Source organism: Calliphora vicina, chromosome 2, assembly GCF_958450345.1.
Source record: "Calliphora vicina chromosome 2, idCalVici1.1, whole genome shotgun sequence".
Taxonomy (NCBI): Eukaryota; Metazoa; Arthropoda; class Insecta; order Diptera; family Calliphoridae; genus Calliphora; species Calliphora vicina.
This window is the reverse complement of record NC_088781.1, coordinates 43,024,298-43,168,476: the sequence shown is the minus strand read 5'-3', so window position 1 is coordinate 43,168,476 and position 144,179 is coordinate 43,024,298. Positions and strand designations below refer to the sequence as shown.

Sequence of the window (144,179 nt, the reverse complement as noted above, 5' to 3'; positions counted from 1 at the left end):
AGTTCCATCCTTACTTCCTTAGATCATAAAGTGGTACACTTTTTTTTTGGCAAGTATTTTGGGATATGCTAGCTGGGATAAACCAATAAATTAATGAAAAAGTAAGTTAAAGAAATTAGTTAACATTTAAACCATGACAAAATAAAAAAAAGCTAATGCTAAAACAAAAATTTTTCTTAGGCTTTTTTTAAACCTAGAAAATTTGTTTATTATATTAGGTTTCATAAGCTAATTAATTACTCTATTATAAGCTGCAAAAAATATCTTTAAACCCCATATAAAATATGATTTTTTATTTTTAACCAGGTGATAGCGTAACGCCAGCTGACTGTTTTTTTCTGCTCTACTCATGTTTTAACTTCTGAAAGAAAACTTTTAAAAAAGCCCTTAAAAATAATAACAATGACCTGCGAGTTGTTAATCAACCCAGACTTACTTTTCTCCTGGACAGCTGTTTTCAAGGTTGCATTCAAACGTAGTTCCATGTTTTGTTACCATCTTCTTATTACATTTGAATGCAACATTAATCCATTCAGGGGGAGACATTAATTGTTTTTAAACGTCGGACGGACATTTTTTCCAAAAAATTTTTCCAGAAAATATATCATTGTCTACAACAAATTATCTATTGATTTTAACACGAAAAGCTGCTTTTATATTTGGAGGAGGAGAAAATTATTATGGACGGACTTCAGGACAATACGGACTTATTTAGTTTTAGAATATTGTAGAAAATCTGCTTTTATATTTGGAGGAGTAATTTCAATTGCTTCACACATCTTTTGATATATATCATAAAGATTTTCATTTGGTTCAGAAGGCACACCGTTGATTCGAATATCATACGCAACAACTATGTTTTCTTGTTTTCTAGAAACACTGATATTTCATTTCTCAAGAATTCTGTTTCATTTTTTAGAGCTATTATTTCGTTTTTAATCTCTGTTGCAAACGGAACAACAAAATCAATATAACCCAGATTTTTGGGAACCGGGAATTTTTTAAAAACCCGTAATAGGTACATCGTGTAAAAATAATTTGAAATGTGAAATTTGAGGCATGGAAAATTTTTAAGTTTTTTTGTTTTTGACCCAAAACACGAATTTGCAGATTTTTGTTTTAAATTTATATTGAATTCATACCTTTTTTAAATTTATTGGTTAAAAAAATAAATTTTTACCAATAAAGTTTAGGAACACAAAAGTAATTACAAATATTGTTGTAATTTGTTAAGTTTTTAAGTTAAATTTATAATTGGATATAGAAAATTAATGTTAGGAAATTTTGCTAGAAATTTGAATATTATTACGGACGGACTTCAGGACAATACGGACTTATTTAGTTTTAGAATATTGTAGAAAAGCTGCTTTTATATTTGGAGAAGTAATTTCAATTGCTTCACACACCTTTTCATATATATCATGGAGATTTTCATTTGGTTCAGAAGGCACACCGTTGATTCGAATATCATACGCAACAACTGAGTTTTCTAGAAACACTTTTCAAATATGATATTTTCTGTTTCATTTTTAATCTCTGTTGCAAACGGAACAACAAAATCAATATAATCCAGATTTTTGGGAAGCGGGAATTTTTTTTAAATTTCCAGAAATATATCATTGTCTACAAAAAATATTATCTATTGATTTTAACACGAAAAGCTGCTTTTATATTTGGAGGAGTAATTTCAATTGCTTCACACATCTTTTGATACATATCATAGATATTTTCATTTGGTTCAGAAGGCACACCGTTGATTCGAATATCATACGCAACAACTTAGTTTTCTTGTTTTCTAGAAACACTTTTCAAATATGATATTTCATATATTTTTTGGTTGTACTGATTTTGTCCATTTTCAACACTAAACATTTTCCAGAAAATATATCATTGTCTACAACAAATATTAGATATTAATTTTAACACGAAATGCTGCTTTTATATTTGGAGGAGTAATTTCAATTGCTTCACACATCTTTTGATATATATCAAAAAGATTTTCATTTGGTTCAGTAGGCACACCGTTGATTCGAATATCATACGCAACAACTGAGTTTTCTTGTTTTCTAGAAATACTTTTCAAATATGATACTTCATTTCTCAATAATTCTGTTTCATTTCTTAGAGCTATTACTTCGTTTTTAATCTATATTACAAACGGAACAGCAAAATCATTATAACCCAGAATTTTGGGTATCGGTATCAATACCGGTACTCAATTTTAAACGGTATTCGGTTGCCAACCTTGCTAAAAATGCTTAATTAATTATATTTAATATCCTTCTACAATTCAAGTCCGAGTAAATCTAGAGTATCTTCCAATTCGCTGCATTTTTGCATGACCTCCATAGTATCCATTTCGTTATGCAGTTCTTGTGCGAAATATACCTGCCGTTGAATATTGATCAACTCTTCCTTGTCATATTCCTCTATACGATCCTCCGAGTACGCAAGCATTTCCTTTGTCAAATGCAACTTCCATTTGGAATGTTCCATTTTGTTGGTTTTAAGGCGACACATTTCCTTTTGATACACAAACAGCATGTAAGGAATCGGCGATGCTAATTTGGGGGTTTGTTCCATATCATCTTCAGACTGACTGTCAAAAGAGCTGTCTGAATCTTCTTCCCTTGATGAACCTGTCAAATCAAAATCATTGCAGAAAGAGTTCTCTTCATACCAATCCATTGTTAAATCTTTCACTTCATGTTGATTGTTGATTTAATTCTCTGAATATTCCTCCATTGTTAAATAGGTGATTGATGTTATCTGCAATTATTTGGGAATTTAAATGATGCTGTTTATCAAAATTTTCTTCTTTATATACTAAAAATATTTGCTTTACGATTTTTAAATTTCACAAATTTCAATAATCTTATTGGAATAAGAACACCTGCAAATTATACCTATTACACACTTAATAAGAATTATAAATGTTCGAAATCTGTTGTATTACCATATGTACATTTTCAATAGAGTGGAGTTGATTTTGCAAAAATAAGAGAGGCTACCCACAAAATTTCTTCTAAGTTTCCAAAGGCAATAATTTGTTTAAAAAACTAATGATGCAGATTTTCTTCAAATTTATTTTTGTAAAAGTAAAAATATTATACAAAAAAGTTTTTACAAGTTTTGGACCGGCTAAAAATTTCGGGCCCATTGAAGGTCATTGGTCTTCAATTGGAAGGAGCGCAATTACGTATTGGAAGTTTGATAATTCCGTTTTTAGTCTTCACTTGCGCTACCCGAATTTTGCCGTCTTGTCATGGAAAACGGCTATTATTCGTCCTTTCAGCCCCCCCTCGCACCACCGTCGAGCGTTTCCTCGCACCACCGTGTTTGCTATTGAAGGCCCAGGGCGTAGCCCAAAATCCCCAAAACGACCGCTTGAGTGCGGCAGTGCACTATCATCTCTTCAAATACGGCAGCTTGGCTGGCTCTTCTGGAAGCGATCCGCTGGGCAGCACTCGTAGGCTCTCTCCTAGTACCAAATGAGCTGGTATCAAGGCCTCCCCGTCGTTGGCATCGTTGTTGACGGGACAAATTGTTCGCGAGTTGAGAACTGCTTCTACTTCTGTCAACAACGTTGCTAGCTCTTCCGCTGTAAAGAATATTCTTGGCTGATTTCACCGCTGCCTCCCACAAACCAAACCGCCGAAATGTGGTGCCCTGGGAGGTATAAAGATGAACTCCATCCCTCTGTTGGCTGCGAACGATTCTGTCTTGTGGAACATCTCCTCTCTGGCCTCCCACAGCTCTCGCATTTGAGATTGCCAATTGATAATAGTGAATCGTAAACTGCAGAATCAGTGTCAATCATGCTCCTCAAAGCTGATGACGAAGACTTCGTTATTTCTAGCAAGTGAATCAATTGCCTATTATTGTCATAAAAAAATAAGGCAAGGATTGTCGTATACTCTTTTCAAACTTGCCAAAGCTTTGGAATAGTTCTGTACAGTAACTTGGTAAGTCTTCACAGTACCTAAAGCCTCATCAGAGGGAGACATGAAATCAAATGATTGGACTTTTCTATTTCAGTAATCGATATATTATGATCAACCAAGCCGTCTTGGTTGGAACTTCCATTTTCTTTCAGACACAAGCAGCATTGCGATTTGGATCTTTCTGAACTTTAAAAGACTACCACCCATCATTAGCTTTGGCTCTGCGCACAAAACAATCAAAGCATTTAACGTTACGAGCTGCTTTTCTGATAGAAGTGTTCGGTGTTCTTCGAAAGAGTTATTCGAATCCTGAGCAATAAGTGATCCACCATGGATCACATTAAGTTGTAGAATGTTGGTGTACAGGTCACCTCCAATTTCCATAGATACAGGTTTGTTTGAGTAAAACTCTGAGTCGGCGAGATCTATGCTTCAAACTTTATTTTTAATTGCCTCATCCATTTCATTTGGGTAAGGGGTTTTAGGCAAATCCTTCACAACCTATATGCAAACCTCATATCGAATGTTTGAAGGAAGATTTGGGGCAATTAGCACTTTGACCAAGACTTCGTTATCGGGTTTGAAAGTGTTCAGAACGGTCTCGGACAAAAACGGATTCAATTGTAGATCTTGGCAGATCTGGAATTAAGTATTGCCCTTGCAGACCGATTACCATGTTCCATAACCACCTGGACAACAATTGTTATAGTGGTTGCTGCTAAGGATCTGCGTGGAGCTGGTATGGTTGGAGTTTTTGGGTTTGGATTGGGTGATGTTCCGTTCCGTGGGTAAATTATTTAAAATACGTACGGGCCCATGCTAAAGTTAGTGATTTTTACCACCACATTTATGGCAACGGGCCGTACTAGTACATCCATCAATCAGATGATTTCTCGCCAGGCAATTAACACAGTAGTGTAGGCTCACCGCGGTTTTATATTTTTGTGCGAGATTAATTTTATTGAATTTGTGGCAGGAATAAAATGCCACGTCAAGTTTTGAAAACTATTATAGGATATAACAGATCCTTTTAATTGTTTAATGAATTCCAGTCGCTCCTCCTTCAATAGCTGACTAGCTAAGATGAAATTTGTTCCATTGTCAGAGTAAATGGCAACAGGGCATCACCGCCTCGATAAAATCGAGCGAATGCTGTCATAAAGGCTTGTGTAGACAGATCGGATACACATGCATAACCTTTTGTTATTTGATAAGCTCCGCCATTATATGCTTTAACTTCGAATGGTCCGGCAAAGTCTACTCCAACAGTTTCCTTATTTGAGGATAAACTAAACTCCATGTATTGTCGGGTAGTTCTCTCTTTCCAAACACATCGAAGTTTTATCAAAGGTTTTTTAAACGTCAATTGTTTCGTTAATGTTTGCCAAATTAAGGTAGTCTCATTAATTGATTTCAACAAATAAAAAATTGTGTTCCATCTTGTTGGCGTAGTATTCACGCCAGACTCGATATCGACAATGTGTCTAAAAATCTCAAATATCTTAAATCGTTAATAACTTCGTAAATACTGAAATTTTGAGGAAAAATAAGTTCAAACTGTGATCACTCATATTTTATACCAAATGGGACATCCAAAGCTTCAAAGCTGATGAATGAATAATGAAGCATACAACTGTGCATATTACTCACTGTACAAATTAAAAGGAGGAGTATCAAAACGTAGATCATGTTTAAAAAACAACTTAAAAAAATTAAAAAAAAAATCGTTGAAATTCCATATTATACCATACAAACTCAACCATTAAGATGAACACAATCCAAAAATTGTGTACTGCGATAGTGGTTTGCCGAAGGCTACTGCACACATGCCTTTTTTTATTATTCGGCATTAAACATCACCACCCAATAAAAGGTTTACTGGACTTGTTGTATTAAAATGAGGATCTGCCAACAAATTCAAATTCCGCTTGATCTCTGCGTAAACCTCAATTATTATTAACACCAATTCGAATAAGACGTTTCTCTTTGTCACCCACTATAATTCTTCGAGCCGAAATTCTCCGAAATAATAGAAACCTCCGAGTTGGCATCTATTATGGCACGTTCACTAACGAAACGGCCATTGACTTCTAAATTTACCATTGCCGTTGGCCTCAGCTACACTGACCCACTTATGTTAATTGGTGGTCCCATCACGGTTATTGCGACGGTTTTATTTCTGTGGTTTCGTCGGCGGCGGGTGTTACGGTCCTTGATTTTCCTTAAAACAAGGGCTTGATACGTACTATGTCTCTCGCTCTCATTACCATTGGTTAACCAAAGTTCCCTGGTAGAGCTTCTCGACGAACTTGGTTCGCTTGACTCTCGGCGATCGGACGAAGTTTCTCAACGCTGGTTCCTTCTGTAAAGCACTTCTTCCTTGCTTGTCAAGCAGTGTATAGTGCATGTCAAGTAGGCCAGGTATGGTCATGATCCAAACAGCCCGTGCAATAGCGATAAATGGAGACCAGTCGTATTCTTTCTTCATAGTCCACTTGTAAAAATTTGTAGCAAGTAGTGATATCTATCTCATGTAAGTTCAATACCGAAATGCAATTATTAATGTCCCTTTGGAGCCCTTTAATATCTCTATCGGACTCAGTTTTTACTGGCAAGAGATGGAACAAAATCATAATTTGGCTTTTTACTACAATTCATTTATTTTCATAAGCTCCATTTAAGTTAGTCCAAGCATTTTGAAAACCTTGATTTGTCAAAGGCGAATCTTTAGCCTCATCAGATGTAAATTATCTCAAGTAAAATAATTTTTCTACACCCGATAATTCCTCACAGTCGATATAAACCGCGGTGAACATGTCTCGAAAAGAAGGCCACAATCCATAATCGCCCTTAAAAACTTCCATAGTGCAAGGTGGCAACTTCATGTGATGGCTTGAATTGCGATTCACCACCACCTGAACCCAGTTGCACATTGAGTTCAACTCAAAACTGGTTTGTTTACAAAAGATTAAGACATTTCACACATTAAAGTCGCAATAATTATATATCACAATCTTCATCTGAATCCTTAACCATGCTAGTAGTAAGGAAAGTCACATAACTCTCTTTAACTTTTTACATCTTTGAATTCATCCTTTAGAAGATCAATACTAAACGAACTTCGACTTTCTTGACAAGATAAGCTCCATGCTTATCTGATTATTTTTATTTACTCTTCTCACCATCGTGAGAAGAGTATAAGTTTGTCATTCCGTTTGTAATTTCTACAATATAATTTTATATATATTCTGGATCCTTATAGCTAGCGGAGTCGATTAAGCCATGTACGTCTGTCTGTTGAAATCAATTTTCTGAAGACCCCAGATATCTTCGCGATCCAAATCTTCAATAATTCTGTCAGGCATGCTTTCGAGAACTTTCCTATTTAAAATCAGCAAAATCGGTCTACAAATGACTGAGATATGAGGAAAAAACTAGGACAACCTCGATTTTTGACCTATATCTGGATTACTAAGTCATTGATATAGACAATATGGATATCTAATGATAGATATTTCAAAGACCCTTGGAATGACGTATATAAGACCATAGTAAGTTGGACCTACAATGGGTCAAAATCGGAAATTTTAACCGAATTTTTTTTTTAATTAAAAAACAAACAAAACAATTTTAAAAATTAAAAAAACAAAACAATTTTAAATTTAAAAAAAATATATAAGGGTGTATAAGATTCGGCACAGCCGAATATAGCTCTCTTACTTGTTTTTAATCATGTTAACTTTTAAAAATATGTCAGATATTATCTTTTCTAAATCATTAATTTTCAACTGTTATTTCGGTCAAAATAGACAGCGAAAAATAAGTACGTCAAAAAATTTTTTTTTTATTTTTTTGAAAGTCCCAATATTGACTTTTATAAAAATAGCAAAAGATCTGAAGGTTCATCTTCACACTTTATGAAAAGCCATTAATCAGTGTAAGGAAGACTTAAATATTGAAAGAAAACCTGGATCAGAAAGAACAAGTAAGTGAGCTATATTCAGCTGTGCCGAATCTGCACCAAATTATTCAAAATACAAATTTTTAATATTTTTAGGTAAACAAAATTTATTTTGTTTTTCCAAAGTTGTTTTTTTAATTTTTTGGACATTTTTTTTCGAATTGTTATTTTAAATTTAAGTTTTTTTTTTTTGTTAAATTTTAAAAACAATTTTTAGGGTTTTTAATTTTTTTTGGGGGGAAAAATTTCTGGTTAAATTTTTTTTTCCTTTTTTGACCCATTATAGGTCGTTGCAATGGTCTTTGAAATATCTATCATTAGATATCCATATTGTCTATATTAATGACTTAGTAATCCAGACATAGGGCAAAAATCGAAGTTGTCCTGGTTTTTTCTCATATCTCAGCCATTTGTGGACCGATTTTGTTGATTTTAAATAGAAAACTTCTTGAAAGCATGTCTGACAGAATTATTGAAGATTTGGATACCGAAGAATTGGATGTCTTCAGAACATTGATTTCAGCAGACAGACTGACTGACATGGCTTAATCGACTCCGCTAACTATAAGGATCCAGAATATATATACAATGACAAACTTATATATACCCTTCTCACGAAGGACAAACAAAATTCCCCAAGAAGTTTTTTGTGTGGCAAGCCATTTGTAGTTGTGGCAAAAGAAGCCAATCATTTGTGACATCAGGCACGATAAGAAATATATATTATCTCTCTTAAAACAGCACAGAGTACCTTCATATTTCTGGCCATCATAACTTCGGCCTATGGAAAGATATTGGGCTCTTGTAAAAAAAGAAGTAAAGAACACAGGAAAGGTATTCCAGGACATATTTGATTTTAAGCGTAAGTGGTCCAAAAAGGCAACGAAGCTACTAACAAATCTTTAATGGGAGGATTTCCTAAAAAAGAGGATAAATTTATAAATACCGAGTGATATGCCAATATTTTAATGTTTAATGAATTTGTAAAAAATTTTAATAAATTTATGTATTTTTGAAAATTTTTATATTGAACAGTTTAAGTTTTATTTAACTTAATACAAGTATAAGTTTTTTCTGGCTCATTCTCTATTGAAATCAAATATTTTTATACTAGTTGACCGCCCGGCTTGGCCCGGTAGCTATTTAATAATGTTAGTTCTTCAAGTTTCTCCAACCCACATACACGTGCCTGTTCTTATTTATTTGCAAATAAAATATATAAATTTGTACTGCATACTTTAGGAGGCTTTTCTATTACAGTTGCATTTTTTTTCTTTACAAACCATCTCCTGAAAATTTCGAATCGAATAAAAAAATCCGCTCCAGCCGTTCTACGTGATGCCATTACATACATGGACCATTTCATTTTTATATATACATAGATTTATAATTTAAATTATTTACGATTATATCGGTAACGGTAATTGCTGTAGCTTTTTTCAAAATTTAATTGTTTTTACAAACATTTGCTAACTCTTAACGTTTTCGACTTCGCTCATTTTTCAGAATTTGCGTATCAGATGATAACAATTTTAGACCTTGACAGAATCGAAAAAGTGAAAGTAATGACATTGTAGCATTTTGGGAGACCTTTGAAGAATAGAAAATGTGCAACATTAGGGCCACCCGGTGCACTATTCCTCAAATTTTCACCTTGTAAAAATATTGAAAATCTTTAATTTCGAATTAATTAAAAATCTAAAATTTGTTTTGTTTATATTCTTAAATCGTAATTTATTTATATATTTCAATAAATTCATCTTAAAATAGTTAAAAATTATAATAAATGATGTTAAACATCCAGTTACAGTTAAAATTTGTCATATGTTTCTAAAATAATTGTTCCATCAAATTAATCAACCTCTTTTTCTATCCACCATTTGATTTTTAATTGTACGGCATTTTTGCATCTGCTTCTTCTCTTCCATGCTGCTTTTCAAATTGCGAGTGAAATCTATTTGAATGTTGATATTTATTAACTCCTCCAAGCTATATTCTGTTATGTGATCCACGGAGTAGGACACCATTTCCTGTGATAACTTTAGTTTACTATTTGAAAGTTTCAAGGAGTTCTTGTTGAAACGTCTCAAATCTTCGCGGTACATGAACAGCATATATGGAATGTTGGATGATGGTTTCTTCTCTGGAACCATGTTCGCTTTGGATTGTTCGTTGAGAGAATTATTTAAATATTCTTGCATTGTTGACATTTTAATTTTGACTTGGTATTTAGATGAAGTAAATCAAAATAGTTTGGTGTTGCTTGCTGGGATTAACACAGTAAACTGATAATGATTTTGTAAATTTTCCCCTATTTATACAGCGTCAGGTAGTTTAGGAATTCCGCTGGGGTTTTCTGGGTATTCGTAATATTGGAAAATTGTACCTGTTGTAAAAGAAGGTCGTATATTTGTTGGGCATAAATTGTGTGTCAAAACTAAGTAGTAGCTATTAAAGAGAAAACGGTAATTTGGCATAATATTTTATGGTGGCAGCTTTAAAAAAACCCATAATTTATTGGGGTAATAACATTAAATGTTCCAAGGAAGTCAGAATCATGCCTGAAAGAGAAAGATATATTAATGTTTGCTACTTATTTACTTTTATGTTGCATGCAGATCTGAAAGAAAGAGAGACATATAAAACATGTTTCTATTCTGTCTCGTGACATCTCTGATATAAATTTGAAATGCATTTTGTAATTGCACAAACATACCTTTCGAAAATTATCATATTAGATGAATTCTCATGAAAATATAGGTAAAACACTTGTTCAATTCACAAGGTAATACTGAGCATAAGCATGTACTCCTTTTTAATAGTTTGAAAATTACGACAGTTGGTCAATTCACAAGGTCTCCCATTAGTCATATTGTCATAATGTCCTAATAGTTCACTACCCGGCGGCTCGGCTTAACCGACTCTTAGGCGTTCAGCGCAGTTCTCTGCTTGATGGTTACGATAACACAATAAACATAGTGTTACGAAATTGTACTTGAATTCAAATATAACGATTTTAAGGGCTGATTTAAAAGTAGCATAATGCTTTCAAATAACAGTACTGTAATAGCAAACTGTAACATATCTGTGGGCTCCTTAAAAGGGAGAGGCTAACAATCCTGAAAATTATCGCCCAATAGCAATTTGTTCTACACTTTCCAAAGTTATGGTTAGTATGGTTAACTACCATCTTGTTAAATATTTAGAGTTCAACAATTCACTCAGCGACCGTCAGTATAGCTTTCGTAGAGGATGCTCTGCGGGAGACTTGCTAGACATCCTATCGGAAAAATGGTGTATTTCCATTCACCGTATTAGCGAAAGTAATGTGGTGGCTCTAAATATTTCTAAGGCGTTAGTAAGAGCATGGTGCGCATTTATCAAAACTTATTGCTTTTGGTGTCGGTAACAACTTCTCTCTATTTATATCGAGCTTTCTCAAAGATCGCACTATAAGAGTTGTTATAGATGGAATCTCATCAAACGAGTTCAAAATCAATGCTGGGGTATCGCAAGGCTCCGTCCTTTCTCCTACTCTATTTCTTATCTTTCTGAACGAACTTCTACGTCAAACTTCCAACCATAGATGACAACTAGATAGGTAACTGAGAGCCAAAAACCTATTTCTGTTGTCAAAAACCTAATTCATGAGAATGTATTGCATGTATTTTGTTATTGTATCACCTTTATGTGTGAAAAGAGAGTAATTTCTTCCATTTTTTTGCTCTCTCCTTCCGTTATATGCGATTATTCTATGCTTCCAACCCTATCTATTCTTTTGCAGATGACAAGCAACATTTGCCATTCATAGGCATTCAATTATAGACCAAGCCTGTCGGAGATTGGTGCAATGAGGCAAACATGTGACCATCTCAGAATGGTATTGTGCTCAAGACTCAATGTTGAATGCTAACAGACTCTCCATCTAATCTCCTTACTATTTAAACCACTTATACGAACCAAAATGTGGGCCGGTGCTTCATGGCCTATTTTGGAGTTACTCGACTACGTACAAGAGAGTGCGAAGGTATTTATCGGTGACAGTAGGATATCCAGCTCTATTGGCTCACTGGAACATTGTCGCAACACAATGCATTGCATAACTAGGTGTGCTGGTTTAAGAAAGAAAGAAACTATTTGAAAATCTGGCCATTATTTATTTCAAATAAAATAAATGACTCTCAATCAATCTGCTGTAAATTGCATTTGGACTTTTTTGGAATTAGACTGTCTAATTCTAATTATCTGAATAATTTCCTGAAAGGAAACATCAACGATTATTTTTGAAACAATAAAGTTCTTATTAACTGTTCTAAGAAATTTTTCAATTCAAATTCCATGCATTTCAAAAGTATAATAGTTTTTAGATTATTTTAAATTAAAAACCGAGAAAAATAAGACCATCAAGCTCGAATAAGAGCTTAAAAAGTGCGAACATCGATGTTTTAATCAAATGTAGAAAATTGTATACGAAAAATGTAGATTATCAAATCAAAATCAGAGAGACTTTTGCGGTTAATGTGTCACTGTACTATCAGCATATATGACAGTAGACACTAGGGCTGTTACTCGAATAAAAATTATTCGAATAATCAAAGAAAATATATATTTTTATGCCAATGAAACAAATTTTCAAATTAGAACAAAAAATGATTCGATCAATAAGTGTCGATTAATTGAATAGTCGATTAAATTTATTTTCAAGTTAAAATTTAAAACAAATAGTTTATATAAACAAAAATTTGGACAAAACTACCTCAATGAAATGTATGTAATGGCATCGCGTGAGAACGGCTGGAGCGATTTGGCTGATAAAGAAAAAAATTCCGGGTAAAACTCTGATTTTTTTTGAGTCCAGTCAACTGTAATAAAAGAGCTCCATAAAGTATGCAGTACAAATTTAGATATTTTATTTGCAAATAAATAAGAACAGGCAGGTGTATGTGGGTTGAAGAAACTTGACGAACTAACATTAGTAAATGCTACTGGGCGAAGCAGTGGCGGTCAACTAGGTAAATATAATTTTCATCTATATATTATTAATTTGGATTTTTTTAATAAACTCGAATATAAAAAATATGAACTTTTATTCGATTAAAATAAAACTCGATTAATTGACAGCCTTAGTATGTAGGTACGTACTCATATAAGTAGTTTAAAATTACGATAGTTTTTATTACTTCATGAGAAGACATCTAATGTGAACATTTTTAGGAGTTATGTGCAATTGTAAAATATTTTTCAAACTCGGAACATTAATATCTGTGTTTAGAATATGTATCTTAATCAATTTAGGGATTTTTTAAACAACTATCATAAAATATTATGCCTAAATTTGCAGATTTCTGTTTAATAACTACTAATTAGTTTTAATATACATTTTTGCTCAACAAATACCTACTTATTTTAAAACAGGTACAATTTTCCAATATTACGAATACACGGAAAACACTAACGGAATTTCCCAACTCCTTTTTACTTTATAAAATAAATACGCTAAAAGAGAAAAATCACATTTTAAAATCAAAAATTATCATTGTTGAATTTAAAATATTTCAACTTTAAGCCTTGCAACGTTAATTCAACATTGAACAACTTTGAAAGTATGTAAAACTAGACTAAATTAACGCAAAACATTGTTGAAATTCAAATACATCGTCAAAACCAAAATGTTTTTATTAATTTGAAAATATTCAACAATGAATTAGGCATAAACGTTATTAATTTCTGGATCAATTTAATATCAACAACGGCAATGGTTAATCGAAAATGCATCATTTAGTCAATTCACAAGGTCTCTTATAAGTCATATTGTCATAATGTCCTAATATTTCCCGACTCGGCGGTTCGGCTTAACCGACTCTTATGTGTTCGGAACAGGTCTCTGGTTACGACAACGCAATAAACATAGAATACAGAGTACTATTAGTTTAGGACATTTTTTGCTTGAAACAACATATTTAAACCATTGTGAAATATTAGGACAATATGACATGATAAGAGTCCTTGTGAATTGACACCAAGGTAGGTTATTTAAAGTTTGCTATTTGCAGTTTTGTTAAAAATACTAGACAATAATTGGAATTACCTCAATATCTCTAATAATTTAGCCAACAATTTGCATGCTCTGTTTTTTTAAAGCAATTTCAGAAAACATTTCACCAACATGAAAAATTAACTGAAACATAAAAGTGATTATAAGTCAGTAAGTAGTGGAAAAAAGACGATAATCTGTGATCATTTATATTTTCAAACAAAATTCTATTTTTTATATAAAAATTAAAAAAAAAAACAAGTAAGAGAGATATATTCGACTGTGCTGAATCTTATATCTATCATTAGATATCCATATTGTCTATATTAATGACTTAGTAATCCTGGTTTTTTCCTCATATCTCAGCCATTTGCGTACCGATTTTGCTGATTTTAAATAGAAAACATCTAGAAAGCATGTCTGACAGAATTATTGAAGATTTGGATCCCGAAGATATCTGGGGTCTTCAGAAAATTGATTTCAACAGACAGACGGACATGGCTTAATCGACTCCGCTATCTATATTGATCCAGAATATATATAAAATTATATTGTAGAAATTACAAACGGAATGACAAACTTATATATACCCCTCTCACGAAGGTGAAGGGTATAAAAATTATGTTTCAGAAACGGATATAAGTCGCTATTTATATTCACTAGCGGCATCTTCTGACGATTTCCAGCATATTCTACCAGAGACATTTTTAGAATGAACATGCAGTGCAATAATGTCGATAACAATGTGTTTATAAGTAGAAGTATACACTTATTAACTATATGAAACGATTTCGTATCTTATAAATGCTGTAATCGTTATTTTTATTGATTTACTTTAGAATAAATGACTAAACAATATTTGTTCTTAAAAAAAAACTTTTATAAACTCGTAATTTACCGAATATGGTAAAAATTGGAAGATGAAACCTTAAAATCTATTTCTTCTTTTCTATTTTATAAGTTGGACCCATTATAGTTAGATAGATTTGAAGGGGTGTGTACTATAAGAAGTACACTTCCACTAGCAGACCCATAGGATCCATTGTGATGCCCTTTAGAAATGTAACTTGGTGTGAACTAGATGTGAAGAGAAATTAAATTGGAGAGAAAAAGAAAGAAGTCTTGTGATATAAAGTGAAAAACCCTGTCCAAAGAAAAGGACAAAAAATAAGTATAGACTGAGATGATCCGTTAATACCTGCATACTCGTGGGAGCAAGACTGAATGTAAACGGACCCATCATAGTTATGAGCAACTAAAAAGCCCTAGATGATCGCAACAAGACGTCTGATCTATTCTATTTCTTTACTTTATAAGAGTATTTACTAGAGTATTCAAAACCGAAAACCGGTTTTTTCATCTTTGTAAACTCCACCGGTTTCGGTTTTTTTAACTTTTCGGTTTTTTGACAAACCGGATTTTGTATGACGGTTAACCGGTTTTAAGGAAATATATTTTCTAAAGCTCATTCAAACATATTTATGAAAAACTTTGATACCATTTTTAAAAATATTGATTTATTTTATAGAAAATTGTAATAATTCGTAAAATTACTGCATAAAGAATTCAAAAATGCTAAATGTCCATTAAATAAAAATTTAATATAAGAAGACAAAAACCGAAACCTCTTTTTTAAAAAGACATTAATCGAAACCGTTTTTTTCAAAAACTCACTTTTTCGGTTAAACCGGAAACCGGTTTTTTAAATTTGCCGGTTTTTTGGACACTCTAGTATTTACTTTTGTTTCCTATATTGTTGAGATTAGAAAATATTATTTTAAGACATAAAATTTCCAAATGAATGTAGTTCTTCCAAAATATTCCTCGAAATTGTTTGCTTAAAAAACTATTGAAAATCTTTAATTTCCCATAAATTAAAAGCACAAAACTTGTTACTTTTATGTCTTCTTATAATTATATTTATTTCTATAAATTCATCTTAAAATAGTTAAAAAATATTAAAATTAATAATAAATGATGTTAAACATCCAGTTACAGTTAAAATTTGTCATATGTTTCTAAAATAATTGTTCCATCAAATTAATCATCCTCTTTTTCTATCCACCATTTGATTTTTAATTGTACGGCATTTCTGCATCTGCTTCTTCTCTTCCATGCTGCTTTTCAAATTGCGCGTGAAATCGATTTGAATGTTGATATTCATTAACTCCTCCAAACTATATTCTGTTATGTGATCGACGGAGTAGGACACCATTTCCTGTGATAACTTTAGTTTACTATTTGAAAGTTTCAAAGAGCTCTTGTTGAAACGTCTCAAATCTTGCCGGTACATGAACAACATATATGGAATGTTGGATGATGGTTTCTTGTCTTCCACCATGTTCGCTTTAGATTGTTCGTTGAGAGAATTATTCAAATATTCTTGCATTGTTGACATTGTAATTTTGACTTGGTATTTAGATGAAGTAAATCAAAGGTTTGCTAATAGTTTGCTGTTGCTTGCTGAGATTAACACAGTAAACTGATAATGATTTTGTAAATTTTCCCCTATTTATACAGCATCAGGTAGTTGAGGAATTCCGCTGGAGTTTTCTGGGTATTAGTAATATTGGAAAATTGTACCTGTTGTAAAAGAAGGTCGTATTTGTTGGGCATAAATTGTGTGTCAGAACTAAGTAGTAGCTATTAAAGAGAATTCTGCAATTTAGCATAATATTTTATGGTAGTTATTTAAAAAACCCCTAAATTTATTAGGATACAGAGGTGATCATATTAACGTTGCAAAAAAGGCAGAGAGCTGCCTTAAAGAAAGGGAAAGATATAATAATTTTTGCTACCTATTTAATTTAAGAAAATTATATGTAAGTAAATTGCAGATCTGAAAGAAAGAGAGGCATATATAACATGTTTATATTCCGTCTCGTGGCAGCTCTGTAAACTTTGTGACACGCGTTTGAAAAGTATTTCAGAATTGCACACAACTCATAGAAATTATCACATTAGATGGCTTCTCATGATCTATTAATTTTTAAAATTTACTCCATTATTCGAACGAATATCAATTATGTAAACATATATTTAAACCAGAATATGTTGAATACTTTGTTAACAATATATAAGTAAATAATAAATTAGAGTACATTAATTATATAGTCTCGTTAAATATTTTATGAATTATATTTTTAAATTCGAGTAAAGCTATGTTCACAATGACTCCAATAAAAAATGTTAACTGTTCAAAACATAAAGAATAAACATAGAGCAGAAACTCTCCTGTCAAAGACCTAACTCAGTTGTCAGAAAGAGAATGGTGAGAATGTATTAGTAGAAAAAACTATTTGAAAACAATATTTTTTGTTTGAGTTTTTTTCTAGTTTCCGCTCTATGTTTTGAACCATAGAGAAACATAGAGCGGAAACTAGAAAAAAACTCAAACAAAAAAATTACTCAAAATAATCACACATACGAGTGTTGTTTTTGTTTTCACATATTTTTTTCTACTAATACATTCTCACCACTTAGGTTTCTGACCAGTGTTGCCAGACAAAGTTTACCTCATGTCCCCAATTTGAAAGTCGATGTCCCCAAAAAATCCCCATTTCAAAATTTAAATCCCCAAGTTTGTACCCGTAAGTTTATATGTATTTTTAAAAAACAAAATTAAAAAAAAAACTTATATTATATTGTTAATACAAAATTTTACTATTGTCCGTTTTACAAAAAGTTGATTCATCGATTTTGGAACAACTTGTTTAGAAGATATTATTTTTTAGGACTCCTTGAGAAATCAAGAGTTTTTAATATTCGATTTTTAAAATGTAGGGGTTTGAATTTTTTATCCCAAAAAATTATGTTTTTTTAAAAAATGTAAATTCAGTTCACCTTTTAGTACATAATTAAGATTCGAATTTAGAACTTTAACTTAATTTGCAATACAATTGATATATAAGATGGATACTGTATTCGATTATAGCCATGTCCGTCTGACTGTCTATCTGTAGAAATCAACTTTCCGAAGCCCCCAAATAACTTACATACCCGATTCATACATTAATATCTCCGGAATTCTTCCGGCTCGGTTGCTGTTTAAAATCTAGAAAATCGGTCCAGATATAAGGAAAAAACCAGGACAACCTCTATTTTTGACCTATATCTAGATTACTATGACCATAGTATGTTGGACCCATTGTAGGGTCAAAAACGGAAAAAATATTTTTTAACCCGATTTTTTTCACCAAATTTTTTTTTACTAAATATTAAAAAAAAAATTTAAATTTAAAAAACAATTTGAAAAAAAAAAATTAAAAAATGTTGCCTCTAAAAAGCCTTTAAGGCGCTGAGGCATAATTTATAATTTGAATTTTTTGTAATGAATAAAGAAAAAAACCCTTAAAAAAAATTAAAAAAAACTACTTTTAAAAATAAAAATTAATTTTGTTTACTTAAAAATATTTAAAATTTTTATTTTGAAGTATAATTTGGTGAAGGGTATATAAGATTCGGCACAGCCGAGTTTTTCAGTGCTATATAATTTTTCTTATTTAAATGATGATAGAATTATGGTAGCACTACTAAATGTCAAACAATTATCGATAATTTTGCATAAAACAGGTGTTCAACCAAAACAAAAATTTGTACGTTTTACCCAATAAAAAAATTAAAGTTTATTAAAAAATAAAATTATTGGTAAGAAAATGGACAAAGAAGACACCGCATCGGAAGTGGAGTTTTTGCTTTGGAGTTTATGAAACTTAAATAAATTTTAAATAACTAACGTTGGCCATTTAAGTACCATTTAAAAGAGCACTGAAAAACTCATTGAAATAGAACATAAAGATAATTAATATTTAAATACGAATTCAAAAAATAGCTCTTAGAGAATGATTCAGCTTTGTATTTTTAGCAAGAATTTAAAACAATTTAACATCTGTGAACATTTTTTGAAACCTTTTTTTAATTTTTAGATTATCAAAGTAAATTGTGGCCTGGGAGCAAAAAAAGTCTCGAAATGCATATCTAAAATTTTTGTCATTTTCGTCAAATTCTGAAGAAATGTAATTAACATTTTTAATTACCGATACAAGCACTATAAAATTTAAATAAAGAATGTCTAAAAATGTAAAATCCCCAAAAATGCATGTAAATCCCCAAATTTTGTTAAAATCCCCAAATCCCTCCCCACGAAATTCTGTCCCCAAAAAAATCTTGAAATCCCCAGTTTGGGGACAAATCCCCACATCTGGCTACACTGTTTCTGACAACTGAGTTTGGTCTTTGACAGGAGAATTTTCGCTCTATGTATATGGAGCGGAAATTCTCTATGGTTCAAAATACAGAGTGAAATTTTAATAAAATGATTTGTCAAATTAATAATATTGTAAATAAACAATAAACAATAAAAACTTCAAATTCTAATTTCATTATTTTCAAAATAGCACACGCTATTGCCCTACAACCAAAAAAACAGAGAAAATAATTTGACAGTCCAGCACATCTGAAATACATCTTATATTACGAGAATTCAATCCAAATATTATGGTAGAATCCAATATGTTTCCTCAAAGAACTTATGAATGAAGGAATCTATCCACAGCTAAAAGAAACTCGCTGTCCCAAACACCCCTCCTGGCGGCAATAAAAACTCTTTAACTCTGTAAAATCTATTTGCTGAACAATCATGAATAAAAAATCCGCTGGAGTTTATTCCATTTTCCTATCGAAATTCAGAGTTAAAAATGGGAAAAGTGGAAAACCCCACGCGGAATTTTTATTCATGATAAAGATTGAAAATCTTTCGAAGAACACTCCCACCAGAGTTGATTTACGTTTGTTCAGATTCGTATTGTAATAAGGGCCAATGTGTAGCCTCTCAATGTTGCCCGCCTTAGGTCTCAATTTTTAAAAAAAAAAATCCGCCAAAAATCCATTCATGATCCGAGATTTTAATATAAATAATTCTGATAAATACGCTTACATTTCTAGGTTATCTCTTTTAGTTGAAGAGATATTCTGGTTTATTAATTTATTATTTTTTTAATTTTGCTCGATCTTTTTATGTATCCATATCTAAGGAGGATCGAAATTAATTTTTAAAATATTGTTATCGTCAAAATATTTTAAAAATTAATTTCTATCCTCCATATCTAAAAAACATAAAAAGATCGAGCAAAATTGTCTCTTCCCTATAAAAAGTTATACGCATCCAAAGTTGGAACTTATAAATAGGTCTGTATTTTTTACTTTTTTTTTCCTAAAAAAGCACAAATATTTTCTTCGGAACTATATACAAGATAACTTAATGCAAAAGCATGTATAGTAAAATTTGGCTCACTTAAGCGGACATAACACCCCCAGACCTATCCAAACTTGGCAAATTTTAAAAATAAAATTAGGTTTGAGTAAAAAATTCTAAAAAGGCAAAGAACCGATCCACGAAAAACCTCCATATTTGTATAACCCTATATGAGGAGCCGCAGAACAAAAGGTAGTTTTTTCAAATTTTCTCGTGTTCGAATAAAACGAATAATTCGAATAATTTTTTTTTCAAATAATTCGATCACACGTTTAAAATTAATCGAATAATTAAAATTTTTTTTAAAAAGTAAAGAATGAAGTTTTGTTGTAGGTTTTTTAATATTTTATTGTTAAAGACAAACAAAAATATAATTAAAGTTAACAATTCAAGTATTGATAATGTTAAAAAACATTCAAAAACAAAATTCAAAAACAAATTAGTTTCCGTTTTGGAGCTAGGCTTTAAAAAATTTGAGCTAGTTGGACATGATCTTGAGTTCAAGTACAATATAAACGTATTAAGAATGACGCATTGACGCAAAAAGTTTAGTACCATTTTAGACAAAGATGTCCAACGATGTTTAACATCATGTATAAGACGAACTCCGTGTTTTTCTTGCAACAAATCGTATATTTGCTATATTTTTTGTTTATCATTAGATTTATCAAATACTAGTTGATCGCCCCGGCTTCGCCCAGTAGCATTTACTAATATTAGTATTGTTGAATGATAATTTTTATTCATATAGGTTTGGGTTATGTTTGATTTACACTTGATTTTAAAATATGTACAATGAATCTTATCCATAGAATAAAATATATATAAAAGCGTTACTGAGAGACAAAGAACCTAAGTCTGTTGTCAAAAAACTAAAAATGATCACAGATCGAGGTCCTTTTTTGATATACTAACCTTTTTCGGTATTAAAAATGTTCTAAATTGAATCGATTTCGATTAAATACATGAACAATTTCGTATACTTTATAGTATAAAGTTGTTCGATGGTATAAAGTTTATACCATCGAAAAATTTCTTCTTGAAATAATGCATATTCAATACCTTTATTATTATCCAATAATGTTGCGTTAGATGTGTTTTCATTTTCAAATGCAATAAACTCTGCACATATTTCTGATGTTTGCTGATTATGAGATTCGAATATTCAAAAACAACATCAATAATTGGCCATTATTCGCCATTTCTATAAAATATTAAAATACGATATTCTAAAAAATGTAGATTGGATAGAGCATCATAATAAATTCATATTTTCGATTTTAATTCGAAATAAGTTCGATAAAAAGAACTGACTCGAAATGTTGCATACTGGGTTATTGGCCAAGTTATTAGCGAATTTAGGTATTTTAATCGAATTTTGGTCAGAAATATGAGTGATCACAAATCGAGCTCCTTTTCTTGATTAAACGCTTATTGGCCAAGTTATTAGCGAATTTAGATATTTTGAGTTTTTATATAAAAAAATCGATTTTTGTTCAGAAATATGAGTGATCACAGATCGAGCTCTTTTTCTTGATTAAACGCTTATTGGCCAAGTTATAAGAGAATTTAGATATTTTGAGTTTTTATATAAAAAAATCGATTTTTGTTCAGAAATATGAGTGATCACAGATCGAGCTCTTTTTCTTGATTAAACGCTTATTGGCCAAGTTATAAGAGAATTTAGATATTTTGAGTTTTTATATAAAAAAATCGATTTTTGTTCAGAAATATGAGTGATCACAGATCGAGCTCCTTTTCATGATTAACCGCTTATTGGCCAAGTTATTAGCGAATTTCGATATTTTGAGTTTTTATATAAAAAAATCGATTTTTGTTCAGAAATATGAGTGATCACAGATCGAGCTCCATTTCTTAATTAAACGCTTATTGTCCAAGAGATATGAGTGATCACAGATCGAGCTTCTTTTCTTGATTAAACGCTTATTGGCCAAGTTATTAGCGAATTTAGATATTTTGAGTTTTTATATAAAAAAATCGATTTTTGGTCAGAAATATGAGTGATCACAGATCGAACTCCAATTCTTGATTAATTGTATTGGCCAAGTTATTTGCGAATTTAGATATTTTGAGGTTTTTTACAAAAAAATCGATTTTTGGTCAGAAATATGAGTGATCACAGATCGAGCTCCCTTTCATGATTAAACGCTTATTGGCCAAGTTATTAGCGAATTTCGATATTTTGAGTTTTTATATAAGTTATCGAATTTTGGTCAGAAATATGATTGATCACAGACCTATGTATTTAATAAGTGGGCGTATTAGTGGACGTGGACAATTTTTATTTATGTAAAAACTTTTTCGGACTTTCAGTAAAAACTAAAATTGGATTACTATGATCATTTAAACAAAAAATTAGCCAAATCGATGTAGCCGTTTTCCAATTTTAGATAAATCGAAAAAAGTGGGCGTGGTCAATTTTTCATTCCGTAAAAACCTAAGTTGGGCTATGACCAACATTTAAAAAAAATTTTCTAAATCGGTCAGGCCGTTCTCTACTGATGCAATTACCAACGAACGACATTTGATTTTTATTTATACAGATTAAAATTTGAAACTATGAAAAATTTTAAGCAATTTAGTAAATTTAAATATATATGTACATACATTTATTCGTTTCATTCGATTATTCTACATAAAATTGTTCGAATTATTCGTTATCCGAAAATGATAATTTTTAAATTGTTCGAGTAATTATTCGATTAATCGAACGACCATTACTCGAATAAATAGCCTATTAAATAACGTCACAGTAGGCACTTTCTAAAAAAAACTCACTTTTTATAACACATTTTCGCTGTTTTTGGAATTTCGGTATTTGAAAATAAAAAAATATAAAAAATTCGAATGCCATTAATTTAAGGACATTTGAGTCTATATAAGTTCAATATTTTGTTATGATATCTTTAATCGTTAAAATTTCCCAAGCTAGGTTTGGCTACACCGATATCTCGTTTGCTATATTTAATGACCGGTGTAATTTGATACATTCAGCCCCATTATCTCAATTTATGGTTATCGTTTTTCGTAACGATATACTTCCAATTAATATAATTTGTGTATGTTAAAGTTTAGTACCATTTCAAACCCATAACTAGATTTTTAACTTGTTTTAAAGATTATTTTATTATGCCTGGCCTGTTGAAACTTAATGTTAATAATTTCATTAATTTTAATTTAAAGTAGAACATTAGCAATATACATTAGTATTTTTTTATTAAAAAAAAATAATTTAGAAAAATGTATCCTTGAAAATTTTAGTTATTAACATAATATTCTTAAAATTCAAAATCATAATTAATATTATGTGTTACTAAAATAGCGTTGCTACCTTTAAAAAATAAAAACAGAAATGATCTTTTGAGGAATTTCCATCAAGTAAACAAATTTTCGTAGAATTTCTTAAAAATTTACAAATGTAATCATGCAATAAAAACTTGTACCAGTATGGTAATAAAATTAATTTTATGATTTGCCAACAACAATGTAAGTTGAATATTTTAAACGTTAGTTGTGGAATTAGCCATAAATATTATTAGCATAAATATACAAAAAGGATTACTGTTGCAAATATTTAAGTTTATGACACTTTAAGCGTAAATTAAGTAAAAATACAGCATCATATTTTTTAATCCCACAATTTTAGGAAAAACACACTGACCAGCTTAAAAAAAGGTCAACTAATTACTCTGTTTAAATATTAAGGGACAATTCGAGGAATCAATAAAATTTATTAGTGCGCGGAGAAATTACCTAGATTTAAGGGTGAAGTAATCGCCAGTGAATTTATGTAGCTAGAAACTAGAATAAATTGTAGAACATTCGTGAAAGTTAAATCACAAGTAAATTTGATTTTCAACTGAACACATCGCAGTAATTCTAACTTGAACATGACTGAAGTTAAATCAACAAATCTTAAGTCTGAACGCAAAAGCAGCAGCTCTTCTACTTCACCATATTCCCTACCTTATATGATTTATAGGTATAAAGAAGAATTAAGAAAACCTGATGATAAACCGTTTATGAGATTGTCCAAAGTGAAAGTATTACTCACCGACAACATGATCACCAATACCATACGCAATATCGGCCAATACGATGTCATGGAAATAATGAACCTCAATGAGCAATTGCAGTTTAAGAAGCGCCTGCAAACAAAAATGCACAAGATACGTAAACTGGAAAAAATGGGAGTCAAGGATATTGATCCAAATAATATAAGTGATGAGATGTAAAATTGATGACTGAATTTTGTATGAAAGTTAATTGTAATTTAGTTTTAAGTAATAGTAAACACTTTGTGATAATTAATAATTTGATTAAATATAATTTGATTTCGAGTTCTGTAATATGTAAAATTTTGTGGTTTTATTTTATAAATTCAGTTTTATTTCTATTTCAGTTTTTGCATAGTTTAAAATTTACAGTAAGCCTTGCATTTCGTTCATGAATTGTGTATAGGCATCGTCTTTCGAGGCGGCATTATTAGACTCTTTGGGATGATTAGGGGTTTCTTGAGCATAAGGCTTTGAACGATTGGGTTTGCGGGCATCATCACGTTTAACTCTTAAAGTTGAGGGCACAAAGCGTGTAACATCTGCGCTCAGGTTTCTGGAATAAAAAAAATATATAAAATAAATTGTATAATATATGTATTTAAAAAAAATCTATACCTTATTTGAGGTTTGGCGGTAATTGTTGTCACACCCTTACTGTCCTTGTTTTGAAGCTGTTGATTTTTGTGGTGGGCCATTCGGGGTGGCATGCCGGGCGGTGGTCCCGGTATACGTATGCCCATACGTGGCATACCAGGTCTTGGTCCAGGTGGTGGTCCTGGTGGCATTCGTATGCCAAAGGCATGCATACCTGGTGGTCGAGGTGGCGGACGAAACATCATGGGCGGTGGAGCCAAACCTCCCATAGGTGGCACTGGAGGCCCTGAAACATGCATATGCGGTTGGCCCGGCATACCTGGCAAATTTAAAGGCATGGGCATAGGAGCTGCCGCCACCGGTGCTGCATGTACGGGTACAGTTGCTGTTTTTGCAGAGGCCGCATCTTTTATTTTCCTTCTGGAAGAATCACTATCCTCTTCATCATCTGAATTATCCGTACTCTCCGATTCATCCGTTTTGTCATCATCATCTTCATCGTCCTCCTCAGCATCGGATGATTTTGTTTTCTTTTCACTGTCTTCTGTGGGGATTGCAATGTCTCCCAACCTACCAGCTGCCACCTTCTTTTTATGTACATTTTCCATTTCTTTCATGAAATCATCAATATTTTGTCCTGATATGGCCAGCATACGTTGCTGTAATGAATTGGGTTTGGGCACTACCTTGGCTTTATTTGATTTCGGCACGTATTTTTTAAGTATAACTTCGTCGTCTTCTGCATCTGAATCGAGATCTGGAAAATCTATAAGATCAGGAGGTGGTCCAACGGGTACTCCCAAGGTTTCTTTCTTTTTTAGGTCATCCGATTTATCGGAGAGTTTTGAGAGCTGGATAATAAACAAAAACAAATAACATAAATGTGCAAACCATTCAGTGCATAGCTTTAATCATAACACTTACATTTTCATTGGTCTTTTTGAGTGTACCAGGCGGTGCTCCCGGAGCAAATGGAGGCAAAGATAATGCTGTGGGTGGTGGTGGTAGACGTTTGGGTGGAAAAGTGGATGCAGAAGAGGCCGTTGTAGGTGCCGGTGTCTGGTTGCTAGAGGGTAAAGGAATTTCATCAATCTGTACACTTTGAGCATGCTTGACACTTTCATAATACTGCTGCTTTTTCAGCCGTTTCTTTTCATATTCAACCTCCTTGCGCTTTAGCTCAGACCAGTGTTCGGGATCATCATTATGCTGCAAAAAATACATACTATTAGCCCTCATATTACAAAAAATTAAAAAAGTGCAACATACATAAAGTCTCATAACACGATCAAATGTTTCCTTAAGTTTCTTACGTTTGTCCCTTAAAACTTTTTCATTTAAAGGTGACGGCTGCAAAACATTGTATTCTATAAAAAAAATAACACATTACAATCCACTCAAACACTAGAGTTGGCCAATTTTCTTACCCATTTCATCGATTTTTTCCATTTCCTCTAATATTTGACTGGGATCTTTATTTTTGAGCACAGCAGCTCTAACCATTTGGCGCTGCTTTTTATTCTTCTTCAATTCCTTTTTGCGGGCCTCCTTTCCTGCAATCAATCACATTAGTAAACATGTTTAGTAGCTACTCCCTTTACAAAAGGAAAATCTATTTTAAGGCTTTACTTACTAGCTTGATCTGTGGGATTCATGTATTTACCACTTTTAGTGGTATTTATGGATCGTCGCCCCATCTTGTATAGGTTTTATTTTTGATTTTTTTCTATTAAATATTTGATTTTAACATGAGAAATGTAGAATTTCTAAAAATTTATACCAATTCGACTAACAAAAATAATGTGTCAAGTGTCAACTCTGTATTTTTTTTATTGTGGTGTTATTATGGCGATAGAAATATCGATAACACAATTGAAGTATCAGTCAGCTGTTGTTAGTGATGTGTTAATATTATAAACAAACATGTGTTTTGTTTCCATTTGTTTCAAAATCTGTAATAAAAAACTGGGAAAAATTAATAAAATTTAAATATTAACAAAACAAATAAATTCTCATAGTATTACAGCTACAATATATAGCATAATATACTTTATGAAAAAAAAAATTCCATCCACAATTTTGAATAGGCTCTCTATGTGATTGAGATTTTGAGCAGGCTATTTCGTACCTCGCTGGATTGTAACCACTAGGAAGATGTGTGTTTGGGATAATTTTTGTGAAGGAGCATATTTTTCTAGCATACACATACATAACATCATTTAAAATGGATCTGTATAAGCTAGCAATCATAATTTCCAATTTTAGATTATTGATAATGTGCCGGGTAGTAATTTAAATTTCTAAATATGTCTTGCTATTATATTAAATCATCCTGTCTTGGAGTAGTTTTATGAGGTCTTCCTACCAAATGTTGAGTTTTTAAAGAACACACTTTATAAATTTTATGAAGAATTACCAAAAATACTAAAATTGTAATAGAATGAACTATATCGATAATATTATCGAACTCATGACATTACTAAGAATTAGTACTTAAACTACAAAAAAGTACGAAATACGACTCTGTTACAAAAAAATCCCAATTGTTTATCTTCTTCTCTTTGCCATTTTTTGCTTTCTTGCAGAAACAAAAACTTTGGGAAGTCGAAGAATGAAAGAAATACAGAAGATACATTTTATTTCGTGAATAAGGTGCTAAAATAAAGTAAAAAGCGGCTGATTGCTGCGCTGTCAACTTTTGTTTAAACTATAATTAATTTCAAAGTGAAAATAAACAGAAAATCAAAATTTATGACTTAAAATAAAAAGCTCTAAAGACAATCTTTGTATAAAGTGCTCCAAATAGTTAAAATAACTTGAATTGTACAAAGAAAAACTTTGTGGAAACCATTCAAAGAGGTAAGTCAGATGATCTTAACATTGTAAATGAAAAGGCGGTCATAGATGTCCTATTAAGCTAAAGCTTATATTGCACATAATTTTGCTTTTAAGCTAGCTAAACATTTTTATAGAAACTAATTAAAATTAAGAAAAAAAACTATCATTTCTATCCAGACTTTTCTTTATCTGAATTTCTTTAGTTTTTTTTTGTTTAATTTTTTGGCGCAATTTGCTTTGATTTTCATGTGAGTTGGATAGAGAAAGCTTTATTTGTCTGTGGTACTGTTGCTGTACAAACGAATGAAATGGCAATAGTTAAGTACCCCTTTTTCGTTTGTGTATTGTGCAAATTCTGTATGTGCAACAATTTTTCGTCGATTCTCTTTTGTTGTGTACATTTCTTCAGATGTCTGCTTTGTGTTGTAATTTACCGGTATCTGAAAGATGGATACTAAAAACAAGTTTTAAAAAGGTTTAAATTGAAAATAACTTAAAATAATTTCATAATTTAAATTTAGTTTAATTGTTGATTGTTCAATTTAATTATTTATTTATATTACTAATCTGCAATTTATTTATGGTAAATATTCCGCCAGAGTTGCCGTTTACTTAAAATGGGATAGCAAAGCTAGTTAACTATAGGGAAACTTGATAAGAAATAATTCATATTTCCAACCAAAACTTTACATTCCAAAATAACATCGGGCAAACTCTAGTTTATGGGCGCCACTGCGAATCGTTATCTAATTTTTACTACAGGTAATAATTTTTGTTTTTGTCGTCAATGTTCGAATATTGGATATATTGCATTTTTGTTGTTTTTATCTTATTTGGTCAATATGTACGAAATTGGATAGCTTTTATCTCGATAATTTTTGGAATTTAAAAACCTTTCGCACGGCCAAAGTCCGGCTATCTAGAACATATTTTATTTGAAGTCACTTGTCGACTCCCAATAACATCAAGACTTCCAATATTACCATTAAAATGATAAATTTTGAAATAAAATACTTTAAAAATATTCGGATCAAAATTCCAAAATCCGGAATTAGGTCCTAATGTGTTGATAATTTGTTATCAAACGATATAAAAAATGTTGCGATCCGATTAATATTAAAGATTGATAAAACAGACGTTTGAACTTCAGATTTAGGACTTAGCAAGGATTTCCTGAAAATAACATTGGCATCTCTGTTTACATACCAAAATATACAACACTGTAAAAATGTTAAACAAAAACAATAAAATAATAAAAAAAATTCACACAACCAATGATCACTTTGCTTTTTTCTTGTGTTTTTTCCTTTTATTGTCATTAGTCGTAGAAGGCGCACAATATTTAATGTTAAATTTCATAATTTTATCAAAGAAATTGTTAACATTTAAAACAGGTCATTGTTTGCAATAAAAAATGTAAGTGCAACCTCAGCAATTTTTTTTATTGTACTAAATCAAGAAATTTTTAATTATAGATTGTGAAATATACGAAAAGTGGCAATAAGAAAAGCAAATATTCTGAGACAAAATCAGACAAGCACAGTAAGTTTTACAGTTACTTTGTAATCATATAAAATTATTCGTGTACTTGTGCAAAGGAAACAAAACGAATCAATTTCAAGTAAAGTTTGATTTAAAAATTACTTTTTTATACATTGAAGTTCGGTTATTATAAACTCGGGCTCATTCACTTCAGTTTGTAATTTGTTATAGACTCGTAAGGCTAGATTTTTTTTACTGAAATGTTTAATTAAAAAGCTTATCAATTAAAAATATCTTGAGGTTATTAGACGCTATTTTATGGGTCTATTAGCACCTAAAATTTTCTGTCGAAAAATTGGCAACCAGAAATTTGTGTTTGCCCTCTGTCAGCGCAACTGGAGTTCGGTTACCATCCATAATCGACCCATTAATTTTTTCAAATAAGTCTCTATCCTTTATTCTCAAATAACGTTTATTTTTTTTTTAAATACCTACGTGCAAAAGTGCAAATTTAATCGGTTATATTAAGGCCTTAATTTCATTGCAATCATTTTAAAGAATACACTAAAGAATTCATGTTTGCTGGAAACCCGACATTTTATTAATCTGTCATAGAATATTCAATTAATAAATCAAACGAAACAAATTGTTGTTCACAAACTTCACATTAAGCTTAAATAACAATATTTCATAGGTAGTATTAAATAACACCTGATGATTTTAACTATATTACAATTTTTGATATTAAATATTAGTTAAATATAATAATGCCTTTACTAGGCATATATATATACGGTGGTGACAAAACAATGGAAACTTTTCCAAATATTCCATATGTAGACCAAAATTTAAAATATTTTTTTAAAATAAAATTTTTTTGTGTTTTACTTGAATAGTTTTAATTATATAAATTAACTGAAAAACAAACAACATAATTAATTATATTCTGAAAAAGGGAACAAAATTAAAAATATTCACTATTTCGCTACTGACAAAACAATGGAAACTTTTAAACTTCTGCAAGAAAGAAGTGTGAAACGAAAATAATATTTAAAAGAACGATGTAAAAAGCATCCTGTTTACAGTTATTTTATTTTTAAATACTGGTAATTTTTCACAATTTCTTTTTCTAAGTTTTTCGCATAATTGCTTTTTTTTTCAAAGTTAACTAAAATGGCTAAAGTTAATATTTGTGAAGACTTAAAAAATAAAATAATTAACGATTTTAAAGCTGGTTTAAAACAAAAAAGTATCTGTCAATAAATATCAATAAATAAATCAGCAGTTTCAAAAATTATATAGAAATTTCGTGAGACCGGTTCTGTAAAAACTCAACATTTAGGTGGAAGACCTCGTAAGACTACACGTAGACAGGATAATTTAATAGCGAGAGAGTTCAAGAAATTATTTCAAAGAAGAGCAGTTATAAAAAAATAAGGGATACCCAACAAAATATTGAGTTATTGCAAAGTTTAGATCATATTTGTTAAAATAATACCTAAGTTTTCATTGTTTTGTCAATGCCGTAATAAAGAAATCTTTTAATTTTGTTTTCTCTTTTTAGAATTTAATTAATTATGTCCTTTGTTTTTTGTTAAATTAAGTTAATAAAAGCATACAAATAAAATACTACAAAAATGTTAAATTTTTTTAAAAAATTATTTCAGATTTTAGGCCACTAATGAAATATTTGGAAAAGTTTCCATTGTTTTGTCAAACATCAAAGAATGTCTTCAAAAACGTTTGCTACCCTTTATTAGTCAACACCATTCTTCAGTAAAGTTTTGGCCTCCTGACACTATTTCAAAGCTGCCAAAACATATGAACCCACCCAATTGTCCCCAGCTTCGGCCAATTGAAAAATATTGGCTATTGTCAAAGCTAAATTAAAGAAAAATGAAAGTGCTATTAACGACAATAAAAAAATGTTATCTGCTTGGAATAAATATGCAGCACAGGTGGACCGAAAAGTTGTGCAAGAGTTAATGGCTACCATCAAGTCAAAAACTAGAATTTTTATTAGAAATAAAGATATTTAATTAGTTTTTTTTTGCATATTCATAATTGCTAATAAATAAGATTGAATTTATGGTTGAACATTATTAAATTGCATTTTTCGCTTAAGTGCGACTGGATTTTAAGTGAACAATGCTTTACTATAACTACACACAACAATGTTGTGTTGGGTACCAGAGCACTGTAACATACGTGGTAATGAGGTAAAAGAACTGGGCAGACAGGGTTCGGATCTGGAACTTATTAGTAGTAAACGGGGTTAAAACCTATGTCATTACTATATTTTAATCTTTGAAAGGCTATTTGGACAAAGTGGCTTAATTGGTTAGCGTATGGGTAACACTAAGCCGCTCGGTGAGCAACCCACTCTAGAAGACTGGGATAATGATAAGAAAATTGAACAGGAAAGGCTATTTGGACAAAGTGGCTTAATTGGTTAGCGCGTTTGATCATTAAGCATGATATGGCATTTGCGGCCTGGGTTCGTTTCCCAGAAGCTGCCAATCAACAACATCAGTTTATAATAACTAGGATCGCCTGTAGACCGAAATTCGACAAATTTTAAAACGCAATTACCACTTTTATGGAAAGAATTTTGAAATATTTTTTTATATTGTGCATATCTAGAGAAAAAAACATTTTAAACCATATGTTTCATCAATATCATACTTAAAAGTGTACCACAAAAAAAACGTATGGCCTATTTATATATAAGATTATTAGTTTACTATTAACTAATATTTATCACAGCGATTTCCTTCGATGGTATGACATTGAAAAGCCACCTAAGTAAAATAAATAATGGTTATTGGTTTGACTAATGCGCTTTCTCACAACCAGAGGCGCTGCAACCAATAACAAACATAACGCGCAATTGCAAGCTTTTCTCCTTCTTTCATCACCTTTCCTTCTACAATCTATCCCCTTTCCAAAGAAAGTAACACAATTAATATTTAGGCATTAATTGCCAGAGTGTTACTTCTCTTTGTAAAAAAAGACAAAAAAATACTAATTGGGTTGGGTAGGAGAAGTCTTATGTCTTTAGTAGGAGTGATAACCGGTCACTGCTCAATTGGAGCCCTTACAAGGAAATGGGATAGTTGCACACATGACTTGTATAGGGTTTGCGAGTATATTGATGAGCTAGAGACAGTATAATACATTTTATGGAACTGTCCTACAGGGTACAAAAATTAACAAGGGGATATAACAAGTTATGATCTAGTCAATCGTATTATTCTTTATCAGGGGAATAAGCTGCCTATTTTAAGTCACAGTATTCCGAAAACCCCGGTCTATACCTAATTTCTTTCCTTCCGACCGGGATTTTATTTTACATCAATTCTTTCATTTCTTCTCTTCACATCTACGCCTATCACAATGGATCCTGGGTATCTGAGTGGAAGTGTATTTTATAGTACACACCAGAGATGTGCATGAATACCTAATATACTAAACGAGAACTGTCTGCATGATTCACCACAGCAAGTGTTTTGTTACTTGCATACTCTGTAAATATTAACCATTTACAAAAGAGCTTTTTGAGTAAATATACAGTTACCCATTTCCTTTCAGTGGTTTAAATTCATTATACGTATAAAAATGCATACATTTTATTAATTTGTTCATATTTTTTAAACAAATTAACAATTTTATTCTCAAAATTTAAAAGGTTTTGGAAATTAATTTACATGTTAAATTCATACAGTTTATGTAGCATATCATTACAGATATGAATTTATTTCAGTAGTCAATACAAAAAGTAAAATAATTGCAATAATTTTACAAGAATTGCAGAAATTCCAAATAATTTATTACAAAAATTGATTCGTTTTGTTGCCTTTATGTATTAAAGAAGAAGAAAACACTAACGCCATTCTTTTACAGGATTTAATGTAAAAAAAACCTAACATTTTAACTCGATTTTTTACCAATATGCCTTGGAAACCAACCAACGACTTTGAAGAAGAAATTGTAAATCTGCAGCCACATCATGACTTCATATACGCCGTTCTATCGGAACCCCAATACAGTTATCCACGACCCAAAGCCCATACAGAATATGCTGCCAATAAAAAGTCCGAAAGTAAAGAACAAGCTAAAGCAAATAAATCGAATAGAATTATGAATGCAAAGCTGCATGTAATACAGCAAGTGCAGCGTATGGCTAACACTAAGCCGCTCGGTGAGCAACCCACTCTAGAAGACTGGGATAATGATAAGAAAATTGAACAGGAAACCATTGGTATGATGCGTTACTGTGGCATGGGTGTAAGTGTTGAACAGCCCCTGAATCAGAAAGTAACTATAGCATCTTATCCGGTGGAAAATAAAATTAAACTGGTACAAAATGGTCGTAGAAAAGTGGCTTTGTACTTTGATGACAATGTTTTTAAATTGAAGGAAAAAGTGTCAGATACCTCGTCCGGATTTGAAAGTTGCAATAATAGTGAATCGCATGAGTTTAAAAATAACCCGAATGATAATTCTCTGGCCTCTGAAATAGATGGCGAAGCCAGTTGCAATGCATCATTTGTTAGCACTTCTTCTTTGTCATTAAATTCGTTTAGTAATGCAGGAGATACTAGTGATTCTTTCTCCTCCGCATCGGCTTGCAAATCAACACCATCTTCTCAATTAAGAGCTCAACGTATGAGGCAATATGAAAAATTAATAGAGGATACCTCATTATTATCCTTGGATAGTAGTAGTAACAGCCATAAAGACACATTTGACTCTTTTGCAACTGCTGATGAAATGTCATTTTGGAAACCAATTTCAGAGGAAGATGAGAATATATTCCATAAACAAGAAAACTGGCCTGGTTTGTCTAATAAAATTACTTTAAATAATAAAAACAACGATCGTAGCAACATAAATACTCCATATAGTAAAGAAGATTCGTTTAAAAGCGATTCTACTAATGTTTCAAGTGAAGCCTGCAGCAGCAGTAGTAATCAAGCTAAAAGAATAAACTTTTTAGATCGTTTTATTAAACCGGAAAATTGTGATTCTTTAAATACATCTTCGACTTCCAACGCATCTACATCAACATCACCAGAGCCCTCAACATATGCTACTATTACTAAAACTAGTCAATCATCACCAAAGCATAAGAAGAATGCAAATGCCTTTCCGGACATGATAAAAGATTTTCAACCTTTTTATACGACACGACGAATGTATGCACTTAAACGTCATGTCAAATAGTTATTTTTAGTTTCATTTTAATTTTTTTTTTTTATATATTTTTTCACCAAATCCATAAGCAAGTTACAAATAGTTAGTGTATGATATAAGAAAGAGATTTTAATCAGAAGTCAATGCATTATGTTTTTTGAGTTGTTGATTTTTAATATTTTTAATTCTTGTATGATAGATTTAAGTTTGGAAAATAATCAAGTTTTGAAGATTTATGAATAATACTACTAGAAGTTATTGAGGAAACAATTTTTAATATTTCTTTGAGATCAGTTGCTCTAAATGAAACTTCTGCATTCTTGTGTAAGTTAAAATCAGCTTTAATCAAATTATCTTTATGCTATTTCTTCACTTTGAGTATGTACCGATAAATATCTTAAGAAGGGAAATTGTTTGGTTATATTTAACAACTGTGTCGGTTAAAAAGCATTGTTAGCTCTCTAAGCTTCTGTGGTACTAGTTCCGAGTGCGACAATTTGGATCAATCAATTTGGACAATTTTTTTGATTAAACAAGTTGTGCCAGAAGCATTCCAAATAGTAATTTCTAGCTCCATATAGCTTCTTTTGAATAAGTTATGAAAGTGACAATTTCAAACTTAAAATAGCCACACTATTCCTCAGATAAAGCCTAATAGATTACCTAGAGCACAACTAGCTATATCCCCCAGTTCATCATGGAATCTTTCCCCTAGCCATTTTTGCCTGAGACCATGTAATCTAGGACAGTTACACATAATAGCCCATAGTCACATAATCACGGTTTTTTTTACAAACGACTTTAAAATAAAATCGTGTTTTTAATTATTTTGCAACTATAGGCAAAATTAAAGTATGTTTTAAATTAAACCGTCTTTAACTGTGTGCCACCTCAAATGTGGAAAATGTGTTCATACAATATACAACAGCTGGACAGCTGACATTGAAAATTAAAAAAAAAAATTTGTCAAACCTGTACCGCGAAGAAAACTCTTCATCACCAAGTTCGAAAGGTTTAATCCTCTATATATTTTAGGCTTCTTTCCATTCAACTCTTCCTCCAAATCATCAATAATTGCAAAATCTCAGCCAATATCTTGTAACTTAAGCATTTTTGACTTTTGCACGAACTTTTCTAGTTGGCTAAGAACAACTGATGCTGTTGTTAAATGAGTTTAAAACCGCTTCAGCTAATTTTATATTTAGAGATGACTTTAACGTCTAAAGTATACTTTAGCTTGTCTATGAAATACCTAAAGCCGACTCTTAAGTAAAGTCGTCTTTAGTTCTCGTAAAGTATACTTTATTTTTGACTATGATTATGGGCCAATATGTTCCACTATTTCTAATTTCTCAATATCCTCGCACAACCTTCAGAAGTCCTCTGCGCCCATATCCCATTTACCAATGAAGGCTCCTATTGAGCAGTGCCCGGTTATCACTCCTACTAATGTCCTGAGACTTTTACTATCCATCGAAATTAGTATTCTGGCTGCCTTTGCATCCAATCAAATAGCCAGTATTGGTTCGTAGAGTCCCGAAATCTTTCGAAGATCAACCCGTAGTAGTGGCATATATGAGGTTTAACCTCCCAGTCCCTATTAATGTAGTCCAGATCCGAACCCTGTCTGGCCAGTTCATCTGCTATCTATAGGATCTCTGCCTGGAATACGCTGCATTCGTTTGGGAATCTGTACGACACTTTGCCATCCTCATCTACTACGTAAACTCCGGCTCCAGTGCCAGATTCCATCTTGCACCCATCAGTGAAAACTGCACCCCCATCAAATAGCTGTTCAGATTCAACCCGCTCGTCCCTACTTGGAAACACAATTGTGGATGAAATAGCATATTTTGTTCTTTATTACAAATTTTAGCATATTTTGCTTTTTATAGCATATTATTGCATATTTTACACATAACTGCATATTTTTCTTCCATATTTTCTGTTTTTCTTAATATAATTTTATTGTTTGCTTTTTAATTTTCTTTTCAATGTTTTACTATTCTATATTAATATTATGAAAATGGAACAAACATAGGAAATAGCATTTTATTTTGAGTCCCAATGAAAAACTGCACCTAAGATTTCTTATAAAGAATAATTCTATTTAAATCTTAGATACCAATATGTAGGCAGTGAAAACTTGTGATCCTTCACAAATATATTTTTCAAAATAAAACTAAAAGAATTTAAAAAATAACAATATTATTTTTTAAGAATGCACCTTTAAAATTGACTGATGTAGAGAGACTGGTTGTAAACATAATTTTTTGTTTAAAAATTTAAGTAAACTCAGCAAATTTATTGCAATAATAACATGAAACTAAATTTAATCCTATAATTTAATATTTTCTTAATAAAACTTTGAATTCCAACCAAAAATAAACGTTTTTATATTTTAAGAGCATATTTTTCGCTGTTAAGTGAATCTTGCTTTTACACCTATGAACAGCGAAACTTTTTCAATTGAGACTAGTCGCAATGTACATAATTGATATCAATCATGAATAATAAAGAAAAAGCCGCGTTTGAAAATAATCTCTTCAGTTTTTATTTCGTAAACATAAAAACAATCACCCCTATCGGCAATAACATGTGAAATTTTATTCCCATGAAATATCCATTTCCCTAGAAGGGAAAATTGATATCATGATCTTTTCATTCACAATAGTTGATTTTGTTCGTAACAGCTGTTCAATCTAAAAATTTCACAACATGGGGAATTTGTTCACGTGAACAATGTTGATGAACGAATAAACGAAAAGGGAACATATTTCATGTGGAATATTGATTCGCGATAGGGGTGAATATTAAATTCAAAGCATTTAAAAGAGTAAAAAAAATAAAATTGCAGTAAAAATATATTTTTATCAAAAAATAGCTTAAAATTTAGGGAATTTAAAAAAATTGAGAAAAATTTACAATAAAAAACAAATGGTGCTTGTATCAACCAGATCAGTTACGACTAACTGAGGGTTAAAATGGAATATTAGGCGAGCAAAGCAGAAAACATAGAAAAAGAAAGACAAGCAGCCTAACCACAAGAGAAATTTTAAAGTTAATTTTTTTTTAATTGTCTTTTGTTTCTTTTCCCCGTACCATTAGAAATATTTGAAAATAAAAAATTAATTTCTGTTCATAATAACGACTTTATGGATTTAAAATCGTATTTTCGGCTTATGTGATTAGGCTGAAGATTTTCATGAGTTTTCGGTTATTTTATGGGTACATAATCAGCAAGTTGTGGTTGTCGAAAACTAATCGTTTTGTTTAATCGGAATTATTATGTCGAATATGACAAAATTCCTATGTATTTCACATTCTCGTCGAAAAATTAAAAAAAAAAATTGAATTGTCACACAATTCCTTTTTTGCAACACTCAAAATGCTTCAGCTTTGAAATGAGTGGGTTCTTGCGTTTGTATAACACGACATGAATGAATAGTAGTAAATCATACTGGGTATGAATCGATTAATCAGTAAATATTATTAATCGAATAAGAAATTAAAATATTTTACTAAATAATAATATTTTGATATAATATATTTAATTAACCCTTTCGGCTTTAATGCGGGAATTCCCGTCATTCACTAGTCCTTAAAAAAACTAATGACTGGAATTCCCGCTGATATTCACAACAATTTTTTTAACTATTACAGCTGATTTTTGTTTTTTCTTTGGACGTAGTGAGAGTTGCTATAGTGCTAAAATACTTACTCTGAGAAACAAAACTCAATTCAACAAATTCTTATTGGAAAAATGTTTGGGAGAAAGATGTACGTTTTTGGTTTTTTTGTTGTGTAAAAACGTCCACCATAAAATATATTGCGGGAATTCCCGTCAAACGTCCATAAGAAATACATGTACGTAAAATTAGTTGAGTTTCTGAGTGCAATCAGTTTGATAAACTAATTTACTGATAAAAAAATTATAAAAAATAATTTTTGTAACGGTTTTATAACGTATTTTTCTTAAAAAATGGAAAATAAAGTGGGTGTCTGAATTATTAGAAGATTCTGAAGAGGAAATGTCATTGGATGATGACTTAACAGGATATTCAAGCTCTAACGACACCGGCGATGTAAGGGATGATAATGGTGAGCTAGGTGAATCTGATCAAGAAGATTCTTATCAGGAGGATGAAAAAAATTGGAAAATAATGATACCAAAAGCGACCTAAAATAATTTTTCTTGAAACATCAAAATGTGAAATGCTTAAATTTTTGGGCTTGTGCCTCCTACAGGGCCAGAACAGAAAACCATCCATTAAAAAAATGTTTTCAAAAAATAAATTGTACTACCAACTAGTATTTGCGGCTGTTATGTCTGGAAGACGTTTCCAGCAAATTCTAAGATGCTTTAGTTACCACGAGTCATATGAGCAAGTTAAATGGACGGGAAAGCTGGAAAAAGTAATACCGCTTTTGAATTTAGTTTTAAGAAGTTTTAGAAATAACTACAGACCTAATAAAGAATTGTCCTTAGATGAGTCTCTAATGCTTTTTAAAGGAAGACTATCGTTTAAGCAATACAATAAAGGGACACGTGCTAAGTACGGCATAAAGTTTTATGAACTTATTACATAATGCATAAATTTCAGCATAAATTACATTTTAAATGCTGAAATTTATGCAGGAAAAGTTATAGAAGATACGATAGGATCGAAAACAAAAACTGTAGTCTTGAAACTTATGGATCCATTTCTTAACCGTGGCCACCATATATTTATGGATAACTACTACAACAGCGTTAAAATGTCTCAAACGCTACTTCATTACAAAACCCACACCACGGGTACCTTACGTTTTAATCGCAAGCCAAATCCTAAATGTATAACCACTAAAAAACTAAAGAAGGGAGAAATGATTTGGAGAAGAACTGGAAATGTTTACGTTACAAAATGAAGGACAAACGCGATGTTTTATCCATAACTACGGCACATCACACATGTCTTATCGAAGTATCCAATAGAAGAGGCCAAAAGCAGATGAAATCAATAGACGTTGTTGCTTATAATGAAAATATGGGAGGAATTGATCGATCCGACCAACTATTATCATATTATTCTAGTCCAAGAAAAACTATTAGATAGTATAAAAAGGTCCTGTTTCATATCCTGGATATGGCTGTGTGGAATTCTTTTTTTAAAGCAAGGATCTCGTGAATTACATATCAAGGACGTCATCTAAAGCCACAAGGAGAATCTCCTTCAATAGATTTGAGTACTCAGCACTTCTCATAATTTTTAATTTAAAATTATCATTTAATGTTAGCATAAAAGTATAGTTTTTAATAAAAAATAAAAGATACCTTTTTAAAAAAACTTTTTTATTTTTCTTCATATTAATGACGGCATGTCCCGCAATTATATTCTGGGAGCTAAATAAACTTCATAAAACTAAATGACGGGAATTTCCGTCCTTAAGGAATTCCCGCCTTTTGTTATACACTGCTACATATATCATTGAAAAATTAAATGTGTGAATTCCCGTCATCGCGGGAATTCCCGTCATTTGATCCACAGTCAAAAAAAAATTATTAAACGATAAAAAAGCGGGAATTGCCGCTCTTAATTTTTATATGAAAAAAATATGTGATTCTCTTGGTAGCTACAGCTAAATTCATGTGCGGCCGAAAGGGTTAAATAAGTAATATGTTGAAATCTAAATTGCTGATCGCGGATCATATGTCAAAAATTTGTGTAGCCCTGTGGGCTAATGACATTGTATTCTCCTCATATCTATCATACTTTGCTACAGTTTGACACACACTTTATTTAATGAATTATTTATAAATGTTATGAATTGAAATAAATGAAATCCAATCATGCTATTTATATTGAAATTTGTCTGTGTATAAAAATATCGAGTAGATATTCAAGAAAATATGTAAATACAACTCAATATTTAATAGTACCAATATATGAATAATATCTTCTTAAATACGTCAATTTTGTTATTTTCATCAAAAAGTCGTACATTACATGGTAGAAATACACAATAGTCAAGTATGTAATCATATATCTTTGATCGTCTAGTATTGTCTTAATAAAATAAACGCATTCTATTTCTTTTACTCATAGTTTGCACATGACCCAAAAGCATTTTTACTGGAATTCAAGTTGAAAGCAAGTGTAATTCAAGCCTTGAATTATAGACAAGCAATTGAATTACAGTTGAATTCAAGCCATGTTTATTGTTTGAAAAATATTTAATTTTTTCAAATATTTTTCAAGTTTTAAACATAATTACATTTACATTCATGTCAAATTCCAACAAAATGTTCAAGTGCATGAATTTTTGGGGCTTTTGTGCTTATTGGGGAGTATCCTTTTTTTATAACAAAAAAAAAAATCAAAACATTTGTAATACCTTAATATTCGATTTTTTTTTAAATTTAATATGCGTTACACATAAAAATTTTTCCAGTAAATTACTGGAAAACAAATGAAGTATGTATTGTTTAAATTTTTTAGAAAAAATAAGTTTTGTTTTTATTATATTTTAATTGAATTTGCTAAATTTCTAACTACACGAATGTATAATTTTTTTTTTCAAATAAAACATGAATTGAAATTAAAAAAAATTTAATTTAATGTTTGTTCCTTTCTTTTCATAAGTTTGTTTTAAATAAATTTTAATTTTCTTATTTTTTGTATTTCTTGCATGTGTTTAATTTGAATGTTTGTTTGTATTTGTGTTTTTTATATGTTTGTTTAATAAATAAAATAGAAAATTTGATTACAAAAAGAAGCTAAACATGTTGGTTTTTATTTAATATTTGTATTTTTTATTTTTATTAAACGTGTTAAGATTATATTTATAAATTTAAAAAAAAAAACAAAGTTTTTTACACAATAATTCAATTTAAAAAACACAGTTCAGAATGTTTGCTTGTTCGAATACAGTGAGGCCTCGATTATCCGTGATTCGATTAACCGGCAACATCAATTAACCGGGAAAGAAAATTTAAATATTTTTAGATCGATTTAATTTTTTTGCATCGATTAACCGTAATTACCTCTATTATCCGGGATTATAAGCATAATTTTTTTTCGATTATCTTTGAACAATGTGAATAAAACGAAAAAGGGGAATTCCCTCTATTGCATACGATGATTCGGAAGCATATACAAAAGTAGATTTTTCTGTTTATGAATGGTTCCGGAAGGAAAGATTTAAAGGAACTCAAATTTCTGGATTAACAGCAAAGAAAAGCCTAAAATATTTCACTCAAAATTAAATAAAAAAGCGACATTATATTCACAATATTAATGCAGCAGGAGAAAAATATGCAGCTGATTATATAGCTGATACAATTTTCGTGGAAAAATTAAATGAATTCATATCAATGAAAAAACTCACCAATGAGATAATGGAGATTAAACAGACATTTTTTGAAATTGTTTACCTGACAGCAGTTTGCCTTAATGCTGAAAACGTTATTGTGAAAGTTTGTCCACCAAATTGGACGATATTGATCCAACTGATGGATCAGGGTGCCGTATAGAGCCGTAAATCTCATTATCGAAAAATTATCACCCTTATCGTGGTTGGCTTAAACGTCATACGCCTACGACAGTTACGTACTAGATTAAAGAAACAGTTTGCATTTTATCTTTAATCTAGTACGAAACAGTCGTAGGCGTAAGGCATTTACGCCAACCACGATAAGGGTGTATATGTATTAAAAAACTACTAAAAATTGGTACTCAAAAATTGATTATCCAGAATGCTGCCGGTCCCGACCATTACGGATAATCGAGGTCTCACTGTAATTTATTAGACACACATTTCTTATCAAATCTAATTCAATGGCTTAACCGATTATAATAAAAATATTTTCTCTAATTGGACTTGGGCCATTTGGCAGCTGAACTTTTGCTTAAGTAGATTTAATTAAATTCTTCATCGAAGTAAAATTTAACGCATTCTACTAAGGATATATATACTCCAAGAAAAGTAAAGGGTCTTCCAATAGGGACTTCCGAACTATGACAGTTGATAGCGGCGATTTTGCTGAAGCTACGTCCATCGTATCGGCTGTCATTTGTTCAGTTTGTTTTGCCAAATCACCATGAACGGATATAGCGTTCAACAACACTTGCAAATGATAAATTTGTTGTATCAGAATGGGTTTTCTGTTCGGGCAACGTTCAGCACACGCTTCCTCCATTTTACGGTGAGGCCCATTTCTGGATGAATGAGTACGTCAACAAACAAAATTGTCGAATTGGGGACGATGCCAATCCACATGAGATCCAAGAGCGTGCAATGCATCCGAAAATGTCACTGTTTTGTGTGGATTTTGGGCTGGCGGAGTCCTCTGTCCATATTTATTTGAGAAAGACGTTGGCCAGGCCATCATCACCAATGGCGAGCGCCGGTTTAGATGATATGACACCAATGGCATGTGGTTTTATAAGGACGACGTTATGTGCCACTCAGCTCGCGCCACATTGATCATTCAATGGACCGAGATCGTGCGATTTGACCCCTTTAGACTTTTTCTTGTGGGATTTTCTTAAATCGAATGTCTATGCGAATAAGCCTCATCGTTCTTATTCAGCTTGAAAAAATGGACAATTCGGACGCGCCCTACCCAGCGAAGCCGTGGCGGTCATTTACACACACTTTGTTTTAGTTAAGTCCATATCAAAATTTTAAATTTTTCTGCAAAAAAATTTAAAAAAGATAAAACCGATGACCGAAGAATAATTGTGGGTTTACGGTTTCGATTTTGAGCCATGAAAAACCGCGGTTTTGTTTAAAAACGGAAATATTCTTTGGCCGTGTTCTTGCACATTGAGAAAGCTTTTATACAAATTGGTGCAATTATAGAATCATTTGAGGGTAGAAAGATTTAGTTAGTTAGAGTTAGTTCTTTTCACTCGAAGGTATACCTGGGTATTTACATTGATAGCAAATTATTTTGGAAAATAAACACTCAATGACTACTATTCCTACTGTTCTTCTATAAGAAAGAATTGGGACTTGCGAACAAAGATGGTAAACTGGGGGATTACTCCCTAATTCGATTCGAGAAAAAATCTTTTCGAATTACAATGTATTTAGTACATACTTTCGAACATTTTCGTTTTGGGATTGTGTTACGCAGTAACCCCCCTGAATGCACTCATCGGTCTTAAGACCTAGACCTTCGTCATATGTTAACATTGCCTGTTGACAGGCTTTGAGAGTGGACAGTTAATGGAAGATACTCGAAAAGGCTCAAAGGTGCGCTTCACTTTATCAGTGGTGCCATTAGAACCACGCCTCTGACGGCTTTGAATATCATCCAGTATCTATGATCAATTAAAGAATATTTGGCTGGAGTAGTTACATATTTTTGGCATGTAGGATTGCATGATATCGGCACTAGATTTTGATATTACACCCACCATATAGTTCCATAAATGGGAACAGTGGTTACATGCAACCGAATGTTTGAGGGGTTTACGATATTCACGAAAGGATTCGCACAGGTGCTAGAGTCTTCATAGTGGAAACTGATACCCGGAACTCATATATGATGAATGTAGTAGTTTTCCGACTAAGATCCTGGGGGGTTATTATGTAATTCGATTCGAAACGAAACACTTTCGAAATATAATGTATAAATTATACAAATTCGAACGAATTTCTTTTCGAAAGAAGTTACATAATCACCCCTATCGCGAATCATTATTTCACATGAAATATGTTCCCATTTCCCATTTTTCGTTCATAAACTTTGTTCATGTGAAAAAATTTACCATGTTGTGAAATTTTTAGATGAAATTTTGTAAACAATAAACAGCTGCTACGAACAAAATCAACTATTGTGAATGAAAAGTTTAGGGGAATATCACGATAGCAATTTTCCCTTCGAGGGAAATGGATATTTCATGGGAACATAAATTTCACATGTTTTTCACGATAGGGGTGAATAACCCCCTTGGCAATCTTGAAAGCCTCTGAATTGATACTGGGAATCATCTATGTTGACAGTCAAGCGGCATTGAAGGATCTAGAAGATCATGTGGTAGGATTCAAATTAGAGACTGTAGGGAAGACCTTTGGGTCCTTATGAGTCTATAAACTATTGGGTTGTTGTGGGTTCAGAATAGAGATGCAAATCGGGACTGATTTTTGAAAATCCGGGGTTTCGGGAAATCTAAAATCCCGAAAATTATAAGAAAGAAACGTACATAATTATGTCTTTACAATTGAAAGAAAATTTTTTATTTAGCGATTCATTTTTATTAGACACTTACCCCCATTAACACGAAGCCTGGTTATGCCTTAACTGATAGTTATACTGTCGGTTAAAATTATTTTTGTATGAAAACTGTCAGTATAACTATTAGTTAACACATAACCAGCCTTCGTGTTACTGGGGGTTAAAAGCATAAAATTTTAGACCTATGGTTTCTTGAGAAAACTTTCTTAGAATTTTTCGTAGATTGCGTATCTGCTATACGATTTTTTACTTTTTGATCGTCCATACAAATCGATCCAGCCTAATGTACATACTGGTAAAAACAGTACCTTATCTTTTAGCCTTTTAGCAATCGAAAAAAAGTGAAGAATTTATTTTCTAGAGCCCCACTCAAGGAAAACCAAAAATACCGTTTTCCTATTTTAACTATATTGTAGCAGGAGTTGAGCTTAACAACTTTTCTGAACATCACTTTGTGATGTAGAATGTCAAAATGCATGAAAAAGGCACACAAAAATTACAATTTTCCCTATTTATTTATGAAAAACGGGATTTGGAGAATCCCGAAAACCCCGGGATTTAAAATTAAAAAATTCCGGTCTTCGGGATTTTGGGGAACGGGATTCCCAGTTTGGCATCTCTAGTTCAGAAGCACTGTGATGTTCATGGTATCTAGATTGCCGATGAACTCGCATGACTGGGGCTGAATTACCTCATTCTATATCGAGTAAAATTTATCGTAATTATCTTATTTGAGATTATAGCATTCCAAATATATTGTTACGTTTTAACCTTTTCAAAACGTTTGGTTTATTTCCTTTAAATAAACCGGATACTTTTGATTGCAAATAAAAGCCGTTTAGTAGTTTGAAAATGGTAACAACTCTTTATTTATTCAAATGTACAACAACAACAGAATTAAATAGTCACTCAATATTTTTTTATACACGTTTGTAAATTCGCAGAAATACAGACACAATTTATAATGTACACGAATTTACTTGAAAAAAACACAACACACTTTAAGGCACTCATTTGATGTTTATTCGAAAAGCGTCTCTGATAAACTCACTCACTACTGCAACCTCTGCCACTATTAATAACACTGCCATCTGCATTCTAGATTGCTCTTTAACTGTCAAAATTCGAATATTCTAGATCTTACTAATACATACGCCATCTGTGGTGTACTTTCTACAATGTTCTTTAACTGAATATTCGAATACAGCCACTATTATGTCACTACTACCAACCGATCGTGTAGGAATAGAAAGAACTCTTCAGTGACGATGGCCTTATGGCTCGAGATGGACATGACATGTATCAAATTGTTTCAAGAATTGGATATGTTAGCCTGAGAATGATTACCGATATTTTGAGAGATAACCGTATTTTCGAGTATTTCAGTAATGTAAATTCCAGTACCTTCAATCGTATAATAGTACTATTTTGTAATAAGTTTAGCAGCTTTTCAAAATCTTAAGTTTCCATTGCTGATGTAGTTTGTAAATGTGGATTTAAAATCTAAAAGGGTTTTTTTACTCCGTTACCCTCCAAAATACTTGCATATGTATGAACAATTAAACTATTAACATAACTTTGCTTTCATTAATCTATTAAGTAATTTCCCTATATAAGAGTAAATACATATGTATGGATATTTACATACTACGTTTATATACATAATTTATGTACATAAATGCATTTTTGTTCCCTCGTTTTTTTTCTATTCTTATCTTATCTTTCTAAAGATTTCATTGAATGTTTTGTTATCTGTAATTAAGTTTCTAAAGTTTATTTACATATAGTAGGTACATATACATACATACAATCATATGTATTTGCTAAGTTCGAAAAAAAAATTCATAATTTATTTCTTAAACTTGTATCAACAGCCATCGCCAAACGTTCATACTCTTCTCTAATTTGTCTCTAAATGGTCGCTCGTTTGGTCGTAAATGAAGGAACGATATAAATAAAAAAATTATACAAAAATTCCAAGTAAATCGAACATTAACCCGCAAAATTCTTATTATTTTTTTCTACGATAAAATATTTTTTGGGGTGGAATTCATTTAAATTAAAGCAACAATCTGCTCAAAACTTCGTTGAGCGAGAGAGCAGCGAAAACCTCTCTTTTCTCTGCTGACTTTTTAAACATTCCAACCACATTTAATGCATTTTTTTTTATTGAAGAAAATCTCGAACAATTCATTATTTTAACTTCTTTTGCTTTTTTCACATTTTCTGTTTGGTTATTTTTTTTTGTTTTTGCATATTTTAACCACTTTGGCTTATGATTCCTTCATGCAAAAGTTTCCTTGGTAGGATTTTGCTTTGATTTCGAATTGAAAACTTTGTTTGTTGCTTGGCAACTGCCATGGACAAGAAGTTGAAAAGACAACAACCACGACGACAAAAAACACGTTAAAATAATGAATGAATTTGGCATTAAAAGAAAAGGTGGAAAAATAAGTGAACAGAGCAAAAAATTTAAAAAAACCGGCAACCTTTAAATATTTGCAAAAATTATAACGAGTTTGAGTTTGTTTGTTGTTGGCGAGGTCGATGGTGATGATGATGTTGTTGCTGTGGTTGGTGATGCTGACGACGATGATGATGACGCTGGTAAGGTTAAATACTACGACAACAAGTACGCCCGTTTTTCATTATTCTGGTTTATGTATGTGTGTGGATTTCATTGTCATAAAAACCAGCAACAGCAGCAGGTTTTTTTTTCGGTATTCTTGGTAGTTAAAGAGGAACAACATTTTACAGGGATCGTAATGGAAATCTTGTTGTTCAAGTGTCTCTCAATATATTTGAGACCAAGCTGAAGATGTTAAACAAAATGTTTTCTGTTGTATACCAGCGTCATAATCATTCTTCCACGTTAATTGGATGTACGCTTCGGAACGAACCTAGTCGCACTCGATCAATATCAAACGAACGTTTTTTTTTTATTCAGAAATGAACTCATGACAGCAAAGAAATATGAAAAAGTTCAGTCGCGATTTGATAGGACTCCTTGTCAACTCAAGGTCAAGTACTAGTCTAGAAAAGTACTAGATTTATCCAGTGACATTGATAAATCTTCGATCGCGATTCAATTCAATAGACGTCTATAAAATTGTGAAGGTTAGAGGATTCAAAATTTGTCCATATCCGTTTCGAATTTCAAATCGTTTGCGAGCAGTAGAATTCATCCAAAAGTCGATTCTGCATGTCCGAAGTGAACGCTTGAACGCTATAAAAAAAAATAATTTTGGGATCAACTCATAACCCGAAGCGTAAGAGATCGTATGTGAAACCCGTGCAACCAGCCGAATCAACACCAAATCCAATTATCCATGGAGCTAAGGTAATGCTCTGTATATGGGATCAAAATGGTCCTATCTATTATGAGCTGCTGAAATCTGACCAGACAATCACAGGAAAACTGTACCGAAGGCAACTGATTCGTTTGAAGCGAGCATTGCTGAAAAACGCCCAGCATATGCGGCCAGACATGAAACCGTAATATTCCCTCATGACAACGCTCGGCCACATGTTGCAATACCTGTTAAAAAGTATTAACAATGAAATAGTTGGGAAGTTTTGCCTCACCCGCTTTATAGTCCAGACCGTGCTTCGTCCGACTACTAGTTTTTTCGATTGCTGCAGAACGCTTTCTCTGGGATACGCTTCACTTTGGAACAGAGTATCTGATATTGGCTTGATTCGTTCTTGGACTCAACAGATGAGCAGTTCAGTCGCGCTCAGAGCTGTTTGAATCATTTGCCTGATTCATCGGAAAAAACAATCAAATCGTCAGAAATAAGTCATTTTTTGAGATCTCAAAACATCAAACTGATCATATGTGAGATGAATACTTTTTATTCCCGAAATACCGAATTGAAAGATTTTTGATGTCCTAAGAAAAGTTTAATGGTTCCAATCCAATTGGAAAAAGGGCTTTGGAAATTGGTTAAAATACAAAATTCTACTGATCTCCATTTATAATAGTTTTCAAAACAATAAAGTTTGGAGGTTCGATCACCAAAAATCGTTTTTATTTCCTCAATGATTGAAATAAGTTTCACTAATTTTATATTGATTTCATATAATGAAAGACTTTTAAAAGGATCTGCTAAAAGACTCAATTTCTTTAATATTTTTTCCTTTAATCCCAATCCCTGTCATTAATTTGAGTACCCACCAGATTCTATGCTCGATACATATAGATAGATGAAAAAAAAAGAAACAAATCTTGTGTACATTTAACAAATATTGGGATGCTGGCTGTGTGGATATTGTGCTGCTTGTCACAAATGAGAAGTTGTTAAGGAAGGGTACACAACATAAATACACACTGACACCACAACTAACTATACAGCAACAAGGCACATAAAATATACAACAACTTTAAGAATTATATGCGAAATAGCAACAGCATATACAGCATACACAACAAAAACTAAAACATGGAAGGAAAAAAATGGCGCGCGCACAAATTTAACACATTTGCCGCGCAACTCAAGCGACAAAATGTTAAAACCAACAAGAACGAAATCAACCCAACCTCAAGTTAAAAAAACAAACTCACATAAAAACGACTTGTAGCAAGATATTAACAAAAAAAAAGAAATACAAATAAACAAACAACCAATATGTATGTATGTATTTACGAGGGTTATATCGAAAGCCTTGGGAATTATAGAATAACTATCAGTGTTCATCCTAAAAACCGGTATTTTTCAATATTTCTTTGGTCTGTAAAGTTTCAGTTTTAATTTCACTTGGGGTCTATTTAGTTTATACAGCAACACAATTAAATTATATTCTAGCTGCTCGTTGCAGGAAACCAACCAGATTCTCTATCGAATCCGCAACCTCCAGAGACTTTGTTGCAACAATGAAAAAATGTTTTTAATAACAATTTCCATACAAAGGTATTTTGTTGTTGTAGCATTTCCTCTGTCACCGAGTGTTTCCTGTAAAAAATACTTTTGTAGGATACAGCTTACATTGAATTGACAATCTTTGTTCTAGTGAGACTCAGATCCTTCCGTAGCGATGTTCTAATTGCCATACAAAAAGCCTTTTATTTGAATATACTTAGAGCTAGTTTTTAAAATAAATCTACATTCTTTGTTTAAACCTAACTTAAACTAAAATTTATGTTGTTCGCGAAATGGTTTGTGCGATTCAGAATTGGTGATTTTAACACGGAAGACGTTTTCGAGCAGCAGGAGTCTTACAAAAGCAAGGAAATTGGGTACCATACGAATTGAAGCCTAGACCTTGAAAGTCGATTTTGCATGTCCGAAATGATGCTTGAACGCTATAAAAGAAAATCATTTTTGCACCGAATCATTACTTTAGATGTAAAATGAATCCATTACGATAACCCAAAGCGTAAGAGATCGTTTGTGAAGCCCGGCCAACCAACCGAATCGACACCAAAGCGCTGAGGTAATTCTCTGTATTTGGTGGAAGCAAAAGTGTCCACTCTATTATGAGCTGCGGAAATTCTGATTCTTTTGAAGCGAGTATTGGCCGAAAAACGCCCAGAATATGGGGCCAGACATGAAACTGTAATATTCCATCATGACAACGCTCGGCCACATATTGTAATACCTGTTAAAAAGTATTTAGGATGAAGTGGTTAGGATCCGCTTTTTTTAGATGGGACTGGGAGGTTAAACCTCCTATATGCCAAAATTATAGGTTTATCTTCGAAAGATTCCTGGACTCTATGAACCAATCCTGGACGGATTGCAGGGTGTCCAGGGCTATTTGGCCAAAGTTGGATGTAAAGCCAACCACAATACTATTTGGGTTGGATATGAGTGATAACCGGGCACTGTTCAATTGGAGCCTTCATTGGTAAATGAGATATGGGCGCACAGGACTTCTGTAGGTTGTGCGAGAAAATTGAGGAACTAGAAACAGTGGAACATATTCTGTTTAACTGTTCTAAACTCAGGCAAAAATGGCTAGAGTAAAGATTCCATGATGAACTGGGGGATATATCTAGATATGATCTAGGAATTTTATAAGCCTGGCTATTTTTAGGTAACGGGACTCGTGAATACCAGTCTATACTTTTATCCTGTCATTTTTCTTTTCTCTTATTTTTCTTCACCTAAGTGGGAAGGGTATATCGTCACCTAAAATGCAAAATAACGTAACATCACTTTTCATGAGTTTATAGGAGAAGCAAAAAACAATATAAAATGAAAACGTCTTGAGATATTGAAACAAAATTTTCAAATTTGAATTACAATGACTCTAGAAATATACTTTATGAAAAAAAAATAATTTTTTCAAAGCACACTTTAAGATATGTGGCTTACGTTTTTTTGAATTGTTATTTTCTGAAACAAAAAAACGTATCATCAATATAAATTTTTATGAAAAAATAAAAACTTAAATAAAAATATTTTTTTAATTTTAAATAAAAGCTGTTTATATATACTTTTTTAATTTTATTATGTTTTTTTTATTTTAATTACTAACGACTACTTTTTTTAAACTAAAAAAGTTTCTTCAATATTTTTAAATTTAAAATTAGGATACTATCTAAAATAAGGTAAAAACGATTTATTAATTAATTACTCAAAGCGTATACGTTATTTTGTTCAAGAAAATCATATACTTGATGATACTTTAGCTTCAACTTTGGTTATAACTTGGTTATTATACCCTTCACCTTCGTGAGAAGGGTATATATAAGTTTGTCATTCCATTTGTAATTTCTACATTTTTCATTTCCGACCCTATAAAGTATATATATTCTGGATCCTTATAGATAGCGGAGTCGATTAAGCCATGTCCGTCTGTCTGTCTGACCGTCTGTCTGTTGAAATCAATTTTCTGAAGACCCCAGATATCTTCGGGATCCAAATCTTCAATAATTCTTTCAGACATGCTTTCGAGAATTTTGCTATTTAAAATCAGCAAAATCGGTCCACAAATGGCTGAGATATGAGGAAAAAACCAAGACAACCTCGATTTTTGACCTATTTTTGACCTATATCTGGAATACTAAGGCATTAATATAGCTAATATGGATATCTAATGATAGATATTTCAAAGACCTTTGCAACTTATATAAGACCATAGTAAGCTGGACCTACAATGGGTCAAAATCGGAACAAATATTTTTTAACCCGAATTTTTTTTCACCAAAAAAAATTTTTTTTTAATTTAAAAAAAAAAATTTAAATTTAAAAAAAAAAAATTTTAAATTTTTAAAAAAAATAATTGGAAAAAAAATTGTTTCCAAACAATGAAAAAACAACAAACAAATAAATCTTGTTTACCTAAAAATATTTAAAATTTGTATTTTGAAGTATAATTTGGTGAAGGGTATATAAGATTCGGCACAGCCGAATATAGCACTCTTACGGCCATTCTCACAATGTACGATTAAAAGTTAACGTGAACTTTAACCGCAAGTTAGGCTAATTTGAATTTCACAATGTACGATTAATTCTTAATTGACACTATTTAACAACAAAGTTGCTGTTAAATATAACCGAACAAATTTCGCCGGTTAGCATCTTAATTGTAAGAAATATAATAAAAGAACATGGAAAAACATTTATATTTTTGTAATATTTATAATTGTTAAAAGTGTAAAGCGAAGAAAAGTAAATTTTGCACGGGGTGATCCATATACCACCCGGATATTGCACTTACAAACCAAACAACAAATGTGCAATTTTGCTTGTTGGTTTTCAGTAATTGTTGTTCAGTTTGTTCTGTAAATTTTACAGTTAGGTACCTTAATATTTTTGAGTTTTATACGTTTTTTTTATTATATCACTAAGAAAACACAAACTATTATTTTTTATGCCGTCTTTTAGACAATTTTTTATATTTCAATCTTTCATTTCACTATTTTTCGTAAACAAATGTATGCATTATTGCCATACTTTCTACTGAATGCTTTGGTTAAGTAATCAAATGATGGTGAAACGTAAATCGGTAACCGTTGGTTAAATGGTCCCCGTTAAACAAACCGACAGTTAGTTAATTTTCCGGTTAAAATGAAATAATCGTACATTGTGAAAATGGCCGTTAATTGTTTATTTTATAGAGATTCTTGTGTTAAGAGTATTTTCTAAACAAAATCTTGTGTATAATATTAGTTTATATAGAAACTATTCAATATAACAGTATTTTCTAAAGAAAATCTTCAATCTATAGAACATCTACATAAAAACATTATTTTTACGGATGATTTCCAGCACAAAACTCGCTAATATAAAAAAAAATATTTGAATACTATTTTGATACCGAACAAATTTTTCCTTTTCTATCCCTGGAAATGACCAAAGAACAAATGAGGAACCTTTTGTTAAAAAATAAAGAAAAAAAAAGAAAGTTTTGTTAAAAACAAAATTCAAAATTATGTTTTTTATGCGTTTTTTTAAACGATAATATTTTAAATGAATGTTTTTAATCCTGATCTAATATATAAACAAATTACATATTGAAATTAAATATTTTTTAATTGTTTCTAGAAGATTAAAAAAAAACCATTTTTGAAAAAATGCGAAAAAGTACCTTTTGTTCTACGGCTCCTCAAATATTTTGGGAAAAGGTATCTTAAACTAAAGCAAAATTATATTTTAAAATCAGTATCAGCGTGAAACTTAGCGATTATAAATTTCTAATTGATCCCTTTTTCACTTGTGGAGTTCGTTCAAACCAGTTTTTTTATAATAACTACTAAAAATGCCGGATTACAAACACTTTTAAGATGACCCTCTTACGATTATGTACCTACCCACAAAACATTTTTTTCAGAATTCAGTAAGTCTCATTTGCAGACCAATATTTTAAAACACATTTTGACTTGTTCTCATAAGTACATATAATCGAGAAAGTGAAGTGATAAAATAAACAAAACAAAATGTTGCCTCAGAGATATATTCCAGAAAATGTGCACAAATGTCTGAAAAAAAAGTTGAAGACTATTCTGTCAAGTGTCAGAAGGAAATTTAGAAAATTTCTGATAAATTTTCAGAATTAGTTCAAAATTCTGACATCACATAATATTTACTGGGCATATGAATGTTTTTTTTTTATATATTAACAAGGAATAAAAAATGATATTGTATGTATAAAATATAAATGATGGGGACACACATCATACAACATTGAACAGTCTCCGTGGTGATGACGACGACTACGCTGTTGAAGATGACGATGATAAAAAGAAAAGCGAACAAACGAAGGACAGACGTGTATAGACGGACAACAACTTCTTCTTTATGCAAAGAATAATTTAAGTTTCAGGGTTGGAGGAGATGGATGCTGTTGCTTAATACACCAAAGTCTCTATACAATTGTGTTGCCTTAGTCCGCCTGTTACTTATTACTACTACTACTCTTACACCACTAGTATTTCCAAACCATGATGCTGCTACTGCTGCTGCTATGTCTTCTTCTCCTCCTTACAAACTGTCTCTGTGTGATAATGATGTACGAGGTGTTGCGTGTGCTTTTTTTGTACTTTTTTCCTATTTATTCCTTATTTTCTTGTTTCGTTTTTATGGTTTTTTCATAAATTTAAAGCTACAGGAAGAGCTTAAGGCGGTATGTACATTGTACTCTCGTACTCTGTACTTGTTTGAGTTGTTGTGCTCGTTTTACTCTTTATTATTATTTTTTTTATATTTTGTTTTATATATTTTTAGTTTAGTAAAGGAGAATGTGGAATGGCTCCCACTTATGTTATGTTTGCACATGCACACATACTTTTTTAGGCAAAGAGAAAGAAAGAGAGCCGTGACTTAAAACAATAATCCAAATTGAATGATGACAATTAAGCGATTTTTCTTTGTTGTTTTAAGTTACTTATAAAATTATACTTATCCTAGCAGAAGTTAGCCAATTGAAAAGGCCTACATATTTGACAGGAATCAAATTTACAGCAGCAAACTTGAAATTATTTGCACACTCTCTTATCTTACGGATTTGCATGCATTTATTATTGGAAAATATTCGCCTAAACGTTTTTTTTTATTTTTGTGAAGAAATATAAAATAATTAACTATATGTACATCGTTCAATGATATAAAAAACAAGTAAGAGAGCTATATTCGGCTGTGCCGAATCTTATATAACCTTCTCCAAATTATACTTCAAAATACAAATTTTAAATATTTTTATGTAAACACAATTTTTTTTTCCAAAGTTTTTTAATTTTTTGGAATTTTTTTTTTTTAAATTTAAATTTTCACTTTTGGTGAAAAAAATGGTGTTAAAAAATATTTTTCCGATTTTGAACCATTGTAGGTCCAACTTACTATGGTTTTATATACGTCATTGCAAAGGTCTTTGAAATATCTATCATTAGATAACCATATTGTCTATATCAATGACTTAGTAATCCAGATATAGGTAAAAAATAGGTAAAAAATCGAGGGTGTCCTGGTTTTTTCCGCATATCTCAGCCATTTGTGGACCGATTTTGTTGATTTTAAAGAGGAAACTTCTCGAAAGCATGTCTGACGGAATTATTGAAGATTTGGATCCGGATGATATCTGGGGTCTTCAGAAAATTGGTTTCAACAGACAAACATACGGACATGGCTTAATCGACTCCGCTGTCTATAAGAATCCAGAATATATATACTTTATAGGGTCGGAAATGAAAAATGTTGAAATTACAAACGGAATGACAAACTTATATCACGATGATGAAGGGTATAAAAATACAACAGAGTTCCCAGCAATAAATCCTTCGTAGATTAGACTCTTTAAATTATAATATTTATTAAACAGTTAAGTTTTAAAATTTAATGCTCTCTGAGATAACGATGGCTACATTAATTCTAATATATTGGGATTGTATATGAAGTTGCAAAATCTTTTGGGAAAAAACAATTTAAAAATATCAAAATTTTACACAATTAATAAATTTTTGATTTAAAAAAAATCTAAACACTTTTAGCCTAATATTTTTTTAAGTAATTTTTTAATAAACATTTCTTCAATCATTGAGATTTATACAGTCTATATCGAGTCTCGAAAGTTGTGTTATTTGAGTTCAATTGTGGTATTTATAGTCTTGTTTGAACTTCAATCGTAGGTCTTTATAAAGTGAAAGTAGAGCTAAAATCATTGGCTTTCGCTTCGCTTCAATCATAGGTCTTTATATAGTCTAAGTTGAGCTTCAATCATGGCACTTGTAGAGTCTTAGTTTAGCTTCTTAGTTTTAGGCTATGCCGACGTTTTTTCGAACCGTGGGCCGTTCTCCCTCACTTCCAAATATTTTTTAGATTCGAGTGATTCTTATATTATTTTCGTTCAAAAAATGGTTGCTTCACTTTAGCATGACTTTGGCTTAGGAGAGGTTAATTTGTCACGTTTTAAACATTCTATGACAGGTCACGGAACTAACAACATTTTTGTGTTTTGAATATTTTTTACCAACATTTATTTAAATTCATTAATAAATTATAGAGTTTTTGCCACAATTGGACAAGTTAAGTAGTGTTAGAATAGTGCGTTTGAAAGAATTGATACAACTGTCACACTGTGTAGAAACATATCGAGGGTCTATATTCAAAACCCTCTATCTTAAAAAACACAACTTTTCAGGAGAGCCAAAAAAAACTTTTTTTTTCGCGCATTACTTGAGTTATTAAAATTCGGTATTCTAAAATTCACTATTTTGATAAATGATTGAAAAATGTAAAATTCATGTTCAGCACGCAAAAATTAGTAAGAAGAAATTATTCCAAAAAAATATTTGAAAAGATAGATGATTTTGCATTCGGAAAATATTGCATTAGGTAGAGAAATAACAAAAATGAAAATAAAACAGTAAAAAAAATGTTTGTTATGAAATTCACACCATAGATGAGGGCTGTTTTACTGAACATTTTACCATCAAAAAGTCATTTTCATGAAAATAAAGATATATGGTTTTGAATATAGGCCCTCGATATGAGTTTTCATTCGAATTTTCTCTCAAACAATTTTATTATTGTAAAATGTACTTTTAAACTTATATGTTTAGTACTTTAGTTTGTGTTCAGTACATGCGCGGATCCAGGGAATAAAACAAATAAATTTCCCCCCAAAACCGAAAAATAAAAAGTAAAAATAATGTTTGGTTGAGTCGGATTCGCGCCTGGTTTAGTACTTTTGTATATATTTTGTACATTATTATGTATATATTTAATATTTTCGTATGTGTATGTTATCATTTATATTATTTGTCTAAAAGTTTGTCTTAATTTTGTAAATTATTTTATTTTGCAGAAATCGTTTGGTGATCGTCTCGAATTATTGTAGAATCTACAAATTTTAAATAACGAAATTGAAATATAATTTTTAATGATATTAAATTAAAATTAAAGGTGAGTTAAAGAATTAAAAACTGCAAAATTAGTATTTAATCACAAATAAATTATTGGATAGCTAAATTCTTTATAAATTAATGCAGATTACACTATTACCAATTGCATTACAGATGTTTATAATTGTATTTTAGAAATTTCTAATTAAATTTAAGATATTTCCAATTGAATTTCAGAAATTTCTAATTCTATTTCACAAATGTCTAACTGTATTTCAGATTTTTTTACTTCTATTTCAAAAACCTCCATTTGAATGTCAGAATTGAAATTTCTAATTGTATTACTACTATTATTAATTTCTGTACTGCATTTAATTCGAAGTCGAAAAATTAAATTTTGTTTAACATTTTGTAAAATACTAGCTGACCCGGTTCGCTTCGTCACCCCAATGGTAATTAACAGGGCAACCAAAAATATGCAATATCATATTTTTTGCTGTGCGTCGTATAAACATATGAGTTAGTATTTATCCGTTTCAGACAATTTTAAGAATTTTGGCATCGATTTGTTAGCGCATATTTTTGCATATTTTGCCCTTTACTGCATATTTTGGCATATTTTGCGTTTTATAGCATATTGTTGCATATTTAACTCATAACTGCATATTTTTGTTGGATATTTTCTTTTATTTTTCATAATTTTATTGTTTGTATTGTAATTTTCCATTTATATATTTTACTATTTTGTTAAGGTCCAATGATAATTGGCCTAAGTTACTTAAATAAAAAATAGAGTACCCATAATCGCTTATATTCACAGAGTTTTCGTTGATTTAAGGGATCTTAATTTTCATATATTTCAATTAAATTAAAAATATACACACAAATATTAAAATTTAACAAATAGTAAAAATACGTAAAAAATTAAAAGAAAATTCCAAAATTGTATGTTATTATGGGCAACTTCTTAAAAAATTGTTGGATACAATTTATACAATTTTTAGTCAGCTTGAGATTGAGACAGTTTGGGCATTAATAGTTTACCACTAATGTAAAATTAAACAAGTATTCAACAGACGTTCAGAATATTAAGATCTATCGAAAATCTCGCGTTCAAAACCCGTTGATATATTTACACAACTTGTAAAAAAATTTATTAAGAAATCGTTAAAAAAGAATATACGTGGATATCGATAAACGATACAATGGATGATAAAGGAAGAAACATAGGAAATGTCACGGTATTTTGAGTCCCAGTGATAAAACTTGAACAAAAAGTTTATTGTAAGGTTCTTTTATAATTCTATTTAAATTTTAGAAGCCGAATTCAGATGTTAATCTAGATACATGATGAATGCTCCAAAATCCTTTGCAATTTTTTACCAAAAAATTACACGCTATTCACAGAGTTTTTGAAACATTATTCAAATGATAAAAAAAACTTTTAAAGCTTCATATAGAATAGAAACATTTGGAGAAACTTATTGGGTACATCCTCAGTAGGAATCCTATAAACATTGCGACACATGGATTGAGAATGTAAAATATTATGCCACTAATTACTAAAAAAAAGTTTGAAGTATTAAGCAGTTTAAAAAATGAGACAAATCAATTGATTATGATTGTCTAAGAAACTCGGAAATCTAAAACAAAGATTTAGTTAAAAAATTTTAGAACTTAAGTAAACACATAGTAATTTATTTCTAAATATAATAAAATGAATTGAATATAACTATTTTCATGTAGTGCCAAATTCCCTAAAATCGATATTTAATCCTATAATAACCAATTTTAATTTATGAGCTCAATATTTTATTTACTTCATATATATTTTTTTATGAAATTTTGAAATCAAACAATAACCAACTATTTTTAAGTGCATATTTTTTATATTTTAAGAGCATATTTTTCGTTTTTAAGTGCATATTTTATGCGCATAAAACACTTTTTTTAGAGCATATTTTTGGTTGCCCTGGTAATTAAACATTGTTGAATAACGGAAATTTGACGTAGTTTTTTAAGGATACAAAATTATTTGCCATCGATATTGTAATTATATTATTTTACGTTGAGTACGATATAATTTGGTATATTTTCACACCACTACGAACCATAAAATGTCCCAGTATGATTTCGTACCATTAGCAGAAAGAAAAAGTACTATTAAGTCTCCATTTGTAAATTTTAACTCATTTAGGATAACATATCTTTAGGTTCACGTTTATTAGTTCATTGTAATGTGGATTCTATAACTCATTCAAAACGTATCATTAGAATAAATAAAACGTACCATAAAACCTACCACATTTTGTATTCTCACTCGGCATCATGAATTCTTAGTTTCATATTTCTAGGTCCATTATTATAGAAAATTCAAAAAGTACAAAATTTGTGGATTTCATCTCATTCAGGATCATAAATTATAAATGCTTATTTTCATGTTTCTATGTCCATTGTTATATTTTTTTTGTAGATTCTAACTCAGTCAGATTTGAAAAACGAATAAGTACCACTAATTATAAATTTTTGGTATCTTACGCCCATCAGGTTTGAAATTTCAAAGTAATTTCCTTATTCTAGGTTCAATATCATAGGCAATTCAAAAAGTACTATTTGTAGAACAGAAAATTGCCATCAGTTCTGGTGCCATAATGCCATTAACAGCTCTATCGTTGATTCTGCTTTACTCAGAAGCGTATAATAAATTAATTTGAAGAAAAAGTACAAATTTTCCATTTCCCTCTTTAACACCCGTCAAGTTTGAAATTTCAAAATACTCCATTTTGGTAAAATTCTTTGTGACAAAGATATGTCTCAAACGCAAACATAAATCTGCGTTCATGTGCTCAAGAAAAAATATGTTTTAAAAAAGCACCAAACTGTTTACCCGGATTTGCTCCAATCTACACCTTCGCCCTCGAGTTTCAAATAAAACGATGTTAGTTTTGGTATAATTATAGGAGCAAATGTTTAAAATTTTATCAGAATTGTCTTAATAATTTTTAATAAAATGTATTTTTCCATTTTCACCCCTAAAGGGTTTGAACTTCAAAAAAGTACAAAATTTATATTTTGTATTGTTTGATAAGTAAATTATACAATTAAAAATTTATTTGTACTTCGTATTGGTTTACATAGGGTCCAAAAAAAGTACCAAAATATAGTTTTTTACCCTCTTCCCTAAAGGGTTCGAATTTCAAAGATGTACCAAACTTGGTATCTGTATTAGTTAAGAAGATATGAGTTTACAGAATTTACCCGCTAAACCTTCTAATTTCCAAAAATCCCTTCTTAGGTAGAGGCGAACCTATAGTCCAAATGTCATGTCTCTACCGTTTGGCGCTTGGGCTGGGCGATGTTGAATCAGTCAGTCATTCAGTAACGTTACTTCTATATAGAAAGATACATATGTACAAATATTTAATGTTTTTCAACTTCAATGCAAAAATTATTAGTCGCAAAATTTTAATTAAACTGAAAAATGTGAATTTTGAAATTCCTTAAATTATTCTCTATTAAAAACTTAACTTCCGTAGATTTTAAATCCCAAAACAGTTTTCAGAATTTTCAGTAAAATTTAAAGTTTTTGAGGTAAAACTGCAAATAGCGGATTTGAAATGTAAATTTGAAAGTGGAAATATCTTTAACGATTTTGCCATATTCGTGATCAGCGTGCTTAAATTATATAGAAAATATGTTTTACAAAAGCAGACCTTATTGGCTGTTGAGTAGTGTATAATTAGAAACTTTTCAATTACAATTGGAAATTGTGTTGAAATTAAAATGTTTAAAATTTCTATAAAGGACCTTCTTGGCCATAATAATCATGCTATTTTAATCATGCATATTTTTGGCAAACAAAATATTGTCACCACTGAAACAAACCCCCAACGAAAACAATTGAACAACGATTTTCGAAATTCAAACGACAACGATGATTTTGATTTAGTTTCTGTTTCTTGTACATTTTTTCCTTTTTAATCATTCATTCTCCTGATACTCTCTCATATATAAAAGATAGAAGAGAGTGCTTTAATAAACCGGGGAGAGTATAGAGGAATTGTGACAATGGCAGCAGCAGCAGCAGCAAGAACAACAAAAAATAAGGTACTTCATTTATTTTTGTTGTTGTATTGATGTCTACTACTACTTCCACTACATGTTGTGTCGGTCTGGTCGGTCGTCTGTTTCGGTTATGTGCCGCTCGTTAATGTGTCGGTTTTGCAGTTTAATTTCAGCTTTTCAGTTGCTTACGTTGCAAAAGGAATATTTAAAGTTTTAATTTTTGTGAGACCAACCAACCAACTAACAGGCTCATTTAGCTGCTAAAGTTTTAAAAATTGTTTCAAAAAAATTAACAAATTGTTTTAAACTATAAAATAACTGAAAACAAATCATAATTAAAAAATAATTTAAAAAAAAGAGTTTTGAAAACAATAATTTTGTGCTAAAATTTATCATACAACCGAAGTACTTGAAACTTTGTTATAGATACCATCATCGTCTGGAGATTTTTTTCTTCTGCTGTTAAATTTAATTTGTTTTTGATTAATTGAAATTTCTTGTCTCAGACAAAACTCGCATTAATTTCTGCCATTAATTCTTTAAAACTAAAAAAGTGATGATGTTAAAAACTTTGCTTGGAATTTTTGTGATAATTGAATTAAATTTATGGTTTAAATTATTAAAACGTGGTGTTAAATTTAAACGCTGATTTATGATGGATGATCAATATGATCACTATTGAACATTTTCGCATATAACGGAATTTTATAAAATGGATCCTCTTAAAAAATGTAAGATATTTGTTTTTGTGTAAAAAAAAACCTTTTTAACCTAACAAAAAAATATATATAAAAAATATCTTTTTGAAAAAGAATGTAATTATCAAAAACAAATAAATAAAATTTAACCTCAAAATGTTTGTAATTAAAAAATTTAAATTCTCCTATATTTTACAATAAAAAAATCAGCCAAAAAATAGCACTATTAATTACCATTTATATTTAAATACAATAATGATTTAAATTAACTAAGATTTTATACAATTATTTGCAATTTGTATCGTATTCAACTGGTCAAGCAAATTTAATGCACAATTTTTTTCACCATAACCTCAATTTTCATCTGCATCTGTGCGAAAATTTGAATAAAAAAAATAGTGTACCGGCTTCAAGAAATGTCTGCATTATTTATGAAGTCGCTATGCAAAATCTATAACCGGATTTATTTATGATCTTTACATCTTAATCCATTTTTTTCTCGGGCAATCCAATGTTATAAATAAAAATTATAACCTAGCTGAAAACACTTTTCAAAGACCTTTCACATGATATCAGAACTTAATATGTTTCCTTTGAGCGAAATATGAAAAAAAAAAATTAAAAATCTTAGAAAATTACCTTTTTATCCTTTGACCCAGCTCACCAAAGCAAATAATGCAAGGCCATGTTCCCAATTGAAATGAAAGCTTAGTTTACTAACATCGACATCATAATTTGCCTCCACGGTAATAAATATACATTCCTATATTCTGTCTTATTATAGATAAGGAAATTGATAAACATTTTTACTCTGACCAAAGAAAAACTACTTAAATTTTTCAGGACTGATTTTGAATTTGAAATACTTTTCCATTTCCATATAACCCCATCCGATATAATTCATTCGTTCATATAGTTTTCAGTTGCTTTATTCGATCTACAATTTCACATTTCTTTTCAATCAACTGAGATCAGCTTATTGGGCAGGCATTAACAAAACACTCACCTCATTGGATTGTAACCACTCCGTTACAACCCTAGAGCTGTGTTTGGGGTCATTGTCGTGCTAGCATCTCCAAACTAGGGGCAAAAAACAAAAAAAATTATCTCCAAACTTTACCGCGTTTTGAGGGTGAACTTTTTTCACACCCACGGAAAAGTAATACCATTTTTTTTAAAATAACTTTCAATGGCCTATTCGACTATGCTAGGGCCATTTTGATATTTGCAAAAAATGTAAAAAAGTTATAGCTCTAGGGTACATACATAATTTTATTTTGTTTGCATGTTTGTTACGATGAGTTGATATAATTCTCATTTGGTTAAACTTGATTCATAAATAATGATTATGATTTGTAATATTCTCTTTATTATCTGATGTACTTTTTTCATGTTTTCTTAATTTTTATACCCTTCACCATATATAAGTTTGTCATTCCGTTTGAAATTTCATTTGGGACTCCACAAAGTATATATATTCTGGATCGTTATAGATAGCGAAGTCGATATAGCCATTTCCGTCAATCCGTCCGTATGTTGAAATCAACTTTTCGAAGCACCCAAATAACTTACATACATGATTCATACATTATTATATCGGGAATTTTTCCGGCTCGGTTGCTATTTAAAATCGACAAAGTTGGCCCACAATTGGCTGAGATATAAGGATTTATGTCCTATTTTTGATCTACAGTGAGCCTCAAAAGTATTCATCGATTAAAATTTAAATGTTTCGGTTTGTTGAAGATTGAGTTGAATAATAGATTCGGTTGTGAAAAAAAAGATTTAAGTCGGACCATAATGATTTTCATGATCTTAAAAAAATCAAGAAATTCGCGGGTGTTTACTCACTTTTGAGGCTGTGTGTATATCTAGATTACACTAGTCATTAATAAGACAATATGGATATCTAATGATAGATATTTCAAAGTACTTTGCAACGATGTATATAAGTCAAAATCGGGAAAAATATTTTTTAACCCGATTTTTTTTATCAAAAATTTTGAAAAAAAAAAAATTAAAAAACTATTTGTAAAAGCAATTTTACTTGTTTTATTTTATTTCGTTTAAAAATATTTTTTAAAACTGACAAAAAAAAACAAAACATGATTTAGAAAAAAAATTTAGTTTGTTTTCAATAACTTTTTATATTCAATACCATAATTAAAAAAAAAAGATTTGTTAAATCAAATTTTTGTATAATTTATTGTTTAAATTTATATATCTTGTAATAGGTCCCAATTTGAACAAAATTTTATCTGATTCTGTAAATTTCTTATTTGAATTAGAAAATAAATTCTTTCTGTGCAAATTATCAGATTTTATAGTACCAGTCTCAAGGAATTTTGTTTTATAATTTTTGAAACTGTTGATATACAAGTATTAATTGAATATTTAGCAGAGATATTTTTTTGGTTTTTAAATTTTCGTAAATCATGACTCTAGCCAATTTTACTAAATATTTAAATAAAATTGTGTGTGAAAAAAAATTTAAAAAAAAATTTTGAAATTACTGTAAAATATGATGTTTTTTTTACATAATTTTCGTAAATATTTGTTTTTGACTTATTTCTTAAAAAAGTTTAAATGATTCCATTGTTTTGCCAATGTTAAGAAGTATAATTACATTGTATAAATGTATTTTGGTTAAACTTTGTTTTGATTTGTTATATTTTAATACACGAGTGATTTTTTTTTTTAATTTCCGCCTCTTAACTGAAAGGGCAACACTGCTCCTGTCAACATGCATCTGTCAGTTGACACCTGTTAAAATTTAAACAAGCTGCTTAGTTAGAGTTTGACAGCCATTGATAACAGAATACCGCGGGACTTAAGGAGAAAATTCGAAAGAAAGTTAATTTCGTGAGCTCATTAAGCATTATTTTTCGGGAAAAAAAAACCGCCACCCAAACCAAGGCTTAGCTTTATAAATACTGTAGGAACTCTGCACCATCAATTTCAATGGTAAAAAAGTGGTTTACTAAATTTCGTTGTGACCGTAAGTAAAATCACGGTGGATGCCGAACGTTCTAAACATCCAGTTGGGGGCTCTACACCCGAAACAATTGAGATGTGGCATCTCACATGGCTCAGTGGTTTTTATTTTGAATGATCACTTGGATATGGGAAAGCTTTCCATCGCGTTTGCACACAATCGACCACAAACGCAATCGTGTGACAATTTCGCACGAGTGTTTGGCATTGTTCAACCGCAATATGGACGAGTTTTTCCACCGTTTCATAACCGTAGACGAACCGTGGATCCACCACAACTCAACAGAGACCAAATAGCAGTCAAAACAGAGGACTAATCGGCGATAAAGAAGTCTAATTTGGGTTTGTCCTCCAATAAAGTCATTGCGACCGTTTTTTGGAATGCACGTCTACATGATTACCTTCAAAAGGGTAAAAAAATCAATGGCGAATATTAAGGCTACTTATTTGGTTCAATTTATGCCCATAATTTCAACAATTGCATAAATTGGTTGAATTTCAAATACAAAAATTATTGAATAGATTATTTTCGTAATTGAAAACACATTTTTGTTATTTTTTGTGTTTCAATTACGAAAATTATCTATTCAATAATTTTTGTATTTGAAATTCAACCAATAACGAAAATTTTATATTCAATTGTAAAAATAATCAAATTCAAAACTCAAAATTCAATAGAAAATATCAAGAAATTTTGTTTTTGAGCAAATGAATACTTGATTTAATTATGAAATAATTGAAATCAGTTCAATATGTGACAAATATTTGAATTGAAACGGTTTAAGAAATAGTTTTTTCTGTGCAGGTTTAGGTTAGTTCAAAAGAGAATGAGAAAAATGTCTGCCTTTCAATTTCTGCATTGTAAAAGGGGACTTAGGGAATTATCAGTGCTTAGCTACTTATGGAAGTTACCTTTTAGATACATTTATCAGCTGGGTGCTTTATACTGTAGATATATATTTGTTGAAATTACGGTCATTAATGAGGTTTTGAAAAAAATGACTGCATTTGGCTAAGAAAAAAGTTATTTTTCACCAGAACAATGCGGGTGCACACATGTGCAGTATCCATGGCAAAAATCCTCATCCGCCCTATTCCCAAGATTTAGCCCCATGTGACTTTTTCTTGTTTCCAAACCTGAAGGAATGTCTCGGCGGTAAGAGATTTGACTCCAATGATGAAATCATCTCACAATAGTTTTCAAAAAATGTTTAATTGTATTTTCATTCACTTTATACTACCTATCAATTAAATATATCCCAGCTGAGGAATGCTAAAAGGAATTATATGTTACCCTAAATTGTAAAAATGACGACATCCTGTTAATGAGACCCTTTATTTGTGCAATAATTCGCTTAATTCAAAATCATTAATGAAAATTAAAAACATGTTTGCTCAATTCAGGTTGTAGGTATTTCACAGAGTGTTATTTTGAAAATTAAATAATAAACCATGTTATTTAAGTATTCAATTAAATTATTAGGGATATTTTTAAAATAAGGGGTTGATAAGGGCAACTTCTATATAAGCAACAAAAACAAGTTAAATAAAATTAATAAAACTGAAACTTTAAGCAACTTAAAACAATATTTTTTTGGAAATCAAACTTATACAAAAAAAAAACTAAGGAAATAAATTATGGACACACCAAAATTAAAGTAAAAAAAATGTATATATACAGAAGGAATTAAACCAGAATAGCTGGAATTACCACTTGTCGTAATATTTTTGTTTTTTTTTTTGGTGCTGTGCTGCTGCATAAATGTGGCATGGTTTTTAGAGTATATAAACATCTATGTATATTGTTGGCTGGCTGGTTGCTGCTGCTGTTGCCGGCCGCCTGACTAATGCAACCAACAAAACAAAAAAAAAACTTAAAAGCCAGCAATGAAGCATGGCCTTATCGTTGCTGTAGTTACTGCAACACTCTACTATATAAGTTTTCTGGGTTTATTTAAACTTTATTACACAATATATTATTTCATATTTTTTTTTTGGTTGTCTCTTTAGCTTTTCTTTGTTCTGGTTATAGCAAATATTTTTACGCAAATGTAAAGAGTAGGGGTTTTTTTTAAAAGCGTTAAAATTAAAATAATCATAAACATTTTTTCTAGCCTCTATAAACTTGACAGCAAATTTTGCTGCTGCTGTTTGTAGTTTACAAAAGGATGTTAAAGATGGCATAAAAATGTTACAGATGCTTTAGCTGTATAACTGCCACCCTGTTCCAGTCCAGTTGGCGAATGAAATTCTATACTGGCACATTAATTTGGCGTTGGGCACCCAACGTTCAACGTTTTTCGTTTGTAAAATTTACAACTCATGCTGCAAATCCTCTTTTCTATCTTTTAACTCATTTTAACCGGCATTATTTTAGAGTCTCTGCTAGCTGTTTTACTATTTACACTATTTCCAAGAGCAGAACATTATGAATTTAAAATTTGTTTGTCGTTTTTTTTACCTAAACTTGTAAAGCTGTGGTGCAAAGCGAGCGGTTGATTGTGAAATCATATGAAAAGTATGACTTAAAAATGCGGGTTTTTTAAATTTTTGTCTTTTTTTTAAACTTTTGCACAATATAAGTTTATTCAAAGTATTGGCCATTGTTAGCTATGACCTTTCCCATCTTTCTGGCAACATATGTATTCCGAGCCAAAAGAACTGCTCATCTCTTGAGGCCAAGAACACACGTATCCCAGAAAGAGCGTTCTGCATCGATTGAAACAAATATTAGTCGGACGGGGAAAGGTCTGGATTATAAGGCGGGTGAGACAAATCCCAACCACTCCCTTTTAAATAGTACAGGTTCCCTCATAATGTATGGACCCTTTGGACCTACCAAATACAATTCATAACCTTAGCGCCATCGATATTTAGCTCTGGTGTCGATTCGGCTGGTTGGCCAGGCTTCACATACGCTTCGGGTCGTAATGGATCTATTTTTCATAGCAAGTAATGATTCTCTGTAAAAATGATTTTCTTTTATAGCGTTCAAACATTAATTCGGAAAAGCAAAATTGTTTGTCAAGGTCTCTCGGTTTCAATTCCTATAGTTCCCAATTTGCCTGTTTTTGGATGAATCCTCCTGGTCGCAACATTTTTGAAATTGGCGCTTGAGTAGCTCCCAATGGTTAAGTTTGACAACAATCCAATTCTTGGTCTTCAAACTTTTTGTTTGTTTTCGGTGTCAAACAAACCATCTCTCGCACGTTGAAACCGATAGAACACTTCACCATAAGCTTTGGTGAACAATCGTTGAGGCATTTTTTTTTCAACTTAAAAAAGTAAAGCAAAACTTCCCGTATATGAGGCTTTGTTGGCACAAAATTCGGCATTTTCGAAGCAAAAAACTGTTGTTTACACTATAATGGTGAAGGGTGTATCTTATTGACCCTTCACCAAATTATACTTCGAAATAAAAATTTTAAATATTTTTAGGTAAACAAAATTTTTTTCCAAAGTTGTTTTTTTTATTTTTTGTAAAAAAAATGTTTAAAATTTTTTTTTAAAAATTTTTTATTTTTTAAATTTTCAAATTTTTTTTAAATTTAAAAATTTTTTTTTTAAATTTTAAACTTTTGTTAATATATGCGAAAAAAAACTTTTGATGAAAAAAAAAAATTTGTTTTAAAAAATATTTTTTCCGATTTTGACCCATCATTAGATGTCCATATTGTCTATATTAATGACTTAGTAATCCAGATATAGGTCAAAAATATGTATGTCAAAAATCGAGGTTGTCCTGGTTTTTTCCTTATATCTCAGTCATTTATGGACCGATTTTCTGGATTTTAAATAGCAGCCAAGCCGAAAGAATTCCGGAGATATTGATGTACGAATCGTGTATGTAAATTAATTGGGGGGCTTCGGAAAGTTGATTTCAACACACAGACGGACGGACGGACATTGCCTAATCGACTCCGCTATCTATAAGGATCAAGAATATTTATACTTTATATGGTCGGAAAATTATATTGTGGAAACTACAAACGGAATGAAGGGTATAAAAATTCGTGAGATAAAAACTCAATCCATACTCTGAGGTAAATTTACCCATAGTTTGGAGATAACAGCTCCACAATAACCACCAACACACCTCAGAGGTTGTAACCGAGTGCTAACAATCCAATAAGGTACAACCTATGGGAAATTGCAGATCGCCAAATACATAATCCAAATGATACCACAATGAAAGCTTTACCTGGTCCTGTTATAAGGGAATGTTTCTTACTTGATAATTTGTATGAACTTCGTTGATATTCGTGTTGTTTACAGGTTCACCGCCTGATGGTTACTCCACTGCTCTTGATCAATGTGACCAGTTTTGACAAAAAGGTATATTATCAGTATTTTGACAACCTAATACATAACAGGTTATGAAAATCATGAGGATTTTCCATACAGTTCAGCATCACAACTGGTTTCAAAATGTATCCCAAAATATTTTTAACTAGCTTCGCCCGGTGGCATTTACTAATGTTAGTTCTTCAAGTTTCTCCAACCCACATAGACCTGCCTGTTCTTATTTATTTGCAAATAAAATATCTAAATTTGTACTGCATACTTTAGGGGGCTTTTTTTATTACAGTTGATTGGACGCAAAAAAGCCGGTTCCGGAAAATTTCGAATCGAATAAAAATATCAGCCAAATCGCTCCAGCCGTTCTCACGTGATGACTTTACACACATGGACCATTTAATTTTTATATATATAGATTAAAACTTTCAAATGCCCATGAAAATGGTGTGAATTTAAACATGAATTTACGTTTCTTAATTTAAACCCATTTACTAGTATGCAGGCAGGCAGGCATGCAGCAGTCATCCAGTCAGTCATCATTATTACCTCGTGTATTGTCTTTGTATTATTTGCTCCAATGCAGTTATTGTGTTTGTTGGCGTTGTGATGAGATACTGCTGCTAAATTTGTTGTTTCATTAAAGGCTCCAATTTTTTATTGTTATTATTGCTACGATTCCTACTAAACCAACCAAACCAAACCAACCAACCATCCAACCAATCAACCAACCAGCCAACGCATGTATCATTCCACTTATATGGTGTTGTATTGTTTGTATGTAATAAATTGTATTCTCCACTACTCCACTGAGCTCGGTTCTGTTCTGCTGTTGATAATAATGATGATAATATATATTTTTTTTGTCTATGATTCCTTTTGCATCCAAAACGAGTATTTGAAGTTTGTCGTAGTCTTTTTTTTTGTTTGTATTTTTTATTCATTTTTGTTAATCCGTGAAAATGGGCGCAACACTTGACTTAAACTAGTCCCCAGGGTAAAATGCACACAATTCAATCTCACACACACACACATTTACTTCTATACAAAAATTGCAATGTTGAGCTTCTACTCTCTTTGATACTCTGCCATTAAGTAGACAGGGTTCATACAAAATTATTTATTTAAAGTTTCAAACGTAGCACAGGCGGAAATATTGAAAAAATATTGGGTGTATGACTTAAAAATGTCATTTATTCCCACTTAGTTATTGAACATTATAGTGTAAACAACAACGTTTATTTTTTGCTTCGAAAATATCCACATATGCGGGAAGTTTTGCTTTAATTCTTTAATTGCAAAAAAAAGTGTCGCTGAATTACACCGATTGCTCACCGAAGCTTATGGTGAATGTGTTTCCTCGGTTTCAACGGACGAGAGATGGTTTAATCGGTACAGAAGTGGTAATTTTTACACGGAAAACAAAGATCGCCCAGGCCAGCCAAAAAAGATTGAAGACCAAGAATTGGATGCATTGCTCCATGAAGATTGCAAAATCATTGGGAGCAATTTCAAAACGTTTGTGAGCATCAGGATTCATCCAAAAGCAAGGCAAATGGGTTCCATACGAATTGAAGCCGAGAGACTTTGAAAGATGATTTTGCATGTCTGAAATGATGCATGAACGCTATAAAAGAAAATCATTTTTGCACCGAATCATTACTTGCTATGAAAAATGGATCCATTAAGATAATCCGAAACATGAGAGATCGAATGAGAAGCCCGACCAACCAGCCGAATCGACACCAAAGCCAAATATCCATGGCGTTAAGGTAATGCTTTGTATTTGGAGGGAGCAAAATTGTCCTATCTATTATGAGCTGCTGAAATCTGACCAGACCATCACAGGGAACCTGTACCGAACGCAACTGAATCGTTTGAAGCGAGCATTGGCCGAAAAAAGCCCAGAAGATGCGACCAGATATGAAACCGTAATATTCCATCATGACAACACTAGACCACATGTTGCAGAAGTAGTGATTTTGACATGGAAGACATGCCAGCCAATAAGGAGGCATTACTACATGAAGATTGTTGTCAAACTCATCAAGAGCATGCAAAATCATTGGGAGCTACTCAAGCAGCAGTATTCATCCAAAAGCAGGGAAATTAGGCACCATACGAATTGAAGCCGAGAGACCTTGAAAGACTATTTTGCATGTCCGAAGTTCTACTTGAACGCTGTAAAAGAAAATCACTTTTGCACCGAACCATTACTTGCTATGAAAAATGGATCCATTACGATAATCCAAAGCGTAAGAGATTGTATGTGAAGCCCGGCCAACCAGCAGAATCGATACCAAAGCCAAATATCCATGGCGCTAAGGTAATGGTCTGTTTTTGGTGGGAGCAAAATAATTCTATCTATTATGAGCTGCTGAAATCTAGCCAGACCATCACAGGGAACCTGTACCGAACGCAACTGATTCGTTTGAACCTAGAAAAGTGGTGATTTTGACACGGAAGACAAAGATCGCTCTTGCCAGCCAAAAAAGATTGAAGCCCAAGAATTGGAGGCATGACTCATTTAAAGATTGTTGTCAAACTCAACAAGAGCTGGAAAAATCATTGGCTATTCAAGCAGTAATTGCACAATTTTGCGAGCATCAGGATTCTTCCAAAACCATACGAAATGAAGCCGAGACCTTGAAATACGATTTTTCATGTCCGAAATTATGCTTGAACGCTATAAAAGAAAAACATTTTTGCACCGAATCATTACTTGATATGAAAAATGGATCCATTACGATAATCCGTTTAACTTTGGAACAGAGTAAGCGATATTTGTTGGATTCCTTCTTGGCATAAAAAGATGAGCAGTTCTTTTGGCTTTGAATTCATATGTTGCCAGAAAGATGGGAAAAGGTCATAGCTATCAATGGCCAATACTTTGAAACATGTGGAATTTTTTTCCCATGATACATCCATTTCCCTCGAAGGGAATATTGCTATCGTGATATTCCAATGAACTTTTCATTCACAATAGATGATTTTGATCGTAACAGCTGCTAAAAAAAAAGCTAAAAATTTTAAAAACTCTCACATTTCAAAGTCATATACACAATACTTGTAACGGGTTTCATTCAAACATTCTGTCAAACCCTGTAAAATATCCTTTACATTCATGTTTGCTGCATTTTCTTTATGTGTTTATCTTGAATTTATCTCATTTTATTTTTCGCTTGCTGCAATATCATTTGAGGATTAGAGCATAGAATTGAAAAATCCCAAGAAAAACGTTACACATTTGAAATAATTTTAAGCTTTGCTCTGACTGTATCTATAGTTTGTTGTATTTTTCTCTCTGCTTAACACATTTTCTGTCTAAGTTTCAGAAAATATATGGCAATCTCCTACAAACAATCTATGACAAAAAAAATATATAAAACCAGCTTAAAGTAATAATACTACAATACAACAAAAAAAAAAACTAAGAAAATATAAAATGTTTGTATATTTAACTTAAATTCTAAAAATAGCAAATTGGTAACAGGCTTAAAAATGTATTTTTAGCCTTAACCTGTCTTTAGCATAGAAAAATAAAAAAAGAATAATAAAAATAGTTGGCGTAAATTCAACAAAAAAAAAAAAGAAATAAATATTAACAGATAGAGTAATAGACCAAAAGGCATTGCTGCAATAATAATTTGTAGTTGAAACCCGGCCTAAACTGGCTTATAAACAGAATTAGCCTAAAAGCTTGCATGTGCATGCAGGGGCTTGATTGTGTAGGCACACAAATACTTTCTATAGCGCTTGGTAACAAACAATACAATAGATAAAACTGAACTCGTAATATTTTTGTTTGTTTGTGGGTATTTTTTTTTTTTTCATTACAATTTTATTCCTTTTTGGCATTCAGTGTAATTTAATATTTGTTGCTTATTTTGTGAAAGTTTTTCTGTATGTTTATTTGTGTTTTCTTTGCAATTGATATGTCAGCTTTTAAAAAGATTTATTACTGTATTAAATCTGACTTTATGTAAATTTATTTAAAGGATTTTTTGTTTGTTTTCAACTTTTCCATAAATATTTTTTGTTCGTTGTTGTTCGCCGTTTCCTTTCTATTTGCAAACAAACTGTGTTTGATTTCTTTAAATTTTTAATTAACTTTTAAAACAAAATTTTTTTAGAAAAGTTTTGTGTAATGCTCGCTTGTTGGTAGTATACAGATTTACAGACAGTTTTCCCTTTCTTCTATTTATGTTATTTCAAATAAATATCAGCCAATTATAATCCCTCTTACTTAAAATAAATACTTACATAGAGATTTGTAGAAGTTTTTCTTTTTTTTAATACATACAAATTATTTTGACAGCAAGTAATTCCATTATTCGAATTTTACTAGAAAGCAATTGAGTACTTTTGTAAACAAAATTTATTTTCCTACTTTAATAGTCGTAGAAGATTTACCTCGCATTTATTTTTTAACTAGCTGAACACGGCCCGCGGCTCTTAGAAAACATCTGTTTTATATTGCATCTCGATCTCGATTTTAATATACAGTGTCGGACAAAATCGGTGCTCCAACCTTCAATGTTAATACAAAAAATTAGTAAGATAATCGACGTCTTGTTCTTCGTGCATTACTGTGTCAATCGATTTGTATTTTATTGTTTCGCCAGTCAGTTTCAATTGTATTTACTCATTGAGCTTGTTAACATCATTATTTTTTTGGTACCAAAATTGCACGTTCCCACAGCCAATCCGAATTTTTGTAGTTGTTTGCAAGACTTGGGAATATGAATACCTTGTCGACAACGGCTTGAATATTCATTTGCATTTGGCAGAAGTTCGGAAACTAAATCTAATTTGTGGCGGGATCAATTGGATTTTTTCCATTTCCGATGTCCAACAATTGTTTTGAGAATGTTTCGCCAGAAGGGTATTGCAGCAAATGCACACGCTTCTGTAACTTCATTTCCAGTGAAATAAATTTGAAGGAAATTCGCATCATCATTGGGAAGCGGGAGCAATGATCCAATTATGTGGTACATTTGGCCTTGAACTTTAAAGGTGGGCATGAAACGACATCATTTGAAAGCATGAGTTAGTTTTGGACTTTTGGATATTTTGAAGGAAGTGCTTGGAAATAGGATTGGTACCGGAAATGTAACTTAGAAGCAGCTCAGGCTGCTCAATAACTGTGGCAGAATAACTTTACCGTTCGAATAACACATTCCCGGAGATTGCTTAGGGAACAAATTAATGCAATGTTATTAATGATTGTTCATTGCGCCAATCAGTACGTGATTTCTTATTGATCAAGCCATTCGGGAGCGATTGACTTCTAGTCTTTCGATATGCTGTTGAGGAGTCTCTGTATAAGTATAAAAAATTGATTTTGCCACGCCCTTTCGTCCACAGACCGAAAATCATAAATCAGAAGATTACGTGAAAATTTTATCAAAATCGGTTTAGCCGTTTTTGAGTTAAGAACCTAGCATCAAACAGAACGGCTCCTTATGATAGCGAATTAACACGAAAGGAGATTGCGAGCAGCAGGATTCATACGAAAGCAGGGAAAAAGGAGACCTTGAAAGATAATTTTGTATGTCTGAAATACTGCTTGAACGCTATAAAAAAAATCATTTTAGCACCGAATCATTACTTGTGATGAAAAATGGATCCGTTACGATAATCCGAAGCGTAAGAGATCGTACGTAAAGTCCGACCAACCAGTCGAATCGACACCAAAGCCAAATATCCGTGGTGCTAAGGTAATGCTCTGTATTTGGAGGGACCAAAAGAGTCCTATCTATTATGAGCTGCTCAAATCTGTCCAGACCATCACTGGAAACCTGTACTAAACGCAACTGATAGGTTTGCAGCGGGCATTGACCAAAAATCTCCTAGAATATGCGGTCAGACATGAAACCGTAATATTCCATTTTGACAACGCTCGGTGAGGTAAACTTCCCCACCACTTTATAGTCCAGACCGTGCCCCGTCCGAATACTATTTGTTTCGATCGAAGCAGAACGCTCTCTCTGGCTTGATTCGTTCTTGGCCTCAAAAGATGAGCAGCTCTTTTGCTAAAAAGCTAAAAATTTTAAAAAATCACACATTTTTATATTTGAAACTTTGTTTGGGACTTGTGGGACTTGCATTTTTATCAAAAATTTGTGTATAACTGTAAAATTTCATTAAAAAAGAATCAAAAAGAGAAATTGTCCATAAAAATTAGCTAAAATTCGTTTCCCTTATTTTTGCAATATATAAAAAATTTTATACATTTTTGAAAAGAAGACACGATGGATGTACTAACCTTTGATATATAATTGGTCAAATCATGTCATAATGTCCTAATATATCACGACTCGGCGGCTCGGCTTAACCGACTCTTAGGCATTCGGCGCAGGTCTCTTCGGCTGGTTGGTTACGTAAAATATTAAGACATTATGACAATATGACATGATAAGAGACCTTGTGAATTGTCCAATTGTATATCAAGAGGGAAACCTTAACGAATATCTCGTGTAATTTTTAGTTTCACATCACATCGTATTGGAAATTAATATTCTTACATTTCTGGATATTCTGATATTTAACAACATATTTCTTAGCTGCTTTAAATTCAGCAGTTCATCTTGAAATTGGTCATACTATCCAAGATCAGGATCGTGCATCGAGCAAGTTGTATTTCGACATAATCGGCCGCATACAGAAGGAGACTTTAGGGAGAACATATCTGACGTAACACATTGACTGCCACGTCGGACACATATACACTGCACTATGCGGTTTACGCCACGTCGGACACATATGTCCGACACGACTTTTATTCTCTCTAGCCATGTCAGACAATAGTTCTGGATTTTAAGAATTTTTTCGATGTTGTCTGGAAGTTCCTCATCAAAACTGTAATCTTCACATTCTTCATCACTTTCTGATATTGTACTGAGTATTTTTTCTATCTCAGTATCCCATAAAAAAATCCTTTTCGCCATTTCGTAAGACCCTCTTATTTATAAAAAAATCTGTTTATAAGCAGAAAATATTACTGACAGTAGCCTAAATTCCAATATTGACGTTTTCGAAGAGATTACGCAAAGAAAATGCCCACAACATCTTATTTGAGTCAATGTATTAATATCACGACAAGACGATCTGTAAGACCCCTTTCACACTAGGCAATTTAGTTGCGCAAGTCGCTTGCCCAACATCAAAACAGCATGTAAAATGTTCTTCTCCTTAACCCGACATTACCTCTGGCATCTACAAACATAAGAGTTCCCGAAAATCATGAGTGTTTACATCATATATTCACAAAACGAGAACATTTTTTTATTAAAAGTGTGGGAGTAGTATTGTGGCAAGTATGTTGCAAGTGTGTCACAATATCACGACAAGTCAGCAAAGACTTCTAGGACTACAAACTCATTTTTGAGCAATCTTTACATCAAACATTTCGAGACCCTCATATGCCCTATCGCATTTTCAGAAATTAAGAAAAATTAAATGTTTGACCCTAAATAGCTTTTCGCAACTGTATATACCATTTAAAACGTCAAAGTATAGGATGCTAATGTTAGATTTGATGTAAATAATATAAAATTTTTGCAAATTCCCCAATCAGAGACCAATTTTTGTTAATTCTACATCTTTTGTTATCCTTATTTTCCATCAAAATTTTGTCAGACTCCTTCGAGACCTCAATTTTATTTTTGCCACAAAAACTTTTCTCATTTGCTGGTAATTTGTTACCACAATTTAATAAAATCAAATTTAAAAGCCCTGTTAATTGCTCCCCGTTTTTGTTCTCTGAGATTCTTGTTCTTGTTTGTTTTTTTAAAGACGTTAAATTGTTGTTTCTGTTGCTGTTGCTGAGCTATGAAGGCATTATCATTTGGCAACACCCGACGTCACACAATATAACCATTTGTTCCGATAATAAAGATGATGATAATCATTATCATCAACACCATATAATGGCAGCAACAACAACAACACATGTTAAGAAAAACACCATTAAAATTACAAACAACAACAAGAAAAGTTGTATGTACTTAAAGCCCTCTGTGTATATATGTCTAATACAATGAAAATATTATAAAAAAAATTTTGTTTGTATTAAATTCACACATATACATAAAGTATGTAGTTGCTATTGTTTTTATTGCATGGGGGGGGAGTATGGGAGTCAGTATATGATGGTTATGATGAAATAAATTATTTGTTTTTCTTCTCTTCTTTGTAGCAACAGTTATTTTCCTTTTCTCTATTACAAAATAGATTACACTTTGTTCATGCAACACCCCTGCACCTCCTTTACCTAGTTCACAAATACTCCTCTATTGCCAAAAACACTTGAATAGGTGGCAAAAATAGAACCGAGCATATATTAAACACCTTATTTTAATGTTGCAAGAAAACAAAGCTTTACTGTTGTCTGTTAAAAAAATATCCAAAAGTGGGCAACCTTCAAATGTAGAATATACCGATATTTCAGAACGATTCTATGAGTTTTGTTATGAATTATATCGGGAACAAAATATGTATAATGGTAAGTCCAAACAAAGTTTTTCGTAAAACTTTTTACCGGTTCAATATATTTGTGTTTTTCTTGGTCTCCTCATTTATTTTGGTTAGACCTATTTTCAATACCAAATATTTCTGATTAACAAAGAATATTTAAAGAAAATTTCATCGCCAAAGTTCCATCCCTCCAGACCATATCGTGCCTTCAACGGACAAACATTTGGGCGGAAATAGCTGGATAGTCTTCAGTTTTTAAAGAGTCAGAAAAACCGTATACACACTATTCCAGAGAAAACTTATCCTTGGTTCAAAAAAAAAAAATAGCAAAAGATCTGATGGTCCATGTTTCCAAAGCCATTAAACAGTATAAGTAAGACTTGAATAAAAGAAAACCTGGTTCAGGAAGAAAAAAGGGATAACATATATTGGTAAGACAAAAGAAGTCGAACAACTCTTTCGAAGAGTACCGAAAACTTATATCAGAGGAGCAGCTCGTAAAGTTAAATTCCAAAGCTAATGCTGGGTCGAAGTCGTATAAAATTCAGAAAGTTCCAGATCGCAATGCGTTAAAGAACTTAGAAGCAAAAGAACGATCAAAAAAATTTAGGTAAAATTTTATAAAAAAAAAACACTTGTTGTATGATGAAACTTATGTTCACAACTTCCGGGTCAAGATTTTTAATCTGATGGACGGGGAAATGTTCAAGAATAATACCAGAGAGAAAAAACAAACAAAATTCCCCAAGATGTTTCATGTGTGGCCACCCATTTGCAGTTGTGTCAAAAGAATCATTTGTGACATCAGGCACGATAAACACAGACATACACTGGCTCAAACAATTGTCCGTACATTAAACAGTTGAAAATGTAACTGATTATAGTTTGAAAAATACATATCCTGCGTTAATAAGTTGAATATTAAACTTGCTTTCGTCAGTAAATATAACATCTTTCCAGAAGTCTTCCGCTTTATTTACATTGTTTTTGGCATATAAACGTAACCTCAAATTATTTTTTGAAATAAACGGTTTCTTACTTGATACACATGGCTTATATTGGTGAGATGAAGAAAATTCCGAATGGTTTGTGCATTAACAATAATTTTTTCTCCTCCTGCAATACTTTTAGAATCAACTTTCACCATTCTTTCAATATTCCGTCCCTACCATGAATCAATAATTGTTTCCCAATAATTCCTTGAGAAATTGATAATGTTTCAGTTTTTTAACTTCTCAGTAACTGAAGAACGAAGTCTAGAAATAGTTTCGGAGATTTGTCTAAAACTTTTACCTTCATTGTGCATTTTAAACATGAATTCTTTCATTGATATAGGAATTTTGGTACAGATTTTATAATTTGCACTTATTTTAAAAGTTAAAATTTTAAATTAATAATTAAATGCAGTAATTACTATATATATTATAAATAAAAATATAAACACTTTTCAAAGAACCGTAAAATTTTAGAGAAAAAAAGCCAAGTGAGTGGTATTCAAACAATAATGCCAATTTTGTATTACGGGATTCAAATTCACAAAACTGTCCAGAACTTCGGCCTGTGTAAACATATTGGGCTCCTGTAAAAAAAAAAAAAAATGAACATATTTTAAGCGTAAGTGGACCACCTCGTCCTTAAAGGTAACGGAAGCAACTATAAAATCTTTAATGGAAGAATTTCGGGAAAAAGTGGATAAATTTATAAATACATACTGAATTTGTACAATATTTGAATAAATTTACATATTTTTGAAATTTGTTTGTGTTGAACTTAGTACAAGTAAAGGGTTTTTCAATAAGAGCGCTACAAAATTTTTTTTTAAATAAAACAAATCGATTTTGGATATCAATGAAATTCTTTATTTCTGTGAAAGTACGTTCGATGCCATTATGTATGGAACTCGTTTTATTTCGGCATAAATCGGCCGATACTGCTGCAATTTCACGTTCGATATTCGTACGAAGTTCATCAATCGTCACTGGCTTGTTGGCATAGACCATAGACTTGACGTAACCCCACTGCGTCAAATCGCACGACCGTGGCGGCCAATCGAATGGACCATTTCGTGAGATAACACGTTCTCCAAACTTGGTTTCCAATAAATTGATTGTGACATTCGCTGTGTGACTTGTGGCGCCGTCCTGTTGGAACCTCCAAGTACATATCATCCAATTGGGGCCAAAAATATTCTGTTATCATTGAACGGTAGCGATTCCCATTCACAGTAACAGCCCATAAACCGCACCAAACCGTAATTTTTTCGGGATACAATGATGACTCATGGAGCACTTGTGGATTGCTGTCTGACCAATAACGCATTTTTTGCTTATTGACATGCCATTCAGCCAGAAATGAGTCTAATCGCTGAAGATGATTTTTCGATGAAAATCCGCTCTTAACGTTGAGGCCACTGACTCCGAATTTCGGTAGTAAATTTTAATAATTTCGACTCGTTGGCTCGTATATCTTTCCATCTTTATTGTCGTCTGTAAATGATTTTATTTTGCAAATACTTACAGTCTTACATTTATATTACCACATAAATTCATTATAATTTCTAAAATATGTAGTTGATAGTTGTTTCCACAAATTTAAATATATTGTCCTTTCCTGTTTAAATAAAGCCTTCATTAAATAACTTCTTATTTAAAATAATACATAAAAAAGCACAAGGTAGGCAAATTGACATAAAGGAATGAGAGAGAGTGAGAGAATATAAAATAAAAACGGACTGTTATTCCCTTCACATGATGTGGCCTATAAATGACTATAAAGAGGACGACAATATACTTTTAAGGGAATACTTAACGTTTTTTTTTACTGCAATTTCCTGTCTCTAAATTTGTATGTATATTAAGACAGGCCGGGGAAGAAAATGAATATAAAATGTAACTTATTTTTATTATTATTATTATGATTATAATAATTCTCTTACTCTATTTGTTAAACATTATTTACTAACAGTAACTGTTGTTCAGATTTCTTTTCAAACTAAATGAAATAAATATTATGTTTATTTACATATTAAATACTATGTAGTAAGGTATACAGTGAGGGTGAAAATATGGTTGCAACAAAAAATATCCTTCCCTTCTAGTATAAAATAATGTGCAAGTTCTTAATCCAATTTAAAATTAAATTATATTTTTTACTGTTCCGGTATTAAATGGATTTAAAGGATTTAGTTAGAAATAAAAAAAATAACAAACAGAAAAATATAAAGTAATTTTGAGTAAGGTAACGCTTTCCTGAAAATTCAAACCATAAACAGCTTATGTTTAAAAAAATAAAGTAAATAAAACATAACACGAAAGTCCATTTTGATGAAAATTATTGTTGTGAGTCTTTGTTTTGACCCACACTGTATGTTTGTTTAAATGTATACATGTAAATTAAATTCCCTGTTGTATAATAATCTTAGGGATTTTACCCACATATTTTATAATATTTTTTTATTTTTATTCTTAAACATACTCTCATACATGTTGAAAATCATAAATATCTCAGCTTGAGTTCAGACCAAAAAAAAAATAAAAATAACAAAAAGGAAAAAAATATACTTATAAACCAAAAACATACGAGAGTACTACATAAAAAATGAGTTTCGAGAAATATGTTTTTATAACCATGTTGTTTGTCTTTAATTTCGTCATTTAGGTATTAAATTTTGCACATAATAAAAAGTGATTAAATCCCCAAATGTTAAAGTTCATGTAATATGAGACGAGTTAAGTTTTTTTTGTTACGTTTAAAGCATATAGTTTGGAAAGAAAGTGTTTTGTTTATAAAGAGTTATTTTTGTTAATCTTTCACATTTCAAATTTAAGGACATCTTTCTTTATATAAGAAACCTGCCTGATTATGCCAATCGAATGGTTCCTTAATGAACGAATTTTTCAGTTGGATAGGTTGACACAAATGCGACTGCCACAGCGAAACTTTTCTCTTTGAGTAGGTCAAGTAAGCTTAATTGTAAAATCCATTATAAAATCCAATACTTCTAAAATTATTGGTCAATTGTGATGCCGCGACCTAATTTTGACCAAGAAGATAGCCAATCCAATGAAGATCATTCGGTTCCTCGCCATCGCGGGATTGATCTGCTCCAGATCATTAGACCAAGAAGAAGACAGCCAATCCAATGAAGATCATTCGGTTCGTCACCAACGTGGGATTTGTGTTAAACGTTTTCTTCCTGCTCCTCGTTAACATCAGATATGTTACTAAATTTGCGAAGATTTAAAGATCTCCATGATTAGCTTATACAGAGAACAAAGTTTTGATGCATCAACCAAATGTGTTGCCAATCGAAATGTTCCTGGAATTTTCCAGTTGTGGAAGCAAAATGTTGGATAGAATGACATAAATGCGACTGCCCCAGCGAAACTTTTCTCTCTGAGTAGGTCAAGTAAGCTTAATTGTCATAGTAAAATTTAATACTCTTAAACTTATTGGTCCATTGTGATACCACGACGTGTTGTCCAAGAAGAAGACAGCCAATCCCATGAAAATCATTCGGTTCCTCAACATAGCGGGATTGTTCTGCTTCAGACCATTAACATCTTAGTTTTGACAGAAATCATTTTATTTAACACCCAGTCACAGAGCATTACGTCCAACGAAGCAGTATCCAGTTATCACTGAGACCTTAATAGAGTATTTTAAGTGATTAAATAGCCAATGGTTTGGTGAAAGATTGATGGTTCTTTTTCGTTGTTTTTCAAATAGATCTGGTTTGTCCAACCATTTAGAAGAAAGCAGTGATAATTTTGTTCGAACTGCTTTAGATTTCGTGTGAACAACTATTTGTTTGAATTTGACACGCCATAAATCGAATGTTGTTTAGTTTTGGACTCATGACAATGTATAAATCCATGATCTTTTCCTCAGCATCGATATTTTGTGATACATTTTTTGGAACAAACTTTTGCGAAAGTCATCCTAAGGCGATCGTCAAATATGTTGGACGAATGGCAATGTCCGATAGAAATAGTGTATTTTTAACAAAAATTTTCAATATCTTATTTAATTTCTCTTAGTGTCCGTTTTTGCTATGTATTGGACGTTACTTAAGAAAAGCTCGAAATACATTTCTAGACTTATCAAGTTTTACTTGCGTTTCTTAATATTCTCCAAAAATACATCTCTGCTCCCTAAAGTATTCATTCTTGGAAAGTATTGGGTTTATCACTAATGAGGATTTTTTTTTAAATTTTTAGTTTTTAATTTGAAACAATACACTAATACTCCGCTAACTGGACCGAAGCACGATTTTCCTTACATTTGAATAGATTTTCATTTAATTGGTTCCAAGGTTTATAATTTTAGCTGAAAAAATTGATTTTTCAATACATCATGCGAGGCAAACTGAAACTAAAACGACGCAACTTCGAAATCACAGAAATTTAAAAAAAAAACGGGATATTGGTGTATAAATTTCTTCAATATATTGGTCATTGTTAGCTATGACATTTTCCCATCTTTCTGGCAACATATGGATTCCAAGCCAAAACAACTGCTCATCTTTTGAGGCCAAGAACGAATCATGCCAATTTCGGATACTCTGTTCCTAAGTAAAGCGTATCCCAGAGAGATCGTTTTACATCGATCGAAACAATTAATAGTCGCACGGGGCAAGGTCTGAACTATAAGGCGGGGGAGGAAAACTTCCCAACCACTTCATTTTTCGGCAAATGCTCGCTTAAATCGAATCAGTTGCGTTCGGTACTCGTTCCCTTTGATGGTCTGGCCAGATTTCAGCAGCTCATAATATTACCCTTTTGGTACCACCAAATACAGAGCATTACCTTAGCGCCATTGATATTTGGCTTTTGTATCGATTCGGCTGGTTGGCCGGGCTTCACATCTCAGCTTGTATTCGTATAGTACCCAATTTCCCTGCTTTTCCTACTGCTCGCAAACGTTTTGAAATTGCTGCTTGAGTAACTGCAATCTCTTGTTGAGTTTGACAACAGTCTTCATGGAGTAATGCCTCCAATTCTTAGGCTTCAATATTTTTTGGTTGGCCTGGCGATCTTTGGCTTTCGTGTCAAAGAATTTCTCAGTTCTATCAACAGAAAGTCAGTTGTTTTCGCTGTGAGTAAATAAATCTCTTAAGAGGAATGTTCGTTCTCCTTTTTGCAATTTGATCATATTGAAAATATTCTATAAGTTTGCCTACGATCGTTTACTATTTGTAACACTAAGAATGGCCTTAGTATGTGTCCTGGTATACCACGGAGCCCAAGATTTTTAAACATAAGGTTATTTTGATTTGTGTGCGGATTTTTCCAGATAGTGTTATTTTATGTTGCCCTATTTGAAACGAGGGCTTCGGAGGATGAGTGCAGCTATTTTTAAACTGAGATTTCTGTTATTCAAATGGATGTCAATTGTTGGTTATTTGGAGGGCATATTCTATACGAAACTAATGGCGTTTTCTTTTCTGACACAAAATGTTGCCAACATATTTTGTACTATTTATTATAGATTACCCATACCCTCATAATATTTTACATTTTTAACGATCACAATAGAACAAAAATCCTTACCATTTATGCAATTTTCTTTTATGTACCTTCTAAATGTTGTAAAACTATACATTTAGCTGTTTAAAAAGTGCTGCATTTCTAACCCTTCGATAAAATTGAGGGTGAAACGTGTAGCATATCTTCGGGGTTTTAGGGCATCATTATTTGAACACGTTATACCCTTACCAAACTACATTTTTTTAGAAAAGAACACAGAAAAGGGTAAAAGGCATTATTTATGCCAGAAAAGAAAACGCCATAAATTTTGCCCTACAGATCCCTGGAAAAGACTAATAAGATGTGCGAGTCGTTCAGATTTAATAATCATTTGGTTGTGGTGTTTTAAATAACTGTCAATTGTGTTGAATTTTAATAAAATTAATTTTTTGCTAAGTATTGGGCAAGTCTAAAGAATAACTTTCAACATATTTTGAGGTCTATTTCTTAATATTCTTTAAAATTATTACAATACCTAATAATAAAAAGCGAAACTAGCCTTAAATTGTAAAGTTTTTTTTTTGTATGATTTTTTCACTAAGTACATAAAGTACAAGGTTACTGCTCCCAATTTAAAACTCTCTTTAATAGCACAAAAATAATCCTTAGAATAAAAATGGGTGTGGTCCATTTACAATAAACATCACAAACAACTTTTTCTCATACAAGATGAAAGAATATGAACAGCACAACAAAAAATAAAAACGCACAACCAAATACCTTAATATCCTTTTTTATATTTATTATGATTATAATAATTTTCAAAGTTTTATTATAACATACAATGCGATACAACAACATAATGTAATGTCTTGATATTTTGGTTTGTTTTTGTACATTTTTAAAAACTTATTAAATTTTAAATACCCATTTTCCCTGCATCCCAAACTTTGTTGCTGTCATTATCCCTGTACTCTAAAGCCAGAATCCCAGCTCTTTCCTAACTCCTACTACTGTCATTCCTGTTGTGTAAATATGTATGTATGTATTGTGGAAACCATAATATGTTATACACATTCATTATGATGAAATTCTGCCGACTACAACTCCAACTCCTTCCTATACATTTATGTATTGTACATATATTTTTTCCCTCTTGCTTTTAAATGTTGTTCTAGTACTCCGAGTGTATTCCCTATTCCTGGTTTTATTATTATGTGAACAAAAACTCTCAATTTTGTCCATTATAAAACTTTCCCATACTTTTATCCTTTCTACCGATTTTTTTTCAGTTTTTGCGTGTGCTCACACTTAGACATGTTTGCGCATGCTATCCTGTAAAAAAAAAATAATAAACCATGAGTATGATAAATATTGTAGAATTAAAAGGCACAAAAAAACATGAATAGAAAGAAAAGAAAACAAGGAATACATTTTTGCAGAGTAAAACAAACCATGACCATGCCAAAAGTTTGAAATATTGGTATAAATTGGAAATTTCTGTGAAACACCACAAAGCACAGTGGGGTCGATTGCAAACAAAAGTGGAAATAAATATGAATTTTCTAAACTATTGGTTTGTTTGCAAAATGATGTATGAACGAATGGTAGCGGAGGACATAAGCTTTAGGAAAAGGATATTAGTGACCACCTTGTTAGAATACTAGGTGAGATACAGAGTGTCAAAATCTACCACTTTACCCTTCCCTTCACCAATTTATACTTCAAAATAAATATTTTTCGGTAAACAAAATTTTTTTTCCAAAGTATTTTTGGAAAAAAAAATTTTATCGAATTGTTATTTGAAATATTTAAATTTAAAATTTTTTTTTTAAATTTAAAATTTTTTTTTTTAAATTTAAAAATTGTTGGTGAAAAATATACGTCGTTGCAAAGGTCTTTGAAATATCTATCATTAGATATCCATATTGTCTATATTAATGTCTTAGTAATCCAGATATACAGTGGTGGCCACCAATTTAAGACAAATTCTTGAATTTTTTTCATCAACTGAATTTTAAGTGCGATAGAGCCAAAATAAAAGGACCTCTAAGGGTATAAAATTTATTATTAATGTTTCTAGTTTCTGAAAAATGTTTGGAAAAATCGGTAAAACATAAATGGATAAAGATATGTGGAAATACGTTGACCTACCTCAGCGAACATCCGCTGTTAATAACATGATATGACCGAAACTAATGGAACTAAAAATACGAAACTTGGTCCGAATATTTTATAATAATAAAAATATAATGATATAAATGTGAGAAAATATGTTTATTTAAAAAAAATTTATTTTGGTCAAGTTGTAGAATAATTGTATGTGTTCGTGGTGAATATGTATGAATTGACACAGTCGAATAAAATACACTTGTGTTAAAACAGTCCTCATACATATTTGTGGAAATATTTGAAAAAATAATTGACTTGGAAATTAGCAAACAATTTTTGTCTTAAATTCCTGGCCACCACTGTACGTCAAAAATAGGTCAAAAATCGAGGTTGTCTTGGTTTTTTCCTCATATCTCAGCCATTTGTGGACCGATTTTGCTGATTTTGAATAGGAAACTTCTCGAAATCATGTCTGACAGAATTATTGAAGATATGGATACCGAAGATATCTGGGGTCTTCAGAAAATTGATTTCAACAGACAGACGGACATGGCTTAATCGACTCCGCTATCTATAAGGATCCGGAATATATATAGTTTATAGGGTCGGAAATGAAAAATGTAGAAATTACAAACGGAGTGACAAACTTCTCACGAAGGTGAAGAAATAAAAAAAGAAAGTTTCAAAATTTAAACTTGAGATTCAGATTTATTACCACTTTTTTTCGATTAATCCCACTGTGCATCGCAAGCCACCACTAACTAGAGTTCATTCGATACCATGTTTATTGAAATGGAAATATTTTTTTGTTGTCGTCGTCGACATCGTTGTTGTACATGTATTGTTATTTTATCCTTGTCATCGCTTGGATTCAGGGAAAGCTAAAATAATACACACTCTCGCAGTACACTGCTCTACACTTTCTAGTACATAATATTGGCATGTGTTTGTTTTTGTGTTTATTTGTTGTGTAAATTGTTGTTATTTATTTTGCGAAATAGTTAAACTTGAAATATTTTCGTGGTTTTTCAACTCTCTCAACCACTCAATACCGGCTACCATTTTACCACGCCACCACACTTTATCATCATTTTATTCATTTTAATAAAAAATTAATTTGATTATCGAGTTCAATTTGTTGCAGAAGTTCGTTCAGCATCAATATTAAATATGGTCGTTTAGGAATTAAAGGAATTGCAATTTGTTAAGAGTCGTTTGGGGTTTGTGAATGATGGAATTATATTATTTACTATGTAAATGTATTTTTTTTTTTGGTGGGTTTAAAAAGTTGCTGTTGTTATAATGACATCAATTTGTGTTTTGCAATTCATCTTAATTTCATTGTATAGTAATGTAATTCCTATTATATCATCCTAAAGTTTCCATAATCTTGGCCAAACTCGATCCTTTTTGAAAGATGTGACTATTAATACTTTTGAAACTGATTCTATTATCTACATGGTTTGCAAAGTCCTTGTTTTCTGTTATTAATCTGAAAGATGTGACTCTCTTGATGAGGTGGTTAATACATTGTTATAGAATTCTCGTTGCCATTTCATCATAATCCACACTGATAATTGACATACCTGTGTATTTTATTCGGATTGAAAGATGGGCCGAGAACGGTTTATTATATATTGCTATAAATTTGAGACAATTTAGCACTACATAATATTAAACTGGGTTTCCTTATGGCTCTGATTTCAATTGGAAGATGGGTTGACAACGTGTTAATTATTATTGCCCTATTTCTTAGGATGGCAATTAAGTACAGCTTCTTTTAAATTGGTATTTCGGTTATTCAAATACTTTCTACCGATTGAATCTCTATAGGCTATCTACACGATATTAAATTTTGTTCTGGAGTTCCTAATAAGACGTCAAGACATTCTAATTTAAGACTAATTTGGTTGTAGTGTCCTATTGATGCCTGTAAAATTGGTTTGATTTAATGAATTGATGAAGGGTTTTTAGTTTTAAACATGAAAGGTTGCGCACTTAGCAACGACATTAATAATGTATCCTAGATAAAGTCAGAGAAGAAATACTGAATTATTCACAGTGAACTTAACTGTCAGATACGCTATTCTCAGTTGAAGACGATAGTCTGAGTATAAGATAGTCGTCAGTATAAGCTGGTAGAAATCTAAGTATAAGATGTTAGTCTGAGTATAAGATGGTAGAAGTCTGAGTACAAGACTGTAGTCTGAGTGTAAGACGATAGAAGACCGAGTATAATACGGTAGAAGTCTTATGTATAACACGGTAGCAGTCTGAGTATAAGACGGTAGAAATCTGAGTAAATGACTGTAGTCTGAATGTAAGACGATAGCAGCCTCATTCATAAAAATAATCCTATTCTGAGTAAAAGACGGTAGAAGTCTGAGTATAAGACAATAGTAGTCTGAGTATAAGACGGTAGTAGTCTGAGTATAACACGACATAAGTCTGAGTATATGACGGAAGTCTTAGTGTAAGACGGTAGTCTCATTATAGGACAGTAGTCGTTAACAAAACTAATCCAATTCTGGGTATAAGACTGTAGTAAGACGGTATAAGTCTGAGAATAGGACGATAGTTGTCGCAAGTATAAGTCTGAGTATAAGACGATAGAAGACTGAGTATAAGACGGTAGTAGTCCGAGTTTAAGACGGTAGATGTCTATGTATAAGACGGTAGTAAGTAGTCTTAGTATAACACGGCTGTATGTGTATAAGACTGATGTCTTAGTATAAGTCGGTAAAAGTCTGAGTATAAGACGGTAGAAGTCTTTGTACAAAACGGTAGTAGCCCTAGTATAAGACGGTTTTCTGTGTATAAGACGGTTGTCTGAGTATAACACGGTAGTAGTCCGAGTATAAGACTATATAAGAGTAAGTAGAAGAAGTCTTTGTATATGACTGTAGTAGCCCAAGTATAAGACGGTTTTCTGTGTATAAAACGGTTGTCTGAGTATAAGACGGTAGTAGTCCGAGTATAAGACTATAGAAGTCTAAGTATAATACGGTAGAAGACTGAGTAGATGTCTATGTATAAGACCGTTGTAGTTTGAGTATAAGACGGCTTTATGTGTATAAGACGGTTGTCTGAGTATAATACGGTAGAAGTCTAAGTATAAGTCGGTAAAAGTCTGAGTATAAGACGGTAGAAGTCTTTGTATAAGACGGTATTAGCCCGAGTATAAGACGGGTTTCTGTGTATAAGACGGTTGTCTGAATATAAGACGGTAGTAGTCCGAGTTTAAGACGGTAGATGCCTATGTATAAGACGGTAGTAGTCTGAGTATAAGACGGCTGTCTGTGTATAAGACGGTTGTCTGAGTATAAGACGGCTGTCTGTGTATAAGACGGTTGTCTGAGTATAAGACGATAGAAGTCTGAGTGTAAGACGATAGAAGTCTGAGTGTAAGACGATAGAAGTCTAAGTATAAGTCGGTAAAAGTCTGAGTATAAGACGGTAGAAGTCTTTGTAAAAGACGATATTAGCCCGAGTATAAGACGGGTTTCTGTGTATAAGACGGTTGTCTGAATATAAGACGGTAGTAGTCCGAGTATAAAACGGTAGAAATCTGAGTTCAAGACGGTAAAAGTCTGAGTACATGGCTGTAAGAGTCTGAGTGTAAAACGCTAGTAGTTCTCATTATAGGACAGTAGTATTTTATACAACTAATCCTATGAGACTTCGTTTAAGTTTTCAATATTTGCTATTTAATCTGTCAAAAGCCTTACTTATTTCGTCCTGCTGACATTCCAGTGAATGTATGAGGATGACAGGAGAAGTCAAAAATGTGTTTAAATATGCTGTGATGTGAGCTGAGATTTGTGAACTTACATAAAATGTTCAATCTTACATATAAAAAGTCATTTACATTGTTTAAACATTTTAAATTTTATTTAAATATTTTATTGTTAATATTAAGCATACATTTTACTAATTCTTATTTGAATTTCTGGTTAAATTTAAATTTATTTAAAAATATACTATAAGCTTACATTTTAAATTTCTTTGAAAAAAAATACATCATGACATACATATGTATAACATAATTCCCACATCCAATTAATATTCATATTATTTTTTACTTTCCATATCATTTCAGATTCAGCAAATCATCGTCACCATCAGCAATTGCCACAAAAACTATACAAAAGGAAATAATTTAAAAAAGAGAGCTTACACAAAACAACAAAAAAAAATAAAAGATTTCCTGTCAAATCAATCGCTGCTTGGTTGATTAAAAGTAATGAATTATTAAGAAAATCAACAAATTTGACATTGTCGTCGTATAAAGCAACACGTACTGCTTGCTGCTGCAGCAAGAGTCCTTATTAAAATCGAAAATCAAACCTACCTCACAAAGTAACCAAGCAGCCAGCCAAGCCAACCAAACATACATTCAACCAGTCACTCAGTCAGTCAAGCCAACCATCGAACAAACCATCCAGTCAACCGGCCAAAAAGCAACCAGCTGTATACAAATTTCATTTTATTTGGAAGTTTAAAATTTGTTGTTCCTTCATTTTTTATTATTAACGTTATGACTTGAAGGCCAGACACATTATTCAACCAACCAACCAACCAACCATTTTCAGTTGTAGTTGTTGTGATTTTCGTTTAAAATCTCTATAAACATACAAACGTACACATAAACCAGTATTAAATCTCTCGAAATTATACACATCCATCCAGTCCAGTCGATTCATTTACAACAGCTTTTCTTTTTTACATCTTTGGCTGGTTGGTTTTTTGGCCATTTGCCAGAGAAAAGTTAAAAATAAATCATCTAAAAAAAAAGGAAAACTAGTTTTAGTTTTTGCCTTCGAACAAATATAAACAATAATAATAACAACAAGATATCAGCTTTAACCAAAAACCATTTATACTAAAAAAAAAGTAAAAATTAGCAACATTAAAAACTCATTTTCAAATAGAGAAACTATTCTCGCCACCAATCATAGCAGCTCGTCTCGTCTCTTCTGCTTATCTGCTAGCATTGGCATCTTCTTTGTTATTTTCTTGTTGTAAAATACTTTTGCCATGTCCGCTTCAATATTGGCATTATCATCCTCTAATGGTAACGGAAATAACACTACTAACAATGGCAACAATTCTGGCAGCAGCAGCAATAGCAACAACAATGACAACCCGACAAATACTGCTGGTACCACGACTGGCAATAATCGTGAATTTGTTGAAGGTTGGACACTGGCACAAACACTAGGTGAAGGTGCATATGGCGAGTAAGTAATTTTGAATTTACTTATTAAATTCTAGAAAGATTGTAATCAGAACCACTTCAGATTCTTTAACAACATCCTTGAACTACTTCTGGAACCCGTTTTGTGGAACACTATTGGGATAATCCATATCAAAACGGACAGAAAACTGCTATTTTAGGATTTGTCATCTTCGATATTAATGAAATTTACCACACATATTACGGTTCCAAAGGGTTTCTCAAATCAATGACTTCATCATCGGAAACGCATTCGATTTCAAAAATACCGCGATTAGAAAATTTAAAAATTTGAGTCTCCATCGAAATTTTTTTGCAGGAATATAGAAGAGAGTTTAAGTGTCATCATACCGTGTTCTTTATTAATTATTAACAGCGCGATCTTTGATATTTTTTACATTGAAATATATACTCCGAAAATTGACCTTTAACCTCTTGGAAGTAATCAATTTAATTCACACCATTTTAAGGACAATATCTTTGCCTTTAAAATGGAATCAAAAATTATGCTGGTCTTTGAGTAGTTTCAAAGTTATGGGCAATTATGTGTATATAATTTTAGACAATTTTAAAAAAATATGAGGAACATATTGGATATATTATGTATGTGGTAAATTTGATTAAAATCGGAGGTGTAAATCCGACTGCTATCCGCTTTCACATGAATCCTTCCTATTGTGATTATAAAGTACTTCTGTAGAGTTTTTACCGAACTAACTCTTTGACACTAATACATTAGTAGTAGAATAGTTCTATAGATCACTTATCAGTTCCAAAACAACTTTTTGGAACCGGTTTGAAAATTTTAATTTATAGTTGTTATATTAGAGCGAGTCGATCGTTGAGTTGAAACATGTTGAAACTGATTCAGTAAGAAAATAGGGTTTGAATTATTGAATTGAACTAAATCGATGAAGTGTCACGGTTTTTGGGTTCGAACTGAAAAAACTCTTACTAAGACGACAATAATATAGCCCATATTCAGTCAACCTAAACAATTGAAAAAAATCACGATATGATGTTGGCCGATAGGAAATTAAAAGTGCAAGAGATTGTGGAGTGGTTTAAATTTTGAGTGATCACTTAGGTATGAGAAAGCTTTCCGCATGATGGCTGTAGCGTTTGCTCACAATCGATCACAAACTCATTCGTGTGATAACTTTGTAGGAGTGTTTGGCGTTGTTCAATCGCAATATGGAGTTTTGTAACCGGGGACGAATCCTGGATCCATCACAACACAGCAGTAAAAACTGTAGGTTTCTCAGGGTGAATCTGCGTCAAAGAAGGCCAAGATGGGTTTGTTAGCCAATAAAGTCATGGCAAACGTTTTTTGGGATGTTCGCGGTATAATCCACATTGATAAAACAATCACTGGCGGATATTATGCAAACTAATTGGTTCGATTTTATGAGGATTTGGAAATAGGACCGTATTTGGGCAAAAAAAAAAGTTATTTTTCACCAGGGCAATGCAAGACTGCACACATGTGCGGTTTCCATGACAAAAATCCATGAATTAGGCTACGAATTGCTGCCTCATCCGCCCTATTTTCTGGATTTAGCCCATAGTGACTATTTTATGTTTCCAAACCTGAAGAAATGATCATGGGTCGACCGTGGCTTCTTGAACCTTGAGGATTCCACAGTAGATCCTTCCTTGTAATACTATCGGTCATCTTCCTGATAGTATGGCTGATCCACCTACATTTTCTGCGTTTGATTAATTTTTTTAGTATGGGTTCCTGATCCTGCATAAGATTCTGATCCTGTAATTTTTGGGTGATTGTGCTCGATATTAGCCAGGTTTCACTTCCGTACAACAGAGTAGAGTTTGAGTAGAGCTTCGTTTATTGCGAGTTTCTCCATACTTAATGCAGTCACCCAAAAGCCGATCTCGCTCTGTTGAGCCTATTGCTTGCGTCTGCACTGCCTAAATAGCACAAGCTATTAAGGTATTCAACTGTAGCATGATGTTATATGTGCTAACATTGTCAAGTCCAACATTTCGCGCCAATCTTTCCAGATCTTGTAGTTTCTTTTGCATGTTGGAGATTTTGTGCGACAGTAGACAAATATCATCCGCATAATCCAAATCCTCGACTCCATGTAAATCCTCTTCTCTCTAAACCTCTAAACAGACTTCGCTCATTATATCATCCAGCACGCTCTTGAACAGTTGAGGTAATAAAGACCATCCAAGTTTTACTCCAGCGTTAGTATGAGATGGTTGTCTGATGTTCCCGTTGTGAATGATTCCCTTCTCCCTCTGATGATTCTAATTATTTTTTGGGGTACTCCTTTCCTACAAATGCTTGCCATATTATAATAAACATGTTAATTGGAATTAATCTGGCGCTGCAGATTTTGTAAAAATATAAATTTTTCAATATAATTTTTGAGAGCTATATTCGGCTGTGCCAAATCTTATATACCCTTCACCAAATTATACTTCAATATAAGAATTTTTTTTTCAAAGTTGATTTTTTAATTTTTTGGAAAAAAAAAATTTCGAATTTTTTTTATACGTCGTTGCAAAGGTCTTTGAAATATCTATCATTAGATATCCATATTGTCTATATTAATGACTTAGTATTCCAGATATAGGTCAAAAATATCTAGGTTTGTTTTTTGACCGATTTTCTCGATTTTAGATAGAAACCGATCCGGAAGAATTCCGGAGATATTGATGTATGAATCGTGTATGTAAGTTATTTGGGGGCTTCGGAAAGTTGATTTCAACAGAGAGACGGACATCTTTTAGTCGACTCCGCTATCTATAAGGATCCAGAATATATATACTTTGTAGGACAAACTTATATATACCCTTCTCACGAAGGTGAAGGGTATAAAAAGGGCAAATATGTATATTAAGGCCAAGATATGCATAAATATGCTCTTAAAGGAAAAATACATGCTAAAATATGCACTAACGAATCGATGGCAAAATTATTAAATTGTTCTAAAAGGCATAAAAACCTTATGCATGGCACCGGTTTCCCTGATCATAACACAAATAATTATGTTTTTTCGCATCAAAAACATTCTAATCCAGATTAAGTATCCTGTTTTATTAAGGAATACATAACACTTACAGTTTGACCGATTTCAATTTCCTTATGTTAAAACCTTTATGGCTACAGTAAAGTTTTATTGTAATAAAACAATAATTCTCCAATTTTCATATAGGATTTCCTTAATTTTGTACTTTTTAATAAAACGAAATGTGTGTTTAACAAGTTATATGTGGCTAAAAACTTTTGCAATCAAATAATTGCTATTACCATAAAATAGCAAAAGAAATAAACAAAATTAGAGTAGAATACACAACGAGCTGGTATCATCAAAATAAAATTGAAAACAAGTGATGGTTATTTAAACCAAAATAAACAAACAAAATGAACTAACGAATGAATGAATGAAAGAAACAAGTCAATAAACCGGAAACCTATCAAACACTTCCTTCCGGCGTTTTTTTCCTCTCCCGTTTTTTTTTTTGTTGACGATGTATAACGTTACATTTTGCATTTTATACTCCAATATACATTTCTCTACTACATACCTTAAAACACAAAACCTTTTTGACATTTTACACATACGACTGTCGATTTACTCATAATTTTGCGCATGTCAGGGGAGTACAAACAGAAAAACGTTTATTAAAAAAAAACACACAATATCCCCAATTGTATACTACAGTTTTGTGTTTAGTACATTTAACAATGAAACCTTAGATGTGTGAAGCTTAAGTTTTTTTTTTATTATTTATACTTCAAAAACCTACCGTACCGCACCGCATTCTACTGTATAGTATTTTTACAAACGGGATAAAACAACGTGTTTGAAACCAGAATACTCACACAATTTTCTTTTTATGCGGCAGGATAATGAATACAACAATGACACCCACGTTTTAAAGAGAGAGAGTTTCATAAAAGAAAATGTTACTTTTTTATTGTTAGTATTTTTTGATGTTCTCCCAAAACAATAACACTAACAAAAGAGAGCTTTAATATCCGTCTATATGTATGTATGTAATTAACTAACTGTTTTACTATAAAATTTACTCTCTTCTCTCTGGCTTGTTGTCTGTTCATCTCCTTCTTTTTGTTGCCCGCACTTTTCTCATTTTCCATTGTTTTCTATTTTGCAGAGTAAAATTGTTGATTAATCGTCAAACCGGTGAAGCTGTTGCTATGAAAATGGTCGATTTGAAAAAACATTCGGATGCTGTTCTGTCGGTACGTAAAGAAATTTGCATACAGAAAATGCTACAGGACCAATATATACTACGATTTTTCGGTAATCGTTCACATGGCCACATCGAATATATATTTTTGGAATATGCAGCCGGTGGTGAATTATTCGATCGTATTGGTAAGTACCATAAATTAAATAGTTTTAAATTAGTTAAAGTAAATTGTTGAAATTGTTTTAAAAAAGTGCATCATTTAATGTATAAATTTAACAAGTGCCTTGCTAACTAACAAATTGTACCTGTTCTTTGTATAAATATTCCATTTGTTTAGCCTTTAAATGTCAATGTAATCATTACTGAAATCCTCTCAATTTACAAACAATTTTATTTATTTTTTTGGCTCTTTTGTGTTAGTAATGTTTCAAGCCAAAGTGATTACAATTAACAGGCTTTCAAATACAAATGCAAACAAGTAAAATACATTTTGCCATCTTTTATTTTGTGTAAAATTTGTCTATTGTTATATTTGTGTATCTGTTTTTTGGATTGTCGGCCTACACTCAAAGAAAAATGTGTTGGTGAAAATAAAAATAGCCATTCATAATATAAGCTACTCTGTTTCACAAACATTCACGACTGTCTTACGACTACCACTCTATCAGTATTTATGTGGCTCCGACAATAAGCCAAAATATTTATTTTTTCATAAACAATTTTTGAAAGACAAATCTTTCAAAAATTTTTGATGAAAAAAAAATCGGTTTAAACAATATTTTTCCTATTATGGCTTATTGTCGTTCCGAATTTCTATGACGTTATAATATACGTCATTAGAAAGGTCTTTGAAATATTTATCACTAGACAGGCGCGGATCCAGTGGGTGAAATAGGAATTACGCCGGAATTACAACCGAAAAGTTTTCATATAAAAAAAGGAGGGAAAAAGCAAAATGTAAAATAAATTTGATTTCAAAACTCCCGCAATGGTTGACCTGGATCCGCGCCTGTCACTAGATATCCATATTGTCTATTTTAATGACAGTAATCCAAATATAGATCAAAAATAGGTAAAAAATTTAGGTAGTCGTGGTTCTTCCTTATATAGGATCTTCCAATAGGAAATTTGACAGTTGATAGCGGCCATACATCTCTTTATTTTGCCAAATCACCATTGACGGATATAGCAAAAACACGTGCAAATGATAAAATTGTTTTTTCGGAAAACGTTACGCGATAATCTACCATTTAGTCCAATTTCTGGAAGTACATCAGCAAACAAAATTGTCGACTTTGGGACTATACCAATCCACATGAGATCCAAGAGCGTGCAATGAATCCAGAAATAGTCACTGTTTGGTATGGATGTGGACTGGTCCATATATTCTTGAGAACGACATTGCCAGGCCATCAACGGCGAGCACTATAGGTCGTTGATTACCTGAATTGGATAATATGAACATTAACGACACAATGAACATTCTAAATGAGCGATTTGAGGGCATGGTAATCTTACGTGGAGCTGATGTGAACACGATGTGACCCCGTTAGAATTTATGTTGTGGGGTTTTCTTAACACATTGACTGTCAAGGCACTTTCAGCAAATAAGATGCTGGGGCCACAACATTTTTGCGCAATCACTTCGAAAACGTCAATATGGAAATTTAGGCTACTGTCAGTAATATTTACTGCATAGAAACAACGAGTCTTAAGGTACGGTCACACATGGCAAATATTTACTCAAAAAAGCGTAACCACTTTTTTTAGCTCAAATTTGTTTGACGTTTTTGCTCTTACAACCGTTTTGTAAGATCAAACAGCATCAAATAAAATAAAACTAAATATTTGTTTTGAACTGTCTTAAGTAAAAGAAGTTTTTGACAATAAATAAAAGAATTTAAATATATTTTATTTAGCGGTTACGTCTTTAGGAAATGGCGAAAAGCTATTTGGGATAACTAGTTAGAAAAAATACTCAGTACAAGTTCAGTAAGTGATGAAGAATGTGAAGATTACAGTTTTGATGAGGAAATTGCAGACAACATCGAAAAAATTCTTTAAACTCCAGCACTATTGTGTGACATGGCTAAAATAAAAGTCATATGTGTCATGTGGCAGTCAATGTGTTAAGTCGTAGGTGCGAATAAGCCACTAACCACAGCGGCCCTCAAAGCCAATATAAACCATGCCATCAGTCAAATTCAGTCTAATTTAAGCGCCAGAGTCATGGAAAATTGGATATTTAGGATGCGCGCCATCTTGCGTTATTGAACAACGTTTTTTTTTAATTGAAAATATCGAAAATATTTAGTTGTTTTAATTTGAAAAAAAATGTCTCTGAAGCACACCGATTGCTAACCAAAGCTTATGGTGAATTTATTCCATCGGTTTCAACGTGCAAGAAGTGGTTTGTGCTGTTCAGAAATGGTAATATTTAAGTTTTGAAGACCAACAATTGGAGGCATTACTCCATGAAGATTATTGTTGTAAAACTCAGCAAGAGCTAGAAAATTTCAAAACGTTTTCGAGCAGCAGGATTCATTCAAAAGCAGGGAAATTGGGTACCACACGAGTTGAAGCCGAGAGACATTGAAAGACGATTATGCATGTTCGAAATGATGCTTGAACGCTATAAAAGAAAGTAATTTTTGCACCGAATCATTAGTTGCGATAAAAAATGGATCCATTACGATAACCTGAAGCGTAAGAGATCGTATGTGAAGCCTGGCCTGGCATGGCGCTGAGGTAATTCTCTGTATTTGGTAGGACCAATAGGGTATTATTTGTTATGAGCTGCTGAAATATGCCCAGACCTGTACTGAAGTGAGCATTGGCCGAAAATAGCCCAGAATATGCGGACAAAGATGAAATCTTAATATTCCATTATGACAACGCTCGGCCACATCATACAATACCTATTAAAAACTATTTCAGAATGAAGTGGTTTGGAAGTTTCGACCGCCTCATAGTCGAGACCTTGCCCCGTCCCAATACTATTTGTTTCGATCGATGCAGAACGTTCTCTCTGGGATACGCTTCACTTTGGAACAGAGTATCCAATATTGGCTTGATTCGTTCTTGGCCTCAAACGATGAGCAATTCTTTGGGCTCGGAATCCTTATGTTGCCAGAAAGAGGGGAAAAATTCACAGCTAACAATGACCAATACTTTGAATCAATTTATATTGTACAAATGTTTCAAAATAAAAGCTAAAAATTTGAAAAGGTCCTTCATTTTTAAGTCATACAAATAACACAATTGAAACCCTTAATATCTCTGAGTGTAAAAATAGACCAATGTAGTAGATACTTTAAGCAAATACAATATAAACAAATTTTTTATTATTATAGTCATTTGCATTTTATATTTGTTCGTTCGTTCATTCTATCTCTCATCTATCATGAGTATTTTGCATATTTATACACATTTAAGTCCTTTTTGTTTGCTGTAGTTATTGTTGCTCCTGCTGTTTTGTTTGGTTTCCTTTTTTTCCCTGTTTAATTGTTCCTTTTTCCCCCGGTTAGTAGGTGGTTTATTTGTAAAATAATGAACTTCTATTTTTAAATGGCCGTAAAATAAAATTGAAATAATAAAAAAAGCAAATCAAATAAGTACTTCGCTAATAGAAGCATGTGTTTGTTTGTGTTTAATGATTTAATTAAAATTTAAATCTATTTGCTTTTAATGACCTGTCGGCCAAACAAATAAAAAAAGGTTGTTCAAATAATTGTAATAAGGTTTCTATTTATTAGAGGAGGTGGTATTTAATTTTCCTTTTGAATGGAGAAAACAGGTCAAGAGGGAGCGCAACACTGAATGAGTTTCACAAAAGTGGACTATAATGATATAGAAAGTTTTGAAAGTTAATAATTAAGAATTGCTTTTAAGTAAGCACTAATAAAATGTTTAAGCCTTGACAAAGTATTTAAATTGTAAACAATTGCTTCACTAAATAACAAGGAAACCATTTATGTGTCTGCAAATTTCAAATTATAATGACAAATCCTTAACTTTAGGAATAAATTATTCGTATTTGATTCTTCTTAAAATAAACTCAATTGCAAAACTTAAGTTTCTCTTTCCTCTTAATAAAAAATAAACAGTTTTTCTGCCTTTTAACTTCAACAGCTTCGAAATCGTGTCAAAATCCTTCAAACAAGTTCTTGTCATTTTATTTATGTCTATTTTGAGTGCAATTTTTCAGTTTTCTATTTTTTTTCTCCTTCTCCTTCCTCTTAGTTCAAGAGTGCAAATATAAGCATATTTTTAGACACAACAAAGTACTTGAAATAAATATTAAGAACACATTTGTTTGTTTTTGTAAATATTATTATAACACAGATTTAAAGAAATATTTATGTAACAAACAACAACACCCAACACTTTCAACATCACCTGTGTGGCAGAAAGAAGCAGCAGAATACAATATAAATCTTGTATTTAATATTGTAATAACACAGTTTAAAATGTCATCCACCAGCAAGAGTAGAATTCTTGGAATTTGCATAAAATTCTAACTAATTCAGCAGAAATAATAGAGAGAATAGAATAGCATGAAAGGCAGACTATAAAAACAATTTTAACAAAATTATAATCCTTTGGAATTAGGAAACTAACAACCAACCACATTGATATAAATGTTAAAACATAGTACAGTGCAGGAAACTGTTTCTTTATTTATTTTATTATTTTATAAACTACAGTTACAAACGAGGACAATTTTAAATATCCTTTAAACAAGAAAGAAGCTTTTCAAAAAATAGTTTATTTCTACGAGTATTGTTCGATAGATTTTTATAAAATGTTCACGGAAGAAAACATTTTTATGTTTGACTTCAAACAAACTCCTAATAACAAAGTGTTTGGAATCTAAGCTTCCAAATTCACCAATATTCTCATAAATTGATACCATTATTATTCAACCTATTGGACGGTTTTAACTATTATTTCAGAAAAATTCGAAACTATTTGGCAAAGAATCTTCATAGTGCTTTGATCGGAGGAGTTCCAATGTGCAAATGCAATTGGTACGATTTTTGGACCGTTTCGTAAACATTAATTGAGGTTTGAAAATAAATTCAGGAACCAAAGTATAATATTTTATTGTCAGAATATAATCGAGATGACATTTGTCCTCCAATATTTCGCTTAGCCGATAATTATACCCTGCACCTTCGTGAGAAGGGTTTATATAAGATTGTCATTCCGTTTGTAATTTCCACAATATAATTTTCCTACCCTATAAAGTTTATATATTTTGGATCCTTTTGGATAACAGAGTCGATTAAGCCATATCCGTCTGTCTGTCTGTCTGTTGAAATCAATTTTCAGAAGACCCCAGATATCTTCGGGATCAAAATCTTCAATAATTCTGTCAGCTTTCGAGAAGTTTCCTATTTAAAATCAGTAAAATCGGTCCACAAATGGCTGAGATATGAGGAAAAAACCAGGACAACCTCGATTTTTGACCTATATCTGGATTACTAAGTCATTAATATAGACAATATAGACATCTAATGATAGATATTTCAAAGACCTTTGCAACGACGTATATAAGACCATCATAGTAAGTTGGACCTACAATGGGTCAAAATCGGAAAAAATATTTTTTAACCCGATTTTTTTTTCTCCCAAAAAAAAATAAATTTAAAAAACAAAAATTTTTTTTAAATTAAAAAAAAATTTAAATTTAAAAAATTGAAATAAAAATTAGAAAAAAATGTTTACCAAATGTTTACCGGAATTATTTTTTCAAACAAAAAAATTTTAAATTTAAATAAAAATTCGAAAAAAATTTACCAAAAAATTAAAAAAAAGACAACTTTGGAAGAAAAAAATTAATTTTGTTACTTAAAAATATTTAGAATTTGTATTTTGAAGTATAAAATGGTCTGTTTTAGCAACTTTTTTTGAACATCAATACGAAGGTCTATGCCTAATTTAATTTTACTTTTTTTCAATTCAAAGTTAAAACCTTATTTTACTGTGATATCAATTTACTTTAGCATGCGTTTGAATTAATTAGCGAAGTCATCATTTCTCTCTGAACTAAATACATAACTCCAAAATTACCGATTGAATCTCATCAAATTAGTGGTTAATGTATGACAATCAGATGTGTAGATCAGCAGATTCATAAAGTTAATGCTTTGAATGTTCAACAATTAATCATGTAGTGAGAAGAACAAATGGTTATGTACTATTTCCAATTTAGCATTCCTCATTGCTTCAAAATTCCCCAATGACTTCTGCCAAACAAATGGTTTGTAATTGATCATTCTTCATTGATCCAATGGCCACATTTTCGAAAAATTTTCGAAATCTCCAAAGAATTCTATCAAACAAATTTGTATCATTTCGAATTGATCTTTCTTTATTGATCTAATGATTGAAATTTCCAAAGAATTTGTTCAAAGTTCTTCGAGAATGAGCAACATTTATTGGAATTGCCCGAAGGATCAATGCCCATGGTTGCAGTTTATTCATGCTCATACTGTAGATCCACGATTACAGACATATTTTATTACATCGACGTCGGAAGTCCGTATCATACGCAAAAAGTCCATTTTGGATCCAAAATGTTCATGTGACACTAATAAACAAGGAAGTCTTTACCATAATCTATTGATATTTTATCCCAGCTTCAATGTTTTCTAGAGCAACAAACGATTTTGAATGGAAATCTTCACGCAATTATATCTATGGTGAACAAGGAACACGATTAAATTCGGACAATCAATGGAACATGATGGAAAGAAAGAACTCAACAGTTTTTGTGTTAATCCTCGCTGAATATTGTCCGTGAATGACTTGTCTATGGTTGATCTTGAAAGACCCATTCAGTAGTATGTCCTTTAGTTTCGTGCTCATATGCTTAGATTTATCGCTTCTTTCATTTTAAAAGTTTTTATCAAACACATCGATCGCAGTGCTTCCCTCAAAAATAATTTGTACTCCTATTTTTACGAGCATTTTACGAAATTCATACTGAAGCGATCAACGATCACGATTGAATTCAGTAAACAGAGAAACGGTAGTGACAAGGAAAGGAGTTGCAACATCAAAAGTTCAAGCAAATTAAGCGAAAAATGCTTTCCATGTTAAAAATCATATATAATCGAACCATATAACTATATAATCTGTAAATATGTAAAAATCTTACTTCTGACAAAAAGTTTTGAACCCTGACCTTAAACACAATCGTGGGATAATTTAAAGGAATTGCAATGTTCAATAAAGACGCTATAAAATAAATTATATTCGAAATAATCATCCATATCATGAAAAACATGTGAAATTTATGTTCCCATAAAATACCCATTTCCCTCGAAGGCAAAATTGCTATCGTGATATTCCCCTGAACTTTTCATTCACAATAGTTGATTTTGTTCGTAACAGCTGTTTATTCTTTACAAAATTCCATCTAAAAATTTCCCAACAAGGGGAATTTTTTCATGTGAACAAATATTGATTCACGATAAGGGTGAATGGTTTCATTCGGACAGAACGGCACGGAAGAAAACCTTTTAATGCTTGACATCCAACAAACTCATTGTAACAAAATGTTTGGAATCTACACTTCAAAATTTAACCATATTCTCATAAATAGTTACCATTATTCAACTTTTTGGTGGTTTTAATATTTTTATTCGGAGAGAATAGCATGGAAGAGCACCTTATTGCATTTGTTTGACATCAAACGATCTCATGGTAACAAACTGTTTGGAATGTATACTTCAAAATTCAATTGCTGCAGAAAATCGGTCGAAATAAGATTCGTTTCACACTTTCAGGACTATGCTACTTTCCACATTTGAATTTTCTATTTTCAAATCCGAGAAACGACTTGTTAGATAAAGATTTTACTCTATGACGAAGGCATTACAACTATTTTGGGTTTGATATCAAATTATGAATGAATTAAAATCATTCTGAATCGTTTCATAACTGTTAAACATTTAAGACTTTTTAACAATGATTTCAGAATAAAAGTCTTCTCCAAAAAGAAAAGTATATTCTCAATTTGAGAAAAATAGAATAAGTCGATTTGTTTGATAAAAAATTTTTGATTCCACGAAGAATTCTATACATCTTTACCCTTGAAAACTTTAGTCTAAAATGGATTTTGACCTCGCTTTCATATTCAGTAATGAATATATTTCAATTTTGTCATGTTTCCCTTTCGTTTTCAAAGAACTTTTCAGTTTGATCTCGTATTATGAAATAGCAACAAGTGTAATGAACAAACTTATGTTGTGAATGCTTTGTTCAGTTTTTTGCTTTGATAAGCATAAACTCACAACGACAACACATATAGATGACATTTGACTATTGGCGAACTGTGCTCTGGATCAAGGTAATAGGACGATAGGAGCCATTGCAAATACTAGCTATCAGTCGGGTGGGTGAGGTTCTTGTCCCAATTACCTCGCTTGCCAATATGGAAAATTTGCTACATAAATATTATTGTAGACTCCTTATAAACATGTGTGGACCGGAATTGATCATATAACTTGAAGATGTCAAATAAACCCCATATTTAAATCAATTATACTGAACATCTAACAAAAATATCAACCGAAAACAATAACAGTTAAATAGTCTCTCCTAGGTATTATTTGGTAGAGACGCGCTTCATAACCCTCCCTGCCATTGACCTTAGTAGCGCCAAATATTAAACTAAGATCCCAAACTCACACTATTACTACATTCACATCACATTACAGTAAGAAAAAACTTAAATGAATTAGCAATACATATTATAATTCAATTTATTGTACAAAAAAAAAAAATGTTAACATTGTTTTCCTGAGTTGATAAAACTCGATTAAATTCTTAAAGAAAACTACATTACTATTGTTAACAGTCTTATTAAAATTAGTATATAAAAGAAACAATTATCATACTATTTCAAGGAAACGCTTAAATATGAACTTTTCCGGTAAACAATTCTTTCGGAAATCTCTAACAAAAATTTACTTAATTAAACTAGAAAATACCGAACAAGTATTTAGAGTTCAATAAATTTACGATAATTTCCATTGTTTCAAAATTTAATATGTAAATTTAATAATGTAATTAATAGTGAAATTAGAAAATTCAAAAATAAAAAAATAGCAAAAATAGGAAATTAAGCTTTACTTGTTTCGGTATATATATATATAATTAAACTGCAAATATTATTCTTTTAACTTTTAAGTATTGGCAAATAATCATTACTAATAAACTTCTGCATTAAATTCAATTGAATGATAACCAAAACAACATTAGTTTAAGAAAAAAGAATTGGATCTGAATGTTTAAATTGTTATCATTCTAATTAACCTTAATCTCTGTTCTTAAATAAATTCAATGTTGTTTTGTTAACATTATTAGCTAAACATACGTACATACATAGATTAAGAATAATTGCATGTTTTTTTTTTTTTTTCACTCACCGAAATTGAAATGTTTATATGTTTATACAGCGATTGTAGAGGCCTCTGCAACTGCTTGTACTGGAGAAAAAAATATGTATGTAGGAATGTGACAATGTGACACGCTGGTATTATTAATGGTATTCGCTGCAGACAATTATCTTGTGATACTTAGGCTATAGAAAAATTTTTATTATATTTAAATTACTTAATCTGATTTAAACAACTTAAAAAGAAATTTTCATGTGCAATATTTTAATTTTAGAGTATTTTATTAGATTTAGGCTAGGTAAATTATTAAATTTTTAGAATTTTTTTTTTTTTTTTATAGAACTTTTATTTTGTGAATGTATACTAGTTGTATAGTTTCTTGGTTTCGGATTTAACTTTCACATATTAATTTATTTAAGTTTAAGGATTTTTTATAATTTTTATCGAAATATGCACGAAAATTTATTTTTAAGTAGTATTTTTTCTTTTTTCTTAAATTTAATTAACACTATAGTTACGTGTAAGTATGTTCAAACACTATCATCTTAATGCTTCCCAATGATGTTAGGCTTAATTTCACTCCAGGAACAAACCCATTAGGTGTTGTGAGATTTGGAGAAGTTGATATTAACGCAATAGATTTTTTCTCAATTGAATTTCCGGATCTTTATTTTAATGATTTCAACTGATTTTTAATAAAAGTTTTTGTTTTTTTATTCAAAGTTCCAAATTTAAAAAGTATTATGCGTAATAGAAAAATGTTCGTCTCTTCGGGGTACCAAAAATGATATGCGCTGGAGCGGTTATCAACTCTTACTTCTCTCCCCTTTACTCAATAATTCATTAGGAATTTATGGAATTTTAAATGCACATATCAACATACATACGTAGCTATTGATCACCGCTTGCTGTTAACGTGAGCAAAAGCTTAACAGACGTATATACAAATAAACTATGATAAAAAGGAACAGTGGTGGCTCACTGTATGAGTCCACCACGAAAAAATTAATGATTCCTAATGAAAGAAAATTGAATAGATATAAATGTAATGAAAATATATATTTCTCTATGACTTTACCTTGCGATGATAATGAACAAAAAAGGTGATTACTTTGATATTTCCGTTTCTTTGGACGCACAAGAAAAACTAAGAGGTTCAACAAGATTATACCTTGTGATGAGGAATTTTTCCTAAGGAAACAAAAGTTCCAAGATTTTCGGTTTAAAATGGATTATACAAAAAAATTAGATTGTTTACCTTAATTTTATTGAAATGTTACTTTCAAGAAATACCTCTACAATGCAATTAGTAAATTTTTATAGTATTGCAAGCGTACCAATGTGTTCTTGATTAAAGCAAACCGGAAAAGGAGTTGTTCATAGCAAAATATATCTATTAACACCTCTGTTATATGAAATGTCATAAAACAATTATTGCCACCTTTTTTTTTTTTTTTGTAATCATATTTTTTAACGAAGACAAGTTAACAAATTAAGTACAATTTGTCACATACAAAGAGCAATTGACATATGCAAATTTTTATTTGGTTGGATTTAAAGATATCCCAACTGGGACTAATTGCAATTATTCATTAAAACTTAATAAAAACAATTAATTTCATTTCGGTTAGAAATATCTACTCTAATTGTATTGGTTTAAAAGCAATATTTCGTTATTTTATTCATAAAAATATAACAAGCTATTAATATGCAGTTGTTTTTCTTTTGTTTAAAACAATGTTTACAAAATAACATTGTATCCAGTAACACAAGTGGATTTATATATGTAAATAATGTTTAAGTAACATCTCTATTTCTTAACATATAAATATGTTTCTAATAAATTATTGTGTTTTTATTTACGTTTACCTTTGTGTAAGTGCGTATTCGACAGCAACATGCATATAGTTTTTTTTTAACATTTTAGCACGGACACTTACCAAAGTTGCTAAATTGGATCTTGTACAAGAAAATGTTATACGTATAACATTTTGTTGTGAGAATGTTTACAACAGTTTTGTGTATGTATGCGTAGAAACACAACTAAGAAGTATTTTTGTCGAGTATTAAGGTATATTGTTATAAACAAATCTGTAAGCTATTTTGTTTACACCAAAAGAAAAATAATAATTGAAAAGAGGTGATTAATAATAAACATTTACCATATAAAACTAAAATCATCAAAATAGGTATTCGTCAACATGGAGATTTTTGCTTAAAAAAAAATTAATGGGGAAATGAAGAAAATGTTTGTAGAGTTACATGAAAGTATACAATCTTGCCTTACAAACCGCATAATACTTTGATGTTAATCAAACGTATTAGGAGGAAAAAGCAAGATTAAGGACGAAGATCTTTTGCATGATAAGTACCTAACAGTTTTCCTTCCATATCTTCCAAGATATAATAATTGTTTCCAACTTTTTCTTTAATTTTGGATTTAATAAAAGAAGGTGCTAATTTAGCATTAAATTTCTTTTCTAAATTTGATTGTGCAAAATTTCGTCTAAATACATATTGTCCTATTTCGTAAGAAATTGGTCTGGCTCTCAAATTGTAATTCATTTTGTTAGTTTCGTAGGCCTTAGCAATATGTTTCTGCAGATCGTTACGTATTAAATGAAGTTTATCGTTGTTTTCCAATTTAATTGTTGGTTCATTCAAACTATCTAGATTTTTAAGTAGTTCATACGAACTTCCATGAGTAACCATTTCTTGGCCAAAAACAGCAAAATATGGAGAACATTGTAGTGTCTGATGGACTGAGTTTCTCAACGCACAGCTTATAAAACTTAGGTTTTGATCCCAAAGTGTTTGGTCTTTCTTTAAATAACAGCGAATGCCTGCAATTATCGAGCGATTAACCCTTTCCGAGGCGTTTGATTGAGGGGAGTATATCGCCGTGTATGTATGCTGAATGCCTAAAGCTGTCAAGAAAGCGTTGAACTCGTTTGCTTTGAATTGCGAGCCATTGTCACTAACCAAAGTTTCTGGAACACCATACGTGTGAAAAATTTCCTTTAAGAGAAAATCTTGTATTACAGCGGATGTAAACTTTTTCAATAGACATAGCCAATGGAATTTGGTCAGATGATCAAGTACAATAAATATCCCTATATGTCCCTTTTTGCTACGTGGATATGGCCCTAAAATATCGACATAAAGTCTCTGGAATGGACGAACACTAATCACTTGATTACCCATATTAGGTTTAAGTATATTATTTGGAGCTTTTGATTCTTTGCAAGTATCGCAATTTCCTATATAATTTCGCACATCACGAACAATACCAGGCCAATAGAATTTTCTCCTAATTAATTCCAAAGTCTTTACCATTCCTCCGTGGGCAGCAATAGGGGTATCATGGAAACGATATATAATTGTTTTCCTCAAATTTTTGGGTATCCATAATTTCCATGCCTCATTATCCTGTTCCACGTCTCCTGTGTAATGCGATGTTCGTATATATACAAAATTGTCCACGATCTTTATATCAGGGAATTTAGTATTATTGTCCTTTATTTTATTCTTCAATTCCACGTAATCTTCATCATTAAAATGGGGTGATGAAAGGTCTATTTCCGGTTCCATATACTCTATTTCACCTACTTCTTCAAAAGGAAACCTAGACAAAGCATCGGGCACCACGTTATCCTTTCCCTTCCGATGACTAATAGAAAATTTATAGCCTTGGAGCTTCCAGACCCATCTCGCTAACCTTCCTGTCACATCCTGTTGTTTCATTAACCAAACTAATGAAGAGTGGTCAGTAATGACTTCGAATTCTTGCAGTTCCAAATAACATCGGAATTTTTTTATAGCCTCTAGCGCTGCTAAGCATTCGCGTTCGGTGACGGAATAATTGCGCTGTGCAGTGTTCAACTTTTTCGACATGAAGGCTATCGGTTTTTCGTTGCCGTCATCGTCAAACTGCACAAGCACAGCACCGATGCCAAAGTCGCTTGCATCGCATTGTAGATAAAATTTCTTTGAAAAATCAGGATTTGACAGAATGGGTGCGGATGTTAATAAGTTTTTTATCTGTTCAAAGGATTCTTGGGCTTCTGGAGTCCAACAAAATTTTCTCTTAGTGGACAATACCTCGGTTATTGGGAAAACGATCGATGAAAAATTAGCTACAAACCTTCGGTACCAACCTGCTAAGCCTAGGAAACCTCGAACCTGCTTAATGTTTTTCGGTGTTGGCCATTTTCGGATTGATTCTACTTTTTCTGGGTCCGTTTTGATACCACCGTTTCCTATTATATATCCTAAATAATTAACCTCTGTGACACAAAACTTTGACTTTGAGATGTTAAGGGTGAGGTTTGCCTTTTTAAATTGCTCAGCAATGCGCACAAGGACCGAAAGATGAGAGTTAAAGTCTTCTGAGACTATGACCAAGTCGTCAAGATATCCGAAAACTGAATAACGAAGATCAGGAGGTATTAAGCTATCCATAAGGCGACACATTGTGGACGGAGCATTACAGAGCCCGAAAGGCATTACCACAAACTGGTATAATGGCCTTCCAGGGACTGTAAATGCTGTCAAAGGTTTTGCATCATCAGACAAAGCGATTTGCCAATAAGCATCCTTAAGGTCTAATTTTGAGATTAAATTTGCCTTAGGTAAGCGTGAAAATATGCCTTCTATATTTGGAAGAGGATATGCATCCTTTTTGGTGACCTCATTTAATTTCCTTGCATCCAAACATAACCTGACCTTCTTAGGTTTTACCACAAGCCTCATAGGTGAACTCCATGCAGAAGACGAGGGCTCTATGACTCCTAACTCTAACATGCGGTCAATTTCCTTAAACATTAGTTTTTCGACTGCAGGCGATATGGGATAGAAGCGTTGTTTAACAGCCTTTGCTTCACCAACATCAATGTCATGTGTCATCAGACTAGTTCGTCCTAACCCTTGTTCCTCGAAATTTGGAAACAAATTCACAATTGCATTGAGTTGAGACCTTTGAGCAGAGTTTAAAGGATATTCAGGGTTGGTATTTACATCAGACTTTACTTCAGAAGAGACATGACTACAATCAACTAATTCGGACAGCACTTTTGAAGGACTTTCTCGGACAGACGAATATATTACGGAACTAAAGAAATCAGGAGCTAAATTAAAACTTTCCCAAAAATTTAAGCCTAAAATTAGCCTTTGGGTAATAGAAGGGACAACTAAAATTTTTAATTTTTTAACGATACACTTAAAATGTACATCAACATATAAAATTCCACGGACTTTTTGTACGCTACCATCGGCAGTTTTTACGACAGACTTTAAAGGTCGAAATTCTGCAAATTTAGAAAAATCAAACAGTGCCAGATCGGAACCGATACAGGAAATATTTGCCCCAGTGTCTAGGAGACCAAATTCAGAAAATTCTAAAAATTTTACAGGTGCATAATATCGTTTGTCAGAGGAATTGTTAATAATGGTGGATAAAATATACTTTGCGCTAAGTTTTCGATTCTTATAATATTGCCGAAGTCTAAGTGAAGAACGTTTTTGTTTTCTGCCAGGACAATTGCTAATAGAGTTTACATTAAAAATAGCTTTTCTTTTTTCTAAATATCGCTTCATTCGTATGTGATAGGGGATCAATGGATAAAGAAATTCATTGTCATTTTCATTGTACTTATTAAGAGAATTTTGCTTTTCCTTTTCAGGTTTTAGAATTATAATCTTTTCAGAAGTTTTAAAATTATTATTGCTATTGAAACAATTCTCATTTTGGATTTGTGAATTTACAATTAATAATTTTGAAGTGTTCGTGGAAATATTAGAGACTGAGCTAGCCGATTCTAAGGCTTTCGAATTGTGTTCTGAGCCATGGAGTTTTTTGCCTGGTTTACTTTCTTGTTTACACATCTGGTACATTGAGGCTTATAAGTATTTTTCAGCCCACAACCGTAGCAGAAAATAATTCGAGTTTCTAAGCAATCTTCCCAGTGATGACCAGGTTGATCGCAGTTCCAGCACTTTAATATATTTGACGATTGCTGAATGGCATCAACAGCTATCTCGTGATCAACATTTGGTTCGGTATTATTAAGCTCAGAAGAACAATCGACTTCAGCCACTTGTCTTCGAGTTGCAAAACTAGGGAAGTATTTATTTGGCCCATTCTTACGGAAATAATCATTCTCCAGCAAATTCTCTCTCATCTGCACTAATTTTCGCAGATGAGCCATTGAGTAAACTGGTACGTACAGAAGCTCATGTCTTATTTCCGGTCTAAGGTTTCTAACTAATATTTCTATTAACTCTGCTTCTGGAATAGGATTTGAAAGTTTGTCTAATAGTGCACAGATAGACTCGTAAAATGAATCAAAATTTTCATTTGCCTTCATTTTGCGATTTCGTATTTCCTCATGAATATCAAAGGGAGATTTAAACTCTCCATATTGATATTTTAAGGCTTGGCAAAACTCCTTCCAATCTATAAATTCGACCTGTTTGTGGTATCGCCAAAACCATTCTCGAGCTCTACCAGCTAGTAAAATATGAATATTTTTACACACAAATGAAAAATCATTATTGAAATTCTCCCTAGTCAAACATCCAACTCGATATAGAAATTCCTCTACACTAATTCCATTACTTGAACCATCGAATTTTATATTCCAATTCTGGATTATAGAAGTTATTTTATCTGAACGAATGGCAAAGTTTTCATCAAAGGAATTGTGAGATGCTTGACGAGTGGTTGAGTTTCTGTAACGACCATCTTGTCGACTGTGAGGATAATTTGAAACGTTCGGGAAATCAAAGGGATGTCGGCAAGTAGAGGGTTGAACATTTCGGTTATCATTGTAATATTGAAAATGTTGAGAATTACGATTCTCATGGGAACTTTGAACGGAAGGTACAATATTCAAATTCTGCAGTAAACGACTTACAGTATTTTCTATAATACTTGTTAGCTGCGATGAATCTATAGTGACAGAAGTATTGGTCGAACTATTTTCTTTATTCACTATTGTCGGATTATTTTGAGATGCATTCTCATTGAGAGACATAGGCCTAGTTGTCTGTGGTGTGTTTGTTGGCCTGGCTGACTGGATTTCAGACCTAAATTCTACACTAGGGGTTTGTGGTTCATTAAATAACATTTGCGCATTTTTCCTAGTATTGTAGTGTTTAGCCACAACACCACGAGTTTTAGGAGCAAACGCTTTAGCCTTTACTGAAGGCTGAGAGCTGTCATTAAAATTCATTGTTTTTAATTCCGATAATGCACAAGGCCGTTTGCAGCAAGGACATTCTGCGGAATGAGAGAGATATTTCTCAATACATATTCGATGAAACGAATGGTTACATTCCGATATAATAAGACATTCTTGACAATCGGACATATTCTCATTACAAACAAGACAATTAGAATCATTATCTAGTTCAGGCATAGCTGAATTTGGAGGTGGTGATCTTCCCATCATAGCCATTTTAAAAAATAGAAATAGCAAATTTTTAAAAACGAATGTAAAAAAAAAAAAAACAAAATTTTTGGTAATTCAAAAATTAAGAGTATTATTACGAAACTTGTAAAGAAAAAAAAATTCAAACTAAATTAAAAAACGAAAATTTTGCAAAAACTAATTTTCTCAAAAAAAAATCTAATAAAATTGAAAAAACTCCAAAAAAAATACTTTAAAAAAAAAACTAAAATTTTGCGAAGAAATTATTATGAACAACAAAATAGATTTTAATTGATTTAGAAATCTTTTATGAAGTTGTAAAAAAAAAATAGAAAAATTATCTTAACTGAACAGATAAGTTTTCTTAAACAGAAATGAAAAAATATTATTTTATCTTTCCTTTAGTTTTTCCAAAAAAAAACTAAATTTTTAGAATAAAAAAATGGTAAGATAAAAATTTTTCAATTATTTTTACAAAAATTTAAATTTATGAAACAATTTTATCAAAAGAAAAAACAAAAATGTGTAATTGAATAAAAAAAAATAATAAAATGTGTATTCAATCGAATACAAAAACTAAAGCAAACAAAAATTTTGAAGTTTAAACATATACATATAAACATATGCTTTGTTTAAAAAACAAAACTATTTATTCAATACAATTAAACCTATAAAGATCGTTTATAGATTATAAACAAAACAAAAACCTCGGTATCCGAAATATAACCAATTAAATATTAATGCAATAAAAATTTTAAGTTTAATAGTGTTTCACTTGCACAATCCTAAAGGAGATCGAAATACCTTCACGAAATTTTTAAAGTCAAACTATAAACTAGTTAAGACTCAAGTGTGTAACCAAAATTAAATTTTTGATAATAACTTATTTTTGTTTAAAAAAAAAAATAACTTTTATGCAAATTTCAAGGGCTATTTCAAAGATTTAGAAAAGTTGGATAAATGATTTCCGAAAAATCAAAATACTTTTCCAGACAAGAAAAATGTCACCAAAATATTAGCAAGCAAAAATAGAAAAAATATTATATATATTTAAAACTATACGAATTTGTAAAGAAAAAAAATTAAATTAAAACAAATAAATTTGGTTAAAAATATGTTAATTGTTAACCTATAGCTGAATTTGTTTCAAAAATCATACGATTTGAACAAAGAAAATATATTGATTTGGTAATGTATAATAACGATTTGTTTTCTTACTATATGTGATGTGATTAGTGAATGGTATTTAGTTAAAGTGAAAAGATTTATAAAATGTTAACGGTTGATGGAGAAATTAACCCAGTCTATGGAATTCAAAAACTATTTAATCATAATATTTGATCAAAACAAACCGATGCTAAATTTTTCTCTATGTTTTCCTCTGATTCTAACGGACAATTAGTCGCTTTGCACCTAAATTGTAATTCCAGGAAAGAAACAGGATATCGATAACTCAGTTATGATACAAAATATTAGGATAAATATTTTCTAAACTTCTACAAAAAGTTATGAATTATATAAAAACTTCTATCTAACTTCAAAAGGATTGTTAGTTGGTCTTTGGTTGATATATCGAAAACATCAAATAATCAAAATTCCTAAAGAGACTAAGAATTATTTGAAATCTAGATTAAAATTCATATATAACATATAAAATTTTGTAAATTAATGAAATTTAAATAAAAACTAAAAAAATGATTTGAAAATAGTTTGTAGAGCAAAAAAAATTGGTTATTATTACATTTCTGTAATTTTTCCAAGCTTTCAGGCCCCACGTTGGGCGCCAATTTATGTAATGAACAAACTTATGTTGTGAATGCTTTGTTCAGTTTTTTGCTTTGATAAGCATAAACTCACAACGACAACACATATAGATGACATTTGACTATTGGCGAACTGTGCTCTGGATCAAGGTAATAGGACGATAGGAGCCATTGCAAATACTAGCTATCAGTCGGGTGGGTGAGGTTCTTGTCCCAATTACCTCGCTTGCCAATATGGAAAATTTGCTACATAAATATTATTGTAGACTCCTTATAAACATGTGTGGACCGGAATTGATCATATAACTTGAAGATGTCAAATAAACCCCATATTTAAATCAATTATACTGAACATCTAACAAAAATATCAACCGAAAACAATAACAGTTAAATAGTCTCTCCTAGGTATTATTTGGTAGAGACGCGCTTCATAACCCTCCCTGCCATTGACCTTAGTAGCGCCAAATATTAAACTAAGATCCCAAACTCACACTATTACTACATTCACATCACATTACAGTAAGAAAAAACTTAAATGAATTAGCAATACATATTATAATTCAATTTATTGTACAAAAAAAAAAAATGTTAACATTGTTTTCCTGAGTTGATAAAACTCGATTAAATTCTTAAAGAAAACTACATTACTATTGTTAACAGTCTTATTAAAATTAGTATATAAAAGAAACAATTATCATACTATTTCAAGGAAACGCTTAAATATGAACTTTTCCGGTAAACAATTCTTTCGGAAATCTCTAACAAAAATTTACTTAATTAAACTAGAAAATACCGAACAAGTATTTAGAGTTCAATAAATTTACGATAATTTCCATTGTTTCAAAATTTAATATGTAAATTTAATAATGTAATTAATAGTGAAATTAGAAAATTCAAAAATAAAAAAATAGCAAAAATAGGAAATTAAGCTTTACTTGTTTCGGTATATATATATATAATTAAACTGCAAATATTATTCTTTTAACTTTTAAGTATTGGCAAATAATCATTACTAATAAACTTCTGCATTAAATTCAATTGAATGATAACCAAAACAACATTAGTTTAAGAAAAAAGAATTGGATCTGAATGTTTAAATTGTTATCATTCTAATTAACCTTAATCTCTGTTCTTAAATAAATTCAATGTTGTTTTGTTAACATTATTAGCTAAACATACGTACATACATAGATTAAGAATAATTGCATGTTTTTTTTTTTTTTTCACTCACCGAAATTGAAATGTTTATATGTTTATACAGCGATTGTAGAGGCCTCTGCAACTGCTTGTACTGGAGAAAAAAATATGTATGTAGGAATGTGACAATGTGACACGCTGGTATTATTAATGGTATTCGCTGCAGACAATTATCTTGTGATACTTAGGCTATAGAAAAATTTTTATTATATTTAAATTACTTAATCTGATTTAAACAACTTAAAAAGAAATTTTCATGTGCAATATTTTAATTTTAGAGTATTTTATTAGATTTAGGCTAGGTAAATTATTAAATTTTTAGAATTTTTTTTTTTTTTTATAGAACTTTTATTTTGTGAATGTATACTAGTTGTATAGTTTCTTGGTTTCGGATTTAACTTTCACATATTAATTTATTTAAGTTTAAGGATTTTTTATAATTTTTATCGAAATATGCACGAAAATTTATTTTTAAGTAGTATTTTTTCTTTTTTCTTAAATTTAATTAACACTATAGTTACGTGTAAGTATGTTCAAACACTATCATCTTAATGCTTCCCAATGATGTTAGGCTTAATTTCACTCCAGGAACAAACCCATTAGGTGTTGTGAGATTTGGAGAAGTTGATATTAACGCAATAGATTTTTTCTCAATTGAATTTCCGGATCTTTATTTTAATGATTTCAACTGATTTTTAATAAAAGTTTTTGTTTTTTTATTCAAAGTTCCAAATTTAAAAAGTATTATGCGTAATAGAAAAATGTTCGTCTCTTCGGGGTACCAAAAATGATATGCGCTGGAGCGGTTATCAACTCTTACTTCTCTCCCCTTTACTCAATAATTCATTAGGAATTTATGGAATTTTAAATGCACATATCAACATACATACGTAGCTATTGATCACCGCTTGCTGTTAACGTGAGCAAAAGCTTAACAGACGTATATACAAATAAACTATGATAAAAAGGAACAGTGGTGGCTCACTGTATGAGTCCACCACGAAAAAATTAATGATTCCTAATGAAAGAAAATTGAATAGATATAAATGTAATGAAAATATATATTTCTCTATGACTTTACCTTGCGATGATAATGAACAAAAAAGGTGATTACTTTGATATTTCCGTTTCTTTGGACGCACAAGAAAAACTAAGAGGTTCAACAAGATTATACCTTGTGATGAGGAATTTTTCCTAAGGAAACAAAAGTTCCAAGATTTTCGGTTTAAAATGGATTATACAAAAAAATTAGATTGTTTACCTTAATTTTATTGAAATGTTACTTTCAAGAAATACCTCTACAATGCAATTAGTAAATTTTTATAGTATTGCAAGCGTACCAATGTGTTCTTGATTAAAGCAAACCGGAAAAGGAGTTGTTCATAGCAAAATATATCTATTAACACCTCTGTTATATGAAATGTCATAAAACAATTATTGCCACCTTTTTTTTTTTTTTTGTAATCATATTTTTTAACGAAGACAAGTTAACAAATTAAGTACAATTTGTCACATACAAAGAGCAATTGACATATGCAAATTTTTATTTGGTTGGATTTAAAGATATCCCAACTGGGACTAATTGCAATTATTCATTAAAACTTAATAAAAACAATTAATTTCATTTCGGTTAGAAATATCTACTCTAATTGTATTGGTTTAAAAGCAATATTTCGTTATTTTATTCATAAAAATATAACAAGCTATTAATATGCAGTTGTTTTTCTTTTGTTTAAAACAATGTTTACAAAATAACATTGTATCCAGTAACACAAGTGGATTTATATATGTAAATAATGTTTAAGTAACATCTCTATTTCTTAACATATAAATATGTTTCTAATAAATTATTGTGTTTTTATTTACGTTTACCTTTGTGTAAGTGCGTATTCGACAGCAACATGCATATAGTTTTTTTTTAACATTTTAGCACGGACACTTACCAAAGTTGCTAAATTGGATCTTGTACAAGAAAATGTTATACGTATAACATTTTGTTGTGAGAATGTTTACAACAGTTTTGTGTATGTATGCGTAGAAACACAACTAAGAAGTATTTTTGTCGAGTATTAAGGTATATTGTTATAAACAAATCTGTAAGCTATTTTGTTTACACCAAAAGAAAAATAATAATTGAAAAGAGGTGATTAATAATAAACATTTACCATATAAAACTAAAATCATCAAAATAGGTATTCGTCAACATGGAGATTTTTGCTTAAAAAAAAATTAATGGGGAAATGAAGAAAATGTTTGTAGAGTTACATGAAAGTATACAATCTTGCCTTACACAAGGACAGCTTCAATTTGTATCTTCAACGATGACTCGATATGAGTACATGCTGTACCCAATTTCTATTTATTTCAACTTTTTTTTCATAATCGTTTGTTTGTCAGTGTGTTTTTCTCTTTTAAAGGTTACAATATTCCTTTTTCATATGTATGAACCAACCATGTTTTCATATTTATCTCCAATATAAAAATTCCATCCAATAACTGAGAATCTATATGCATGTTCGTGCATGCATTGTGAAATGTATTTAGTAAAATGCATTTCCTGTAAAAATAGAGGTAAATTTAAAAAAATAAAATACAAACAAGACATTTGTTGCTCCTACCACTACAACAAACCGTTCTACAAACGTACATGTAGCTACATATTAGTATTTGTAGCAAGTATCCCTACACAACATTTAAAGTGTATTTTCTCGATATGATTCAGTTAGAGTGTATGTATTTGCTGTTCGTATGTATGTATGGGTTTTTGCTTTCAAAAAGAGCCTTTCCCCCCTCTTGTTTTGTGGTTTTATCAAAGTTGAGAGCTTTGATATTTTGAAACAATGACATGAAAAGTGGTACTTTTTTCACATTCAAGTACCCACCACCACTTGTTAGGTTGTGTACTTTTTTCATTTGCGGCTTAAAATGCAATGAAACGACAGCGAGAAAAGTTGTTTTTAAATAACGAGATGAATATGCTGTATAAAATTGTAGTGAATGTTGAAAATTATTATTTTTTATATTTCAAAATTCGTTGAACTCTTTAAGAGAGAAACTATATTTATTATTTTCACTTATTTAAGAGTGAACTTTGACCTTTTAAAAAATTTCCGTATGAGCAATCCTGAAATTGATGTTTGAAAGTCTATAAATTAATTTGAATGTGAACTTTGACCTTTTAAAAAATTTCCGTATGAGCAATCCTAAAATTCATGTTTGAAAGACTTCAAATTGGAAGTAGTGATTAAATATGACTCCATTTGAATCGATTCATGTGTAGTAGAAAATAAATGTCGGCTGTTTAGTTTCTACAAAAGCTGAGACGAAGTTGTTGCAAACTTGGGATGTGATACAATTTGAAATACAATTGTTTGAATTTGTAAGCTTTAGTTCGAATTAAATTTCACCTTAATTGCAACCTTAACCTTATTTAATATGGATATATATATTCAAACGTAATCAAAGAGATCTTTGCATTGACGCCCTTTTATTTTACTTAATTGAAAATCTATTGCTTTCATAAATTATTTAAAAGGTACCAACTACCACAACGATCACTTACTTTTTTTTTTGATAAGTCAGGCAAAAACTATTCATTCATTTTAATGTTTGCATTTCCAATGAAGATGTCAATCTCTTTTTGGCCAGTTGAATTGAATTGTGTGAATGGGCCAAATGTGTATGTATGTATATGGACTTTGGTCATAGACATTTCCACCCATTTATATTTTGCTACAAATTTCTGAAAATAGAAGAAAGAAAAATATGACCAAATATGAAAACTAATGGCTGTCTGGTAGATTATGGTTGGCTACAGAATAATCTTGGCAGTCGTTATGAGTTTGGAAAATAGAGCGAATATGTAAGAAGTGTTATTTAAAAAAACGCAAATTATTTTATAATTAATTTAAATTTAAATGTTTTATATATAATTCCAATATGAAAAAAGCAAATGCATACAAACTTTGAACAGAAAATAATTGAAAAATTGGATTCAAATAAAAAAAAAATAATTCTTGACATTGCATGATCGTCATATATTGAAATAGAGGTATGCATGCTGCACAATTCGATCGTGTTGACTAATTGAATTAAATTGTCCATAATTTTCCACGTGAATGAACTCAACAAGAGTTCAGTAAACCGTATCCTAATAACGTTTTCGACATATTTTGGTGTTCTGTAAATCGTGGGTAAATGTGGGTGCTGTGGCGTTTGATCATTAAGCATGATATGGTATTTGTGGCCTGGGTTCGATTCCCAGCCGCTGCCAAACAACATCAGTTTATAATGATTATTAGTTTACTAATAACTAATATTTATCACAGCGCCCTCCTTCGGTGGTATAACACTAAAACGCCACCTTGACTAAAATGCGCAATCTCACCACCAGAGGCGCTGCAACCTGCATTAATAACAAATATAACAGCAATTGCAGAGTTGTCTATTAAAAAAAAAAACTTTTCTCCTCCTTTCACCACCTTTTCTGCCTGAGTGTTACTTCTCTTTAAAAAAAAAAAATAATCGAATCCATAGGACCAATTCTTGCATTCGTAATCGAAATAAATTTCGAACGCTTATAAGCATTCTAGTAAAACTTCGCTCATATTTTATTCAATGTCGAATAAGAAATCCCAAAAATAAAAAAAACTCACACGTTCGAATAAGTATTCGCTCATATACGAATGCGTTCGTTCAGCATGTATTTTAGTTTTGTTCCAGAAAACATCAATATTCTGCGAACACTGATACTACAAGATCATCATTTGCGTTATATCCATCTTTACGAAACGGTCCTAATTGTCTCAATTGCAATTGAATATTGGTATATTTTCGAAGTGTCACACAATTGTTAAACAGGGGTTGTTTGCCAAATTCTATCGTTGTCGTTCTCATGAGAGTTTCGTAAAATCCTCGTAACGATTGAGTATAAACAAAATTATGTTTGAGTTTATTCGTCCTCGTTACGATTGATAAAGACACCAGATGGCGAACAAGATCGGTTATTTACCTGTTAACAATACGAGTGTCAAAAAAAATCATCAAAATTATCACATAGTAAGTAACAAAATGGCAATGAACGCTATTTGTTCTCTTTATGCCGACCATTGGTCTAAACAAAATTTGTTTTAGGTAATTATTTAAGGAGTCTCAATGTTTGACGCGATTTAAGTGAACTACATTGTATCAGTCAACTAGCTTTGGCAGTTGTTGATGAAGCACATTCCCTTGGCATCCTTTTTTTGATGATTTTTCCAATTTTATTGGGGCCAAGACAGAAAACATCGTTGCTGCGCTTGTGAACTATAAGTGCAGGTCAATTAGTCTGTTACTTTTTGAATCAATTACAGGTTTTTGGATACAAAATCATTTTATTTTTCAACATTCTCTCCTTTGTCCAAGGTTTCTCCAATTTGTTCATTCCCATTTGTCGAGGTCATCAAAATAGGTATTTGTTTGTGAGATGATTTCATCGTTGGTGTCAAATCTCTCCGCCGAGCCATTTCTTCATGTTTGAAAACAAGAAATAGTCACTAAATCCTGAGTATATGACGGATGAGGGAGCAATTCGTCGTAGTCTAATTAATTTTTTCCTTGCGGTTGTGGTCGATTGTGAGCTGACGCGGCAACCCCTTAGTACGGAAAGTTTTTTCTTACCCAAGTAATCATTCAAAATAAACCAATGAGCCATATGAGATGCCTATGGCTTCCACAATCTCTCGCAATTTCAATCTCCGATCGGCCAAAACCGCGAATTTTTTTCGAATGTTTCGTATGTAGAGACCTCAACTGGGCGTCCAGAACGTTATGCATCTTCCGTGTTTATACGGTCACAACGAAATTCAGTAAACCACTTTTTTACCATTGAAATTGATGGTTTCCATAGTATTAATCAAGCTTAGCCTATATTTGAGTGATGTTTTTTTCCGCAAAAAATAATGCTAATGAGTACACGAAATTAATTTTTTTCGAATTTCTCCTGAAGTCACGAGTTCGTCTGCTATCAATAGCTGCCAGGAAAATGTTTACAGGAATCAACTGACAGATGTCCGTTGGCAGGAGCAGTGTTGACCTTTCGGGAAATTCAAAATCACGGACTTTTCACTTTACCGTTTCATCTAAATATTTCGGTTTTCAATTTTCATGTTGTAATTTTGCATCTGAAATGAAACGATGGATCGATCCATTCTTTATTAACGGTCTCAGTTCAAATGTAAATTTCAATAGTGAAAATGTCCTGACTTACTATTGATACAGTCACCAGTACTAGTGACTTATTATACCCCAGACAATGTTAAATGTCTATTTACTACAGACATTTAACATGTATTATTAAAAAAAACTATGTGAAAACAAGGTGTATTTTTTTTGTTTGAGTTTTTTCTAGTTTCCGCTCTATGTATATTTTCTGTATGACTAGTAAGTACGTTTTAGTAATTCTAGTCAACTCTTTTGGTACTTTTCTGAATTAGATGTCGATAATGAAACTGCATATTTTGTTAACATTTGACGTTGTATTAAAAAATTCATAACATTTGGAAGGTCGTCTTCAAATTCATGTTTTCCTTCTTTTTCTCATCAAAGATAAATATAATAAAAATGTAGACGCTTCGTTGACAATGTCGCCAAAAAGTCTCAAAAATAGTCGACAGAACTGGTGACTTGGAGACTCTTGTCCCCAGGTTTCCTTCCGAGTATTCATTCATATCATATTTTTTAAAGTTATCAAAGATTTATAAAACATATTTAGTATTGAAGTTTTGTTTTATATACCTTTTAATACATTTACAACGAATTCATTCGATCATGGCAGAATCAACCAGGTATAATTATTAAGGAGAGTTGTCAATATTTCTCCCTACAACGTCAAACTATGGATGTTATAACTTTATATTTTCATTTGATTTGTTAGACATTCCATTTTGATATTTTTCATTTTTGTTTGTTTGACATTTTAGGGAAATTATAATTGAGAAAATACTTTCTAATAATTATACCTGGTTGATTCTGCCATGATTCGATATCAAACAAATGTTCCTTGGAATTACATTAAACTTACTACTTTTCCTTGCAAAAGTATGTTTTCTAAAGAATTGTTTATAAATGTTAATACTCTTCACTGTAATTGTCATTTTTTGACACACCAACTTTAGACATTTCTATAATCATATCATAAATAGTTACTTAAATGTTTGACATATTTCAATTTGACTTAAAATAACTGTGTTCTTAATGACTCCTCCTGTTACAATACCCTTTGCTATTTATTTAATACTTATATAAATACTGATGTACCCTGATGTAGCCAGGAGTGTATATAAATATTTATTTATATAAAACTAAAAAAAAAGATAGATATATCTGTAAATGTCATGTCTATTCACGTCCATCTATTTGTCACCCACTTGGTGTATTAAATGAATCTTTGAATACATTCGTACTCATTTATTATTTGTGTGTATATATTGTACATAGTACATTCTCCTACTCTTGGATGGTGTTACTCTATGATTTTGTTTACAGACTATTCTAATTTACATACATATGTATGAACATGAGTGTAGTAGTCAATCACATTTTCCCATACAGATATTCAACCATGTGTAGACAGTTTGGAATAGAGTATGATTTAAATTTTATATTAAATACTGTCTGTTTTGACATTATTCTTTGGGCTAAATAAAGAACAAAAAAAGCGTAAAATTTATGCGATCAAAATGTTTTGATAAAAATGTGACACAAACTATTTTCTTTTTGGTTTGAAAATAATAAAAAAAAAACAAAAAAACAAGATAGAGACAAATGGACAGACCCCATCACATTTGATAGACAGTTATGACATGATTTGCAAGTACATATTTAAAATGAAAATTATATAGTTAATTGTAAAAATAAAACAAATGGTCACATTTGGATATTCTGAAATTGAGAAAAGAGGAGAGTTTAAAAATTCAGTCAAATGGTATTGAAAAATCAAGCTTGATGGTGTTCTTTGGAGAGACTAAAATATAGTGAAATTAAAACAAGTTAGAGTGATTTATACGACTGTGCCGAATGTTATGTACCCTTCACCAAAATATAATTTTAAATATTTGGCGTATGACTTAAAAATGTAGGATTTACAATAAATGGCGTATCTATTGAACGCTGTTTTTTACACCATTAACCTTCGTGAGAAGGGTATATATAAGTTTGTCATTCCGTTTGTAATTTCCACAATATAATTTTCCGACCCTATAAAGTATATAAATTCTGGATCATTATAGATAGCGGAGTCGATTAAGCCATGTCCGTCTGCCTGTCCGTCTGTTGAAATCAATTTTCTGAAGACCCCAGATATCGTCGGGATCCATATCTTCAATAATTCTGTCAGGCATGCCTTTTAGAAGTTTAATATTTAAAATCAGCAAAATCGGTCCACAAATGGCGGAGATACATATGAGGAAAAATCCAGTACAACCTCGATTTTTGACCTATACCTGAATTACTAGTCATTAGTATAGACAATATGGATATCTAATAATAGATATTTCGAAGACCTTTGCAATGACGTATACAAGACCATAGTAAGTTGGACCTACAATGGGTCAAAATTAAAAAAAAAAAATTTTTTAAATTTAAAAAAAAAAAATTAAAATAACAATTCGAAAAATTTTTTTTTAAAAAAAATAAAAAAACAACTGGAAAAAAATAAATTTTGCTTACCTAAAAATATTTAAAATTTTTATTTTGAAGTATAATTTGGTGAAGCGTATATAAGATTCGGCACAGCCGAATATAGCTCTCTCTTACATGTTTTTAATAATTTATATGTCATTTTGAAGGGTACATTTCTGTCATCTATTTACACTTAATTATTGTAAACAACGTTTCTTTTTTGCTTTCGAAAATGTCGAATTGTGTGCCAACAAAGCGTCATATGCGGGAAGTTTTGCTTTACTTCTTTAATTTGAAATAAAGTACTGCTGAAGCACACCGAAACTTATGGTGAATGTGTTTCATCGGTTTGCGAGATAGACAAATGGTAGACATACACATCTGCTCAAAATAATAGATACACCAAAATTTATTTTTTAAAAACGAAAAAAAATAATGGTATATTGTAAAATTATAAAAAAAATTCAGTCGATTTTTATTTATAGTTAAAAGGAGAGTAAAAAACAAAAACAAAATATTTCATAATTAATAATAAATATTATAAAGTAAATTAAATTTCTTAAATTTCGAAAAATTTGGTGCTCATAATAATAGATACATTTTTAAAAATTCTTATTAAACAAAAGCTAATAAATTTTATCTTAAAAAAATTAGTTTATTATTAAAGTAAAGCTAGTATCCAGTATATCCACCTTTGTTTTGTAAAACTTTCTCCACTCTTCTGGGCATACTGGATATCAAGTTCTGACACTTCTCCAATGGAATCTCGTAGCATATTTTTTGCGTTTTCTCCCATAAATCGTCTTTATTTTTGAAAACTTCCTTCGAAAGCCTTATCTTTAATTCACTCCACAAGTTTTCTATTGGGTTTAAATCAGGGGATTGGCTGGGCCAGCTTAAAACAGGTACGTTATTCTCCAAGAACCAGTTTTTAACTAATCTTGAACTATGTTTTGGGTCGTTGTCCTGCTGGAATGTCCATATTAATGGCATATTTTCCGATGCATATGGAAGCATTACGTTTTCCAATATGTCTCTATACCCACTAGCATTCATGGTATCTTCTATTCGGAATATCGGACCAACACCATTCCATGAAAAGCAACCCCAAACCATTATGTTTCCCCCGCCATGTTTTACCGTCTTTTTTGTAAATTTAACGTGGAATTCTTTTCCTTTTGGTCGGCGTACATTTCTTTGGCAGTCGTTTCCAAACAAATTTATTTTTGTTTCGTCGCTCCATAAAATATTTCTCCATTTTTTTTCGCCTTCACACCCGGACCATAAGTGCTCTTTAGAAAATTCTAATCTTGTCTTGATATTTTTTTGGCACATTAGTGGCACTTTTCTGGCAATTCTTCCCGGCAATTTAGCTTGTAAAAGACGACGACGAACTGTTTGTGGACTGATTTCGTTACATAGCTCCGCAGAAATAGCTTTCGATGATATGAAAGGGTCTTTTTTAACCATAAGGACGATCCGCCTATCTGTTTCTGGACTGGTTTTCTTTGGTCTACCGCGAGTTTCTCTTTTTTGTTTTTTAGATAAAGCATTTTGGACAAAATGTAAAGATCTTCCTATGCTCTTTGCTATTTCCCGTAATGATTTTCCTTGATTTCTCATCGTTTGAACAATTTTTTTCTCATCTTCGGTACAATGATGATTTCGTCCCATTTTCTTCAAAAGAGTCCTATTTTTTTATAAAATTGTTGCTAAAATTTAAATTATACTTACTGTTTCACGTAAATAGGAACAAAAAATTGCACAAAAAAAAATTGTATATAAACAAATTACAAATTACTGATGTGTATCTATTTTTATGAGCAAATAATTTTTTGTAATTCAAATAAATTCGTTTTTAAAAATCAACATGAAAGCAAATAGTTGCCAGATTTTTGACTGACATGACATTGCCAGATAGAAATTTTAATAATATGATGTATTCTTAACGCTTGCGAGGAAATTTTCAATGTTACCGCCATTTAAATTTTTTCCAATTAGGTGTATCTATTATTTTGAGCAGATGTATATCGCCCAGGTCAGCCAAAAAAGTTTGAAAACCAAGAATTGAGATTATTGTAAAACAGGATTCATCTAAAAGCAGGGTAATCGGATATCCTACGAATTGAAGCCGAGAGACCTTGAAAGACGAATTTGCATGTCCGAATTGATGCTTGAACGCTATAAAAGAAAAAAGAAATTATACCGAATGACAATGATCGCCCAGGCCAGCCAAAAATGTTTGGAGACCAAGAATTGGAGAAATTACTTGCAAATCTTTGGGAGCTATACAATCACGTTTGCAAGCAAAAACAGGGAAATTGGGTAACATACGATATGATGCCGAGAGACCTTGAAAGACGATTTTGGATGTCTTCAAAGGATGAGCACATCATTTGGCTCGGAATCCATATGTTGCCAGAAAGATGGGAAAAGTTCATAGCTAACAATGGCCAATACTTTGAATAAATTCATATTGTACAAATGTTTCAAAATAAATGCTAAAAAATCCCTAATTTTTAAGTCATACACCCAATATACTATATGAACAAGTTTGTGAAAATAGTCATATTTGATTAATAATATTTATTAATTGTAATAATTTCATTTTTTTATGTATCTTTATTTAAAAATTGACTACCCATACTCTAATATTTATCATTTTATATAACAGGACATAAGTAGTTTTCTTCGCAACTCTCAAAAAAACTACCACAATTAAATCTTTACTTTCCCAACACTGTCACTTTTTGACTTGCCTTATTTATATCCCTACTTTTAAAATTCCCTTTTGATAACAAACTCCTCCATGTTTTAATCATAATTTCTCTTTAACTAACGACACTTGCATCATAGTTTATACTCATTTAAACTCTGGTTTATTATAAAGTTCAGGTACAAAAAACCAACAACCAACATTAAAATTTATCCCATCAACAAAATTTTTAGTTAATTAGAAGAAACCTTTTTTTTACTTTTTGTTTCGGATGTTTTTGCAGAGTCATGCTATGCACAATACAATACAGAATACACCTCCTCCTGTTTATCTCATGGAAAATTACCTGCGCAAACACATGTTTTATTGTCTTCTAGGATGCAAAAAGAAAAAGGAAAACAAAAAACAAAATGAAACGTAAAAGACTATAAAACAAAAATCTGAACTTTAAATCCCTAAAGAGGAGACTATAACTGCTCTGAGTATCATCATCATCATCTAGTGTAAAAGTACGCACTTGTTTTAGACTAATACACAAAAAATAATTTACGATTTGTACCTTTTAATGACAAAGTACATACATACAAAAATGCATAAATATTTCTAGTTACATTATGCTGTCTGTCTTTTACAATTATTTATGGGGTATAGATACGAGTATGAAAACAGAGATGGAGTTTTTTGGAAGGCAATAGGATTAAATAACAGATTTATCCATAGGTCATTTTAATTTATATAACTTCTCTTACAAATAATAGATATCTTCTCATTTGAGTTTAATACTCGATTATTCAATCGATTCAATTGCTGAGTCTCTTTAAGCGGAGACCTATAACTGAGAAAATTGTTAGTTATAATTGCGGCAAATTTGACCCTTCATCGATTAGAATGATTTTGTTCGAACTTTGGCCTCCAAACTTTCATAATGTTTGAAATATTGTTAATAGTTATATGCTCCGTTTTTATTAATCCTGTCAGCTGTCGGAACATTTGTTAACTGACTTTTAAAAGATCTGAACGACAACAATATAGAAAGTTTTTATTCGATTTTCAGAAACTCCTCCATAATTACGAATTTGATTGAAGTATATTTTTAAATTTTTTTAAAAATTTTCTAATCTCTAATTTGGCTTTATTGTTTAAAATTTCGAAATGCATAAAAAATCTTAATAGCGGTGATTTTAAAAAAATTTCAATATTTACTATTTTAAAAAAATTTAGTTTCGAATTATAATAAATGTGTAATAAGTTTAGTTATAGTATTTGCGAATTTAGTTTAAATACTTAATAAACGCAATTGCGAATTCAACTAAATTAATGCAATGTCCGTCTGTCTGTTGAAATCAATTTTCTGAAGACCCCAGATATCTTCGGGATCCAAATATTCAATAATTCTGTCAGACATGCTTTCGAGAAGTTTTCTATTTAAAATCAGCAAAATCGGTCCACAAATGGCTGAGATATGATACCAGGAGAACCTCGATTTCTGACCTATTTTTGATCTATATATGGATTACTAAGTCATTAATATAGACAATATGGATATCTAATGATAGTTGGACCTACAATGCGTCAAAATAGGAAGAAATATTTTTTAACCCCAAAAAAAAAATTTAATTTAAAAAAAAATTATTTAAAATAACAATTCCAAAAAATGAAAAAAAAAACAAATTTTGTTTACCTAAAAATATTTAAAATTTTTATTTTGAAGTATAATTTGGTGAAGGGTATATAAGGTTCGGACCAGCCGAATATAGCTCTCTTACTTGTTAATATGGAATTTCGAAATATCAATATTTTTCAAATTTAGTTTTGAATTATAGTATATTTTTAATAACGTTATTCATAAACTGAATATTGAATTAAATTTTCTACATAATCAATGTTTTTTTTTTAATATTCAAATTTCGAAATTTCAATATTTTCAAATTTGTAGATTTATTTTGAAACATTTGTACAATGTAAATTTATTTAAAGTGTTGGCCATTGTTAGCTATGGCCTTTTTCAAATTTTCTGGCAACATATAGATTCCCAGCCAACAACGAATCAAGCCAATTTCGAAGACTCTGAAGTGAAGCGTATCCCTGAGAAAAAGTTCTGCATCGTTCGAAACAAATATTAGTCAGGCGGGGCAAGGTCTGAACTATAAGGCGGATGAGGCAAAACATTCCAACCACTTCATTCTAAATACTTTTTAACAGGTATTACAATATGTGGCCGAGCGTCGTCATGATGGAATATTATGATTTCATGTCTGGTCGCATATTCTGGGCGTTTGTCGGCTAATGCTAGCTTCAAACGAATCAGTTGCATTCGGTACAGATTCCCTGTAATGGTCTGGTCAGATTTCAGCAGCTAATAGTAGATAGGACCATTTTGCTCCCACCAAATACATATCATTATCTATTGATATGTGGTTTTGGTCTCTCACGCTTCGGGTTATTTCATCGCAAGTAATGAGTCGGTACAAAAATGATTTTCTTTTATAGCGTTCAAGCATCATTTCGGAATTGCAAAATCATCATTCAAGGTCTCTCGGCTTGAATTAGAATTGTACCAATTTCCCTGCTTTCTGGATGAATCCTGCTGCTAGCAAACGATTTGCAATTTCCCTGCTTGTGTAGCTCCCAATGATTTTTCAAGCTCTTGGTGAGTTTTACAACAATATTCATGGAATAATGCCTCCAATTCTTGATCTTCAAACTTTTTTAGCTGGCCTGGGCAATATTTGTTTTCCGTGTCAAATCCCCACTTCTGAACCGCTCAAATCATCTCTTGCACATTGAAACCGATGAATCACATTCACTATAAGCTTTGGTGAACAATGGGTGTGCTTCAGCGGCACATTTTTTTTAATTTAAAGAAGTAAAGCAAAACTTCTCGCATATGACGCTTTGTTTGTGCATAATTCGACATTTGCGAAGCAAATTTTTTACACTATAATCACAGGGAAACCAAAATATGCAAATGCATGTTTTTTCTGGTGAGTCTAATGAGCACATGGATAAGATATTTACACGTTTCAGAACTATTTAAGAATTTTGGCATCGATTTCTTAGTGCATATTTTTGCATATTTTACCCTTAAATACATATTTTTGCATATATTTGTTTTAAGAGCATATTTATGTCATATTTTGCGTTTTTAGAGCATATTTTACTGTTTAATAGCATATTTTGAGTTTACCAAACACAAATTTTGTCTTACATATTTTTCGCTGTTGTGTTACAGGTTTTTACTTCCTTTGTTTAAAAATCAAAATTGAAGAATAGATGGCTTTTCACCAAAAAAAAAAAAAATTAAAAAAAAAAATTTTTTTTTTTAAATTTAAAATAACAATTCGAAAAATTTTTTTATTCACAAAATGAAAAAACTGAAAAAAAATTTTTCTTCGCCTAAAAATATTTAAATTTTTTATTTTGAAGTATTAATTATATAAATGGTATATAAGATTCGGCACAGCCGAATATAGCTCTCTTACTTGTTTCAATATAAAATAAGCACTATTTTAATAATAGCTCCATCTAAATATAAAATTTTAGTTCTAATTCAAACTTAACCGTTCTAAGTATTAAAGAAATATTGTCTTTTAAATTTGCTCCTGTAACATCAGTTAATGTCGAAAGAACATTTTCTATGTTTAAAAATGTTTTCAGATCCAATAGACAACGATTTTTATTTGAAAATTTAAGTAAATTTTTTTTGGTTAAAAATTATGTAAAAGTTTGTTTTTTTAAGAGCATATTTTTTAAATTTTAAGAGCATATTTTAAAGTTTTTACTGCATATTTAAAGCTCCTAAAACGCTTTTTTTAGAGCATATTTCCGGTTTCCCTGATAATCAATAATTAAGTGAGAATAAATGACATATCTAACCTTCAAATTGACATATAAGTTATTAAAAACAAAAGATACGAGATATATTGTAAATCCCTCATTTTTAATTCATACACCCAATATTAAAATATAATATAATCTTCGAAAACTACCCTACTACGCCTCTGTGCACTATACATTTTTCATAAATCTGTTGATTGCATTTTATGTGCAGTTCATTCTTCATGCTATCTGTGTATACGTTTTCTCTCTTTCTCCTGAAAGTCCTTTAACCTCGCATCCAACCAATTATTTTGTTGCTGTTGTGTTAAGTAATTTTTTTTCATATGTACTCTTAAAATAATTCTTCCTTCATCAAAACTACCTGCTGGTTATCCTTTTTACATTTGTTTTTTTCGGTATGTTGATATATTTTGGCCAACTGTTACAATGATTTTGTGGCACAAACGAAATTCAGTTTGCTTTTAACTCTCATCTCATACAGACAGTCCTGGTCCTGACATTCGATGAATTATAGACGAAAAATAAAATAACTAAAATTTGCTTTAATAGCCGGGCTCCATGGTGAAATGTTAAAATGTGTGTCGGCCACCGGAAGTTTTTGTATTATAATAACGGATATGGCTAGAATTGTGTGTTTAAAAAAAAATGTGTTTGTGTATTCATATATTGGAAAAGAAAGCAAAGAAAATTCATTTAAATGCCACTGCATTGCAATATTGAATGGCGGTGAATGTTGGCAACATTTATAATATATCCTGCGTGACAATATTTTAATATCACAGTTATTCTAAAATACAAATTTGATGGCATTGAGTTGGGTATGTTATTTTCAATATTTATATAAATTTTTCTATAGAAAATAAATATGCATTTGTGTAACTACTATTGTGTATATTTTTTTTCGCTTAAATTTATCAGACTCTTTGTATTGTGTGTGCATTTCATTAACTTGTTATATTTGCAGTTTGTTAGTTTTTCCCAGGAAATCAGCTTAAATTCATATTTTTCTTTATAGTGCAACAAATTTCACTGAGTATTTTGTTTCAATATTGATTTTCTATAGAAAATCCTTTTATAATTGAAATAGAAATTCTGTGGCAAATTTATGACAAACAAAATTTCATTTATTTCTGTGTATTTTTTTATATTTGTTTAAAATTCTATTGGCCATCAGTTTCTCCATGGTAGCATGCAACAATTGTTTGTATAATGAATACGTATTAGTTTTGTATGCGAAATTTCATAAAATATGGTGTTATTTGAAAATGCAGGAACTTCACAGTTTAAAATATAAATTATTTAAATGTTTTAAAATATTGCGCCATTTTTTTGTTAGGAAGTTAAATACGACTTAGAGTACTACATTGAATTGTTATAAACGATTTAATCTCTTGAAATAGTTTCGTTAAATGGAGACCTCTTAAAATACAATTTTGTTATGATTATCCTACGAGGATTGTATGGTTTTCGTAATGAATTCCCAATCTTTGATTTTTGAGGTTATGGAAAATAAATTGGCTTTTTTTTTGAAAATAAAATCGTTCGAATTTGTATGCTTTATACATGGAAATTCGAAAATGTTTTCTTTCGAATCGAAGTACACAATAACCTTCCAGCTGTATTGATGCCAATGTAAACTAGAAATATGTGAATTAATATTGAAATATAATATCAAGTTAATTTTTCGCCAAATATTCTTTTCACAAAATTTTGAATCAAATTATGCAAAAACGCTTCGCTTATATCTTCAATGCAGCGCTGTTTGTTCATAAAAACCTGCTCTTTCAAATGGCCTTATAGAAAATAGTACAGAGGCATTATATCACAAGAACGAGGCAACTAATTGACAGTCCCAAATCGAAAAATGCAGTGTTCCATTCAATTTTTCAAAAACCAAATTCACAAACATTCAATGCTCCCAAAGCGGAAAAATGTCAACCATGTCCAAATTTTTAACAACATTTTGCGAAAACTCTTCTCTTATCTCGTCAATGCAGCGCCGAATTTATTCTTTCAAAGTATCCGTTGTTTGAAATTTGTTCATGTAATCCGATCTTTCAAATGGCCCCAAGGAAATGGCCCAGCAGCGTTTAATCTCAAGATAGAGGCGGCTAATTGAGATCGCCAAATCGATAAATTACGAGACCGGGAAATTTCTCATTCAACAACTTATAGTCTGTTTCAAAATATCGATTGGAAGATTTCGTTTACATTCTAAGTGAACGAAAAGTGATTTTGGTTTCCCTTACTTGATATTTACGTGAAGCAATCAGTTTTCTTTCTCTTATAATGCGAACGAAATCTTTCATACGATATTGTGATACAGGCCATCTTTTTGTTTACAAAACCTCATAATTGAAGATAACCGTCGTCACTAAATATTATTTTGTTGAATAATGTGTTGTTTCGTTCAGTCCAAAGCGTTCCATAGTTAAAATATCCATAATTTGTACTAAATAAACTTAATTCCTGACATTTCATTATTTCACAGCGAATTTACTTCATAATCTCAAATTTATCATAGAATTATTTTCAAGTAGAGTGAATACCGTATAACAAATTCGTTAATAATACTCTCCATCGAAGATCGTGAATATCATTTCCTTGCCAGTGACATAAAAAGTCTTCAACATTATCCTTCTTTTCGCAATTGCAGACTATCTGTTATTGAACATCGTTACAACTGCCTTGAAGAATATTGTGACATTTGAACCTCCATTGCAGCCTCTTAATTGTCTTTCCTGTGAACAAAATCTGCTTTTTACTGCCTCACATTTCATAACGACGATCATTTGGGACATATAGGGGAATTTCGGGGCAGATGAGCTTATCAGACTTGAAAAAAAAAATAGTTAAGGAATCCACTAGGTTGGGTATGCGTACAAACTCAGACTTGGAGATTGGGGAATTTGCTTGCAGAATAATAACCCTACTATGGCAACTATTTCTCTTATGGCCACATTGTACATAAAATTTGTGATCTCTAATTTTTTAAATTCAATTTGATAATCTTTCCAAAAAGACACGAATTTCACTCGTCCAAATATTGACAACTTTATTAACTGGAAGTTGAACTTTTCTTCTTAAGGAAAGATTATTCGACATCAGTGGATCTTGCTTCAAATCTAGTGTCAGCATCAAAAAGTTTATGATTTTTGGTGGTACCATTGCTCAAAAATTTTGTGCCGATCTTATCGTTTTGACTTTTAGTGAAATGTTACAAAAACATTCTTCAAATCCAATGTCAGCATCGTAAATTTTGGGCTTTTTGATTGTACCATTACACAACAACATTGTGCTGATCTTCTTACTATGGGAAATCTGATATTGCAACCATGTTGGAGTTCCATAATGTCTTAGATGTTATTACAAACCAAAAAGTATCACAGTTGAATGAGTGTTCGATATTCACGATAGTAGAATACCCCAGAATCCGAAGCAATGTCGGAATCCAGCCTATACCATAGTCATCATTTGTTGAATCCAACAAAAGAAATCCAACGAGATTAGCATTTAAAAGATTTATTAATTTTGCAACCGATTAAAAAAGGCTCAAATCGATTAGACCAAAGAAATGTTGATTAATTTTGATCTTAAGAGCCATCATAAAAGGCCGATTCTAAAAAAAAATAATTAAACTTAAGCATTGGCCCGATTTTTTAAAAAAAAATGTCATCATATCAAAGTAGATTGAGCAATTTGAAATATTTATTACCGCACCATTTGTTTACCACTATCTAATTCCCCGAAGGAAAATCAGAATAATGCGAACTAGCTCACGCCAGCTAAAACAAGTGTCTCTTTTAAAATATCAAAACAGTGAACAAGTATATCGTTTAAGCAATAAAACAATTTTTACCCGCAAATCTAAAATGACTTCAATATTATTCCTCCATTTTTTAATTTTCAAAAGGACCACAATGCGAGTCATCACATGTCAACTCAAACATGTGCCTCTAAAGAAGCTTAAGTAGAACGTTTGTTGTTTAGTTAACTCAGTTCAGTTATATTTCAATTCTAGAACAGTTCTAGAAACTCGTTCTAAAATTTATATTTAAAAACCTTTACTTGTTATTCCTATAAATTAGTGGTCGGCACAAACTGAACATGCCATATGCTATGTTACATTAAATGTACAATCTCCAATTTGTTTCCCTCACATTCGATTTATATACATCTAAATTGGCGTTCGTCCCCTGGTGTTTATGAATGCTGACCACTGATCTAAACATAAGTACAAACCCTCGTTACAACCATTGCTCTCCCCACACAAAATAATATGAATCACTTTCAAAACAGCACTTGACATGAGGTCACTTCATGACCGACCACCTACCTACCACACACACATTATAGTGTAAACAACTACAAGTATATCAGTTTCCAGCAATGTGGTCATTCATATGTTTAGATTTAATTTTATTAAACTTTGTTTAACAAAACTATTTTTTTCTTCTTTTATTTATAATCCTACTTTCTACTAACATTAATTTAATACATGTATTATTTATTTAGCATTTATTTATTTTTTCCATTTGTATTTCTTTCTTTCTATTTGCAGAACCCGATATTGGCATGCCACAGCATGAAGCACAACGTTATTTCACACAATTACTATCGGGATTGCAGTATTTGCATCAACGTGGCATCGCACATCGTGACTTGAAGCCAGAAAACTTGCTATTGGATGAGCATGATAATATTAAAATATCCGATTTTGGAATGGCAACCATGTTTAGGTATTTAGGTACACAACTTATTACAAAAAACAACAACAAAAAAATAGAAGAAAAACTAATAACAAAATGAAAATTGTAAAAAGCTATAAAAAAGTATCACGTACTTACACTATTATTGTAGTTTATATACAAACGAATTTGTATTTAAAACATTAATTTAATAACAGCTTTTTTGTTTCATATTGTTGCCAATTAAAAATCATACAATTAACATAATTTGCAAAAAGGAATATGAATTTTAAAAAAGTAAAATGTTAAATATATTTATGCATTTTTTTTGTATATTTTGTAACCTTGGTGCGAGGCGATTACTCTATAATTTTATGCAAAAAGAAAATCCTTTAAATTTATATGAATAATAATTGGAATTGAATGACTGAGTAAGTTCCTGGCTAATCTAAATCTAAATTCTAGTACAGTTCTAGTTCAGTTCTAGTTCAGTTCTAGTTCAGTTCTAGTTCAGTTCTAGTTCAGTTCTAGTTCAGTTCTAGTTCAGTTCTAGTTCAGTTCAGTTCTAGTTCAGTTCTAGTTCAGTTCAGTTCTAGTTCAGTTCTAGTTCAGTTCTAGTTCAGTTCTAGTTCAGTTCTAGTTCAGTTCTAGTTCAGTTCTAGTTCAGTTCTAGTTCAGTTCTAGTTCAGTTCTAGTTCAGTTCTAGTTCAGTTCTAGTTCAGTTCTAGTTCAGTTCTAGTTCAGTTCTAGTTCAGTTCTAGTTCAGTTCTAGTTCAGTTCTAGTTCAGTTCTAGTTCAGTTCTAGTTCAGTTCTAGTTCAGTTCTAGTTCAGTTCTAGTTCAGTTCTAGTTCAGTTCTAGTTCAGTTCTAGTTCAGTTCTAGTTCTAGTTCAGTTCTAGTTCAGTTCTAGTTCAGTTCTAGTTCAGTTCTAGTTCAGTTCTAGTTCAGTTCTAGTTCAGTTCTAGTTCAGTTCTAGTTCAGTTCTAGTTCAGTTCTAGTTCAGTTCTAGTTCAGTTCTAGTTCAGTTCTAGTTCAGTTCTAGTTCAGTTCTAGTTCAGTTCTAGTTCAGTTCTAGTTCAGTTCTAGTTCAGTTCTAGTTCAGTTCTAGTTCAGTTCTAGTTCAGTTCTAGTTCAGTTCTAGTTCAGTTCTAGTTCAGTTCTAGTTCAGTTCTAGTTCAGTTCTAGTTCAGTTCTAGTTCAGTTCTAGTTCAGTTCTAGTTCAGTTCTAGTTCAGTTCTAGTTCAGTTCTAGTTCAGTTCTAGTTCAGTTCTAGTTCAGTTCTAGTTCAAGTTCAGTTCTAGTTCAGTTCTAGTTCAGTTCTAGTTCAGTTCTAGTTCAGTTCTAATTCAGTTCTAGTTCAGTTCTAGTTCAGTTCTAGTTCAGTTCTAGTTCAGTTCTAGTTCAGTTCTAGTTCAGTTCTAGTTCAGTTCTAGTTCAGTTCTAGTTCAGTTCTAGTTCAGTTCTAGTTCAGTTCTAGTTCAGTTCTAGTTCAGTTCTAGTTCAGTTCTAGTTCAGTTCTAGTTCAGTTCTAGTTCAGTTCTAGTTCAGTTCTAGTTCTAGTTCAGTTCTAGTTCAGTTTTATAATACTAAACAACTCAGATAGTTTAAAATGAAAACATTGGCTTTGTTCCTGCAATTATTTTGAGTACGGGAAATCTGTTCTTAAACTTAAAAAAACAATTTAAATTGTGTATTTAAGTCATGTAAAAAAAAGTTAAATTGTTATACAAAAATTCGTTTAAATTATTATTAACATTTAAGTTCTTTTAAATACTCCTACTTTAAAATACAATTTCCTCTTTAATAGAATTGATAATAACTCTCTGGCTCTCTCTCTTCCCCCATATAGATGCAAAGGCAAAGAACGTCTATTAGATAAACGCTGTGGTACATTGCCGTATGTGGCTCCTGAAGTGCTCTTAAAACCCTACCATGCACAACCTGCTGATATTTGGTCATGTGGTGTTATCCTGGTGACAATGTTAGCTGGTGGTAAGTACTATGCTTGTTTAATTACTCTGTCCCTCACAACCGTCTTCCCCTCAATCACTTAAAGTTCGTTTTATGTCATGGATGATTTTAGTTTTCACTTATTTTTTCATTTAAAAGCAAGAAAAACAAAGTTATTCGTACTCATTCATGTTCATGATTAAAAAAATAAATAAATCAAAAGATGTGTCTTAAATTTTAATAATTTTTGTTTATTTATCAAAGTTTTATTTTAATTCTACTAATTTTGCATGTTATTTTCAATGTTTATGTAATAAGGCATTTTATTTTAACAAAAATATAACAAAAAATTAAGTGTTAACAAAAAATGTGAAATTTAAACAGGGAAAATTAAAACTCACCCTCAGCAACATCGTTGTAAAAGCACTGCACTAAATATTCTACAAAAAAACTTAAAAATCAATTATAAATTTATTTAAAATTATTGTTTTTATTTATTGTGTCTGTGTGTTTGTGTCATTTGTATAAAAACTAAAAAAAAAATATCAAAATAAATAATTAAACTAAGAAAAAAATCACCACCTACCAACAACCATCATAAACTTACCATTTCTCACCATTAACATTTTTTGCTGTTTCTTTGGTATTCTAGCTGTAGATTTATTTGAAACTGTTTATATATCATCTAAAGCTTTTATACCAAAGCTCCAGCTTAAATTGCTTGCTGCACTCTATATAATTATTTATTTGTCAATTTAAAATACATACATTTCGTTATTTTATTTAACATCTATTTTTGTTTAATTTACATTTTTAATTTACATATATTTTAACTTATTAATCATTCTTTACTTTTATTTAGAACTACCCTGGGATCAGCCCTCAGTTCAATGTCAAGAGTTTATCAACTGGAAGGACAATGATCGTTGGTCCACCCAAACGCCCTGGAGTAAATTGGACACATTGGCTATATCACTGCTGCGCAAAGTTTTAGCTACAAATCCTACCTATCGTTTGTCATTGGACAAAATTTTAGATCACAAATGGTCTAATATGCAATTTGTTGATAGTGGTGAGTTTCAGAAATTTATTTTTTTGTTTCTTTCAATTATTTTTTTTTTAAGAAATAAGTGAAGTGTCTTGAAAAGTATTCAATTGTAATGTTTTTAAGAAGATTTTTGCCAAACTAAACAAATTTCAGAGTAAGAGATGGAATAGTCTTGTGTTTTAAAGTTAAAGATCGGAATAAGAGTGTGAATAGCTTTTTTATACATCGAAGATGTTTTTTATACCTATAAATGTAGCAAAAAAACATTCGATAATTTGAGTAAAAATTATAAAACCAGTAATTTTTACCAAATTTTACGAGAGAATTCTTATTCTAACCTGCGAGTTTTTATTTTATTTAAGGATTCCTTTATTCGAATCGAATGAAATGTAAAGGAATTTATATTGATGGCATTCGAAAGCTAAGAAAGAGCATCGAATTCATTATTTAATTCAATTTAAATCAATGTAAAATGTCAGCTATTCATTCCATAAAACTATTTCCAATAAAACAAATTATTTTGCTTCATTCATTAAATTTTTATTAATTCAAATCTAATCCAAATTGAATGAACACATTCCTTCCTTTATTCAATTTGTTCTTAATCATTTACAAAATGAATTTAAATAAATTGTATAATGTTTATTTGTAATAGATTTGAATTGAAGTAAAATTTGTCCACTCAATAAATTTTATTAATCCATTTTGTTATTCAATTCATTTTTATTCACAATCTGAAATATAGGCCGACTTCATAAACGCAGTAATGCAAAGCAATTACAAGACAAAACAATATTTTGTGACATTCATGGACGCATAAATGTTTTGTAAAGAATCATAAATAAAAACAGTTCACAAATTTGACAGATACTGCGCATGGACAAGCATTGCCATACAATAATGAACTTGCGACATTGCCAAAACAAAATCTATTGCGTTTATGAACACTATGCATTGCAGTGTTGCTTTGCAAAATGCGTTTATGAAGTCTGCCATAATTGGGCCATACTGGATTATGAATAAAAATAAATTGAATTCAATTTTGTTATGGATTTGACTTAAAGAAAACTCTATTAATAATGAATTCTAAAAAGTAATGAATTGAAGCAGAGCTTTCAGATTTAAGGTTACTTTAAATTTGTTTGCTTTTATTTTGAAACATTTGTACAATATAAATTTATTCAAAGTATTGGCCATTGTTAGCTATGACCATTTCCCATATTTATGGCAACATATGAATTCCAAAGCCAAAAGAACTTCTCATCTTTTGAAGCCAAGAACGAATTTAGCCAATATCCGATACTGTGTACCAAAATGAAACGTATGCCACAGAGAGCGTTCTGCTTCGATCGAAACAAATAGTAGTCGGACGGGGCAAGATCTGGACTATAAGGCGGGTGAAGCCAAACTTCATAACCACTTCTTTCTAAATAGTTTTTAATAGCTATTGCAACATGTGGCCGAGCGTTGTCATGATGAAATATTGCGGTTCAAACGAATCAGTGGTGTTCGGTACAGGTTCCCTGTGATGGCCTGGTCAGATTTCAGCAGCTCATAATAAATAATACCCTTTTGCTACCACCAAATACAGAGAATTACCTTAGCGCCATGGATATTTCGCTTTTGTGTCGATTCCGCTGGTTGGCCGGGCTTCACATACGATCTCTTACGCTTCTGGTCATTACAATGGATCCATTTTTCATTGCATGTAATGATTCGGTGAAAATATTATTTTCTTTAATAGCGTTCAATCATCACTTCGGACATGCAAAATAGTCTTTCAAGATCTCTCGGTTTCAATTCGTATGGTATCCAATTTCCCTGCTTTTGGATGAATCCGTTTTGAAATTGCCCAATTATTTTGCAAGCTCTTGTTGAGTTTGACAACAATCTTCATAGAGTAATGCCTCCAATGTTTGGTCTTCAAACTTTTTAGACTGGCCGGCCAGTTGTTGCAATATTTGTCTTCTGAACCGCACAAACCATCTCCCGCACGTTGAAACCGATGGAAAACATTCACCGTAAGCTTTGATGAGCAATTGGTGTGCTTCAGCAGCACTTGTTTTCAAATTTGTTGGCACTAAATTCGACATTTTCAAACAAATACAATTTAAAGGAAACTCAATATCGAATGAGAATATTCCAAATTATTAAAAATTTAACACGCATTCGTGTCATTATTTCTGTGTCAATATAACTAATGCAATTAAAAAACAAACTTCTAGATGATCTTAACTTTAAAACCGAATACACAATGCTTCTCTGAAATCCGGTTTTATGTAAAATTACTTTTATTTGGTAAAAATCTGATTCTTTAAAATTTTGTTGTTTCAATTGAAATAAAATTATGTTAATTAGTTTAAAAATTTGTGATTGAAATTAGAAATCCGAAATCTTTTGTTCAGGTACTTAGTGACTCTCAATGGTTATAGATATTTGAGTTTCACTTTGTACTTGACCGAAAGTTTTCTGCCTACAGCTATAAAACTATGAAAATAATAAGAAGTTAAATAGATTTAACAAGTGATACTTTTAAGAATTGTGATAAATTAAAAAAAAATATATAAAATTTTTACTTGAATGTAAAAATTATTTGGCCTTACATCCATTATTTGGCCTTACATCCACGTTCGTAGTTCAACTACGAACGTTTTATAGTGAAATCTGTTGATTTAAAATGGTTTGATGAATTTCGATCGTTTTCAAGTATTATTTCTTAAAAAATGTAGTTCAAACAAATAAACAAAATGGTCCATTAGACGACCAAATACAAACTGATATACTTGACAGCTAATGTTAGACCACTTTCCGAATCATTTAGTTTAAACGTATAAAGTTTTATTTAACAGTCGTGCGACTATATGGCCTTAGGATGTTGAATAAATACGTTAATTCCTTTATGAGTTATTAAAATTTAATTCCTTGCATTATCAATCACCCTTATCGTGGTTGGCGTAAACTTCTTACGCCTACGACTGTTTCGTACTAGATTAAAGATAAAATGCAAACTGTTTCTTAAATCTAGTACGAAACTGTCGTAGGCGTATGACGTTTACGCCAACCACGATAAGGGTGAATTATTTGTTTTCAATCATAAAAGGAAGCGAAAATGTTGTATTTGTTAAAAGAAATTAAGAAAAAGTACAGTGATCTCCAAGGAAATTAATTAGAAGAAAACAAACAAAGGCAATTGTTTTTCCTTTAAAAACTACAAAATAAATCTAAATAAACTATCTCTCAAAAGTGTGTAAATATATAAATCGCGCATGTTATCATAGCTTTGGCGCTTTAGCTGTATGATAGCTTTGATACCTTCATAAAGCTAGATTACCAAAGCATTGAAAATGCGTTCCAAACAACAAAATCTAGAAGAAAGTTACTAAAAGTGCTAAAATGTATGTAAATATCATTCAAATATTTGTTTTATTACCACATTTTATGTTTTCGTTTTTCATTATTTCAATTAAACACTTTATAATTTTGCATATTATTTGTTCTTTGGTGATTTTAGCTGTATGGTTAAACATTCATAAAATTCCATAGAGCTTTATTACCAAAAACCAAATGGTTTTTGCTTTTATGTTCATCTTAAGTTGTTTCAGTTCATTACAAATTTATTTATTTAGCTTTAAATTAATTACTTATTTTAATAATTTAAGAAACATTGTAAAAGTTTTTTACTAATATGATATATTTTAACCATTTCTTTCATAGATCGTTCACGTGATTTGGTCGACTCGGCCGCTGCCTTAGAGATACGCTCGCCCAAAGCCAAACGTCAACGACAAATGTCTAGTCATCACAGCAGTCACAATATGGATGATTCCATATCTCGCAATTATTGCTCACAACCCATGCCGATTGTGAAGCACGATTTCGAAGGTCCCAGCAATCGTGATGAAGCCAATAAACAAACGGCGGCCCAAGAACATCGTCTCGGCTTCTGTTTCTCACAGCCAGCACTGTTGGACGATCTGCTGCTGTGCACTCAAATGAATCAAACACAATCCGCTTCGCAAAATGTTTTCCAACGTTTGGTCAGACGTATGACACGTTTCTTTGTGACACTACGCCAAGAGGACACCATCAAACGTTTGGTCACCGACATCGAGCGTCTCGGCTATACCTGCAAAATTAGTGAAGATAATGTAGTGGTGACTATCTCCACCATAGATAGGCGCAAATTACGTTTAGTATTCAAGGCTCACATTATCGAAATGGATGGTAAAATCTTGCTCGATTTCCGTTTATCCAAGGGCTGTGGTTTGGAGTTCAAGCGGCGTTTTATTAAAATCAAACAACTTATGGAGGATGTTGTTCTGAAAGGACCCGTCACTTGGCCCATAGCAATTGCCACCAATTGTGTGCCTTAAGTGTATTTTCAACTTTATATATTAAATTTATTTTAATTGTTTTAATTTATATGTATAATGTTTTACTATTTCTTGGTCATATGATAATTGTTTGTTTGTTTTTTAGTATTTCTTGATTTTATTCCTAAAACTCCTCTTAAATTATTGACTTTTTAATGTAAAAAAAAAACTAAACTATCCCGCCTGACACAGAAATCCATTCTGATCGTATGTCGAATAAATTCCGCATTTTGCTTCTTCAGAAAAATTAAAACTAATTTTTTTGCGGAATGAAACCGCTATTAATCACTTGACTTTTGTTTTAATATACAAGACATTGCAAAATTATAATCGAAAATATAGAATTATTAACTCTATTAACTCGAATTAACCTGAAGAAGCTAAAACAAAATGTATCGGAATAATAAATAATAACCGAATGAAATGTGTGACAGGCTTGTATAAAAAAGGAATTGCCTTATATGGAAACCATTGTTTTAGGCTAAGTAGGTAGACAACATTGATGTTTTTTAATAAAAGTGACTTTTTAATACATTTTTTAAAAAATAAAAAGAAAATAATGAGTTTTATTTTAATAAAAATCTGGGTGGTAATGCTGTAAAAAAAACTGATGTGCACTCATTAACAGAGTTTTATAGCTTTAAAAACTGGAAGAGTTGTCGTGATTTTTTTAAATACAGTTTTTGGCAAGGCACATTAATTGAGTTTTTTGCCTATAAAATAGTATTTAATGACATCGATTCTAAAAATTCACACCAATTTTATGCAAAATTAGCTAAAACTGCAATAGTGAGTAAATTGTTGAGCTTTGATTGGAAAAAAAACTGGGGCCAAATTACCGCATACTATTCGATATCGAGGAAGAAATTTAGTACATTTTAATATAATTTCGATGTCGAAATCAGGTGCCGTTAATGAGGCACCTCGAAATAAAATTAACAATTTATATTACATTAACTAGGGACTTGCCTAATTCACACGCTCCAGGATTTTCCAAAAAAATACATGAAAAGTAGTTAAATTAGGATTTATACTTCAATAACAGCATAAAAGTTAATTTGTTTTTTTTTCACATTTTACTCTTCCATTCTCTTTCATATACTAGTAATATTAAAGAGCATCATTTGTTTACATTTGGACGACAAAAGTTGATCTTGGAATTGGTGCGTCGTAGACGAATTTGGATTGGATTTTTGAACTCAGCGGCTGAAATTATAGCTTAGAGTCATTTCCAGCTCATTTGGGCCAGTATTTTCCAAGATAAATGCAAAAAACATTTAATTGAGATTTTGGCAAAAATCACATGTATAAATTGTTGCGTAATTTCGTGATAGGATTCTTTTAAAATCCCAATTAAATGTTTTTTGCATTCAACATGGAAACTACTGGCCCAAATGAGCTGGAAATTACTCTAAGCTATAATTCCATCCGCTGAGTTCAAAAATCCAATCCAAATTTGTCTAGGATGCATAGTTTCCTAGATCAGCTTTTTCTGTCCTAATGTAAACAAATGATTCTCTTAAAATCTATTCAATCTCACTTTAAATTGTTCTCTTATTATTCTACTACGTAGAGAGTCGTTAAATTGTTTACCTTTGGACCCTAAAAACTGATCTTGGAATTAGTAGGTCCTAGAAAAAATTGGATTGGATTTTTGAACTCAGCGGGTGGAATTATAGCTTA

At 31.3% G+C, this 144,179-nt stretch overlaps 6 protein-coding genes across 6 annotated transcripts; 3 read left to right on the top strand and 3 right to left on the bottom strand.

Annotated features, from left to right (window-relative positions):
- Window positions 1-9,761: 9,761 nt before the first annotated feature.
- On the bottom strand, window positions 9,762-10,115 carry LOC135950409 (uncharacterized). The gene has a single exon (XM_065499955.1). The coding sequence runs from the start codon at window positions 10,113-10,115 to the stop codon at window positions 9,762-9,764; it is 354 nt and encodes a 117-aa protein (XP_065356027.1).
- A 5,868-nt stretch (window positions 10,116-15,983) lies between these two features.
- Window positions 15,984-16,337, bottom strand: LOC135950408 (uncharacterized). Its single transcript, XM_065499953.1, has one exon. The coding sequence runs from the start codon at window positions 16,335-16,337 to the stop codon at window positions 15,984-15,986; it is 354 nt and encodes a 117-aa protein (XP_065356025.1).
- A 7,766-nt stretch (window positions 16,338-24,103) lies between these two features.
- LOC135950407 (uncharacterized) lies at window positions 24,104-24,448 on the top strand. The gene has a single exon (XM_065499952.1). It carries the CDS (start codon window positions 24,104-24,106, stop codon window positions 24,446-24,448), a length of 345 nt encoding a protein of 114 aa, XP_065356024.1.
- Window positions 24,449-24,542: 94 nt separating this feature from the next.
- LOC135950105 (WW domain-binding protein 11) lies at window positions 24,543-26,688 on the bottom strand. The gene is made up of 6 exons (XM_065499622.1): window positions 26,499-26,688; window positions 26,293-26,418; window positions 26,135-26,232; window positions 25,790-26,074; window positions 24,887-25,716; window positions 24,543-24,824 (listed from the first exon to the last, which is right to left on the bottom strand). The coding sequence occupies exons 1-6, from the start codon at window positions 26,560-26,562 to the stop codon at window positions 24,635-24,637; spliced, it is 1,593 nt and encodes a 530-aa protein (XP_065355694.1). The 5' UTR covers window positions 26,563-26,688; the 3' UTR covers window positions 24,543-24,634.
- Window positions 26,689-33,104: 6,416 nt separating this feature from the next.
- On the top strand, window positions 33,105-34,514 carry LOC135951444 (dentin sialophosphoprotein). Its single transcript, XM_065501102.1, has one exon. It carries the CDS (start codon window positions 33,137-33,139, stop codon window positions 34,409-34,411), a length of 1,275 nt encoding a protein of 424 aa, XP_065357174.1. The 5' UTR covers window positions 33,105-33,136; the 3' UTR covers window positions 34,412-34,514.
- Window positions 34,515-61,612: 27,098 nt separating this feature from the next.
- On the top strand, window positions 61,613-143,056 carry grp (serine/threonine-protein kinase grp). The gene is made up of 7 exons (XM_065501062.1): window positions 61,613-61,685; window positions 90,099-91,239; window positions 95,385-95,608; window positions 134,999-135,176; window positions 136,975-137,117; window positions 137,938-138,147; window positions 141,838-143,056. The coding sequence occupies exons 2-7, from the start codon at window positions 91,037-91,039 to the stop codon at window positions 142,494-142,496; spliced, it is 1,617 nt and encodes a 538-aa protein (XP_065357134.1). The 5' UTR covers window positions 61,613-61,685; window positions 90,099-91,036; the 3' UTR covers window positions 142,497-143,056.
- The last annotated feature ends 1,123 nt before the right edge of the window (window positions 143,057-144,179 follow it).

Excerpts from the sequence above, each read along its gene's own strand:
- LOC135951444 (XM_065501102.1), top strand. The coding sequence starts at position 33,137 with ATGCCTTGGAAACCAACCAACGACTTTGAAGAAGAAATTGTAAATCTG.
- LOC135950407 (XM_065499952.1), top strand. The coding sequence starts at position 24,104 with ATGACTGAAGTTAAATCAACAAATCTTAAGTCTGAACGCAAAAGCAGC.
- grp (XM_065501062.1), top strand. The coding sequence starts at position 91,037 with ATGTCCGCTTCAATATTGGCATTATCATCCTCTAATGGTAACGGAAAT. Across the intron at positions 135,177-136,974 it reads GGAATGGCAACCATGTTTAG|ATGCAAAGGCAAAGAACGTC; the intron begins GTATTTAGGTAC and ends TCCCCCATATAG. Across the intron at positions 137,118-137,937 it reads GGTGACAATGTTAGCTGGTG|AACTACCCTGGGATCAGCCC; the intron begins GTAAGTACTATG and ends ACTTTTATTTAG.
- LOC135950408 (XM_065499953.1), bottom strand. The coding sequence starts at position 16,337 with ATGTCAACAATGCAAGAATATTTGAATAATTCTCTCAACGAACAATCT.
- LOC135950105 (XM_065499622.1), bottom strand. The coding sequence starts at position 26,562 with ATGGGGCGACGATCCATAAATACCACTAAAAGTGGTAAATACATGAAT. Across the intron at positions 25,717-25,789 it reads TCAAAAAGACCAATGAAAAT|CTCTCAAAACTCTCCGATAA; the intron begins GTAAGTGTTATG and ends TTTATTATCCAG. Across the intron at positions 24,825-24,886 it reads ACCGCCAAACCTCAAATAAG|AAACCTGAGCGCAGATGTTA; the intron begins GTATAGATTTTT and ends TTTTTATTCCAG.
- LOC135950409 (XM_065499955.1), bottom strand. The coding sequence starts at position 10,115 with ATGTCAACAATGCAAGAATATTTAAATAATTCTCTCAACGAACAATCC.